Here is a 133,113-nt window from a genome sequence, read left to right as displayed (position 1 = left end):
TAAGTGGCCAAGGTTGTGGACCCCTGCCATAGGACACACACTGGAGTGGAAACTAATTTTACTAAAGAAAATTCTACAAGCAGTCCTCGACTTGCAACCACAATTTAAGGCCAATTTAAGTTTCTGTTGCTAAGTGAGACAGTCGCTAAGTGAGTTTTGCCCCCTTTCCTGCTACAGTTGCCACATGAATCTCTGCAGTTGTTAAGTGAAATTGGCTCTCCCCTGAGCTACAAATATTCATTGTGTGCTATTATCTGCTCTCACATACGCCGGCAGAGCCTGGGCGCTAACCTCACAATCCAAAGCTACAAATGGCGCCAAGAGCCACGGAGAGATCCACGCTAGCCATCCCAAGGCAAGCCAGGGAGACCTGCACACAGGTTAGAGAACTGACGAAAGACTACGACGCCATCAGAAGAGTAAAAGGACTGAGATGGACACAGGCTGCTCCGAAGGAAGAAGCACTGAGGACCAAGGGGGCCGTAGAATGGATCCCACTTGATCAAAAGCACCCAGGAAAGAGACCTAAAATAAGATGGAGCCATCACATCATCAAGTATTGCGGCCCCAGTTGGACAAAGAAATCTCAGGATCAGGTTGGTTGGAAACCAGCAGAAGCGGCCTTCATTCTGCAGTGGATGGTCAGTGGCTAGGACGGTGATGATGATGAAGATACAGTACCAACCTCGTTAGACAGTTTGGTCTTTCCTGCCCCACCTTCCCTGCCCGTCTTTGCCTCCTTTTTTTGCAATATTTTTATTGAACATTTTTCAACAGTTTATAACATATATATACTCTTTACAATATTACAGCATCGCAAGTACTCGTATATACACAATAATTGCATTGTTCATCTTTACTTTTATGATCTAGCCATTTGTACCAAGCGTCCCAGACCAATTAATATTCCGATTCACCCCTATCTTTTAGTTCGACAGGTGTGAGCCTGTCCATCTCTGCGCAGTCTAATAATTATTTTTATCACTATCCCCTCGGAGCAGGGGTGGGATGCTACCGGTTCGGCCCGGTTCTATAGAACCGGTAGCTCTGAAGAGCAGTTGACACAGAACCAGTTTGGGGTCTGCTGCTCTGTTTGGCCTACCCGCCCGCCTGGGCTCCTACCTGTCCTTTATTTCCGGCTTTTTCAACCTCAGCCGCTTTGTGCGGCACAGCTGAGGTTGAAAAAGCAGGAAAGAAGAGGATTTTCAAACACTGCGCACTTGCGCACGTTTTCGGCTGTCCGGGTGGCACAGCAGATGATTTTCGCAATTGCTTTACGCACATGTGCAAAACACACTCTGACCGAACCAGTAGTAACACCGGTTGAATCGCACCCCTGCCTTGGAGGGTAGACTATCCTGTTTCCAGTTTTGTGCGTACACAATTCCGGCCGCAGTTATGATGTGCAATATAAAGTATTTATCTTTTTTGCTATATTCTCCTCTTATTATCCCTAGCAAGAAGAGTTCAGGTCTCAATTCAATTTGTTGGCTGGTTATTTCCTCTAACCATTTTTTTCATTCTAGAGTCTGGACCAGGACCTCCTGGCTTCCGGGCATGTCCACCACATATGGAAAAAGGTACCTTGTTTATATTTACATTTCCAGCATCCTGGACTTCTGTTGGGAACATCTTCGCCAATCTAGCTGGGGATGGGTGCCAGCGATAAAACATTATATATATATTTTCTTTGTAGGCTGCAGACATTGTTAATTTTTAGTCGTCCCCCCCCCACATTTCCCCCTAATATTCTAATTCAATACTATACCCAAAGTCCTTTGCCCAGGCTATCGTTGTTTCCTTAACTATTTCTTCTTCCATTTTAAATCTGAAGAGGAAATCTTTGCCTCGTTTGAGGTGCTGTTGAGTGAGGGGAAGAAGGAGGCCCAGCCCAGGAGGTTCCGGGGGCCGCTTCAGAGAGGGAGGCGGAGGCAGGAGTGCCCAAGGCTGGCAGGGTGAAGAAGATGGGAGCTGGCACTTGCACTCAGGGAGGGAACTAATGAACATCTGAACATCTGCTGGCCCTGCCGGAGATTCCTGCACCGCACACCCGCCTGCTGTCACCTGCTTGCCGGCCACGGCTGCCTGCCTGCCCCCTCCTGCCCATCCGACACCTCTTCCCAGATGGGGACAGAAGACCCCGAACGTCATCACCAGGCCAAGAGGGGGCAAAGGAATCCGGCCAAGGGACCCCCAGCGGTGGCTTTCCAGGCAGGACCCTCTGGGTTCAGATGGATGCTCGAGGCCTGAAGGAAAGTCGTGTGACCTGCTCAGGATTTTGCTCAGAGACCAAAGCAGACCATTCCTGTCCCTGCCAACGGTCAGCTTATGAGGATGCCCAGAGGGCAAAGGGCCGCAGGCTGCCCTTCCTCTCTGCAGTGCACACCTAACAGAGCCCACAAGGCTTTGGCAAAGAGATGGCGCGCTTGGCACAGCTCTCTCCATCCCAGCCAAGGGTTGATGCAAACCCAGCCTGTGTGGTCAGCCGATGGACAAGAGCCTCACTGGAAACCCTAATTATGTGGCTCCGCCGCCAGCTAAACGCGGTCATTCTTTCACTACCGTGGCCTGCTTTCCTGGGGGGGAAGGGATGGAGCCCCTCAAAGAAAGCTGTTTGGAGCGGAGGGGGTCTAGCCAGGCAGGGCTCCCCTTGTGCTCCCCGTTTGCTAGATGGGCAAAGCCACCGCTCGCCACTCGCTATGGCCAACCTGCCACGGGACAATTCAACAGTTCGATGGAATGATTTAAAATCATTACAAAATATTTTAATTTTTGTCACTCCCATATGTCCTTCTGTCCCTCCTGTGGCATCCTTCCTTCCTTCAGCGATTCTATTCGGTCGTTTCTTTGATACGGGTGTGACTTTTCTCCCGCCGTGAGTTGGCCCTGCAGTATCTCAGGTGGATGGTTGTTGATGGGGGGGAGGGGCATCCTGAATGGGTTGCACACCTTTAAGGAGGACCAGGTAGAAGAAGAGGCTCCACTCGTGATCAGACAGCCTGTTAGAGGATTCCTCGACGTCCGTTGCCAGTGAAACATTTGTTAAATGGGCTTTGTGACCTTTTACAACATTTTTTGCCCACAATTGTGGCAAATTGTTAAGTTAGTAACCCGTTTGTTGAGTGAATCTGGCCAGAAGAGTCGCAAAAGAAGATCGCTTGACTCTGCGACACTGCAACCGTCATAAATGCGAGTCAGTTGCCAAGCGACTGAATTTTGATCGTGGGGATGCTGCAACGGTCGTAAGTGTGAAAAATGCTCATAACTCACTTTCCCCCATGCCGTTGTAACTTCGAACGGTCACTGAACAAATGCTTAGAAGCCGAAGACTTCCTGACGTCCGGTCAAAAGGTCAAGAGGTCGCAGTGGGGGGTGGGCCAAGGCTTAGCCTGGGTGGGGGGCCGCCGTCTTTGACCGGGTCCTGCCTGGCTCCACTCGGCACCAGACAAGAGGAGATCCACTAATATCAAAGAAAGAATGGAATAAAATCATTAAAGGGAGGGTGCAAGAAGGCACAACGTGAAATGTGAATGACAAAAATTAAAATAATTTTTAAGTAGTCCCCAAAGGTGCTTTTTTTCTCAAGTGGCAACCGGACTTTCTGGTTTTTTTTTCTTTGAAGATGTTTCGCTTCTACTCCCAGAAGCTTCTTCAGCTCTGACTGGATGGCGGGGAACGGAGGGATTGAGGCTCCCTGCAGACAGAATTGGTCATCTGCCTCCTTTTAGAGGGTCCTTGAGGCCACTTATAGGTTTGTCTGTGTCCTCAGGGTCACCTAGTGGTGCTTCCAAGTGGCCTCAACTGCAAATGACCAATTCTGTCTGCAGGGAGCATCAATCCTTCCCTTCCCCGCCATCCAGTCAGAACTGAAGAAGCTTCTGGGATGAGAAGCGAAAGGTCTTCCGAAGAAAAAAACCAAGAAAGTCTAGTTGCCTCTTGGGGGGGTGGGGAAAAAAGCACCTTTGGGACAACCAGGACTTGGAGGGCGGAGAATCTCCACAGATAATTTGTAAGTATTCTCAATAATTCCATGGGATTGTTGGCTGGCGCATCCCATTCCGTTTGCCAACAGACCAAGCTGGGACCCTCTGGATGCTCTGCAGTGGCGGCTGTTTCCTGCGCCTTCTCTTGAGTAACCGGAGTCCTGGGAGCTGGAGGCTCCCCCAAGCCCCTCTGGCCAGGCAGCCCTCATTAGCAAGGAAACAGCTGCAGCGGGGAGACTCCCCCCCCCCAACAGATGTGAGCAGGGATGAGCTTCTGGGATGGAGCGCGTCTCTCCCTCCTCCTCCTCCTCCTCCTCCTCCCCCTCTTCCTCCTCCCCCTCCTCCTCTTCCTCCGGAAGGGGTCTTGGGGGGCAGGTAGGTGGGCTTTGGGATGGGGCAAAGCCCGAGGAGGGGCAGGGTAGCCCTTCCTGTGCTGATCCCAGGTTCCATCAGGAAATTTGGGGTTTTTTTTGCTACGAACCAGTGCAAAAGCCAAGGAAGTATTTTACGGCAGCATCCGTGGGAAGCACAGTCATTGAAATAGTACCTATTCATTTAGATTTATTATCCTGCCTCGTCCTTAAGGTGGTGAACGTCCATGCCGTAATAGTCTTCCTTCCTCCTCCTATTTTCCCCACAACAACCACCCTGTGAGGTGGGTTGGGCTGAGCAAGAGGGACTGGCTCAAAGTCACCCAGCCAACTTTCATGCCAAGGGCCGGACTAGAACTCCCCGTCTCCTGGTTCCTAAGGCCAGCCCCTTCAACCCTACACCAAACTGGCTGCCACCTCGAATAATGTAATTATCCAAACGGGATTATTTTACAGAGCTGTAAGTGCAATGCCATAGGAGACGGTTTCTACTGCAGGGTTTCCTGTCCATCTCCCAGTCGGGCCTCAGAATGTGTGACTGGCCCAGTTCCAGGCTCGAACCAGATGAGAACCTGGTCTCTCCAATCCTGGCCAGCACCTTGGCTGAATGGCAATGCCTGATTGAATAGACTTTTAAATCAGCGCTCTCCGGCCTTGGCAGCTTTAAGACTTGTGGACTTCAACTCCCAGAATTCTGGAAGGAGAAGTCCACAAGTCTTAAGAGTCGCCAAGGCTGGTTGATTTAAAGCTCCTCCTGGCCCCAAGAGAGGTGGCACCATCAGGGGGAATCCTTTGAAACGAGTGGGCTCAAACTCCCCCCTTCTCCCCCCCCTTGTCTCTTTCCAAGCTTGTGGGTCTGTGGCAAAGGGAAGTCAGCACATGGTCAGGAGCACTGAGCCTCTCCACCAATCCCTCCTCCTGCCTCTCAGCGGGTGGCTGGAACGGCCAGCAACCAGCCTGGCCAGTCCTAGTTCTGGCCAGGATGGGCCTCTCTGTCCTGCAAGAGGGGCGGAGGCAGAGGAGAGATTCGGGGCAGAGCTCCCGGGACCCCTGCCTCCCTTTCCCTGGGAATCCACCCAGTGGGGCTGGCCGGCGGCCTTTGCGCCGCTTCCTTTGGGACTGGCCCTCCCGGGCCGGCCGAGGTGGGCAGCGGAGTGGAGCTTGGGACAGGTGGGCGCAGAGGGGGCAGCAGGCGAGCCTGCGAGGGCGCGGTGGGGCCGGTCCGTGGGAGCTTCAAGGGGCAGAGAGCCCCTTCTTCTCTCCGGGGCCGTTGGTCACGCATGTCCTGGAGCCAGGAGCGCACCTGCTCTCCCCCTGGGCGTGAGGCGTGAGGGGTCGCGGACATGCAGCTTTCACGGCTGACCCCAGGCCCCCAAATGCAGGAAGCCTCCAGGCGAAGGGCTCGGTCCTGCTGCCCCTCCCCGTGGGCCGAGGGAGCGCTCTTGGCCCGGCCGGTTCTGTGCGTGGCTCCCCCGCATCTCCTGCCGCACTTCACCTGGCTGGGAGGTCCGTAAGCCCAGAAAGGAAGCAGCCGCTGGGTGGGATCCGTTCAAGGCTGGAGGGTCAACCTCCTCGTGCGCCCCCCGCCCGCCCCATTGCCCGGGCTGAGCAGCCGTTGCTGGAATCCCGGGAGGCGCCGCTCCGGTCCCCAGTCTCCAGGGAGGCTCTCCAGCACAGGAAGCCTCTGCCTCGGGCCCACGACAGAGCCCAAAACAGCCGTTGCTAAGTGAGACAGTAATTGAGTTTTGCCTCGTTTTTACGACCTTTCCTGCCACCGTTGTTAAGTGAATGGCTGCCATTCTTAGTTAGTCCCAAGGTTGTGAAGTGAGCCTGGCTTCTCCGTTGAGTTTGCTTGTCAGAAGGTCACAAAAGGGGATCACGTGACGCCAGGACACTGAAACCGTCACAAATAAGAGTCTGAATTTGGATCAGCTGCAAGATGAACAGCGAGTCCCTTTGACCGGTGGCCTCGTAAACTTGTAGGGGCAAAAAAGTCAGCTCCATCCCAGGGTTTGCCCCCAGTCTGCCTGTCAGCCCCTTCCCTGAGGGGCAGCCCCCTCCCCTCCTCTCACAGTGCCCGGCAAGGCAATGACAAGGTCACTAACTGAACTGTGGTGTTTCACTTAGCAACGGTGGCAGATGCTGCTGATGGCGTTACCTAGTCTGGTCATGAAACGTTCAGAAGCTACATTGAAACAAGCCTGGAGGCCCAACCGCTGCCAAAATCTAACACCTGGGCTACAAATATTCTCTATTATTTCAACGTCAGGAGGGCCAGTCACAAACCGTATGAGCAGCGCAGGACATACTGGACACGGCTGGCTTCCTTGGATGGGACTTGCATGCTCCAGATTAGATGCTCCCCCAGGAATGAACCCTTTGTGGGGGGGCTGGTGGGGGGCACTGGAGAGGGCAGGATTACAGCTCTTGATCCGATCTTTGCCCTATTTGCATCAAGCACGTCAACTGGATTCAGCCTCCATTGCTGCAGGTGCCTAGCAGGTGAAGCTCAGCACATTTTAAGGTTTGCTGGGGCGGGGTGTGTGTGTATGTTAATTTGATGCGCAAGCTCGTCTTTCTGCCTTGGTTCCTAGTTCAATATAGTGTACAGATCCAGTATAACCAGTTCCATAAATATCTTGCTTGGATCGTAGAACGGAAGGGTTGAAAAGGATGTCGGAGGTCATCTGGTCCACCCCCTGCCAGTGCCCCAGTTCCCTTCCCAGGCATCCCCACAGCCTCCTCCGGAGACGGATGGGCCCCCAGCTCCTTGGCAAGCTGTTCCATTTTAAACTGCCCCTTCTGCCCTTTCTCTGGAGCTCCTCCATCGTTTGAAGCTGCAGCTTCCATTTCTGGAACAATCTCAAACCACTCGGGCCCCCTTCTTCCAGGTGAAAGTTCTTCAGGTATATTATAGGTTGTCTTCCCATCCTCCCAGACTTTTCGCTGCTTCGGCTCAGCCAGGGGTGGACAACTAGGGGGGGCTCTTTAGGACCTGTGGCCTTCAACTCCCAGAATTCCTGGGCCAGCATAGACCACCTGTGGACTTCAAGTCCCACAACTCCTCCTGCTGGATCAGAGGGTTCGATTGGAAGACCTTTAAAGGTCCCTTCCAACTGTGATATCCCAGGTCAGGGATGGTGAAAACCTTTTTGTGGTGGTGGTGCTGAAAGCACGCGCACAGGCCGAAACCCACAAGGTAATGTGCTCTGCCTCCCCCACGCATGCCTATGCAACACACACCCCCTTACCTGCACTGCACAGGTGCGTGCCTCTCAGCTGGTTTTTGGCCCCTTTGAAGCCTTTTTCAGACTCCCAGAGGGTCGAGGGAAGCCTCTGCAGCTTTTGCCCCCCCCCAAAAAAACCGGTCCTGTTTTTCGGCCTCCAAATACCATTAGCGATGAAATGCCACCTGCCATAGATGTGCCACCCCGGTCCGAGGTTCTCCAGTCTCTGTTCTAAAGCAGCGCTCCCTAACCTGGGCGAACTGGCCCAGAACTTGACCCCGGCAACAGGGCAGGGGCTTTGCTCTCCTTCCGGTCCTTTGCCAAACTGCCGTCCCATCGGAGAGGACCTCCCAAGACCTCCGCTCGCTTTCCTCTCTCATTTCCCCTCTCCAGGCTCTCTCTTCCCCCAAATCTAATGAAACAAATGAGTCCTTGGAGGTCATCTAGCCCAACCCCCTGCCCCAGGTAGGGGACCCTATCCCAGGGGTGTCAAACTCAGTTTCATTGAGGGCCCCATCAGGGCTGTGGTTGACCTCAGGGGAGGGGATGGGCGTGGCTGACTGGCTGGGCGTGGCCAGTTTGACACCACTCCCCCAAACAGCTGGCATGTTTCCTCTTCGCATTGGGCCGCTGCAGGAATGCGGGCCGGCCCCTTACATTTTCCAGGACGGCCCCACAGGCCAGATTCACCCACATCACGGGCCAAATCCAACCCGTAGGCCTGGACAACCCTGCCCTAGACCATTTCAGACCAATGCCTGTCCGGTCTCTTCTTAAAAGCCTCCAGGGATGGAGCACCCACAGCTCCTGGTGGCAGGCAGTTCCACTGGTTAATTGTCCTCCTCCCTGTTAGGAAATTTCTCCTTAGTTCTGGGTTGCTTCTCTCCTTGATGAGATCCATTGTTTCTTGTCCTGCCTTCAGGGGCTTTGGAGCAGGGGTCTCCAACCTTGGCCCCTTTAAGTCTTAAAGATAGATAGAATTCTTTACTGGCCAGGTGGGATTGAACGCCCGAGGAATTTGTCTTTGGTGCAAATGCTCTCAGTGCACATAAAAGGAAAGATACGTTCGTCCAGAGTCATCAGGTACAACACTTAATGATAGTCGTAGGGTACAATAAGCAACAAATCAGATAGATAGATAGATAGATAGATAGATAGATAGATAGATAGATAGATAGATAGATAGATAGATAGATAGATAGATAGAAAGGAAGGAAGGAAGGAAGGAAGGAAGGAAGGAAGGAAGGAAGGAAGGAAGGAAGGAAGGAAGGAAGGAAGGAAGGAAGGAAGGAAGGAAGGAAGAATAGAATTCTTTATTGGCCAAGTGTGATTGGACATACAAAGAATTTGTCTTGGTGTAAATGCTCTCAGTGTACATAAAAGAAAAGATACATTTGTCCAGAGTTAGATAGATAGATAGATAGGTAAGGAAAGGAAAGGAAAGGAAAGGAAAGGAAAGGAAAGGAATGGAATAGAATAGAATAGAATAGAATAGAATAGAATAGAATAGAATAGAATTCTTGATTGGCCAAGTGTGATTGGACACACAAGGAATTTGTCTTTGGTGCAAATGCTCTCAGTGCACATAAAAGGAAAGATACATTCATCCAGTGTCAATCATCAGGCACAACACTTAATGATAGTCATAGGGTACAATAAGCAAACAATTCAGATAGATAGATGATAGATAGATAGATAGATAGATAGATAGATAGATAGATAGATAGATAGATAGATAGATAGATAGATAGAAAGGAAAGGAAAGGAAAGGAAAGGAAGAGAAAGAAAGAGAAAGAAAGAAATAATAGAATAAAATTCTTTATTGGCCAAGTGTGATTGGACACACACGGAATTTATGTTGGTCCAAATGCTCTCAGTGCACATAAAAGAAAAGATACATTCGTCAAGAATAAAGAATCATCAGGTGCAACACTTAATAATAATAGTCATAGGGTACAAATAACCAATCAATCACCCCAGGAAACAGTCAATATAAAGTTGCCAAGGTTGGAGACCCCTGCTTTGGAGGATAGCTTGACACCCCCACCCCCCACCCCCGTTTCTGTGTGGCAGCCCCTGAGATATTGGAAGCCTGCTACCATGTCTCCCCCGGTCCTTCTTGTCGTTAGACTAGACATACCCAGTTCCTGCAACTGTTCTTCACATAGTTTGGTCTCCCGGTCATCTTGGTTGTGGTCCTTCTGAGGTGACGGGATTCACATTCCATCATCCCCAGCAGCCACCAATTTCAGCTGGACAAGGCCACGGAAACTGAATTGGGCCAGCTTGCGTTTCTAACCAGGACACCAGGGGGGATTCTTGGGCTTTCGGAATGAGAGCCTCTTCTCCATGGCCACATCTCCCACCCACCCCGCCCCCACAAAACCTGCAGGTTGTGCTGCCAAAGACCACAGCCCCCCCACCCCAGGGTCCCTGAAATCCAGAGGAATTCCCTTATTTTTGGCCTGGCTCTCTCCTCCCCCTCGCTTGGGTGCCCTTCCTCGCTGTTTGGGTTTGCAGCCAGGCAGAGGGGCTCCTTGTCGGGTGGGGGTGGGTGGGGGGACACTGGTGCTGCAAAGTGGGGAGGGGGAGGGCTCCACCTGTCCCTACCACACAGGCAATTACAGGAGGGGAGAGGAAGGTCTGGGTACCCAGCTGACAGTGGCCAAGGGCGCCCCGGGGAAATGTGGGCGATGGGTCCACCAGGGCTCTGGGCTAATTAACGGTTGGGAGCCGCATGTGGGGAAAGGCCCGGCCAGCGCTGAGGCCTGATAGGGAATCGGCCCGCACATCTGCTCCACGCCAGCTCAGCGCAGGGTGATAAATCACTGCAGGGCCGGCCTCTCCCCCCTCCCCACCTCCAGTTGGGCCGGACTGCCTCCTCCCGGATCTGCCTGGCTGCCAAAGGGGCACTTTGTGGACTGGAGATCCATTGCTCTTTTGGGGGGGGGGGTGGAATTGGCAGGGGAGCAGGCTGCTCGGAGAGCATTAACCAGGCTGCCACATGTGCCTTTCAGTTGATTATCCTCCAATTAGTGCGCCGTTCAGAGCTGCCCACTGCCATTTCCGCGGCCGGCAATGGGGAAGGGTCCCAAGGCAGAGAAGGCGAGTGGGACAGCCCGGATCCCCGGCCTTGGCCACGCGGAGGCCCTCCTCGGAGCTCTGCCCACCACAGCAGTCTTTCAATATTTGAGGGGTTGCCCCAGAGAAGAGGGGGGTCAAGCTATTTTCCAAAGCCCCAGAAGGCAGGACAAGGAGCAATGGTTGGAAACTCATCAAGGGGAGAAGCAACCTGGAATTAAGGAGAAACTTCCTAACAGGGAGGACAATGAACCAGTGGAACCGCTTGCCACTGGAAGTTGTGAGTAATTCATCATTGGAGGCTTTTAAGAAGAGACTGGCCAGTCACCTGTGTCAGTAGGGCAGGGGTGTCCAACCTTGGCAACTTTAAGACTTGTGGACTTCAACTCCCAGAATTCCTCAGCTGGCTGAGGAATTCTGGGAGTTGAAGTCCACAAGTCTTAAAGTTGCCAAGGTTGGACATCCCTGCAGTAGGGCCTCCAGCTTCAGCAGGTGACCTCCAGGGTCCCTTCCAGGTCTATTCTGATTGAGGCTGTGTGTGTGTGTGTGTGTGTGTGTTTGCAGCAGGCTTTAGAGGCAACCCCCACCCCCATTTCTCAAAGGGGCCGTCTCCATGGGCTCCTGGGACCCTTTCGCATGCTGCAGGTGGCTGGAAAGAGCCCCAGGAATCGGAGCACCTGAGCTACCTGCAGAGTGCCAAGGAAGCCCAGCTGAGCCCTGGGCAGGCGAGGCTGGAGGGACAGGCCTTCAAGTGGCCAAGATTGGAGACCCCTGGGCCAGATTTAGAATTTCAGCCGATCAGAAGTCCGTCCAAGGGGAGGGGCTCCCTGGACGCAGGACCCACTCGGGACAGAGGCAGGCCTGACCTACCTGTGGGAAGCTGGTCTGGCATGTTTTCAGTGCCACTTTACAGGACACAAAACCGAGGCTGCGGGCAAGTGGTGGGCATCCCCCTCGTTTTGAGCGCGCTGCTCTCTGCAAGCTGCAGCTGCCCGACTTTTTCAGCAACACCCCCTCCTCAAAAGCCCCCAGCAGCTTTTGAGACAAGCCCAAGCACAGAAGACCCCCTCCCCAGAAAGGCAGAACAGCACAACCCCAGAGTTGGAACTTTCGACCTTGGTAAGGCTGCGTTGATCAGATTAACAGTTCGAAGGGAACTCGTGGGTCATCTAGTCCAACCCCCTGACAAAGCAGGAGACCCTACATATTTGGAATAGGGCGTCTAGTTTGGGTCACCACCATATTAAAAGATGTTGAGACTCTCAAACTCTTTTTTTTAACCAGCTACAGATCCTCCCACCCAAGCAGGAGACCCTACACCATTGTCTGACCGAGGGCAGTCCAGTCTCTTCTTGAAAGCCTCCAGGGATGAAGCTCCCACAACTTCCGAGGGCAACTTCTCTTCCATGGGTTGATGGTTCTCCCTGTCAGAAAGTTCCTCCTTATTTCCAGGTTGAATCTCTCTCCTTGCTCAGTTTCCTTCCATTGTTCCTTGTCTGGCCTTTGAGTGCTTTAGAACAGGGGTCTCCAACCTTGGACACTTTAAGACTTGTGGACTTCAACTCCCAGAATTCTTCAGCCAGAAAAGCTATAGGAAAGCTGGCTGAGGAACTCTGGGAGTTGAAGTCCACAAGTCTTAAAGTGGTCAAGGTTGGAGACCCCTGCTTTAGAAAACAGCTTGACCCCCTTCCTCATCCTCTCTGTGGCAGCCCCTCAAATATTGGAAGATGCTCTCCTGTCTCTCCTGGTCCTTCTCTTCCCTAGACTAGCCAGGCCCAGTTCCTGCCACCGTCCATCGTATGTTTGAGCCTCCAGTCCCCTCATCCTCCTGGTTGCTCTTCTCTGCACTTTTTCTAGAGTCTCAACAACTTTTTCACATCATGGTAACCAAAATTGGATGCAATATTCCAAGTGTGGCCTCACCAAGTGATCGTGATCCCCCCTCTCTGCCTTATGCCCCAATGCCAGGGCTCCATGGGGGTCCATGCAGGAGTGCCCAGAGTGCTCTCCATTCCCTGACCTTCCACGTGGAGCTCCGCGGTTGCTGAGAAGGTCCTGACCTTCCCGTCCTTGGTGTCCAAGACCTTCTGGGTCCCCCGCCCACCCCTGGAGCTTGGTTTCCCCTCCCTGGGTTTCACCCAGGGGCCTGGGGCTTCTGGAAGGCTACCGAAGGGCCGCCGGCTGGGGGAGTCCCCCACCGGCCATTTGCAGGCCCGCCTAATGATCCCAGCTGAGGCCAGATGGGGTCGTCATCTTCCTGCCCAGCCTTCCAGAACAGGGTGACAGATCTGGAGGCTGTCATCAAAATGTTAATGGGGGAAGGAGTCACGCCTCCTGCTGCAGCCCCCGCCTCCATCTCCCCCTCCCTGCGGCCGAACCTGCCCCCCCATCTCCACCCAGCAGTCACAGCTCCTTCCTGCTATGCCCGGCTTAATTTAGGAATCAGCCTATGGACAGATGGGGGTGCCCCCTTTCTATGCTCCGTTGCAGCATCCGCCCCCCGGAGAAGATTGCCAACTGTTTGGACCTGGGCTGCAAAGCGTCCAGGGTTTAGGGTCATTTCCTTCTGCAGCCGTGAAGGAGGGACGAGGGCTGGCAAATGCCTCGCGGTTAAATGTATTTTGTTGGTTTGTCAAGGTATAAAATACAGAAATACAAAAGGACAATGTAAGTCATGGGAAAACAGAGGAGAAAACGGGGTAGAGGAAACAGTGTAGGTTAAAGAGAAGGGGGAAAAAGAGGAGAAATGTGGACTTTAGGTTCTGTTTTTGGAGCAATAAACTAGTACAGACGAAACCTCAACTTTTCACACGGTCATATACCGTAGCCATTTGTGTCACCACCAAGAAAATCAACCCAATATTTATTTTCCACCTCAAGCACAAAGTTCAAATAGAAACACGATGAATTTTGATTCTTTTCTTTAATTGAACCGGTCGGTTTTGCCGCCTCTGCTGACTCCTTCCCCGTTTGCAGCCATCGTGGGAATCCAAGGGCTCTTCCCTTTTTTCTGCGAAGGCTGGCAAAGGCCTGTGGCTTTGTTTGCTGGGCTCCCCGTTTGGTGGGGGGGGGGGGGGAACACACAGATAAGCCGAGGGAATAGAGAGCATTGGGGGAGGCAAAGTGTGTGTGTGTGTGTGGGGGGGACTTTGGTAATTGGGTGCCTGGTGACTGATGGGACCTGCCAAGGCTGCCATTTGCTGAGCTGCTCCGGGTCTTTATCTTGGCATCCCAAATGGGCCCACCTGCCCCAGAAAAGCTTGGAGGATGCCTATCTTTGGGGGTGGGGGTGGGTGGGGCTTAAAGCTGGTGCATGGCTCCTCCCCCCCACTTGGATTTCTAAGAAGGAGGCCATTAGGTGCACGGCCTGGCACGCAGGCCAGTTGGGGGGCTGGTTGCGAACGAGGCTTTTGCAGAAGGGGAGACTGCAATCTAGGCACAACCCAGAGGAAGTGGGAGCCACTGCATGGTGCAGCAGGAAGGGGGTGTGTGCTCTGCCTCACTTGCCCCCCCGCCCCAATTGCATTCTCCTCGCAATGAGAGAGGCAGCAGGGCAGCTTGTCCCAAAGGGGCTTTCCCCAAAAGGCAACTGGACTTTCTTGTTTATTGACAAGGGGGTGAGAGAGGCCTGCCCCACTCACCCCTCTCTGTGGCACACGGATGCCCTCGCAGCCACTTTCCCTCTGCCGCCCCCCTCCCCCACTCCCAGTCCCCAGGCTTAACTCAGGACCTCTAGCTGTGCTGAGGCCGAAATCCTTTCCCACAACGCCCCCTCCCCCTTCAAGGATCTCCGTCCTGCCTGGGTCCCTGCGAGGAGGACGAGACCCGGGGGAAACCTGCCCCCCTATTTCCCCTCTGATTCTGAGCCATCCGAGGGGCGTCCCAGTGGCTACACCTGACCACCCATTGCCTTTGGAGAGGGGGGGCAGGAGGGGAGGGAGTCAGGCAGGACTGCAGAGATGGGTGCATCTCCAGGGGGAGCACATTATAGACACTGGAAGGGCAGAGAGCACCAACCCAGCCGCGGGGAAGAGACGGGGGCCTTTAGCCAAGGGTCTGCATCGTGCAAGAAAGCCTCGGGCGCCTGTCCTTGGAAGGAGGGCTGCGGGGAATGTGCACCGGCTCCCTTGGGGAACCAGAAGAGGGATTTGGGGGGGTTTGCAACGGCTTGGCCCTGATAGGTGACCCTCTGTGTCATTTATCACAGGGGCCAGCCGCGTGTGGCAGCTGCCGAAAAAGCCAACGCAATCCTAGGCTGCCTTAGCAGACAGGTAGAAAGACTCGAGATCACTTGATAAGGCCTTGGGAAGGTCACCCTTGGAATCCTGCATCCAGTTTTGGGCCACCACAACAGAAAAAAAGGATGTGGAGACTCCGGGAAGAGTGCAGAGAAGAACACCAAAAGTGATGAGGGGACTGGAGGCTCAGATATACAAAGAAGGCTTGCTGGAACTGGGCCTGGCTAGTTTAACAAAGAGGAGGACCTGGGGTGACGCAATGGCATAAGATTTGAGGGGATGCCATGAGGAAGAGGGGGATCAACCAATTTTTGAGTGTCAGAACAAGCAGAACAAGGAGCAACAGATGGCAACTAATCCAGGAGAGATTCAACCTGGAACTAAGGAGGCATTTTCCGGCAGTGAGAACAATCATCCAGTGGAACAGCCATGGCGCCTGCTCCAGCACGGAAGCCTTTTAAAGAGAGATTGGGCACAGCCACTTGTCTGGAATGGTAGAGAGCGCTAATGTTTTTGGCATCAAGCGCCCAAAGCGCAGGTTCGTGCGTCCCTAAAATGCAATGCCTGTGTGCACCCGGTGCATGCGCCCTGCCCCTGTGCATGCATGCATGACCCCCCGTGCACATGCCCCACCACCAACATGCATGTGCAACCCCTGCACATGCAACACCACCCCTCTGCATGGCAGAGACCCAAAGACTAGCAGAGCTGAGCTGGGGCAACGGCTCACGTGCCCAAAGAGAGGGCTCTGCGTGCCACCTACGGTTCACCATCACGCACATGGGGTCTCCTGCTTGGGCAGGGGGTTGGACTAGATTACAGGGGTCTCCAACCTTGGCAACTGTAAGCCGGGTGGACTTCAACTCCCAGAATTCCCCAGCCAGCTTAAAATTGCCAAGGTTGTAACACATGTTACTGTACTATTGTTATTGGATTATAACTGTATTATTTAATCATTAGAATCTTCATAATGTTTATGTATTAGAGGAGAAGCTTGAAACCATTATTTGATATATTCAGTATATATAACTATATATAATATGTTTCCATGTGTTACTTATTTATTAATATGTTATCTATAAGACAAGGAATACTTGCCAATTATTAGTTATTATTGTTTATTATGAACTATCAAACCTATTATCAAATGTAATAGAAGGAAATGTGTTTACTGTCCTATTAGTATGTTTACTATTTTTTATTTCTGTATACTTGCAGGTTTATATCTTTTTTAATCCATTGCAAATAAAGTTCGTTTTAAAACTCAAAAAAGGTAAAGTTGCCAAGGTTGGAGAGCCCTTGACGGGAAGACTTCCAGCTTGGTTATTCTCTTGTGTTTGTATTTGTGAGGTTCTCAATTAATCTGGCCAGTGACCCTGGAGAGGTGATTGAAAGTAAAATTAATTTTGTCCCAGAACTATTGCTCCTAGGAATAATTAAAAGAACTATAACAGAAAGATAAAATATCTTATATCACACGTAATAACAGCAGCCAGAATTTCCTATGCCCAGTGCTGGAGGAAAAACGCCGAACCTCCCGAAAGTTTAATCATTAAAAAAATCTTTGCGTGCCTGGAAATGGATAAATAAACTATGGAACTAAAAGAGAAAACTGACATGGAATACAATGCAATATGGGAAACAGGGCAGATTTGGATTGACAAAAGACATAAGAGTAGAAAATGTAAATAATGTATAGAAATAGTTATGAGGGTACGGAAGTAGCGTGCATTGAAAGATTGGATAGGATGTATAAATGTCTATATCTATCTATATCTATCTATCTATCTATCTATCTATCTATCTATCTATCTATCTATCTATCTATCTATCTATCTATCTATCTATCTCCCTACCTCCCTACCTCCCTCTCTCTCTCTCTCTCTCCCTCCCTCCCTACCTACCTACCTATCTATCTATCTTGTCACAATATTCTTCAACTAGTAGTGGTATTATGTATAAACGGAAAAACCCAATAAAGTGTTGGAAAAAAGAAAAGAAAAAGAAAGTAGCAGCCCTTGCAGCCACTCTCTTAACATGCGCAGAGGCCCCTCAACTCAAAGGTCCCAGGAGCCCCCGCTCTGCCCTACAGAAAGCAACTGGTTTGCAAGAAGGAGGCCGAGACGTGGAGCAGCCCCGGTGGCTTCTCTCTGGATCCGAGCCCGCCTGGCCATGAACTGTGCATCCACCCCAAGTGTGTGCGTGCATGGGGGTGGGGAGGGGGGGGCAGGCAGGCCGCATCTTTGTTCCAGTGCCTGGAAGGAAAGGGGCCCCGTGGGGACCAGCGACAAGGATCAGACACTCCAATTTGCATAATGGAGTAACTTTCCCACCCTGCACAGCCGAGATAAAGGGGACAGGTCCCTCCTGGCCAATCAGGGGCTCCACTGCCCCCCCGCCCCTCCCGGGAGCGGTTATGACAAATAAGATTAATGTTCCCTCCGCCACCTCGCCTGGCCTGCACAAAGGCCTCTGTACCAGGGATGGCCGCTGATGGCACCCATGGGCAGGAGAGCCAGCTGGGCTGTGGGGGAGCCTGCGCACACCGACGCACCAACACAAAACGCCTGGTGCCTTCCATGCACCCCCTTCCTGGCTCTGGAGGCTGTGGGAGACAAGGGCTGCCTCCGCAAGGGCCCCTTGGCCAAAGTGGGGGTGTCTGTCTGCCTGTCCGTCTCTCCTTTAGGCCAGGGGTCTCCAACCTTGGTCACTTTAAGCCTGGAGGACTTCAACTCCCAAAGCTGGCTGGGGAATTCTGGGAGTTGAAGTCCTCCAGGCTTAAAGTGGCCAACGTTGGAGACCCTTGCTTTAGGCCCCATGTGTGTGTGTGTGTGTATGTGTGTGTGTGTGTGTGTCCAGCCTTGGCCCCTTTAAGACCGGTGGCTGGGGAATTCTGGGAGTTGAAGTCCACAGGTCTTCAAGAGGCCGAGGTTGCACCCCGCTCTGCCCTAGAGAGGAAGAGGAAAGGGGTGTAAGTGGGGGTATCCTCTGCAGGAGCAGCTGGTCTTTTCCGGATGTTTCTATCTACTGTCTACCTGCTTCCACCAATGGAAGGGAAGAGCCAGGCCAGGGGGCCGGAGGGAACTACGGGGTCCAGTTTTGGTTGCCCCGATACAGAAAAGATGTTGAGACTCTAGGAAAAGGGCAGAGAAGAGCAACCAGGATGATGAGGGGATTGGAGGCTGAAACATACGATGGACGGTTGCAGGAACTGGGCCTGGCTAGTCTGATGAAAAGAAGGGCCGTGTGTGTGTGTGTGTGTGTGTGTGACATGATAGCAATATTGCAACATTTGAGGGGCTGCCCCAAAGAGGAAGGGGGTCCACTTGTTCTCCAGAGCCCCTGAAGGCAGGAGAAGCAGCGACGGATGGAAACTCACCAAGGAGCGAAGCAACCTGGAATTAAAGCAGAAACTTCCTAACAGGGAGGACAATTAACCAGCGGAACTGCCTGCCACCAGAAGCTGTGGATGCTCCATCCCTGGAGGTTTTCAAGAAGAGACCGGACAGCCACTTGCCTGGCATGGTGTAGGGCCTTCTGCCTTGGGTAGGGGGCTGGACTAGAAGACCTCCAAGGTCCCTTCCAGCTCCATTCTAATTATTCTGGAATCGGAAACCTCTTCTGTGGGCTGGGCTGCGCGGAGAAGAAAATGACCCAATCTCTGACTCACAGAGACAAAGACTCGCTTTTATTTTATTCACCCAATTTTAAAACCGCCCGTCTCCCTCACTGATGGTGTAAAAGTAAAATACTGAAAACACGAAGACATTTTAAAAACAGGCAAGTGATACGAGACCTGAAGGGAAAGGCAGGGCGAGGGTCCCCCCAAGGAAGCCAGCAGAGCCGCCTCTTGGTGCCTTTTTGAGCGGGGGGGGAGAATGTTCCCCGGGCGGGGGGCAATGTCAGAGGCACCCTCCCCCCCCAGCCGCTCTTTGGCTGCCTGACCAGGTGTAGTGGGATAAAGGCCTTTCCGTAGGTAGGTAACCCCGGGCAATGGGGGGGCTTTAGGTCATAACCAACAGCCTGAATTGGATGGGCAGGGTCTCCCGCTTGATGGGCAGGGGGCTGGACTAGAAGACCTCCAGGGTCCCTTCCAGCTCTTTTAGTCTGTAATTCTAAAGGAAGAAAATGGACCCGGAAGCCAACTGGCACCAAAGCAGCTTGCGCTACAAAGGGGTTGCAGGCGCCGCTGTTCTTTGGGTGCACAAGGCAGGTCCTGCCCCTCCTTCTATTGGATGAGGTTACCTGGTCAGGTCACGAAACGTCTGCCGGAAAAAAAAAGGCAACCGAGCTCAGAGAGCGCCAAGGACCCCTCGTCCTAAACAGGCCCAGGTCCCTGCCCCCACAGGACGGGCCTCTCTCCGACGCCCACTCCCACACCAAGGGGCAGGAAAAGAGGGTGATAGGCGCCTCGACCCCCTTCGCTCCTTTAGGTAAGAGGGGAGCCTGCGCTGCCCACCTGGAACGCGGAGGCTTTGGGTTGCTCAGAGCAGAACAGATGGACGAGACCATCAGAAGGCCTGGGGCGGGGGAGAGAACAAGAAAAGCAAAGGAGGCCCCTGGCTGGACTTGGTGGGGGTCCTTGGTCCCCTCTGAGCTTGGCGGTTTTCCTGCAGACATTTCATGACCCAGCTAGGGAACACCATCCGTGCTGAAAATGAGGGGAGGAGGAGGAGAACCGTGGCGTCTTTGGATGCTTCCCCCTCCCCCCCCCTCATGTTGCATCAGTCCTGCATCCCTTGGAGGGGGAGGGGGCTGCTCTGGGGCATCCTTCAGGCCAGGAAGGGGGCGCGTCCCCCCCTTGGTGGGACGGGGGTTCAGCCCAAGGGCTTCAAGCTGCCCGTAGTGGACTTGGGGTCCACTGCTTCTGGGGAGGGGGGAGGGGGGTCCTGCAGAAGCTGCCAGGGCCCCCAGGATGGTCCCCATTGCAACACCACCCTCCAAAGGGCCTTTTCACACCTTTTCCTCGCTCCTCCTCCCCCAGGAGGGGAAAGCTGGGGGGAGGCTGTTCCTAGGGGGTTATGTTGCCCCCCCACCCACTTTGCTCCGGCCTCCCAGCTCAGCTGCCCTTCGCCAGTCCCAACGCTTTAATCCCCCCCCCACCCAAAGTCAGGGCTTAGGGGCTGGGGGGGGAGGGCTCCTGGCATCTGCTGGGGAGGAGGGGGAGGGGGAGGGGTGTTTCCAATGGAATGGGAGGGGATAACCAGGGGGTCTCCCACCCCAGCCCTGCCCACACCTGACCCTCCTTAACAGGGCAGCCCGAACGGCTCTTTAGGGTTGAAGTGGGGGTCCTCTGGGTCCCTCCCCTCCCGTCTTGGCCATTTCAGAGTCTGGGTCTCTGCCACGCTCCGGGGCGCCTCTCTTGGCGGGACAAGAGCCGCCGAGGGGGAGGGGGAGGGGGGAGGAGCGGGGGGGCTGCCGAATTGGTCCCAGCTGCCCCTCTTCACAAAGCCCCGGAGCCCCCCTCCCCGGGGTTCAGGCCGATCAACTTCAGTTGCACGAGCGGACAATAACCTCAATCAGCTATTCAGGCCAGCCCCCCCCCCCCGCCCCCAGCCGAGAGGGGAACGTCAAGCCCACCCGCGCCACCCCTCCTCCTTCGGGGCCAGGCACCGCGCCCCGCCCGGCCGGGGGCTTCGCAAGACCCGCCACTCGGCCGCTTTCCAGGGTCCTGCTGCTCTCTTGAGGGGGACGGGACGGGGGCAGCGACCCCCAACTGCGCGGAGGCTGGAGGTCTCCGCGACCCCCGAGGCGGGCGATGACCGATCCGACGAAGCCCGCCGAGGGTGGACTCGGGCCGCCACCGTGGGGTGGGGGTGGGGGTGGACCGTGGGACCCCCGTTGTGTCGCCTGGGCGGCGGCTGCTGCTGCTGCTGGGGGGGAGGGGTCCTGGCCGCGGCTTCTGGGCTTCCCGGGCAAACCGCGAGAGTGGAAATTAAATGCTAATGAACTTCTTTGATTTCGCAGCCGCCGCGAGCTCCGTGTTGCGGCGCCTCCTCGGCTATTATTATGCAAATGGGCGCGGGGCCCGCCCCCTCCCCCATTTAGCCGAAATGAGCTCTTCTTGGCAACATTCGGAGTCAATTACGGCACTTACCTGCTTAATGATCGCAGCCCGGGGAGGGGAGGGGAGAGGAGGGGCCACCTCGGCTGGGGAGGGGGCGGCGGCGGCAGCGGGATAAGCTGGCTCCATGCTTGGGCTGTGGGAGGGGGGAGGGGAGCCCTGAACTTGGGGTGAATTGGGGGGCCGTGGCCTCCTGCCCCTCCTCTTTGCCCTTTGTTGGTCTTGTTGGTCTACTCATTAATTGATCTGGCTTTTAATTAGCCGTCCTTCTCTCCCCGAGGGCCCTGGGAAGATCCTACCAATTGGGAAGGTGAAATAAAAGGACCAAAAAACATTTAAAGCCGCCCCAAAGAGCCCAGAAGCTGCCCAAGGGGCCTGCCTGTCCCCCCCCCCCCCACATGAGAACAGGGGTGGGGAGGGACTTGCCTTCCGGTAGGTCGGTTGTGCGGCTCCGACCCCTTCCCAGCTTCTTATGTGGGCGACTGAGTGACCTAGAAGAGGGGCCTTCAGACTTGGCCACTTTAGGACCTGTAGACTTCAACTCCCAGAATTCCTCCTCCTCCAGTCATGTTAGCTCAGGAATTCTGGGAGTTGAAGTCCACCAGCCTTAAAGTGGCCAAGGTTGGAGACCCTTGGCCTTAGTGACCCCCTCTCTCCTTCCGGGGATGCTGGGCAGGGGTGCCCCTTCAAGCCACGCCCCTTTCCCCATGCGTTATGCGTGCAAAACCCCTTCAGAGAGGCGGAGCTTCGTTGCAATTGCCCTGTTGGCTGCTTTGAACCCGCCCCCTGCAGAGCCCCCAGCTGTCTCTTAGGGGGTCAAATTGAATTTGGCTGCATTCACACAACACACTTAAACGGGGCTGGGAAAGAGCGGGGCTTACGATGTCCAGGTCAAGGGTCTCCCAACTTGGCAAGTTTAAGACTTGTGGGCTTCAACTCCCAGAATTCCCCAGCTAACATGACCGGAGGAGGAGGAGGAATTCTGGGAGGTGAAGTCCGCCAGGCTTAAAGTGGCCAAAATTGGAGAGCCCTGCTGTAGCGCCCTGCTCCACAACTGTGGCCAAAAAAGCTGGGTGCGACTCCCCGACCTCTTGCCCTGCTTGGCAGTGGACATTCTGTCCCCAACCGTGGTCGTAAGCTGAGGACTTAACTCTATAAGACGGGTGAGCTAAACTTGCCAACTTTGAAGCTTGGTTAGTTTTCAGGTTGCTTTAGTTTGAGGTGTGAACTCGGCCCCTTCGAGAGAGACACACGCGGCAGGAAAAGACCACAGCTGAGTTTTGCCTAACTAGTGAATCCCAACACCCCCTCCTTCTCCCCTCCCTCCCTCCCTCCCTTTCTTTCCTTCCTTCCCTCTTTCTTCCCTCTGTTCCTCTGTCCCTCCCTTTTACCTTCCTTCCTTTATAGTCTTCCTCCCTCCCTCCCTCCATCCTTCTTTCCTTCCTTCCCCATTTCTTACACTCTTTCCTCCCTCCCTCCCTCCCTCCCTCCTTCTTTCCTTCCCCATTTCTTACACTCTTCCCTCCCTCCGTCTCCCTTTCTTACCTCCCTTCCTCCTTTCTAATCTTCTTTCCTTCCCTTTATCTTCCCTCCCTCCCTTTTACCTTCCTTCCTTTCTAATCTTTTTCCTCTCCCTCCTTCTTTCCTTCATTCCTTCCTTCCCCATTCCTTACACTCTTTCCTCCCTTCCTCCTTTCTAATCTTCTCCTCTTCCCTTTACCTTCCCTCCCTCCCTCCGCAAGGCAGCCTCCTCCACCAGGGGGCGGCAACCAGCCCTTTCTTTGACCTTCAGCCTTCAGGATCCCGTCTCTCTGCCCACCGCTTGCTGGGCTCCGCAGCCCGTCGAGGGAGGGCGAGAGTTCCTGGAACCCCTGCAGAGTCCCCCCCCCGTCCCCCGCTTCGAGAGGGAGCCGCTCTCTCTCCCGATCTCGGAGGAGGAGCGGAGATCTCTTGCTGGCAGGGGGTGCAGCGCCCCCCAGAGAGGCAGCTCCGTCGCCCAGCTGGTCCAGGCTGAGGGCTGAGCCATGCTGGCTGGGAATGATGGGCGCTCTGAGCTCAGGGACCCGGCCAGAAGGCGTCAGGGTGTGTGTGTGGGGGGGTGGAGGCTGCTGAAGCGAATCTATACCTACCCGAAGATTTCCAGCTGAGCTTGCAAAAATCTTCGCATGTCCGGAAGCGCCGTCCATTCAAGAAATAATACCCCCCCACACACCATTTTCCCCCCTGAGGCTCCAAGTGCAGAGTGAGACCCCGAGGCTGCTGGAGGGAAACTCTCGGGGACCCCCTACAAAGCCCCTCTGACGGCCGCCCTATTCATGCCCTTATCGGCTCCTTCCCAGCAGCTGAGAAGGAGCCATCTCCCACTGAGATTTTTAATTCGGGCTTCTCCCCACCACGAGGATTTGGCTCTGGGAGGGCCGGATCCCCAAAGGCTCTCAGCCAGCCTGTGGCTGCCGCTACCGTCTGCAGCCTGAGAAGCTATCCTGGCGTGCTGTGTTCACCCCCAAAGTCCTTGGGGGAAGGGGGGGTGGTCTGGTCCCTTGAAAGAAGCAAGAAGGGAATTCCTCGGGGGGGGTCTCCTCTGCCAACTGCCCCCCTTGTGCCTGGGGAGTCTCTGTTTTGAGTCAAGCACAGTCAGCGCGGTGGGAAAGTTTGGGTGGGTTTTTCCCTTCTAAAGAGGGAGGGGCGCAAGGGTGAAGGGATAAGGCCAGACGCTGGGTGCCTGTGAGTTCTAGGTTGGCCTTAGGTACCAGGCCAGCTGGGTGACCTTCAGCCAGTCACTCTCTCTCTCCGTCCTGGGAAGGCCGCCATGGCAATACCGCTTCTCAAATCTCGCCAAGACAGTGGCAGGGCCCCACCCAGTTAGACGCCGGGAGTCAATACCGGCTCAAAGGTGTGTACGCCACACAGAGACACAAACACACACACACACACGTAAGCAGGCAGAATTCCTGTCATGTCCAAGAAGACACCTCCTCTTCCACACACACCTGGTGACCGCTACCAGAGGCATATGGACTAGCTCCCTGAAGTCCTGCCTCCCTTCCGAAGTTGCTTTCTCTCCCAAGTCATCAACCGGGGTCAGCATGTCCGACGACTGCTTGACCCGCTCGAGGCTCCTGCCCTCTGGAAGGACATCCCCGCCTGCCCATTCTTAGGACCCTCCTTCTCTCCTGGTTTAGATGAGGGGCTCCTTCCCAGAGAGTGGGGGTCCCTCCCCACCCCCCCCAGACGTGTGAGATGGGCCTTGTTGTTCTCTGGATGTCCTTGATAGGCCCAGAATCAGGACACACCATCCATTTAATAAAGAAAGATAAAGTAGGAACCTTTCAAAGGGTTGCCCAGAGTCTTAAGGGACTTGGTGGCATATAAATTTAACAAATAAAGGTTAAGAAAGGATGCTGCCCATTCACCAATGGGTGCACAGAGACCCCCTCTGCCTGCCTGCCTGCCTGTCTATCTATCTATCTATCTATCTATCTATCTATCTATCTATCTATCTATCTATCTATCTATCTATCTATCTATCTCTATCTCATCCCTTTATCATCTGTCTGTCTATTATCCATCCATCCATCCATCCATCCATCCATCATCTATCTATCCTCTCTATCATCTCTCTATCTCTCTATCTATAATCTCTATCCATCTATCTTATCCATCTACATCCATCTATCTATCTATCTATCTATCTATCTATCTATCTATCTATCTATCTATCTATCTATCTATCTATCTCTAGCTCATTCCTTTATCATCTGTCTATCATCTATCCATCCATCCATCCATCCATCCATCCATCCATCCATCTCTCTCTCTCTCTCTCTCTCATCTCTCTGTCTATATCATCTGTCCATTATCTGTCTGTCTGTCTGTCTCCACCCACCCATCCATCCATCCACCCAATTTGAAAATCTTTGCTGCCCTACAGCCGTCATTCTCGGATGCCTTTCCTTCCTCACACGGTGCAGAAACCCCTTTCCCACCCTGGACACCCTTGCAGGCCTGAAGTCCTCTGCCTCCCGCTTCCATCTTCCAGGGCCGCTCTTGGACGAGGCAGAGCGGAGTAGCTCCACAAGGCTGACACGTCCTGCATCCAGCAATTTCTCCCCTGGCCAAACAAAACGACAGTCTCTCCCCCATAGCTGGTTCGGCTTTAACGTGGAACATTTGGAAGGGCTCGTGTCCAGGGCTAGTTCGGAACTGGGAAGGCAGGCAGACCTCGGGAAGGACCCTCTGCGGACGGGGAGGCTACAGGCATCTCCAACGGCTCTTAGCTGCGCGCCGGTGCCCAGAGGCCGCTCCAAAGTCTTCCCAGAACTGCTCTGGCCGATGCCTGCGGGGGGGAAGGGGGAGGGGAGGAGGGTTGGGGTCCCCCAGCCTTTGTGTCACTCGGGGTTCCTGCACGCTCCCCGCTCTGCAGAAGTAAACAAACCTGCCCCAGGAAAGACAATAGCGAGTGGAGCTTCTTCCTAGATATTCGTTAATTAGGGACATATGTCTCCTAAAGGAACTGTTGTGCAAGGGGGGGGAACCTTCTGCTCGCCATCCCCCCCTTATTAGCATGAAACGAAGGCCATTGGCTCGGGAGCTGTGATGTCACAGGGTGACTTGTAAACTCGGAGCGTTTGGGGATTGTGAGCTTGGTTTGCGATCCCGTCCTTCTGTTGGAAGCGAGCGGGGAGGGCAAAAATTCACCGGGAGAAAAGTGTGCAGCAGGCGCCCGCGCGCCCCCGGAGCACATCCTCGCTCTCGCTCCAAGCCAAAGGAGCCGGAGGCATCGCGGTATTCATTAGGGCGCAGGGAAGGAGGGCCGCGGGAACCCAAAGGCAGGGGCTTCCACTTCACATTCCCAGTGCGGCTGACTTGCCTCGTTGGTTCCGGCCCGGGGTTGGCGCGCGTGTGCGCGTGGCAGGGAATGTCACCTTCAGAGGAGGAATTGAAACCCGGTTCCTCTTTCTCTGAGCCCCCGACCGACCCCTCGCCCTCCCCCAAATCTCTGGGCCTGCTAAGGCAGGAGAGACCACCTTCCAAGCTAGAAAGGAGGGAGGGGTAGGAACTGCTGTCTTTGGGGGTCCCGGCTAGGAGCAGGCGCCTCCGATGGCCAGACTGAATTGCGGTCTGGCTGCTCTCGGCACCCCTTCTTTCTAGGGGGGTCTCTCACCCTTCCCCAGGCTGCCTCCCCAACCCCTGCAACCGAAGGCAGACACCCCCCCAAATTAAGAGGGACTTTAATGGGGCCAGTCGGTGGGTTTCTGAAAGACGCCTCTGCAGAAGGGTCGGCTTGTCTCGACTCCCCTTGAATTGTGCCCCAAACAAGGCAACATCCTTCGCTCCCCTTGCGGTGTGCCTGTTTCCTGGAACCGTGTGTGTGTGTGTGTGTGTGTGTGTGTGTGTGTTTCACTTTCCTTGTCCACGCGCCCAGCGCACAGGCCCAAGCCACGATTAAGCACTCGTTTCGGAGATTGGGTGCCAGGATTTTTACCTCACTCCTGTCCGATGAAACAATGGATGTGTTTCCTTCTCTCCACGGTTCTTGCAACTCAGCTATCTCTGAATTCATTGGTGGGGTTTGAGTATGAGTGATTTTATTCAACCTTTGGGTTTATAATCTGCTTCTAAAAACAAACTGAATAATGTAGAAAGTTGGAAAATTATCAGCAAGAAAGCCTAAAATACAATCAAACTATAAAAATAGCAGCTTAAAGCTAGCATCGTTACAAAATCAGACTAGTAACATACAGTTTTTAAAAGTTCCAGATGTTTAATATCAGCCAAAAGTAGAAATGAAAACAACCGGCACAAGAAGAACTGGGGAGAGAAATTAGGATAACTGATAGTACAACACTGGCATGGGAGTTGGCAGATCCGAAGCCATCAACACAGGGGACAGGGTCGGGGTTCAGGTGCTTGCAGGGGTCCCAAACAACCAGAGGTCAGCAGACTGAGGGCCACTGAAGGAACTGGCCTCTCTATGTGGTCTGATCCCGGTCTTGAAAAGTTTGCTCAAGACAAACCCAGCATCTTAGATGGGGCTCACAGGCGCCAAGGCAAGGTGGAAGAAACACGCTGGTTAAGAAAAACTTTGCTGCGGCTTTGGCCCCGCTGCGCTTCTGGAACCTCTTCAAAGGCAGTTATGCCCACGAGACGGTGCGTGGCCCCACAGGAGATGCCGAGACTCGGCTGCAACCAAGGGCTCCAACCGCGCGGGGTTTGCCACCTTCATGACTGCTCCCTCGCTCCTGCTCGGTTACTGACAGCGTCCGGCTCCCGCCCTTGCCTGATCCACAGGCTCTCCTGCCACCCCCTCCCCATCACCTGCTCCGCCCATCCCCCCGCCAGCCCGCTTTCCTTTCCACCAAAGAATAAAAGCCCGCTGTACTCTCACCTCATTAAAAAGTGAGGGCTCTGCTCCTTTTATCGCACCCCGGAGCGCACAGGTCCTCCCTACGCTCCGTCCAATAAATCATGGCCAGGCAGTCGAATGGGGAGGGGAGGTCACCAAGATCGCCCCCTCCCCCCTACGTTCGCCAGGACTGGTAGACTGAGGCAGGGCGGGCGGTGGAATCAAGCAAAACTTGCTTCTCTTGGAAGCTGCAAAGGCGGGAGAATCCAAGACCCCCCCAACAAGAGGCGTGGGGGAGAGCTAATCTTTGCGCCTCCTCCGCCGCCCCCTCCCACTCGCCTGTTGTCCTTCGCGTTTCCCTCGCAGGGCGGAAAGCGAAAGGCGAGGAGAGGAGGTTTCCAAAAAGATCGGGCAGGAGGCGACTCACAACAGCATCACAAATCGTTCCGTCTCAGCGCTGCTCCCGAGAGATTCCTTTTTTTTTTTTTTTTTTTTTGGGATGGATTAAATTAAGCGCTTCCATTTCCGTCCACCACCTGATCGCTGCATTATAAATCCGAACAGCTGATCCGCGGATCTCCAGAAATCCAGGCGCGCGCGAGGCACAGGCTGCGGCAGGGAAGGCTGGGAGCTGCCCAGGGCTGGATGAGGGACCCCGGCCAGCCAGCAAGAACCGCCCCCGCCCCGAAGCGGAGCGACCGTGCCAATCGCAGCGCACACCCAGGCTCGGAGGCGCGCGCGTTCCCCACCCGCGCAGGGGCTGCCGCACTGCAAGAGAGGACCGGCGCTGGGGGGCGGGCGGGCGGGGGCCCGGACCGGCAGAGGACACCGAGCCCCGGCAAGCCGCAGCCGCAGCCGCAGCCGGCCGGGCTGGAGGGGCGCGCGGGCGCGGAGAGCGGCCGGCCGGCCGAGCCAGGGAGCCCCGCGAACGCGCCCGCGGCTGGGCACCGAGCGAAGCGGACGGCGGGCCGGCCGGGAGCTGTCCAGGTGCTGACTCGGCCGGCCGCCTCCTCTTATGAACCAGCGCGGCGTCGGCCGTGAGCTCTCCAACTCCTGGGGGGCTCCAGAGGCGAGCTGGAGGGCAAGCGAGCGGCCTGCCGGAGAGGCGCAGCCTTGCCTCGCACAAAAGCCGCCGCCGCCGCCGCCGCCGCCGCCCCAGCTGCGGAAAGGAGGACCGGCGCGGCGCAACCGCCCAGGCTGGAGACCTCCGCGGCCGGCGCCGCTCCCTTCAGGCCTTCGGAAGCAGCAGGAGGCGAAGCAGCCGCAGCAGCAGCAGCAGCGGCGGCAGCAGCAGCCCACAAAGCCATAGTCCCCGCGGCCGGCGACGGCCATCCCCCCCGCCGCCGCCGCCGCCCCCGCCTCCCTTCCCGCGGCGGGCTCCTTCTTCCGCGCCTCCTGCCTTTCCTCTGACCCCCCGCTCGCCCCCCGCCCCGCGCCGGCTCTTCTCCCTTTCTTTCCGCTGCTCTTTGATCGCCTCCCCCCGCCCCCTCCTCCCGCCCGGACCCCCTCGGCGGAAGCTGCGGGAGCCTTCTCACATTCCGGGGAGTCCAGAACCATGCCCAGATCCTTCCTGGTGAAAAAGGTCAAACTTGACGATTTCCCCTCGGCGGACCTCGAGAATTCCTACAGCAGATCGCGGAGCGACTTCAACTCCCGGATCCATGACAAGGGTGAGGAGGGGGACGCCGCCGCGGGCGGGGGCGCGAGGAGGGGGGTCGGCCTGGAGAGGGGCCGAGCGGGGGGTTGGGGGGGAGGGCGGGTGGCCGGGTTCGGAACTCCTCCGAGCCAGCAGGCCGCGAGCATCCCGGCGCGAGCGAGGCAGGGCGCGCGGGGGCGCCGGGCGAAGGGCCGCCGTCTGCCTATTCTGGAATGCCAGAGCCATATTGAGCGCCTCTGCGCCTGCCGGCCTGCCTGCCTGCCTGGCTCGCTGGCGGCGGCGGCGTTGACTCGGCCCCTTTGGATGGAAGGCAACCGGGCTAAAATCAGACCTCGCGGGGACGAGGCGCGGGGGCGGCAGGCGCGAGGGATCCGGCTGGGCGAGGGGTAGGAGCGCGGGAGGGGCGAGGAGGGAGGCATTTCGCCGCAGTGGCGCCTGCCTTGCCAGCGGGGCCTTTTGTCTCGCGCGCGGCGAGTCCAACGGGCCGCTCCCCTGGGGCGCGCTCTGGGGAGGCCTGCCGAGCCCCCCCCCCGCCCGGAGGCCCCCCCACCTCGCAGTCCGAGCGGACCACCATGCCCGCCCTCCGGCCCAGGGAAGCCCCCTTCCCGCTTTTGTTCGGGACAACGCGGCTGCAGCATGTTGCATAATCGCCAGCATTTAGCTGGAGTGGCGGAGGGGGGGCGGGTGATTAGCTTCCGCAACGCTGCACCCCTCCCCCCGCCGATGCCTTTGATCTCCTGCAGAGTTGACCTTGAGGGAGGGGTGGGGGGGGGGGCGAACAGAGAACGCCCTGCTGCTCTTCCTCGGTCCACCCGCCCCAGGGACAGAGGTTTCCCCCCCCCCCGTTCCCCTCCGCGCAGGGGCCGCGGCCCTTTTCTGGCCCAGCAGCCGCAGGTGAACGGGCTGGGAAACCGCGCTACGGACCGAGGCAGGAGCCGGGGCCTCGGGAAGCACTGCGGCTATTGGCAGGAGGCCCCGGCTGGGCGGGCTGGAGGGGGATGCGGGGCACGGGGGCTTCTCGGGATGCCGCTTGTTGCCTCGACTAAGCGGGGAGCCCCGGAGGCCTCCATTGGGGACTGATCAGCACCTCTGCCCTCCTTGTGTCTCCCTCCCGCCTTTTCTCTCTGGGCCTCCCCCCCCCCTCTCTCGCCTGTCCCCCCCACCCCCTCCCGCCCCGCTCGCAGGTGGCTACATCAGCGACTACATCGCGCCGTCTTCGGTGTACGAGGGGGAGGGCGAGAACGGCCTCAAGGTGCCCCCGCCGACGGGCGTCATCTACCCGGGGACTCAGCGCGACTCGGACCAGGCCGACAGCCCGCACTCGGCCTTGGCCGGGGGCTACATCAACGGCGACGCGGCGGTGAGCGAGGGCTATGCGGTCGATGCCTTCTTCATCACCGACGGGCGCTCGCGCCGCAAGGCGGCAGTGGTGGGCGGCGGCGGCGGCGGCGGCGGGGCCGGGGGCGCGGGCTCCCGCCTGGGCCAGCCCCCTCCCGCCAGCGGGCAGCCCCCGCCGCCCCCGCCCCCGCCGCAGCGGCACACCTGCAGCGAGTGCGGCAAGACCTACGCCACCTCGTCCAACCTGAGCCGCCACAAGCAGACCCACCGCAGCCTGGACAGCAAAATGGCCAAGAAGTGCCCGACGTGCGGCAAGGTGTACGTCTCCATGCCGGCCATGGCTATGCACCTGCTGACGCACGACCTGAAGCACAAGTGCGAGGTGTGCGGGAAGGCCTTCAGCCGGCCCTGGCTCCTGCAGGGCCACATGCGCTCCCACACCGGGGAGAAGCCCTTCGGCTGCGCGCACTGCGGAAAGGCCTTCGCGGACCGCTCCAACCTGCGCGCCCACATGCAGACTCACTCCGCCTTCAAGCACTTCCGCTGCAAGCGCTGCAGCAAGACCTTCGCCCTCAAGTCCTACCTGAACAAGCACTACGAGTCGGCCTGCTTCAAGGGCGCCGTCCCGCCGCCGCTCAGCCCGCTGGAGGCCTGACAGAGCACAGCGCGGCGCCCGCCTCCGCCTCCTCCTCCTCCTCCTCAGGCTGACCCGCCCCGCCCCGCGAGGCTCCAGGAAAGCGGGCGGAGGCCAGGGGCGGCGCCAAACGCCCAGCGCCTCACCTGGACAGGTAACCCTCCGCCCCCACGCCCCCAGCCGCAGCCTCCCGGCCGCGCTCGCTCCCCTCCCTTTGCTGCTCCCGCGGAACGACGGGACCGACGCCTCCGCCCCTCCCGCGAGCGACCCTCTTGTCGGTTCGCCCTCCGCTGGACGAGGCGTCGGTTGGTTTCCTTCCACGAAGCCGCCGAATTTCTATTTTCCTAAATGTTTACGTTACTTTATTTTGATTTCGCTGTTTTAAGAGCAAAACAAGGACAAGAAAGGTATAGGTATGTATTTAACTCGGAGGCGGTCTTATTTATTTATTTATTTGTTTATATATTTATTTGTTTGTTTATTTATTTGTTTATTTGCTTACTTAACGAATGTATTCATTTTTCCCCTGTTGGTTTATTGCGCGGGGCAGCGCCCCCACTCCCTTCACGTTGCACTTTTGTGTTGGTTTTTAATTATTTTGTTGCTTTTAAAAGCCGAGCCTAATCTTTGCACCGCTGTTGACTTCCAATCCGTACGTTTGTTGCCAAGACTTCTTTACTATGCCAAAGTCTACGTCACTTTTTGAAGGGGGGATGAGGAAATCAGGACTGGCCGTTACTTTGATTTTGTTTTTCCTTCTTTTGGTTTTGCTCCCCCCCCATTCCGGGTTGGGGCGAGGGTGGGGGGGGGGGGAAATGATCGCCACCTTTCTAACCCAGGATTTTTTGCATGCAAGAAGAAATGTATTTAAATCTATGCCAATTTGATGATGCTTTTTAAAATGATGATGATGATGATGGATTTTCATTTGTAACACTTTACATCACTTTGTTTTTCTTTGCCAAACTTTTAGATAATAATAGTCTATTTGAGGGCAATATTCTCCTACTGAACTAATAGAAGCAATAATTAACGTAATGCATGTTATTTTTAAGACAATAGTAATACTGAGGAATCAGGTAACTTTTAATTCAACTTCTTAATAGCAACGGATATCAGGGACTTTGCCAGTGTAGTGAACTCGAGTTAATGAGGCGAACCTTCCTTCTCTTCTTCTTCTTCTTCTTCTTCTTCTACTTCTTCTTCTTCTCCTGTCTTTTAATGAATGCACACTGCCTGCCTTCTTCGACTTTCTTCCGAGTAGCTTAGTCAAGTCTCTGGGCTTGTAGCGCTTGCCTGGCCGGAGAAATACGAGCAACACCCCACCCGAACCCCCGTCCTCCTTGGGGGCCCCCTTGGGGCCTGTCCCCGTGGCTTTCAGGCCCTGCCAGCCCACGCTTGGCCTCCGAGGGGAGAGGGGGCGTGGGAGGCAGCCCAGCAGGGACGGAGAACTCTGTGTTCCCCGTCTCAAACCCCCACCCCGCTTCCTGCCAGGGTCTCCCCAGCGCCAGAGCCTGCACCCAACAGGTGCCTTCCGCTCCATCGGTGGGCAGAAGCAGCCGCGGGGACGACTCTCCGGCTCTCCCCAGGCTTGGGTCTGCCTCCCGGTCAGCTGCTGGATCGCTGGTGGCTCCGGCTGTCCTTCCACCCCCACCCCCGTAAGGCTTGGCCCTCTGGCACGGCTGCCTCTTCCTCTCCTCCTCCCCCGTCTCCCCGCAGGAACCTTCCGCCCACGTCACGGGCCTGCGGGGGAAGGGCGACTTCTCCTGAAGACATTGCCTTCTGTTAAGAACATTAAGCCACCCCGACCCCCGAAAGCCACGAGGAAACACCCCTCCCCCCCACTCTAAGCACTATTCCCCCTGTAGGTCTTTCCATTTTATGAATAACTTAAGAAAACTAAACAGCACAAAAGAATAAAAAATACCTTAATAGAAATCAGGTAGAAGGAACTTGTATTAGCTAGCACCTCCTGTTTTTTGTACTTAAGATAATTAATGATGCTACTAGAAGGATGACTTCTAATACTAATATTGCTATTAATACTCCCTCTTGCTGATACTGACTTAAAAAAGGGAAAACGACGCGGATGCTTTGTAAATACCGTTTGGAAATTTACATGATTTTTTTACAAGCTGTTAAAAAAAGAATTCTGAGCCTGTTTGTGGTGGGGGGAAAAAGGAAAGAAGCGAAAACCGACACTCTTTTCCCGGGGAGAAAAGACGGACTATCCATAGAGCGGAGAGGAACGGCGAGGATGCGAGAGAGGATGTTGGAGGCAGACGCTGAGCGGTGGATCAGTAAAGCACAATTCGCACACCGTGTCCTGCAGCATTTCACAATAATAAGAATCCTAATAATAAAAAAGAGAAGATACTCTTGTAGTACACCCGGCCTGGCGCCTTCTTCCTCCGCGCGAGCGAGCCTACTCTGCGGGAGGGAGCGGGGTGGGTGGGCTTGCTCTCTGCACATGCTCCGAGCATGGTCGAGCTCGGGCCTGCCTGGAGGACCAGCCACGAAGGTGGCTCTCTCCCTGGGTCGCCCTCCTTTCTCCTTCCGCGGGTTTCTCTCCTGCGTCTGCAGGCGGGGGATCTCCTGAGGCCCAGCCGTCCAAGCTCACGTTGGTCTGAGCCAACTCCGACGCCCCTCCGGCCACGTCCCTGGCCCCGAGGCGCTGCAGCTCCCCGGAGAGCTCGGCGGAATCCAGCGACGGATCCTAGTGGACGTGCGCCTGTCACCCGGCGGCCTCTGAGCCCCGAAGCCGCCTCTTTCCCCTCCCGCGTCCCACCGAGAATGCCAAAACTGCTTCGGCCCCGGGGGCTCCGCTTCCCTCCCCACATCCCAGGAGCGCACGAGGAGGAAAATGCCCCTTGCCGACCCCAGCGCTTGTTTGGGGCAGCGCAGGGCATCTTCCACCCGCTCCAAGGTCTAGGATAGGGGTCTCCAACCCATTGGCCACCTTAAGACTTGAACTCCAGCATTCTGGGAGTTGGAGTCCACAGTCTTCAAGTGGCCTTCAAGGTTGGAGACCCCTGGTCTATGAGGATGCCAACACTGACCCTCCCCAACGGAAGCCAAGGTGCCCCACAGCCTCCAGACTCCGCCAAGACGCCCTGCCGGGCTCCCGCAATCCTCCCCGGGGCATTTTATAAGGACATCTTATTTCGGCCCAAGTCCGCTCCGGCCGCTGAGTTGAAAATCATTGCGGATTGACTGCAACGGCCGGGGCTTCAGAAGGTCCCGGACTCCAGGCTGGGCTTTGGGCTCCCCCAATCCCTGAACTGTGGCGGGTGGGAGGAGGAGGAGAGTTGTGGGGTGGGGATCTGCTGCTGGACCGGGGCTGGAGGAAGCGAGGGAGGCCTCCCCAAACAGAGTGGCGTTTGTAATGCGCGGAAGGCACCTCGGTCAATGCGAGCCCAGAGGCTGCGGCGGCCCTTGGCCAACCGAAGAGGCCTCTGCGCGCTCTTCAGGCCAGAACTGGACCGGGGCGCTTCTCCCCCAGCAACCTTCAAGCAAGCCTGGGAGAGAGAAAGGAAGAGTGGAGCGACTGACGGGCTGCTGGTTCTTGGGAGGGAAGCGGGGGGGTGCGGGGGGCACTTTTCAAGGCAGGGCAAAGCGCTGGGAAGCTGGGCTGCTTGTGTGGGCCCAAGAGGATCGGAGGGGCAGAATCACAGCTCCTGGGAAGGCAGGCGGGCAGGCAGGCAGGGAAAGTGGGGTCTCTATTTCAGCCTCCCCACCTCTCCCTGCGGTTGATCCGGACAAAGGCGCGCAACCCCCTCCCACCCCACCGGGCGACCCTGCCCCGCGACAGTCTCCGACGCCTGGGCCTCAGCTTCCCGTTCTTCCGGGAACCGCACAGCTGCCCTCCGCCCGGCGGGCTCCGATTGCAGGGGCCAATCTGAAGTCCCCCAACTCCCCAAAGGTGCTCCTGATGCCGGGCGGGAGGGGACAAGCTGCAGCCTCCGCTCCCCTCCCCTGCCCGCTGACTCAGGCGGAGGCTGCGCGAGGGTCAGCTCAGGTCAGGCTGCCGCAGCGGGGGTGAGTCGGGCTCTTCCCGCCCCCGCCGCGCTCGGTCGCCCCTACAGGACAGTTGCACCGCAGACACAAGGAGGACAGCCTGGGACAGATGATGGCTGTGGGGGGGGGGAGAGAGAGAGGCGAGCAGAGATGCGGGCGGGGATGTCACGTGCTCACCCCCCTGCAAATCCCGGCATACAATACTTTAGAGCAGGGGTCTCCAACCTTCGGGGTGCCCAACCTCTGGGAGTTGGCCAAGGTTGGAGACCCCTGCTTTAGAGAAGGGAGCCCGCGCCTCCTCCCCTCCTCCTTGGAAGGAAAGGAGAGGCATCTGTAAAGGGACGGGTTCCGGCCTCGGAAGTGGCACGAGTAGAGCCTCTCGGGAGGGCCCTGAACCGTTGCCTTCCACCGCGGCCAGGAAAGGCGGGTTGCCTTTTACCTGCCAGGACATCGCGAGCGAAACGCCCAAAGGCCCCGAAGGCCCGAAGAACCACGCGGCCCGCTGGCTGCTTTCGCCAGCGGTTCCGAGCGGGGTCTGCAAAAGGGCCCTCCTTTCCTCCCCCCCCCCCCCCCCGCGCCGGAGAGCAAAGAGGGAGGAGGCGGGATTCTCCAACGCAGCTTTCCACATCGCCCCCCCACCCTCCCCGAAGCATTCCCCATGGTGCACAGCCAGGCTCTCTCTACCTGCCCCGGAGCCTCCTGGAGCGAGTTCCCTTCCTTCCTTTCGGGGGTTCCCCATGCGGTCTGCCCCGTTCCGGGGAGGGCCCGGGGAAGCCCCCCTCCCCCCCTCCCCCCCCAGATCAGTTCGCCGATCAAGGTGAGACCCTGCAGCGGGGCGGGGGGCGAGGAAGAAAAGCAGGTGGCTCCGGCTACTGGTCCGAGGACCCCTCCCCTCCGCGGCTGCCTTCCGAAGAAGGGCCCGGCGGGCTCCTGCCCATCGGCTCCAGGCGCCTCCGCTTCTCTAGCGCAGGGCAGGGTCTCCAACCTTGGCCCCTTGAAGACTGGCGGACTTCAACTCCCAGAATTCCTCAGCCAGCCAAGCTTGGAGGGAGTTGAAGTCCGCCAGTCTTCAAGGGGCCAAGGTTGGAGACCCTTCCTCAAGCGAGGTGCCGGCTGCGGGGCCGAGACCACCCGGGCGCACGGGTGGCGGAGTCCTCCTCCCGCCCAGGCTTGCAGGGAAGGAGCGGGAGGACCGTGGGGGGGGAGAGGGAGCGATTCCGGGCGGGGGTCGCCAGCAGGAGACCCTCCTGCGGTTCTCAAGGCGGTTGTTGGGGGTGTCGGTGGGCTCCGCTACTGGAGGAGAGAAGCGGCGTAGGGAAAATACCTCCCCCACTCCCCGGGCAGCTCCGAGCGGATGGGCTCGGCTGCCCCGGCGAGGACCGGAGAGCTCGGTGGCCGGAGAACTCTCGCTGCCCCCCCCCCCCTCCCGCCCCGTTTCAGCGGCCTTTTCCCACGGCCGAAGCGGGCGGCGCTGCTTCAAGGTCACTGCCGCGGGGCCGCCATTCCCCGACGGGCCGCTAGGTGGAGCAGCGCGGCAAGTCCCTCGGCTTTCGGCCACTGCGGCTGACCCGGAGTCCGGTTCGCAGCGGCGGCCTGAATGCCGGAGGAGCCGCTGCCTCCGGTCTCCCGCCCCAGATGCAGCCCCGATGCTCTTCCGCAGCTGAGTAAGCGCCGCAATGGGGGACTCGTCGCAGCAAGCAGGGACCCGGTCGTGGGGGCGCCCCCAAAGGGAGCCACCCGGGCGGCCAGGCGAGCGCGCAAATTGGGTGACAAACCGCTTTGTTTTAAACCTGGTCCCGCTGGCCTGGAGGGCTGGACCGAGGGACGCGGGGTCCGGAAACCTCTGCCCTACGCACAGCATCAAGTGCTGGTTTTAAACACTGCAGATGGAGCCTTCGAAGCCACAATAAAATTGCCACAAAACCCAACCAAAGGGACGGGAAGACTTTCTTGGGGAGTCCAAGCAAAGCAAAGGCAGGTTGTGTGTGTGTGTGTGTGTGTGTGTGTGTACGTGCGGGCATTTCCCCCCTGGACAGTCCTTTTCTCCAACCGGTTCCTTCAGCCATACTGGCTGGGAATCATAGGCCTGTGAGTCCCAACATCTGGCAGGCAGGCGGGCAGGTCAGCGGAGGGGAGCCGTGGGGAGTCTGAGCATGGCGGGGGGGCGGGGGGTTGCGGCTGGACGGCAGAAGGGAAGCCAGTCTCAGGGTGGTCCCAATTCATCTGCCTCTTTCTTCTCCTACCAGCTTCACAAACCCTTTTTGCCAGGTTGCAGATCTTAAAAGCAGAAGCTTTTGTCACTTGGCTAAGGCTGCGCCCTCACCTGGCCGGCTCCCAGGATGCACTGCAGGTCCCTGAGGCTCCTTTAGGAGGCCTGGGGACCCTGGTGGGGTGGCACAATGGATGGGCAAGGGCTGGCCAAGAGCCCCCAAATGCCAGGGGACGCTCCATTGCGCTGAATGCTGGAGCTTTCCAGAAAGGCTTTGCGATGGCTTCTCCCTCCCTGTGGTGTGTGTGTGTGTGTGTGTGTGTGTGAGACAGAGAGAGAGAGAGAGAGAGAGAGAACCTCCTCACCTCCCAGGGATGGATTCCTGGCAGCCTGCCCATAGCTGCATCACGCAACATCCCAAAACAGGCCCCCTCCAATGCTGGTCACTGCATTTGCACAAAGATCTGGTTTAGCTGGGCTTAAACTTGGTTTTGCGGCTTAGTGTCATCTGTCACACCAGCTTTTGGGTATAATGTGCGAATCCAGGAAATGGATTCAGTCCAACTTCAAGTTGGACCATGTCAATTATACTTAATAAATTAAATTAGTAGACAAGCAAAATACTGTGGACATAATATATTTAGATTTCAGCAAGACATTTGACAAAGTAGACCACAACCTACTTCTTAGTAAGCTAGAAAAAGGTGGAATAGATAGCACCACCACTAGATGGACTTGCAACTGGCTGGCAAACCGTACTCAATGAGTAGTCCTTAATGGGTCTAAGTCTACCTGGAGGGAAGTAAGCAGTGGGTGCCACAAGGTTCCCTCTTAGGCCCAGGACTCTTTAATATCTTCATTAACGACTTAGATGAGGGAATAGAAGGGGAACTTACCAAATTTGCAGATGAGACTAAGCTGGCAGGAATAGCTAACACCCAAGAAGACAGGCTCAGGATCCAGATGGGCCTTGACAGACTAGAACACTGGGACGTATAAAAAAAATGAAATTCAATGTAGAGAAGAGTAAAGTCCTCCACTTAGGCAAGAAAAACCAAAAGGACACATATAAACTGGGTGAAAACAGGCTCAATAGCAGTCACTGGGAGGGGGATAGTGGACAACCAGCTAAATATGAGCCAGCCGTGTGCAGCAGCAGCCTAAATTGCATTAACAGAGGGATACAATCAAGATCAAGGGAGGTGCTAATACCACTCTATAAAGCCTTAGTAAGACTACACCTAGAGTACTGCACCCAGTTCTGTTCACCACATTACCAAAAAGATGTTGAGACTCTAGAAAAAGTACAGAGAAGAGCAACCAGGATGATTAGGGGACTGGAGGCTCAAACATACAATGGACGGTTGCAGGAACTGGGCCTGGCTGGTCTAGGGAAGAGAAGGACCAGGGGAGACAAGATAGCATCTTCCAATATTTGAGGGGCTGCCCCAGAGAGGAGGAGGAAAGGGTTGAGCTATTTTCTAAAGCTCCTATAGGCCAGACAAGGAATAATGGATGGAAACTGAACAAGGAGAGATTCAACCTGGAAACAAAGAGAAATTTTCTGACCGTGAGAACCATCAACCAATGGAACAGAAGTTGCCCTTGGAAGTTGTGGGAGCTTCATCCCTGGAAGCTTCTAAGAAGAGATTGGACTGCCATTTGTCAGAAATGGTGTAGGGTTTCCTGCTTGGGCGGGGGATTTGGACTAGATGACCTACAAGGTCCCTTCCAACTCTGTTAATCTGTTAAATCTGTTAAATATTATATCCATATTATATCAATACGGTATGTAATATGTAATATTTGAGTATTACTACCACTTGACATTATTAGCACCCCAAGTATGGGAAGAATTAGAGTAGGAGAGGATAGAATGGAGAATAGAGTAGAGTAGGAATAGAGTAGGGTAGGGTAGGGTGGAATAGGATAGAATAGACCAGCCTGGAACTGCTGCAGTTCACAAAATTGTCTGCTATAACACCTTGCCCATCAACGACTTAACACATGGGCAAACTCAAGATACAAACGCATAGATACAAACTCAAATAAACCGCTCCAAACTCCGTTGCATAAAAATACGACTTCAGCCACAGAGTGGTCAACGCCTGGAATGCCCACCCCGGCTCTGTGGTTCCTGCCTCAGCCCCTCACAGCTTCCACCTCAAACTGTCTACCGTGGACCTCACCCCCTTTCCTAAGTGGTCCTTAAAGGGGCCGTGCATAAGTGCACCAGCCTGCCTGCAGTTCCTTGTCTTACTGTCCCCGTTTAATCTGTATTTCCTTCCTTTGTCCATGTCTATGTTCATACTTATACCTGCTATCTTGTACATGTTTGACAAACCAATAAAAATAAAGAAGGCAGAATAGAGTAGAGTAGGAGTAAGAATAGAAGAGAATATAGAAGAGAAGAGAAGAGAATATAGAAGAGAAGAGGAGAGGAGAGAAGAGGAGAGGAGAAGAGATGGAAAGAAGGACGCAGTGGATGCTGAAGAAATGTACGGCCTTCCTTTGGCGTCCTGCCACTGAGCTGGTGCAGAGGTTTTTCCACCATAACAGAACAGCGGTTATCCTGAAGGTGAATCTGGACAGCCCAGAATCGTGATTGGTCCTTTTTTTAAAAAAATTATCTCAGACACTTTCCAGGGCTTGCAAATGTCTCCATAAACGCAGCAGAGAGAAGCTGAGAGAGAGATATATATTTATATTTTGGGGGAAAGTACAGCCCAGCACGTCAACAAGGGGCCTCTTTCCAAGGCTTTTCCGACCCATCCATCACCCGCAAAGGCTATTTTCGACCTCCTTATCGGGGCCTCCATCTGTCCCAGCCTCCTCTGGCGTCTTTGGCTCCCACCGGACAAGGCCATGACGTCCCCAAAGCTCAAGGGTGGCACAGGCTGCATCCCCGCCTACCCTCGCCAGCCTGGCTGCCCCAGAGAGCATCCAAACTGTCCACCCTCCACCACCACCCCGCTGTAAGCAGGCCTCCCGTTGGTCCATCCATGGCTAGCATGGAGTTGGCCCTGGGCCCAAACTCCTGCAGCCTGGCCAAAGGCCCCTGAGGGGCTGAGGGGGGGGTCTCTCCCGGGCTTGCAAGGTAGGCCTGATGGCAGAGGCCTCCCTCCCACCCTGGGCGGTCGGTCGTTAAGGCTGGTGAAGAGGACCCAGTGGGCCTCCAAGGGCTGGAGGTGTTTGTAATCAAGGCTCCCGCCTTAAGGTCAAAGCCCTTTTCACATTCGGACTGTCCCTCAAACAGAGACGGGCGTTATTGGATGGCTGTGGCTGCCATGTTGAAGTAGTTGTGCCTTCCCCACAGGGGTGGGATTCAAATTTTTAACAACCGGTTCTGTGGGTGTGGCTTAGGTGATGGACGTGGCTTGGGGGTCATGATATTGGCTGGGCGTGGCCAACTCAACATCACTCACATCGAGGCACGCATCTCCTCACCTGGCCTCTCATGACTGTGGGGATGCTGCAACAGTCGTAAGTGTGAAAAATGGTCATAAGTCACTTTTTTTAGTGCCGTTGTAACTTTGAAGAGTCATTCCACACAAGCAAAGTACTAGCAAAGGAGGGGAAAAAAACTCCAGAGAAGTTCCTGAGACAGGAAGTTTAGTCCTGCCAAGACTGTAATAAGGGTTAACGGAGACGCAGTTTCTGTAAGCAACACCAGAATGTTTCCTTCCTGCCTTCCTTACAGGATTAGCCCTGTAATTTCTTCTAACAACCGGTTCTCCAAACTGCTTAGAAGGTTAACAACCGGTTCTAGCGAATAGGTGCAAACTGGTAGAATCCCAACCCTGCTTCCCCACAGATATCCCAGGCAATTCAGGAACAGGTGAAGTCCAGGCTAATGAAGAGAAAGAACGGGGGGGAACGGGGGACGGACACATGATAGCAGCCTTCCAATATCTGAGGAGCTGCCCCAAAGAAGGGCGGGGGTGGGGGCAACCTATTCTTCATCACCCAAAGGCAGGAGAAGAAGCGACGGATGGAAACTCATCCAGGGGAGAAGCAACCGGGAACGAAGGAGGAATTTCCTGACAATCAGAACAATCCCCTGGCGGAGCAGAAGCTGTAGCGGAAATTGCTCTATCCCCGGAGGCTTTGAAGAAGAGGCGGGGCAGCCCCTTCTCTGGAATGGTATGCAGGGTCTCTTGCTTGAGCCGGGGGCTGGACTAGATGACCTCCCAGGCTCCCTCCCAGCCCTGTGATTCGGTTAATGCCCTGCTTCTTTCAAGCTTGGTCAAGGCTTTGGCCTCTTCAGGGCCCCGTTGGGCCTTAGGGACCAGCCTCGATCCCTGCTCCTCCTGGGTGAGGGGCTGTGAGAGACCCTTGGCTGGGGCGGCCTCTGCTGCCCACCCTACAGGGCCCTGCTCTGCCTGGGCAGGGGGCTCTTCCCGCCCGTCTGCCCTTCCGAGGTGCCCGCTGAGGGTCGTGAGGGTCGGGTCCCCGTCCTGGAGGGGCCGGGGGCGGGCGGAAGGGGAGGAAGGCGGTTCAATCTCCCCAACACGGACAGGAAATCCGCCGCTTACCACCACAATGGAGCCCCAAATTTCTGTCGCTAAGGGAGACATTCGTGAAGTGATTTCCCCCCCCCTTCCTTGTACAGCCTTTCTTGCCTCCGTCATTAAAGGGAACCGCTGCAGCGGATAAATCAGTCACGCTCAACACTTATCGATGGTCGTAAGTGTGGAAAAATCACTCCTAAGACCCTTTCCTGGCACTGTTGCCACTTCGAGTGGTCCTTAAACGAAGCATCGTAAGTCGAGGGCTGCTTGTAAATAAAGGGCTGCCTCCCTCCTCTCCGGTCCCTTTCGGGCTCAATTTCTGCTCTGAATTTGGGTGAGTGGGACGGGTGTGTGTGTGTGTGCGTGTGTCTGTTGGGGCAGGGGATCCTCCCTGAAACTGGCTGACCTCCCCCTCCAGACTCCCCAAGAAAGTGATCCCCCTTGGGGAGGGGGCAGCTCGGGGGAAGCAGGGAGGGCTACCCCTTCCCCCCCCCTCCCGGGATCTCATGGCCTTAAACTTTTCATGGGAAGCCCCCGCCCCCCCCCGACTCCAGGCTGGGGCCCGTCTTCAAAGGGACCCACCGCTTCCGCTGTTCCAAGAATCCCCTCTCCCCCCCGCCCCTCCCCAGATGCCCAGCCTTGCCCTCCTGGCCTTGGTGGTATTTTGAGCGAGGGAGGAGTTCAAAGGCAAAAGGGATTCAGAGCAGATCCTTTGACGCTCTGCAGGCCGGACCTGGGCGCTGAGGGGTCTCTGGAAACCCCCTCTTGCTCTAGTCTTGTGGCCGGAGGGTGCAGGCCCCTGAACCGGGGGCGGGGGAGGCATCGGCCCAGGGTAAAAAAAAAACCCTTGCCAAATTTGTGGTGGTCCTTCTCCTTAAAGGTCCTTCTGAGGTGGGAGGGATCACTCAGGCAGTCTTTAAAACGGCCTTTCTCAACCTTGGCCCCTGGAAGGTAGGTGGGCTTCAACTCCCAGGATCCCCCTGCCAGAATTCGGGGAGTTGAAGTTGCCTCCAAGGTTGCCGAGGTTCAGGAACGTGGGTTTAAAATAGCCCCTCCCTCCGTCACCTTTGGGCCACCAGGTTCTGGTTCCACGGACCAGAGGCCGCCCACCTTGGCCGCTTGAAGACTCGTGGACTTCAACTCCCAGAGTTCCTCAGCCAGCCTTGCTAGCTGAGGAATTCTGGGAGTTGAAGTCCACAGGTCCTCAAGTAGCCAAGGTGGGAGACCCCTGACAGGCTTCACTTATTTCCACAGCCCAGTTTCTGGCAGGCAAACGGTCCAGTGCAGGTCCACGGCCTGGGGGCTGGGGAGGGACGCCTGCTTTAAAACACCTGACCTCCAAATAGAGGCTGGGGTTCAAGCCAATCCTTGTGAAATTGTGTGTGTGTGTGTGTGTGTGTGTGTGTGTGTGTGTGTGCTGGCCCTTTGGTGTGGCTTGAGATCCGTTGATGCTGCAGAGACCCCCGGGGTGATCTCCCAAGAAGAATATTTATAGCTCCGAGTTGACATGAGGGGTCCTGGGTGCTCTCTGAGCTGAGCGGTTTTCTTGCAGAAGTTTCATGACCCAACTAGGTAATGTCATCAGTTAGAAAAGGAGGGGGGGGGTTGTGGAGAGGAGGAAGAGGAGGAGGAGGAGGGCTGTGGGGTCCTTAATGCTTTCTGAGCTTGGATGTTTCCTTGCAGATGTTTCCCGACCCAACTAAGGAATATCATCAGTACTAGAAGGGTGGAGAGTTTTCGGAGAGGAGGAGGAGGAGAGGGAAGGGAAGAAGAGGGGGAGGAGGAGGAGGAAGAGGAGGAGGAGGAGGAGGAGGGAGAAGAAAGTGGAGGCCTTGGGATCCTTGGTGTTTTTGTAAACTTGGTTGTTTGCTTGCAGACGTTTCATGACCCAACTAGGTAATATTGTCAGTGCTAGAAGGGAGTGGGGTTTGCAGAGTGCAGGGGGAGGAGGGGGGAGAACTGTGGGCTCTTTGGTGCTCTCTGAACTTGGTTGTTTGCTTGCAGACGTTTCACGACCCAACTAGGTAACGTCATCACTGCCAGCGGATGGTCTTACCTAGCACCGAAGATGAGCACCAAGGACCCCGTCCCCCGTTTCTACTTTCTCTGTTTTAGGTCCCGGCCCAATTCAGGCGAAAGGAATTCAGGCTCCTTCTTCCTCCAGGCCCTTGATAACAATCAACCTTCTCCCCCATTCTTCAAAATCGGAAAGAAAGGAACGGAGGTTTGGCTGCGCGTCCTTGAAGGGGAGCTCGCCTCTGATATAATAATTTGCCCATAAAACAAGGAGATTCCTTCTGGATCCCGAGCAGAGGATCAGAGGGAGGGTAGATCCAGAGCTCTTTAACTTTTGAACCAATGTGTGTGTGTGGGGGAAATGCTAGCGTTGATCCTGGCTGCGCTATTCAGAACCCGCAGTTCTTCTGCGATTCTTTGGCGGTTCTTCTGGCTCTTCTTATTTACTTTCCTTTCAACAGGTCTGTGGAGACGTGTGGAAGGGGACGTGTTGAAGGAAACACGTTCTCCTTCCGCACATTTCCTTGGCCCCAGAGCCCCCACCCTTTTCCGGGCTTGTGGGGTGGGGGCAGGTGAGCTGCAGCAGCAGCGGGAGGGAAAGTGCCTGGTCAGACCCCGCCTGGCTCCCCCACCCGCCCGGCTGGCCCAACTGTCCTTGGGCGGGTGGGAGGTCCACTGGCATAAAAGAGCCCCGTCTGGCTGCCTTTCCTGCAAGAGTCCCGAGAGCCCGTAGGGACCCTGACCAAGAGCCAGAGATGGGGGCAGGCCGCCGGCTGAGCCCCTGCTCCGCTCACCCCGGCCTTTCCCGGGCCCTCTCCCTGGCGCCCCCTGCTGTGGTGGCTAAGCTGAGCCCCCCCAAGGTGCAGCCCTTCGAGGCCATCCCGCGCAACGGGCACAATGCCTGGCTCAACCTCTTCCAGTTCTGGAGGACCAACGCTTTCCAGAACTTCCACCGCGTCATGGACAGGAACTTCCAGCACCTGGGACCCATCTACAGGTGAGTCTCTCCCCACCCACCCGCTATAGGTGGCTGGGTCAGGTGGATCCCCACCCCGGGGCTTTAAGGGGTGGGTGGGATTGGCTGGGTCACCTGGAAGGAAGAGCCTCATCTTCACCTGATGAGCTCAGCTAACCCAGGGTCAGTGGACATGTGCGATTGTGTGCGATTGTGTCAGAGAGAGAGAGAGAGAGAGAGAGAGAGAGAGAGAAAGGAAAGAAAGAAAGAGAAAGAGGGAGAGAGAAAGGAAGAGAGAAGGAGAAAGAGAAAGGAAAGAAAGAAAGAAAGAAAGAAAGAAAGAGAAAGGAAGAGAGAAGGAGAAAGAAAGGGAGAGAATGAAAGAAAGAGGGAGAGAGAGAAAGGAAAGAGAGAGAAAGAGAGAGAGAAAAAGGAAGAGAGAAGGAGAAAGAAAAAGGAAAGAAAGAAAGAGAAAGAGGGAGAGAGAAAGTAAGAGAGAAGGAGAAAGTAAAAGGAAAGAAAGAAAGAAAGAAAGAAAGAAAGAAAGAAAGAGAAAGGAAGAGAGAAGGAGAAAGAAAGGGAGAGAATGAAAGAAAGAGGGAGAGAGAGAAGGAAAGAGAGAGAAAGAGAGAGAGAAAAAGGAGAGAAGGAGAAAGAAAAAGGAAAGAAAGAAAAAGAAGGAGAGAGAGAAAGGAAAGAGAGAGAGAAAGAGAGAAGGAGAAAGAAAAAGGGAGAGAGAAAGAAAGAGGGAGAGGAGAGAGGGAGAGGGAGGGAGAAAGGAAAGAAAGAAAAGATGGAGAGAGAGAGAGAGAAAGAGAGAGAGGGGGAGAGAGAGGGAGATAGAAAAAAAGGAGAGCGAAAGAAAGAGGGAGAGAGAGAGAAAGAGGGAGGGAGAGAGAACAAAAGAAAGAGGGAGAGAGGGAGGGAGAGTCAGTCAGTCCTTGGTGCTCTCTGAGGTTGGGTTTTTCTTTTTCCTCTTGCAGACGTTTCATGACCCAGCTAGGTAACATCATCAGCGTTAGAAAATGCAAATCCCCCTCCTCCCTTCTAACACAGATGATGTTACCTAGCTGGGTCATGAAACGTCTGCAAAGAAACCTGCCAAGCTCAGAGAGCCCCAGAGAAGACCCTTCCCTCATTTCAACCCTGAGCTACAAAGATTTCCCTTTACTAGAGAGAAAGTCAGACCCCAGACTCGCCTTCTTCGCTGTCGGGATGGTTCCAAATCCCCTCAGTTCAGCAGACCCTCCCCAAGTATGGTCCAACCATCAGCCAGCCTGCCTGAAATAGTTGGTCCTGGTTTATGGCAGGGGTCTCCAGTCTGGGTCATTCGAAGACTTGTGGACTTCAACTCCCAGAATTCCTCCGCCAGCAAAACGCTGGGAGTTGAAGTTCACAAGTCTTCAAGTGGGCCAGATTGGAGACCCCTGGTTTATGGCATCATTCCGGAGGGTTGAGGAGGATGGGTGGGAAGTCCCCCAACTCCCCGTTAGACTTATTGACCGTTGCAGTTGTCCCGGAGGGGAGGAGTCAGGCTTGTGCAGTGGGGGTGGGGTTGGACTAGAAGACCTCCCAGGTCCCCTTCCAACTCAGTTATTCCGTTATACCATCCTCTTTGGCAACCTTCCTGCAAGGCCAAGTCAAATGGGAGGAAGCCAGATTCGCTTTCAGAGATGCGTGACGGACTTATCGACGCTTAAGAACCATGACGAGAGAGGTCGCAAAACAGGAGCTAAACCCACGGGACAAATGTTTCGCTTAGTGATGGAAATCGTGGTTCGCAAGTTGAGGACTGCCTGTTGGGCGTGGTAGCAGGAGTGGGGGGAGAATCCCTCCCTAGGTGGGGGAGAGGGACAATCCTTCAGGAGGGAGGCAGGGAAGATTAGATTAGGTTGGGTTAACTGAGTTGGAAGGGACCCTGCAGGTCAGTGAGGGGTAACCTTTTCAGCTTGGTGTGTCGAAAATCGGGAAAAGGTGTAGCCTTCCTCGGGTCGTGCGTCCCTTCAAGAAATATCAATAATTTGGTGATATTTGCAGCCCCAATAAAGAAAGAGTTACATTTTTAATATACTTATTAGTTCAAAAAGCAAAAAACCCAATAATGATTTACCTTAGTGACTTTTCTGTTGCTGAATTGCATTTGCTAAACCTTCAGCCTCAGAAGAAGAACCCTGCCAGGAGAGAGAAATTAAAGTCAATACGGTGTCCAAAATAAGGGGGCTTTTTTTTTTTTGGTTTGTGTTTTGGAGGTTTTTTTTTGGGGGGGGAGGGGGTTTGCCTGGTGCTCTGTGAGGATGGTGAGAAGCAAGAAGAACTGCAAGAGGTGCTACGGAGGCAATTAAAGCCGAGAGGAGCCGGAGAGGGGCTGAACGCTGCAGACTAGACCTCCAAGCGTTTTACAGTGGGAGAGCCCCCAAGACAGAAATGCAGATTTTAGGATTAATTGCACTTACAGGACAGCCCCCCCGACGCTGCTTATCGTGAGCGCTGTGCCTGGTTGTTGCGGTGCAGTCCTCCTTGCGATGTTTATGACGGACTGGGCTGGGGGGATCACGCAGGGCTGGGAAACCCGCCTCCCTGGTCTCAGGGCTGCAGGTGGAGGATGTGGGGATCGGAAGGCCACCTTACAGGGCTGTGAACCTCGTGGATCTCCTTTCCTCCTGTAGCGTTCCTGAGGTAATGGAACGGACAAACCTCAGTTTATGGCGGTTAAAACTGGTTCTCTGCTGCAAAGATCTCGTGGCAGCGGCGACACCACGCCTCCATGCAACAAGCAGGGAGCAGGGATTGGAGCCGAGCACGGGCAGCCTCTAAACGTGCAGGTTTTCCCCACACCAACAGGCATGTCAGTCAAAGTGCCTCGGCGTGTCACGAGGGACACGCGTGTCGTAGGTTAGCCATCACTGATGTAGGTCATCTAGTTCAACCCTGTTTCCTCAGATGTACAGCTAGTCCTTACGACCATAATTGGGCCCATCCTTTCTGTTGTTAAGGGAGACATGTGTTAAGTGACTTTTGCCGCATTCTACAATCTCCCTTGCCACGGCTGTTCAATGAATCACTGCTGTCATTAAGGGAGTCACATGCTTGTTAAGTGAATCTGGCCTCCCCATGGGTTTGGCTAGCTGGAAGGTCGCAAAAGGGGGATCACACAACCCCAGGAAAGAGCAATGGTCGTAAATACGAGTCCAAGCGCCAGACTAGGGGGAAGCTGCAATGGTCGTAACTGTGAAAAGGGTTATAAGAAGTCCCTTTCCCCCTCCCCCCCAGTACCATTGTAGCTTAGAAGGGTTGCTAAACGAACTGCTGTAAGTCGAGAACTGCCTGTAGAAAAACAGAGAGCAGTGGTGGTATTCAGCTGGTTTGCACTGGTTCAGACGAACCGGTAGCAAGGATTTCGGGTGGGTCACTGAACCAGTAGTAGGTTCTGGCTGGCACACGCCCCTGACCCAGTTGACCGGTGGCTGCTGGCTCGCTTGCCCCGCCCACCTGACACTCACCCCTTAAGGCAGGGGTCTCCAACCTTGGCAACTTTAAGACTTGGGGACTTCAACTCCCAGAGTTCCTCAGCCAGCCATGAATGATAGAGTTGGAAGAGACCAGAAGGGTCATCTAAGTCAGGGGTCTCCAACCTTGGCCACTTTAAGACTTGGGGACTTCAACTCCCAGAGTTCCTCAGCCAGCCATGAATGATAGAGTTGGAAGAGACCAGAAGGGTCATCTAAGTCAGGGGTCTCCAACCTTGGCCACTTTAAGACTTGGGCACTTCAACTCCCAGAGTTCCTCAGCCAGCAAAACTGAACAATGGCTCCCAGCAAAGCTGGCTGAGGAACTCTGGGAGTTGAAGTCCCCAAGTCTTAAAGTGGCCAAGGTTGGAGACCCCTGATTTAGATGACCCTTCTGGGGGTCATCTACTTCCACCCAGTCACATGGCCACGCCCACCAAGCCACATCCACAGGACCGGGAGTCCAATTTTTGGAATCCGCTCCCCTGCCGGAGAGGCTTCTCGAGCGAGAATGGACATTCCCTGAAGAGCAGCGAAGGGGGAGAATCCTTGTAGCTGGGGCTTAAAATGCAATCGATCAGTCCATGCAAAGCAACTGGTTCCCAGGCCGTAGAAATTCTCTTTTTCCCCCAAATTTTATTTTTTTTAATGTTTATCTTTTACAAATGTCTCTGTTAGCGAACAGTGAGATTCCAGGGGTTTCCACTTCCATACAAGCCATCATTGCGGATCTATCTTACCTATTTCAATTTCTTCCACGCCATAGAAATTCTATACTTCACCCGCATCTCCTGATCTGGGTCCGGGCTGGGTAGGACGAGCGTTGCTTTTGAATGCCTTGCAAGCATTCCGAGGAACTTGCTGAGAGGGCAGAAAATAAAAATAACACACACACACACACACACACACACACACACACACACACACACACTCTGTGACTAGGTCAGGAAGAATAAACGGAGAGGCCCTGCCTGGTTCTCAAAGGGGCCTCGGAAAAAGCCGTTTGATGGAAGACGCAAAGGCCCAGCTGGCAGGAGGGAGGGAGGGAGGTTTTAACACTTGGGACTGGGGGTTTTCTCCACCTTGCCCCCCCCCTTGAAGACTTTGACCCCCCCCTCCCCCAGAATTCCCCAACCAGCAAGTGCAGAGAAAGAGCCGCAGAGACCATTAGGGGATTGGAGGCTACGAACATAGGAAACGGTGGCAGGAATTGGGCACGTCCGGTGGAATGCAATGAAGGACCAGGGGAGACAGGAGGGCAGCCTTCCAATATTTGAGGGGCTGCCACAGAGAGGAGGGAGGGGTCAAGCTATTTTCTAAAGTGAAAGAAAGAAAGAAAGAAAGAAAGAAAGAAAGAAAGAAAGAAAGAAAGAAAGAAAGAAAGAAAGAAATCCGAGCAAACCATGGATGGACAGAAGACATGTCCAGTGGAATGCAATGAAGGACCAGGGGAGACAGGAGAGCATCTTCCAGTATTTGAGGGGCTGCCCCAAAGAAGAGGGAGTCAAGCTATTCTCCAAAGCGAAAGAAAGAAAGAAAGAAAGAAAGAAAGAAAGAAAGAAAGAAAGAAAGAAAGAAAGAAAGAAAGAAAGAAAGAAAGAAAGAAATCTGAGCAAACCATGGATGGACAGAAGACATGTTTAGTTTAAGGACGAGAAGAACCAGGGGAGACAGGAGAGCAGCCTTCCAATATTTGAGGGAAGACTGGACTGCCATCTGTCAGAAATGGTGCAGGAATGCTTGGGTGGGGGTTGGACTAGATGACCTACAAGGTCCCTTCCTATTCTGTTAATTCTATTCTAAATATAAAGAATGGTTGCAGGAACTGGGCCTGGCTAGTCCAGGGAAGAGAAGGACCAGGGGAGGCAGGAGAGCAGCCTTCCGGTATTTGAGGGGCTGCCCTGTGGGGGACGGGGTCAAGCTCTTCTCCAAAGCAAAAGAAAGAAAGAAAGAGAGAGAGAGAGAGAAGGAGAGAAAGAGAGAGAGAGAAAAAAGAAAGAAACAAAGAAAGACAGAAGGAAGGAAGGAAAGAGAAAGAAAGAAAGAAAGAAAGAAAGAAAGAAAGAAAGAAAGAAAGAAAGAAAGAAAGAAAGAAAGAAAGAAAGAAATCCGAGCAAACCATGGATGGACAGACGACATGTCTAGTCTAGGGAAGAGAAGGACCAGGGGAGGCAGGAGAGCAGCCTTCCAAGACTTGAGGGGCTGCCCCAGAGAGGAGGAGGAGCGGGGGTCAAGCTCTTCTCCAAAGCAAAAGAAAGAAAGAAAGAGAGAGAGAGGAGGGAGGGAGGGAGAGAAAGAGAGAGAGAGAGAAAGAAAGAAAGAAAGAAAGAAAGAAAGAAAGAAAGAAAGAAAGAAAGAAAGAAAGAAAGAAAGAAAAGAAAGAAAGAAAGAAAGAAAGAAAAGAAATCTGAGCAAACCATGGATGGACAGAAGACATGTCCAGTGGAATGCAATGAAGGACCAGGGGAGGCAGGAGAGCATCTTCCAAGACTTGAGGGGCTGCCCCAGAGAGGAGGAGGAGGAAGGGGTCAAGCTCTTCTCCAAGGCCCCGAAGAGGCAGGAGAAGAAGCAACCGGTGGAACCTCATCAAGGAGAGAAGGAGCAACCTGGAACTCAGGAGGAATTTCCCGAGAGTGAGAGCAATGATCTGGTGGAACTGCCTGCCACCAGAAGTTGTGGGTGCTATGACGGCGGAGGCTTTGAAGAAAAGGCTGGACAACCGACTGGAATGGTAGAGCGTGTCCCGCAGGGGGCTGGACTACATGACCTCCAAGGGTCTCTTCCAACTCAGTTGTTCCATATTCCAGCGTTTCCTTCCCCTGCAGTCTGGCCTTGGGGCAGAGTTGCGTCAGCCAGGGGCTGGTTCTTCCAGCCCTTTGGGGCCTCCAGCTCTTCCTCTAGCTGGGTCAAGCTGCTCAGCTGCCTGGCTGGAGACGGTCCCACACGCCACGGCTGTCGCGTGGAGAGGCGTTACCTTCCCCCTGGGCATGGATGGGGGCGGGGACAGTCCCCACAGGGCCACCAGGAGCCTCGGCGTGGCCCCCACAGACAAGGGCTGCTCCACTTTGGGGAGGGGGGCGTGTCTTCCAGGGTTGGGTCTGGCCAATCTCAGCCTCCGTTGCTGGAAGAGGGTGACCCTGGGATGTGCACTGGTGAGACCCCAGCTGGCACCCCCGCCTCAGGCTTGGGGGGGGCCGTGGAGCCTCCGCCTTCTGCCCTCGGGCCCTCCGAGTGAACAGAATCAGCCTCGACTCCAGCAAGATGGAGATGTCCAAGTGGACCAGGGAACTGGGGTTCTTTCTCTGGATAACAGAGTTGGAAGGGGGCCGGAGGTCTTCTAGTCCAACCGGAGATCCTATAAAAGACCCCCAGTGATGGGGCACCCACAACTTCTGGAAACAAATTGGCCCAACTGGTTAATGGCTCTCCGCGGGAAGTTTCTCCTCAATTCCAAGTTGCTTCTCTCCTTGAGGTGTGCTTTGGAGAGTAGCTTGACTCCCTCTCCTTTGGGGCAGCCCCTGGGAGGTTGGAAGATGTCACCCCTGGTCCTTCTTTTCCCACCCTTGCTCTGGAAGACCCTCAGCCCCCTGAGCCTCTGGTCCCTCAGCTTTGCACAAGGCACTGAAGAGAGCCCTGATGCACTAGGGTGTGTGTGTGTGTGTGTGTGTGTGTGTGTGTGTGTGTGTGTGTGTGTGTGGTTAAGTGGTTTGTTGTAGTCTATACTATAACAGAGACCAGAAATCAATTCCCCAGGAAGGCTAAAACTACTTATATTGAGTTTGTCTGCAACAGCCAAATCTTGCCAGCCTGCTCTTTCCTTCTTCCCTCCTTCCTTCTGGTCTTCCTTCCTTCCTTTTTTTTCTTCTTCCTCCCTCTTTCTCTCTCTTTCTCTCTTACTTTCTTTCCTCCCCTCCTCCTTTCTCCCTTTTCTCTCTCCCTCCCTTCACTTTTCTTTCTTTCTTCCTCCCTTTCTTCCTCCTACTTTCTTTCCTCCCCATCTCCTTTTTTCTCCCTTTTCTCTTCCTCCCTCCCTCCCTTCACTTTTCTTTCTTTTTCTTCATCCCTCCCTCCCTCCCTCTCTTCTTCTCTCTCTCTCTCTTTCTTTCTTTTTCTGTCTTTCTTTCTCTCTCTCGTACTTTCTTTCCTCCCCTCCTCCTTTCTCCCTTTTCTCTCTCCCTCCCTTCACCTTTCTTTCGTTCTCTTTCTTTTTCCTCCCTCCTCTCTCTCTTACTTTCTTTCCTCCCCTTCCCTCCTCTCTTCCTTTCTCCCTTTCCTCTCTCCCCGCACTTTTCTTTCTTTCTTTCTATTTCTTTTTTTCTTTCTCTTCCTTCCTTCCTTCCTTCCTTCCTTCCTTCCTTCCTTCCTTCCTTCCTTCCTTCCTTCCTTCCTTCCTTCCTGTCCCCTTCCTTCTTCCTCTCCCTCTTTCCCCCAACCCTCTCTCCCTTCTCCCCTCCTTTCAGGTTCTTTGCTCCGACCCCAGAAGTGCAGAGCCAGGCGCCCACGTCTCCCAGTGACCTGATTGTGTTGCTTTGGCAGGGAGACGGTGGGCAGCCACGACAGCGTCAACGTGTTCCTGCCACAAGACGCCGCCCAGCTCTTCCAGACGGAGGGGATTTTCCCACGCCGGATGGGCATCGATTCCTGGCTCGCCCACCGTGCCTTGAGGAACCACAAGTGCGGCGTCTTCCTATTGTAAGTCGGGGCCCTCGGAGGATATCGCTGCAATGCACCCCCTTCTCCCAAACGGAGGCCTCTCCGACCCTCTCCGGCCACCCGGGGCAGCAGCTGGGCCGGCCAGAACCCCTGGCAGTTGGCACAGAGCAGCAGGTCAGGAAGGCTTTTGCTCAGGAAAGGAAGGTGCCACCCCTGCTTGGAAGACCCGGGCAGCCCTGCTCCAGCTGTTTCCAAGAAACGGCCCCAAATGAGCCGCAGGTGTCTTGTGGAACATCTGGGCAGGTTTGAGGAGAAGCCTCCAAGACCTCAACCTCCTTTGTGGGGGTCTCTCTGGAACTGGGGCCTCCTCCAGCCGTGGCCACTTTAAAGGCTTGTGGACTTCAACTCCCAGAATTCCTCAGCCAGCTTTGCTTTGACGTCCATGAGTCTTAAAGTGGCCAAGGTTGGAGGCCCCTGCTCTAGAGTCTAGATGGCCTCTTAGACCCCTCTTTCAAACCGGCAGCCTGGCAGCCTCGAAGCCTCCAAGTAAAACACGCACAGTCCTCTCCGTCCCAAATGGGGACTTGGCTGTCTTCCAAAGAGAGGCCCGGGTCTTCTGTGGGCAGGTGGAAGTGCTGAACCGAGTCGCGGCGGGTTTGTTCTCCTACTTCTTCAAGTGATGGTGACACGGATGGAGGGATGGTTGGGTGGAAGGAGGGGAAGGGCCTGGATGGGGTGGGGGGGCTGCTAGGCAGAGCCAAGGGAGGCCCCTGCAATGAACAGGGGGGCGAGGGCGGAGGTCTTCCTCTGAGGAAAGCTGGGAGCTGCAGCCCACCCTCCTGGCCAGGCCAGGCCTCACAGGTGTGTGTGCGGGTGGGTGGGGGTGACCTTATTTTGCAGGAATGGGGAAGAGTGGCGCTCTGACCGGCTCATCCTCAACAAGGAAGTCATCAGCCCTGCTGGCACCCGGAAGTTCCTGCCCTTCCTCAACACGGTGGCTGAGGATTTCGTGGCCTTCATGTACCGGCAGATCAGGAAGAACACCCGAGGCTCGCTGACCATTGACCTTTACCACGATCTCTTCCGCTTCACGCTGGAAGGTACCAGGCCGGCCTTTCTCTCTCCCCTCGCACACTCCCCACCAGGGGTGGGATTCAAACGTCTTGGCAACCAGTTCTGTGGGTGTGGCCTAATTTCTGGGTGTGGCTTAGTGGTCATGTGTCTGGCTGGGCGTGGCTTGTATGTAAATATTGTAAATATTGATGTAAATATTGAATGTTTTTATAAAAAAGAGAGCAACTTTTACCCAAAAGCAGGCAAAGCATGCAGGCAGATTGAGTTGCTCCCAGAATCACAGATTCACTCAGAGATCTACCTATCTGCCATCTGCTGCCTGAGTCTGCACCGAAAAATAAAAGCTAGGAAGGCTCAGCTCTGCTTTTAGATTAGCTAGAAAGCAAGAAATCCAATGATTTCCTCCTTTCTAGATAATCTAAATCTCCCGGCACAACAGAACAGCTGATGGTCGGGGGAAAAAAAAAGGAGAAATAGGAACTTACCCCAAATTAGGCGAAGGCACAAGGCAAGCAAGTTGGATGGCGCGCATGCCAGGTAAGGAGTGAGTGGGAGGGGAAAGGCAGGGAGGGCCCAGCCAGTGGGGCAATTTGCTGGTTCTCCAAACTGCACAGAAGCATAACAACCGGTTCTATAGAACTGGCCCGACCCAGTAGAATCCCACCCCTGCTCCCCACTCCACCCCCACCTTCCAGTCAGCATTCCAACCAAACTCCCCATCCTCATTCAGCCCCAAGTTTGTTAAAGAAAAAGTCATGTTGGCACACCGGGGGGAACCTGCCTCTGAGACTTCCGGGTTTTCCCTTCCCCGAGAGAAATCCCAAAATCCCTCCCCTGCGCCCGCCAGTCCACCCGATGGCCCAATCAAACGTCGCCCCAACTGAAGACATCCCTGTTCATAGTTTCACAGCATAAATTGCGCCAGAAAAGTCAACACAGAGGGCTGAGGCTTCATTTAACTTCTTTACAAACACATAAAGTACCTTTTTACAATACCAGTTGTAGATTTCTTCAACATGGAGCAAAGTCAAACAGAAGCAGACATGTTACGAGCAACTCAACTTCAGCAGGCAAGCAAGACAGGCAGCAGAGCAGAGACGCAGTTTCATTTTCAACAGACAGACTCAGAGCTCAACATAGCTTCAGAGCTTAATACAGAGCCACGCCTAGGCTACTTCTAGTTTCAGTCTCCAACCAGCCCTCCTTGGCTGACATAGTTGCTATACCCATTCATGGGCTGACCTTGTTCCCATCCTCTATTCCAGTTCATGAATATACTCTGACAATTCCTCCAGACAGTCCTCTCCAGGTGCAGGGTCACTTGTCCTTGACTTTATAGAAGAATGTTGTTGAGTCTGATCTTTTATCTCTCTGTGAAATCCCCCCTCCCAAATTCCCAGGTGCTAAACGGGGCAGCCTTGAAGCTTCCAAGTAAAATATGGCTGCCAAGGCTGACGCTCTGTCCATTGGGGGAGGGGGCATCTCTTTTGTCTAGTACAGGGGTCTCCCACCTTGGGAACTTTAAGCCTGGCGGACTTCACCTTCCAGAATTCCCCAGCCTGGCTGGGGAATTCTGGAAGTTGAAGTCCGCCAGGCTTAAAGTTCCCAAGGTGGGAGACCCCTGGTCTAGTAGGTCTTCTTTCTCTCAATGCCTCGATGGCCCCCTTCCTCAGGCAGGCTATGCGTTGCTTGGAAGGGGACAAGAGAAGGACCCCCGGCCCCTCCAGCAGGGGACGGGTCCACAACTGGAAGAGAAGCAGGCAGTCACAAGTGGTACTAAGACCACTCTGTAAAACCTGAGTAAGGCCACACCTAGAGTCCTGCATCCAGTTTTGGTCACCACGCTATAAAAAAAGAGGTTGAGACTCCGGAAAGAGTGCAGAGAAGAGCAACCAGGATGACTACGATAAAACCTACAATGAACGGGTGCAGGAACTGGGCTTAGCTAGTCTAGGAAAGAGAAGGACCAGGGGAGACAGGAGAGCAGCCATCCAGTATTTGAGGAGGGGCTGCCACATAGAGGAGGAGGAAGGGGTCAAGCTGTTTTCTAAAGCCTCTCTGGGGCAGCCCCTCAAATATTGGAAGGCTGCTCTCCTGCCTCCCCTGGTCCTTCTCTTCCCTAGACTAGCCAGGCCCAGTTCATCGTATGTTTTAGTCTCCAGTCCCCTCATCATCCTGGTTGCTCTTCTCTGCACTTTTTCTAGAGTCTCCACATCTCTTTTTATAGTGTGGTGACCAAAACTAGATGCAGTACTCTAGGTGTGGCCTTACTAAGGCTTTATAGCAGGGGTGGGAAAACTACGGCCCGGGGGCCACATCCGGCCCGTTGGTCTTTTTAATCCGGCCCGCCGAAGATTGGTACAGAATTCAGGTTTGATGTGAATGATTGAATGATTGCGTTCATTTGATCTTGACTTGTAATGACAGGCATTTCGACCCCAGGTGGCGGCCCGTCTGTCAAATTTTAAAAGTCAGTGAGGCCCCCCCTGGGGCCAAAAAGTTTGCTCACCCCTGCTTTATAGAGTGGTCTTAGCGCCTCCCTTGATCTCGATTGTATCCCTCTGTTAACGCAACTTAGGATCGCATTGGCTTTGTTGGCTGCTGCTGCACAACATCGGCTCCTGTTTAGTTGGTTGTCCACTAAGACTCCGAGATCTTCCTCACAGTTGCTGCTATTGAGCCCAGTTTCACCCCAGTCTATTATAGGTCTCCTTTGGGTTTTTTCTTGCCTGAGTGGAGGACTTTCCTCGTCTCTGCTTTGATTGTCCTTCTGTCCCCGGCTGGGACCCGCTGCTTGACCTCCTCCTCCCCCCCCCCCCCCCTTGTGACCCTCCGCCCAACAGCCAGCAGCTACGCCTTGTATGGGGAGCGCCTGGGCCTTCTGGAGGAGAGCCCCAAGCCCGAGTCGCAGGAGTTCATCAGCGCCGTGGAGACCATGCTGCAGACCACGCTGCCTCTGCTCTTCCTCCCGCCGGGCGTGATGCGCTGGGTGAACAACAGGCTGTGGCAGCAGCACCTGAAGGCCTGGGATACCATCTTCAGCCACGGTCAGCCACGGGGGAGGCCGGGGAGGGATTCGCGGGTCACTTCCCCCCCAGGAGGACAGCTGCCACATGGGTGGGGTGTGCGTGAGAGGGGGGGCGGCAAGGGAGCGAAATGGGGCGGGGGTCTAGGGCTGGGTTGGTCCAAGTTCATCCTTAGAGAACTTCAGGGGTGGCCTCTGCCTGCCAGCGCCCAGGCCGTTCGGAGCTTCGGCTGGCTCCCCGGGGACGTCATCGCCTCCTGTCTGGAAGGAAGCGGCTTCAGCAGGACTGGAACTCTCTCCCATCCTGCCGGTCCTGAAGCTTCTTCCCAGGAGAAGGGGGGGCTTCGACAAAGGGGAGGGTTTGTAGCTCAGGATTGAGCTGGGAGTGAGGTGGGGAGTGAGGTTGCAAGACCCAACTAGGTAGCGTCATCAGTGCTGGCAGGGTTGGAGGGAGGAGGGGGAGGGGAGGGAGGGAGGGACAGACTGATAACGGTGGTGTTCTTGGTGTTCCCTGAGTTTGGTGTCTTTCTTGCAGACATTTCATGACCCAACTAGGTAGTGTCATCAGTGCTGTCAGGGAATGGGGTTTGCAGGGAGGAGGAGGAGAAGGAGAAGGAGAAGGAAGGAAGGAGGAGGAGGAAGGGAAGGAAGGAAGAAGAAAGGAAGGAAGGAAGGAAGGAAGGAAGGAAGGAAAGAAGGGAAGAAAGGAAGGGAAGGAAGGAAGGAAGGAAGAAAGAAAGGAAGGAAGGAAGGAAGGAAGGAAGGAAGGAAGGAAGAATGGAAAAGAAAGAAAGAAAGAAAAGGAAGGAAGGAAGGAAGGAAGGAAGAAAGAAAGAAAGGAAGGAAGGAAGGAAAGAAGGAAGGAAGGAAGAAAGAAAGGAAGGAAGGAAGGAAGGAAGAAAGGAAGGAAGAAAGGAAGAAGGAAGGAAGAAAGGAAGGGAAGGAAGGAAGAAAGGAAGGAAGGAAGGAAGGAAGGAAGGAAGGAAGGAAGGAAGGAAGGAAGGAAGGAAGGAAGGAAGGGAGAGAGACAGTGGAGTCCCTGGTGCTCTCTGAGCTGGGTGATTTTCTTGCAGTTGTTTCATGACCCAACTAGGGAACATCATCAGTGCTGGAAAGGAGAGGGGTTTTTAGGAATGGCAGTGGTGATAATAGAAAGGAAGGTGAGGAGAAGGACTGTAGGATTCTTGGTGCTCCCTGAGTTTGGTGTCTTTCTTGCAGACTTTCATGACCCAACCAGGTAGTGTCATCAGTGCTGGCAGGGAGTGGGGTTTGCAGGGAGGAGGAGGAGGAGGAGGAGGAAGGAGGAGGAAGGAAGGAAGAAAGAAGAAAGAAGGAAGGAAGGAAGAAAGAAAGAAGGAAGAGAAGGAAGAAAGGAAGGAAGGAAGAAGAGGAGGAGGACTGTGGGGCCTTGGTGCTCTCTGAGCTGGGTGGTTTTCTGGCACACATTTCATAACCCAAACTAGGTGACATCATCAGTGCTAGGACGGTTTCCTTGAGTCCCTCAGAAGCTGCAGCATTGCTCCTGGCTGGGGAAAATGTGGAGCTTGGCCTTGGGGTTATCCAGAGTTTGGGGTACGGGGCCCCCTCGCACTCCTCCCTGTAAGCTGCTTTGGGGCCCAGCTTCCCTTCTGCATGGCACCCCCTTTCCATCCAGGTTCCCTGGGTGTCCTGGGTGGTGGATGGGGGGCACCCCATCGGGCGGGGCCTGGGTCTCGGGGGCTTCTCACCGTGGTTCCCCTGCTGGGATGTGGTCTCTTCCAGCTGACAAATGCATCCAGAACATCTACCAGGAGTTCTGCCTGGGGAAACCCCGCAAGTATTCGGGCATCATGGCGGAGTTGCTGGTCCAGGCTGAGCTGCCCCTCGACTCCATCAAGGCCAACGTCACCGAGTTAACGGCCGGCGGGGTGGACACGGTGAGTGCGCCTCTGGAGCGTGCCAGTTATCCCCAAGGAAGCATAAGCGGGTCAGGTGCACCGGGCGGCACACCGGTGGTGGGACTGAAATTATTTTACTCTTTTATTATACTATAAAATCTCCAGTCAGCGGTGGGATTGGCCGGTTCTCGGAACTACTCAAGAATTCCGTGACCGGTTCTCCAGAACGGGTCAGAACCTGCTGAATGCCCACCTCTGCAGCACACGTGATAGGCATCCCTGGACCCCTCGGCCTGCCTGTGGCCAGGGCCCTTTATGCATGGCTGCTCCTGCCGTCTCCTGGAGCAGGCTAGAGGGCTCCAGGAATGGAGGGGGACAGACGCCTGAGCTCCCCCAGTTGCCAGCTGGGGGGGGAAACATTGGCTTAAAAGTGGAAAGGCAGGTCAGTGTAGGCCAGTGTGGGGTTGGGTTGTTCCCACGTGAGATTCTGAACAATTTCCCTCTCTCCTCTCCCCTGCCTCGTCCCTCCCTCCCTCCCTCCATTCATCCTCTTCCCTGCCCTGCCCTCCTCATCCCTCCCTCCATCCCTCCTTCCATCTCTCCGTCCCTCCATCCTCTTCCCTGCCCTGCCCTCCTCACCCATCCATCATTCCATCCATCCATCCATCCATCCATCCATCCATCCATCCATCCATCCATCCATCATCTTCCTTGTCCTTCCCCCTCATCCCTCCATCCCTCCTTCCATCTCTCCGTCCTTCCATCCTCTTCCCTGCCCTGCCCTCCTCATCCATCCATCTGTCCATCCATCCGTCCATCCATCCATCCATCCATTGATCCATCCATCCATCCATCATTCCATCCATCCATCCATCCATCCATCATCTTCCTTGTCCTTCCCCCTCATCCCTCCATCCCTCCTTCCATCTCTCCGTCCTTCCATCCTCTTCCCTGCCCTGCCCTCCTCATCCATCCATCTGTCCATCCATCCGTCCATCCATCCGTCCATCCATCCATCCATCCATTGATCCATCCATTGATCCATCCATCCATCCATCCATCCATCCATCCATCCATCCTCTTCCCTGCCCTGCCCTCCTCATCCATCCATCCGTCCGTCCATCCATCCATCCATCCGTCCATCCCCTCCTCCCCTCGCGCTCTCCCCCGCAGACGGCCATGCCCCTGCTCTTCACCCTCTTCGAGCTGGCCCGCAACCCCCAGGTGCAGACGGCCATCCGGGAGGAGATCCGGGAGGCGCAGGCGCAGGGATCCAGGGAGCTCTCCAAGGTGCTGAACGCCATGCCGCTGCTCAAGGGGGCCCTGAAGGAAACGCTGAGGTAAGGGCGGGGCAGCGGGCGGGGCCTGGGCCGGCTGGCTTCTGAATGCCTCTGGGGAGCAGCCCGGGTTCAGGCCGCGGCCTAGGAACCCGGAGGCGCTGAGATCTAGTCCCGCCTTAGGCACAAAAGCCCACTGGGTGGATTTGAGCCAATCGCCAGGTGATGGTGTTGAGTTCTAGTCCTGCCTCTAGGCATTAAAGCCCACTGGGTGACTTTGCTCTCTTTCAGCCCAACCCACTTCGCAGGGTTGTTCTGGGGAAAATAAGGGGGGGAAGGAATCTATATCAAAGCGAAATGCCCCTCACGCCTCATCACAAAATCTGCAGAACCGTAAAGCCTACAAACTTTGAACTTGGGCCCGTATTTTCCTCTTGGCTTCTAGGGGCTCACTAAGAAAGGATTTTTCCAAATGACCCTCAGAGCATTTAGAGCATTTCCTATATTATTATTATTATTATTATTATTATTATTATTATTATTATTATTATTATTATTATTATTATTATTATTATTATTAGGATTATTATTAGGATGATTATTAGGATGATTATTAGAATTATTATTAGGATTATTAGGATTATTAACACGCTCTGATGCTAAGGAGTTCTACTCCCCCTCCCCACCTGAAAAGAAATCTCTTCCAAATGCAAAACACAAGTAGAGGAGAGGAGTTTCAGTCTCAGTTTTACTTTCACAGCTTTAGTACAGAACAGTTGAGCTAAGCCACGGCCAGGCTCCTTGCTGTCTCCTTGCTCACACCGCAAATGCTCTTTCAGTTTCCAAACAGCCCTCCACTCTCACACACTGACAGAACACTAGCCGGAGGAATACCGATGGATGCCGGTAGGCAGAGGCACAATCCCACCCCCCCTCCTTATTTTCCTCCCCCAAAACTAAGCCCAATCACATAGTTGGATAGCAAAGCACGCGTATCCAGCTCGTATTGTATACTTCCACCACCTTGAATTACTTACGGTGTAAAATAATAAAAGTGTAAAATAATAAAAACCTAACAGGAACAATTGACAGGGAGAAACGATCACACCCTCCAAATATAAAGCACTTTTTGATGCTTTCAGCCTTGGCTCCTGGCAACTAGGTGGATGATTTCCTTGACCACATTTATTTCAGGAGAAGGTTGCTAGTCCTCTTTTCCTGGGGCTGGGTGGGTGGGTGAGGGGGGGGGGGACCGGCCCAAGGCCACCCAGCTGTCTCCGTGCCTGAGGCAGAGCTAGAATTCACGGTCTCCTGGTCTCTGGCCTGCTGCTTTTAACCTCAACCTCCGTCCGTCACCAAAGCTTTGACATTGTCAGGGAAAAAGAAGCCGGACGCCTCCCCCGGGAGAGCCGAGGGGACGTAATGGCCGTCCGTTCCTCCTCCTTCTCTTCCAGGCTCTACCCCTGTGGGCATCACCATCCAGCGCTACCCTCTACGCGATGTGGTGCTCCAGAATTATTGCGTGCCAGCTGGTGTAAGTACGCGGGGGCCAAAGGGTTGGCCTGTCCCCACCCCGCCACCCCGCCACCCCCCCACCCCAAGCACCCCCCTCCCAGGCGAGGGCTGACCCAGGCCGAAGCCACTTGACCCACTTGACCAGGTTCCTGCCATTCTGGAGGGCAACAGGGAAGGCCAGGATCTGCCGGCCAAAGGTCCGGGCGCAAACTCTACTTCAAACCAATTCTAGGGAGCAGGAGGTCCCCATCTCACCCCCTCCCCCACGGCCTCCCCTCCCCCATCTTCTGGCTCTCCACGGCCTTTTCATGGATGAGGCTTTGGAGAGGCTGGCTTGTCCTTAACAGAGAATCAAGAGTTGGAAGGGACCTTGGAGGTCATCTAGTCCAACCCCCAGACTCACCATTCTACAGAGGCGCCAGTCCTCCTTGGGGGGTGTGGCTCCCGACTCTCATTATTGAATAATAACAGGCTGGAAGGACCTGGGGATCATCTACGAACCCCGCCCAAGCGGGAGACCCTACACCATTTCTGACAGATGGGCAGTCCAGTGTCTTCTTGGAAGCCTCCAGGGATGAAGCTCCCACAACTTCTGAGGGCAACTTCTGTTCCATGGGTGGATGGTTCTCCCTGTCAGAAAGTTTCTCCTTATTTCCAGGCTGAATTTCTCCTTGGTCAGTTTCCATCCATTGTTCCTTCTCCGGCCTTCGGGGGCCTTGGAGAATAGCTTGACCTCTTCTCTTCCTCCTCTCTGGGGCAGCCCCTCAGATATTGGAAGATGCTCTCCTGTCTCCCCTGGTCCTTCTCTTCACTAGACCAGCCCGGCCCAGTTCCTGAACCTGCTCTTATAGAGGGATACTGCTACCTCATGGGATCCTCGATTCAATCATTCTGCTAATGCAATTTAGGATTGCGTTGGCTGAGTTCGAAGCCCATCCATCTGAAATCCGGGGTCTCCAACCTGGCTGGCTGGGGAATTGGGGCTTAAAGGGGCCAAGGTTGGAGACCCCCGCTCTAAAGATCAAAAATCACCGGGCGGGGGAGGGGGCTTTTGGAGCAGCGGCGTTTGGGGTGCCACATGAAACTCCCCCCAGGAGCTGCGTGGCAGGAGGGCCGCCGGCTGCCCCCCTCACCAGCCCCTCCTTTCCTGCCCCGTCCCCCGCCCCAGACGCTGTGCCAGGTGGGGCTCTACTCCATGGGCCGGAGCCCGGCGGTGTTCACGGAGCCCGAGCAGTACAGGCCGTCCCGCTGGCTGGGCAAGGAGGACCACAGCTTCAAGGCGCTGGCTTTCGGCTTCGGCTCCCGCCAGTGCATCGGGCGCCGGCTGGCGGAGGCCGAGATGGCGCTCTTCGTCATGCACGTGAGTCCTGCTGGGTGGAGGGGGAGGCGGCCCAGGCAGATAGCTTCCCCACCCCCAGGGGGGTCCCCGAGTTACAGCCATTTCTTTAGAGCAGGGGTGTCCAACCTTGGCCTAAGCTTTGACTTCAACTCCAATTCCTCAGCCAGCTGGCTTTCTGGGAGTTGAAGTCCACAAGTCTTAAAGTTGCCAAGGTTGGACACCCCTGGTTTAGAGTGTCCTGGGACCGCTTTTCCCACTTACGACCTCGTCCCCACGGTCACACGGGATCAAAACTCGGCTGCTCATCCATGGATTCATATTTATGACAGTCACCAGGCGATCCCCTTCGGGGACCTTCCGATGAGCGAAGGCCATGGGGAAGCCGGGTTCGCTTAACGACCGGGTTACTAACTTCGCCACTGCGCCGATCTGAATGTGGCAAAAAAAAAAAAGGTCGTAAAATGGGGGCTAAACGCCCTTCCGTTGTCTCGCTTGGCAACGGAAACGCTGGGCGACTGCGGTCGTAAGTCGAGGACTCCCCTGGAGAAGGGGGCCTAGAAGAGATGGCCAGCGAGCCGGCCGGGGATTATGGGACGTAGAGGCCACGATGGAATGCGAAGGGCTTGCCCGGGGGGGGGTGCTCTCTGCCCCCCCCCCTCACGGCCATGGTGGTGGGACTCTTCCAGATCTTGAAGAACTTCAAGATTGACACCGTCTCCAAGGAGGACCTCCGGACCGTCTACAGCTTCATCCTGAAGCCGGAGAAACCTCCTCGGCTCACCTTCCGCCCCATCGACTAGGGGGCCTCCTGCCCACCAGCCCTGCAGGCCGTGAGCGGGGAGAAGGGGCGGCCCCACACTCAAAGGCCAGCGGGCCTCCCCGGTTGCCCAGCTTCCTCCTGACCGCAAACGCCACCCTCCTCCCGAGCCCTGATGAGGTTACCTGGTCAGGTCATGAGACGTCTGCAAGAAAGCCGCCACGCTCAGAGAGCACCAGGGACCCCGCAGACTTCCTCCTCCTCCTCCTCCTCCTCCTCTTCCTTCCAACACTGATGAGGTTACCTGGTTAGGTCATGAAACGTCTGCAAGAAAACCGCCACACTCAGGGAGCACCAAGGACCCCACAGACTTCCTCCTTCTCTTCCTCCTCCCCTCTGCAAACCCCTCTCCCTTCTAGCACTGATGATGTTCCCTAGTTGGGTCATGAGACGTCTGCAAGAAAACCGCCACGCTCAGAGAGCACCAAGGACCTCACAGTCTTCTTCCTCCTCCTCCTCTTCCTCTTCCTCTTTCCTTCCAACACTGATGAGGTTACCTGATCAGGTCATGAAACATCTGCAAGAAAACCGCCACGCTCAGAGAGCACCAAGGACCCTTCATTTCAACCCTGAGCTACAAAAAATCCCCTTTACTGATTGAATTTCCTCCCCCACTTCCTTCGTTCTCCTCCCTCCTCCCCATCCTGTGGGGGGGGGAAACAGAAAATGAGCCCATCCCCATTTGCACTTGGGGGGGGGGTGCGGCAGGAGGCAAACATCAAAGCAGCACCCAGAATCGATGAGCGAAAAGAAAAATTTCTAAATGGGATCAATGAATCAATAAATCTCTCCGCTTTTTAAATTTATTTTTCTGAGGGTTTTTTTCCTCTTGCTTGATGCATGCAAGCCGGCCCAGAGGATCAAAGGGCCTTCTGTTGGGGGTCCATCCAAAAATCAATCTATGTGGTGCCGATGTTTGGGGATTGACAGCCTTCTCTCAGGTGTATCCCCAGAGGAGCTGAGGCCCGCCTGCCCCCAACCCCAGTAACGCCAGGTAGGGGATCCAGATTTAGGAAAAGTGCTTCCATCACTGTCAGGAGATGATCGATGCGTGGAAAATCTCTCTCTGAACAAGGTATTAGAAACACAACTTGTGGCCACCTGGAGTTGTATATGTGTGTGTGTGTGTGGGGGGGGGGTCTCCATTGCTGGAGGTTTCCCAGCAAAGACTGAAGAGCCACAGGCCTGAAACGCTTTGAGGAGCCTTGCCCTGCCCTGGGGTTGGACTAGATGACCCACAAGGTCCCTTTCCAGTACTAGGTTTCTAGGACATCATGACCCCCTCACATAATAGGAAGACACACAACCGAAGAGCTACAGACTGTCCTAAAGAGAGTCCTGGACTTACCATAGTTCAGTTAGTGACCATTTGAAGTTACAACACCCCTGAAAAAAGTGACTTATGACCATTTTCCCCACTTACGACCGTTGCAGCCTCCCTGATCAAAATTCAAATGCTTGGCAAGTGATTCATATTTATGATGGTCGCAGCCTCCCGGGGTCAGGTGAGCACTTTTTGTGACCTTCTGACAAGCACAGTGTTGAGGTGTTCCCCGTTAGGAGAATGAGGGCACTCAGGGAAACATAGTGAGAGTGATGTTGAATAACACACGACCAGCATACAGATACACTGAATAGTAAAATGTAGGTTTTACTTCCATTAAACAGGTAAACAAAGTCCAACAAACAGTCCAAATCATACACGGTTAAAGCAGTTAGTATCAGTCCAGGAATAATCCAAAAACAAAGTCCAGTATCGTAAACAGAGTTCAGTAAACGGAGTTTGCTAACCGTTGCAAGACTCACAGCAATCCAAACAATCAGGCAACAGGGCAAAACAGGAAATGCAAGGAGAAAGAAACCAGGTTTCTGGCTCCATCTTATGGCCGTTGGAGGAACCTCAGCCAATCACAATTGCAGCATTCTCTTAAAGATACAGTGAATGACTATCCTGGTTTATATATTTCCAACCCAACTGTTAGGTGACTCTCATTCCTAACGTTCTCCCTTTTGGGTAGGACAATATATAAAGCCTTACACTTTAAGTCCATATATTTTACAGTGCCTTGGACTTTCGTAAAATGATCTGCAATGTTATTCTCTGACATGCAGTCCTCCAGTATAATCATTTTACTTTGAACACATTGTCTCACATTTAGATCTCGTAGATCGGTGTGTTTTGATCTTGTCTTTACATCTATCAATCCATCAATTATCAATCCATCAATCTATCTATCATGTATCTCTATGCATCTACCTACCGACCTACCTACAATCTATGTATCTATTTATCTTATCTCTATCTTATCTCTTATCATCTACCCACCATCTATACCTATCTATCTATCATCAATCAATCAATCTCTCTAGCTACCTCCCTCCCTATTGATCTATCACCCACCTACCTACTTACCATCTATCAATCCATTAATCCATCCATCAATCTATCATCTATCAATCAATCAATCTATCTATCTATCTATCATCTATTATATCTATCTATCTGTTGCATTTATCATTCTATCTCTTGCATTTATCATGCATTTATTTACCTACCTACCTACCTACCTACCTATCTACCTACCTACCTACCTATCACCTAAATATCTAACACAAATACAAATCAATTCCTTCCTGACTGCAGACATTCCCCTCACTTAGAAGGGAGTTTTCCAAGGGCCCCCATGCAAGGAGTTGCTTTCGGTCACAAATGCAACCGATCTGCTTGCGAAAGTGACCACAAAGGGCAACTGGGAAGCGGCCAAGAAGCAAAGGAGCCCTTTCCCTCCCTTCCCCTTTGCCCTTCCCCTCCTCCCCTCCCCAGCCCCCCTTGCGACTCCAGACAAGGCCAGGCCGGCCCAAAACAACACCTGGCAGCAGACAGACGAACCTCTCTCCAGGTGGACTGACAACAGTTCATTTAGTGACCATTCAAAGTTACAATGTCCCTGAAAAAGGGGGATTTACGGATAGTTTCCACCCTTACAACCACTGCAGCCTCCCCATGATGATCACAATTCGGGCACTTTGGCCACTGACACGCATTTATGACGGTTGCAGGGCCCCTGGGTGATGTACGATCCCCTTTTGCGGCCTTCTGACAAGCAAAGTCAGCGGGGAAGCCAGATTCACTTAACGACCAGGCGACTATCTTAACCGCTGCAGCGATTCACTTAATAACGGGGGCGAGAAAGGTCGTAAAACTCACTTAACAAATGCCTCACTTGGCCACGTAAACTTGGGGCTCCATTGTGGTCATAAGTCGAGGACTACCGGCATTTGCCGTTAAAGAGGCTTTCTCTTTTCCTTCCCCAAACTCTCCTGGTGGCCAGCGAGGGGTCCTGATGGAGGAAGCAGGGAGGGGCCCCTCTGGATGTCCTGGGAAAACAGTCGGGGGGCAGCCTGTAATTCTGCGCAGCCCCGGGGGCCACCGCCAATGTGAGGGGCCCTGGGAGCTCCCACGGAGGGACCACCGGTTGCCAACCCCTGCAGGAAGCGGCGGAGGAATGGCGGGATAAGAGGAGGGGGAGGAAGTGACATTCCCACCTGGGTTCACCGAGTCACACTCGGCTTTTGCGGGTCTGAATTTCTGATGGTTGAGAGGTCTCCTGCTTGAGTTAGGGTTGGGCTGGAGCCAGGGTCAGCAACTGTGATGACCCAAAGGGGCGTGGCACAAAAATAACAAAGTCACAAAAATAGATAAATTCCCTTTAATGCCTCCAACTTGGCCCCCAATGTCCAATTATCCTCGGCTGGAGATCAAACTCTTCCAAAAACAGTCTACGAAGGGAAGAAAGGCAGTCCGAACCCAAAGTAAAGATAATTAGAAATAAAAACACCAACACAAACCACTCTGAAGGAATTAACATGACAGGCCAGGATGATAAATTGCAGACTTCCACAAGATAACGCAGCAACCACAGTTGGGAGGACGCCAAAACCCAGACAAGCCTCGACAAAGATAATGCACGTTTTGCTTCCAGCAAGGTGCTGTGTGCAAATGCCCCACTTATATCCTGTTCTCCCAGCTGCAACTAATGAAAGGGATCAGGGCCTTTTTCTCCCCTGTAAGCCACGTTGCTCCCTTCTCCGTTCCACCCTGCGTGCCCTAGGATGAAGAGGGGGTGGGCCTGGGTCTTCCTCTGAATGTCCAGCCGGCCTGTGCCCTTCCCCCGTTTCTTCCACAGCCATGGAGCCTCACTTCCCACCCCCTGTCAGCTGCTCAATCTCCCCCTCAGAATCAGACAAGGGCATGACAGCAACTTTAAACACTCAAAGAGCCATTTGGACCCATTTCCCACGGAAAAGAAAAGACCGGGAGCCACAAATACCCTTCCTGTGCCTGACTCTTTCCTGACCGGCCACAAAACTAGCATCTGTAGTTGAATTAAACATTCTTTTTTCTTCTGAAATTTTCTTCCCTTGGATGTACCCATGGTTGGCCTACCAGGGGTCAAAAAGCTCAATAAATTGCAGGCCAGTGGGTGTCACACACACATTGGTGGTTGGGACACACATTTTGAATGATAAGGAGCAGCAGCAGAGTGGTGAAAGAGCCACATGTGGCTCCAGAGCTGCAGGTTGCTGACCCCTGGGCTAGAACAGGGAAAGCTATGGCAAACCTAGACCACATACTAAAAAGCAGAGACATCCCTCTGCCAACAAAAGCGCGTAGAGTCAAGGCTGTGGTGTTCCCAGCGGCAACGTAGGGCTGTGAAAGTTGGACCCTAAGGAAGGCTGAGCGCCCAAGAAGGGAGGCCTTCGAAGTCTGGTGTCCCTCCTCCGGGTCCCCTGGACAGCAAGGCCATCCGACCGGTTGGTCCTAGTGGGGATCGACCCTGGCTGCTCTATCCAAGGCCAGATCCTGAAGGTGGAACTCTACATACTTTGGCCACCTCAGGGGAAGGAAGGGCTCCCTGGAGGAGAAGAGCCAAATGCTGGGAACGATGGAGGGAGGGAGAGGAGAGGAGAGAAGGAGGAGGAGGAGGAGGAGGAGGAGGAGGAGGAGGAGGAGGAGGAGGGGACGGCAGAGAAGGATGGATGGAGTCCTTGAAGCAGACGGCGTGAGCTTCAATGGACTCCGGGGGATGGAAGAGGACAGGAAGGCCTGGAAGAACATGGTCCATGGGGTCGCGATGGGTCGGACACAACTTTGCAACTAACAACAACAAAAGAGCTTTGGCCGCTTTAAGCCTGGCGGACTACAACTCCCAGAATTCCCCAACCTTGGCCGCTTTAAGCCTGGCGGACTACAACTCCCAGAATTCCCCAACCTTGGCCGCTTTAAGCCTGGCGGACTACAACTCCCAGAATTCCCCAACCTTGGCCGCTTTAAGCCTGGCGGACTACAACTCCCAGAATTCCCCAACCTTGGCCACTTTAAGCCTGGCGGACTACAACTCCCAGAATTCCCCAGGCAGCTTTGGGAGTTGAAGTCCTCCAGGCTTAAAGTGGCCAAGGTTGGGGAATTCTGGGCTGGAAGACCTCCAAGGTCCCTTCTAGCCCCGTGACTTTATGATTCTAGTCTCCTCTCCCCCGTGGCCTTTTGAATGCAGCCCAAACTTCCCAACCAGGAGCCTGTTTGGAAAGAAAGCAGCCTCTCCTTTTTTCCCTTTACTTTTATTCAGTTATATTTCTTTTTCTGTATTTATCTATTTTATATGTTTTTATTCACTATGCTTATTTCTTCTTCTAACTTGTTTTATTCTCTTCTGTCTTTTATTCTCAATTGTCCTCTTCTAACATTCCTCCAAGGTTTTATTAACTTAATCAAACATAAACACACAAAAACACAAAATATAGAAACATAGAAAACATCTTTTCTGAAAGTTGCTTAGTCCCAGGTTACAACTGTTCGTACAGAGACAAATTCAAATTCATATTCATTTTGTATACCATTCCGTATCTTATTACCATTTTCAATTTGCAGCCTCTTCTCTGACAATGCTGGCCGGCCGGCTGGAGCGAGGCCCGCCTGGCGCTTCTTTTTGAGACTCAGGAAGTGAAGAGGGGCCGGGGCAAGGCCGACTCAGCCCACTCCCACTTCCCCCACACCAGCTGCAGGGGATGCAAAAACGGCTCCTAGTTGGGCAACCTCCGTTCTTGCACATTTGTGACCGCAAGGGGACTTGGCTGGGCCAGTTTCCAACCGTGAAGGATTTTCGGGGAGGGGAACAGAGCCTTAGGGGTGAGCCCTTTTGCGGTCTACTGACCCCTCCCTCCAGCTGCCCTTCCCCCAAGACCCTCATGAGGGAGGAGGCCGGGGCAGGTAGCCCAGAGGTATTTCACACCTCCAAAGGAGTCCTCCGCTCCTCCTCCGCTCACAATAGAATCCCTTATGCCACCAGGCTTGAAATTTTGGACCTGGACAACCTAGAACTATGCTGCCTACAGTCTGACCTACGTTTAGGACACCAAATTGTCGGCTTCAACATCCTACCTGTCAACGACTACTTCAGCTTCAACCGCAGTTAACACCTGGGCAGACAATAGGTGCAAACTCAAAGTAAACTGCTCCAGACTCGATTGCAGGAAATACGACTTCAGCAATAGTGGTCAAGGCCTGGAACTCACGCCCTGACTCAGTTATTACAGCCTCCAACCCCCGAAATATTTAACTTTAGACTGTCTACCGTGGACCTCACTCCATCCTCAGAGGTCTGTAAGGGGGCGTGCATAAGGACACCAGCCTGCCTACCGTCCCTGTCCTACTGTTCCCATTTACTCATACTCGTTTATTATGTCTATACTTATGCCTGTTTATACTTATATGTTTATATCTTATGTTCAAAGTTGTATTTGTTTTCTCATACATGCTTGACAAACTAAAGAAATAAGAAATAAGAAATAAATATGCAAGCAGGACAGCCCCTCTGTGTGTGCGTGTGTGTGTGTGTGTGTGTGTGTGTGTCCCCAGAAGAAGGCGGAGGAGCGCTGAAACCTGTCAGCCTGCAGGAAGAACGGCTGAAACACAGCGACAGCAGAGCCCCGGGTGGCAGCCAAACGGGGAAGCAGCAGGAAGCCTCCGTGCAACCAGAGGCCGACTGCGGGCCCAGAAGGTTCAGCGGGAAGCCAAGAATCTGGGCCCGCGACCAGGCGCCTGGCACCACGGGTTGCCAAATGCGGCTCCTCCTCCCGCGAGTCTTGAAGGGGGATGAAATAACCCCGTCGTCCAAGCGAAGGGCTCTCCAAGCCAGTAGCTGCAGCCCCGAAGTCCCCCTTCAAGGGCCTGGCGGAGAAGGTGCCCCATTCCTGCCCCTGAGAGGTGACGTCCCCTCTGGAGAAGCGAAGGGGCTCCGGGCCACCAGTCGCCCAGCTGCCAAAGCGTTCTCGGCCTAATCCTTTTTGACAGCTCGTGTCTGTTGTCCCCGGAGGAGCGATCGCCTCAACGCTGCCGGCTCTGGGGACAAAATGTAGCTTCTTCCTCCCTGGATGCAGTGTCAACTTTCCTGGCCAGGAAGGCTGGTCGTCTTCCCCGCAGGCAGGGCACTTCTGGTTCACAGGATCAAAATACGGAATAACAGAGCCAGAAGGGACCTTGGAGGTCATCTAGTCCAACTCCCTGCTCAGGCAGGAAGCCCTAGACCAGGGCTCTCCAGCCTTGGCCACTTTAAGCCTGGCGGACTTCAACTCCCAGAAGCAAATTTCTTTTATTGACTGTTTACTAGTATAATTTGATTTGATTGCTTATTAGATTTCCTGGTATGATTTGATTGCTTATTTGTATCCTTTGACTACTAGTGTTCTACCTATGATTCCTGACGAATGTGTTTTTCCCCCTTTTTATCAACACTGAGAGCATTTGCACCGAAACAAATTCCTTGTGTGTCCAATCACACTTGGCCAATAAAGAATTCTATTCTTGTGCAGAAATGAGTAGATTAATGTTAGCAATTAGAGAGCAAGAAGAAAAAGAACATTTTAAAATATGGACTTTATTTTAGCAATGGTTAGATAGAAATATAGGAAACTGTATAATACAATAGCAATGATACGTTATAGTTGATTATTATGGAATGAATTACATGAATTAAATTCAATAAGAACTGAGATTTGCTCTAAAGGATTACGTGGATTTGAAATTATAGTCTAATGATGATGTAACAATAATATAATACAGCCTGGAAGGTTGATTAATATGAATGTAAACTTAAATCTAAGAGGAAAAGACTATAGATATTGTGTATATACCAACCCGCCCGCTGTATAATTGAAAGCAGGTTTTATTTGTTGTTTTTATGTTTGTCTGTTTGTTAAAAATTTAAAAAAAACTTTTTATATAAAAAAAATAAATTATTCTATTCTATTCAAAGCTGGCTGGGGAATTCTGGGAGTTGAAGTCTGCCAGACTTAAAGTGGCCAAGGTTGGAGACTCTGGTTAGGCAGGGCATTGCATGCCAACACAAGCAGACCCAAGGACGGGTTTGTCCCCGCCCCCCCCCGCCATCCCTCTGCTAAATAACTACTTCCCATAACACTGCTATGCCCTGGGATGTCAAACCACCTAGTAGGGCTGTATTACTATTATCCTTCTCCTCTCTCCTACTACCCATTTCCTTAGCTTCTTATGACTATCACTTGGTTGTCTGTACCTTATGACTTAGGTTGACGGCTTTTATTGAGTATCCTAAGGCCATCGCTGAGTGTAGTACCTTATGATTTATGATGATGGTATTTTATGATTATGATCATGGTCTATCACTTGCTGCTTGTATGTGCACTGAGAGCTTCTGCACCAGAGACGAATCCCTTGTGTGTCCAATCACACTTGGCCAATAAAAAAACTGAACTCTACTCTTCTCTTCTACCTTACTCCTCTATCCTACTCTACTGTTCACTCTACTCTACTTTTCTACTCTACTCTTCAACCCTACCCTACTCTTTAGTATTCTACTACTGTATTCTTCTACTCTGTTCTACTCCTCTCCTACTCTATTCTACTCTACTTTTCTAGCCTACCCTACTCTTCTACCCTACCCTACTCCTCTTCTACTCTTCTACCCTACTCTTCTACATTCTACTACTCTACTCTTCTACCCTAGATTACCCTACTACTCTACTCTGGTCTACTACTCTTCTACTCTATTTTACTCTTCCACTACTCTATTCTATTACTTTTTTACTCTATTCTACTGCTCTACTACCCTATTCTACTGTACTCTACTCTTCTACTTACTCTACTACCCTACTCCTCTACTCTATTACTCTGCTCTGCTCTGCTCTACTGTACTCTACTCCAATGCCGCTCATCTGGTGGAGACCCCCGAACGGAGCGCGGTCCCACTGCAACCCCCCTGGCTTTGCCACAGGTTCCCCCTTCCTCCCTCCCACCCCCCCATCCGAGGGGCGGGTGGTGGCGTCCCTCCGATCGGGTAGCCCCGCCCCTCATCTGCAGCACCTGCGATTCCACGGCCGCGCATCGCCCCCGGGCAGCCGGCGTGAGAAGCCACGCCCCCACTCTCCCATTGGACGAGAGCGCCGCTCGTCTGCCGTGAGGGCCGGACTGAGAAGCAAGGCTCTGGCGATCCCCGGACACCGTCGGGCGAATCGAAGGCCCAAATGCCCCCGGGTGCGGGGAAAGGAAGGGCTCCTCCCGCCGCGCTCTCACCCTCTCGTAGTCTTAACCCAAGCGACGGAAACGTTGGCGGGCAGGCAAGGGTTAAAGTCCGGCTTCTGAGGCGGAGGACTCCCCGCCCATCCACCCCAAGCCCCGCCCCCTGCGCGGACCCGCCCCGCCCCCCTCTCCCGCCATTGGCGGCCGCGCCGAGCGGGCGCGTTTAAAAGGGACTACATTTCCCGGCGGGCGCTGGAGAGGGTTTGCGTGCCTGCGGGGAGAGTGAGAGTGAGAGAGAGGGAGGGCGAGGAGCTCGGCGCGAGTTTGCGCGTGCGGTGGGCGGAGCTACGGCGTCCCCGAGGCGACGCGGCCGGGCGCTGGCGGCGGAGGGGGCGTGAAGCCCGGCGGGCGGCGAGCAACGGGCGGCGACGGGGAGGGGGAGGAGGAGGAGGAGGTGGCGGAAGGCGCCGCGGGGCCCGCGCTCCCTCCGGCCGCCCCGACAGCCATGGGCGAGCGGGGCCACGACGGCGGCCAGCAGCCGAAGAGGCGGACGGGGACCGGCTCTCGGCAGCCCCCCGGCGGAGCGGGAGGGGCCGGCCCGGCCCAGCGCGGCGCGGGGGATGGCGCGGATCCTTTCTCCGACGCCGACTTCAGGTACGAAGGTGCCCCCCCCTCCCAGGTGAGGGGCGGGGTCGTGGTGGTGGGGTGTCTCCCAGCTGTTTCTGCCTCTGGAGGCCCCCCCTGAAGGGGGAGTGGAGAGCTCAGACCCCCACGGGGAGGGGTCGGAGAGTTTTTCAGAAGAGGCTGCCTGGAATGGCAGGGTATGGGGTCTCCTGTTTGAGTAGGGGGTTGGACTAGAAGACCTCTAAGGTCCTTGCCAGCTGTATTGGTGGGTTGACGGACTTGCCCATCGCTTACAAGCTAATAGGGATAAGTACAAACACGGTTAGGAATACAGGAAATGGGTGCAAGAATTGGGGCAATAGGACAGGGACGGGAGGCACCACGGTGCGCACGTATGCACACCCCTTACAGGCCTCTTAGGAAAGCGGGGAGGTCAGTAGGTTGAGGGTCAAGGGTGGCCGGTTAGAGGATGGAACAGCAGAGTCCAGGCATTGACCACTCTGGTTGAGAGGCTATATTTTGGGAAGGTGGGGGAGTTATTTCTTCTTCCTGCCTTTTTCAAATCCAAAATTCTGCCCTGGGAGAGGAGCTTCCAAGTTGTAAAAAGAGAGAGAGACACAGAGAGAGAGAGAGAGAGAGAGAAACACCCTTGGCTTTTTGCTGTTTTTGGCCGAGAAAGCGACCGCCAGGAGGAAGCGAGTTCCTCTTGGAGAGCATGATTGCCTGTGGTTGTTTGCACTGGGTTCAAACCGGTTGCAACACCCGCGCAGCCTTCTGAGAAAGCTGGACGGTCAGAAGGGCTTGTCTGACGGTGCTCGCACTTTGTGCCACAAGTTGCCAAGACCTTGGGGGCTTCCTTGCAAAAGGTGTCTGGTATGATGCGTCCACACTCCCACAGACAGACCCCCCGCCCCCAAGCCTGGCCAGGAAAGTTAGGAAAGTTTTACTCGCTCTACAAGTCAATGACTCCGAAGCGTAGTGAGAACGGGCACACCCTTGGAGAAACTCTCGACTCTGTGTCATCAGTTTTGCAGGACAAAGGTGATCTGCCTTTCCAAGGGCTCCTCCTCACGGGGAGGAGGGGGAGAAAGGGGCAGGAGAGCAGCTTTCCCCTGCCTTGTCCTGGGCCTTTGCTCAGCCTTGCCAAGAGTCCTGTCACCCTCGCAGGGGCTGCTCCAAAGAAGATTCTATTCCCCAAAGCCCCTGAAGGCAGGACAAGGAAGCCCTGGGTGGAAATCCCTGAGGGGTCTTTATCAAGAGGCAACTGGACTTCCGTTCCTTTTTCCTTTGAAGACGTTTTGCTTCTCACCCCAGGAGTTTCTTCCGCTCTTGCGTTCTCCCCCATCCGGTCAGAGCGGAAGAAGCTTCTTGGATGAGAAGGAGAAGATCTTCAAAGAAAAAAGGAACCGAGTCCAGTTGCCTCCTGAGGAAGCACCTTTGGGACCACTGTGACCTGCCTGGGTGACTGAGCACAGACACTCAGAGGATGGAAACGAATCAGAGAGAAGCAACCTAGAACGAAGAAGAAGAAACGCCTTGACAATGGGAACAGTCGGTGGAAGACATTAACTCCAGATGTTGTGGGGGCCTCAACACCGGAGGTTCCTAAGATGAGACTGGGCAGCCATTTGTCTGAACTAGTCTAGGGCAGGGGTGTCCAACCTTGGCAACTTTAAGACTTGTGGACTTCAACTCCCAGAATTCTCAGCCAGCAAGCTGGCTGAGGAATTCTGGGAGTTGAAGTCCACAAGTCTTAAAGTGGCCAAGGTTGGACACCCTGGTCTAGGGTTTCCTGCCTGAGCAGAGGGTTGGACTAGAAGACCTCCAAGATCCCCTCCCAACGCTTCGCCAGAGTCCAGAACCGCCCGTTTGGCTAAGCCAGGGATAGATTAGGCACTTGTTTTGCCAGGGAGTGAATAGCGGCAATTATTAATTCAGGCTAGTTAGTGGCAGGTTGCAGGGTTGGCACCGCACCCAGGGTGCCAACAGGAGCGTTGGACGCTCTTCTGGATCGGCTTACAATGCTTGGGTGGTTTCTTCCCCCCCGATGCAGAAACCGGCTCCCTGGGGGCCGTTCTCTGGGCGAGGTGTTTGTTTTGAGGTGCCCGGGCAAGTGCTGCAGAACCGCAGCCGTGACGCCCTGGCAGGCGTAACTGTCGGCTTGGGTGGTTTATCCATTACTGCTACTGGGAACAAATTGCACCCTGGGAATTTGCATAGGAGCCTCCGGGCTGTAGGTGCCCAGGTCAGGATCCTGCGTTGCCCGGGCTTCACCTTTGGCAGGAGGCAATCTGGGTCGCTTTGCCTTTCCCAAGAGAAGGGCCCGGAGGACCGGTTCCAGCACCAGCCCAAAAGCTTTGGAAGAAGAAGAAACAACTCCGGTCCCGGAGACCGACTCAGATTAGACCACGCAGCGTTATCCTGGATTTGCCACCGCTTTGTTTTGCCAGGGGCACCGCTTGCAGACCCAGCCTGACGCTGACACTCTGTGTGCTGGGGCTGGAGGGGGCCTGGAATAGGAGCCCCCTCCCCCGGGTTTCCTCCTGGCAGGGAAGAGCTGGGGCTGCTTTTGGGGTGGGAGGAGGGTAGGGCCCATGTCCTGGGGGTGGGTGGGGGGCTTTCCTCTTCAAAGGAAGCCTGATCTGGAGCTTTTTCCCTTCTCAGGAATGTGGCTCTGTGTGTGTGTGTGTGTCTGGGGTGGGGACGGAGCTGCTTGCTACCCCGATGAACAGGCTCCGCCAGGTAGCAGAACCGCCTGAGAGACGCATAAGGGTCCCAAGTGGTTGCCCCTCCCCCACCTCCGCTGGCTCTCCTGCTTAACGTCCCCCTAATAAGCCCATTGGGCTCTGCTGTTCTTCACCCTAGTTGGGGGTGGGCGGGTGGGGGGGGTGTCTAGGTGAGCAGGCAAGTTGTGAGGGTAGAGATCCGCTTCCAGAGCAGATGCAGGACCTGTTCCCTGCTGTCTCCAAGGGGAGGCCCTGGAATCAGGCAGGACAGAAGTCATCTCCGTCCCGCTTCCACAAGCTGGCCAAAGTCTGCAAATGAGCCCCTCTGCCCCCACGCCTCTTTGCAGCTCCCCTCCCACCCCCGGCTTCCAAAGCCAGGATCTTGACACGGGTCCTCTGGGCAGCCTAGTCGGGCTTCGGTTTTCGATTGAGAGCCCACCTGGACAGGTGAACAGCCTCATGCGCACCCCCAAGATCTCCAAGAGCTGTCGGCCACGGGGCGGGGTGGGTGTGTCCGAGCGGAGGAGTTGAAGTCCACCAGTCTTAAGGCTGTCAAGTTTGATGACCCCGGCCGTAGAGTTTCTGCTGGAGCGGTTTCCAGAATTGGTCCTTCTGATTAAAGGACGTGGAGGAACCTATCGAGGGGCTGCGTGGCTTTTGCTCCCACGTCCCCTTTTCCTGTCCTCCTGCCACTTTGTGACTGGGAAGCCACAAACCCGCCCCCCCCCATATGTAAGAGACACACCCTTCGACACACACACACACACACACAGACCCCATCCAGAGGCAGGACCTCAAGGAGGGTCACAGTCATGTTTCCTGGGTCCTTGCAAGCACAAAGGGGCCGGCGAGGCATGAGGCGCCCGGGGGCCCCCCTTCTCCTCCATTGGTCAAGGTATCTGGGGCTCCAAGGGCCCCGGCTGGCCAGAGAGGGCTTGGGAGGGGAAGGCCGGGCTCCTTCCTGTAGGCCGGTCCGGACGGATGAATCGCTTGAGATTAACAGGATCTTTCAACCTGGGGCTGAACCTGGAAAGGCGGAGGAGTTGCTCACCTGGGCGGGGTGGGAGGTTCCTCGACCAGAGAGACTTCAAAGGGGGTGGAGCCCCGCCTTGTGATGTGAGCCGAAGAACGGAGTGGGAAGGGGCCTTGGAGGTCTTCTAGTCCAGCCCCCTTGCTCAAGCAGGAGACCCTGTGGCATTCTGTCTAGTCTCTTCTTGGAAATCTCCCGGGATGCAGCGCCCACAACCACCGGTGGCCAGCTGTTCCCCTGGTTCCTTGTCTTCCCGGTTTCTCCTGAATTCCAGGTTGCGTCTCTCCTGGGTTAGTTTCCACCCGTTGCTTCTTCTCCGGCCTTCAGGGGCCTTTGGAGAAGCACCCAGAATGCTTGGGGGACCGATCTCAGGACCTCCAGGGCCCTCCCCGTTGCTGTCGCCCCTGTCCACACCATACTGGACCTGCCTTCCTCACACCCCCAAGGATTCTGGGGTGGCCCTCAACCAGAGGTGGGATTCAGCCGGTGCTGACCGGTTCTGGAGAACCAACAGCGGAACTTTTGAGTGGTTTGGAGAACCGGCCAATCCCCCCCTCCGACTGGCCCCGCCAGGCCCATCCCTTCTCCGCCTCCCATCGAGTCCCAGCTGATCGGCTGGGTCTCCTTTGGTTGCCCTGCACAGGAGGACGGGGCTGGAAAGCAGGTCAGTGGGGTGGGGAAGGAAGGGTTTTTTTTGCAGCATATCCTTCCCCTGTCACCGTCCCCGGGCTCAGGTGATGGCCTTTTGCGACCTGCGGACAAGCCAAGTCAATGTGGGGAGGCCAGGTTCACTTAACAGCCACGTGACTCACTTAACAGCGGAATAGAGAGTCCAATTGTCTTGAAACTAGTAGCTGATCCTGGCCAACTGGGCCAGGCCCCCCCACTCCTATCAGACGAATAACAGAGTTGGGGGGGACCTCGGAGGTCATCTAACCCAACCCCTGCTCAGGCAAAGACGGCTGTCCAAACTGCAGTGGTTTGCTTAAGAACGTGACAAGAAAGTTGTAAAATGGGGCAAAACCGACTGAGCTCTCTTGCCCAGCCACAGAATTGCATTGGACTCCAACTCTCCCCCGCTTTGAAATCCAGCCTCACCTGTGGCTCTTCCTTCTCTCCCCCCAGGTGTCACAAGCTGCAGGATTCCCTGCTCAGCTCCGCCAGCGGCTTCAGCAACTACCGGGGCATCTTGAACTGGTGCGTGGTCATGCTGGTGAGTAGCCCCCTGCCACCCCGATTCCTGGCTGGCTGCCCCTTGGCATCCCCACCCACTCACCCACCCGGACGGCAGCCGCCAGCCGCCTTTCTCAGGCCTTGCGCCGCGAAAGCTGGCAGCCTGCCAGGCAGATGCTCTGGCCGGCCACTTCTCAGCACAGAGAGGACATTGTGGTCTCAACAGCCCGGCAGCCTGGCGGCTTTGGCTGGGGACGAGTGGCGGCTCGTGCTGGCACGGACGGCTGGGAAATGGGCCAAGGGAACGAGAGTCGAGCGTCTCAGTGGCGATTCTGGCCTCTCGGGATGGAATGGCGGAGGATATGAGAAACTGGGGGTGGGTGGGTAGGGGGTCACAGTTGTTTTCTTCCCACCCCCTAGAGTAGCGGTCCCCAAACTTGGCCACTTTAAGACTTGAGAACGTCCAGAATTCTCCAGCCAGATCTGTCCCCAAGTCTTCAAGTGGTCAAGTTTGGGGACCTCTGTCCTAGAGGCATCTCCCGTTGGCGTCTTCCAGGCTTCCGTCATGGTGGGAAGGCTTCAGGACTCCATGCTGCCTCCGGATGTTTGTCTGCTAGCAAGGGGTCTGCAAACACGGTGCCTTTTAAGACTTGAAGGACTTCAACTCCCAGAATTCCCCAGCCAGCATGAAAAACGTTGCCTTAGACCAGGGAGGCCCAACCTTGGTCACTTCTAGAGGTGAGGACTTCAGCTCCCAGAATTCCCCAGGCCAGGATGGCTGGATGAGGAGAATTCTGGGAGTTGAAGTCCACCCCTCTTGAAGTAGCTATGGTTGGACGTTCCTGGTCTTCTAGAGCAAGGGTCGCCAACCTCTTGGATCTCAGGGACCACCAAACTCGTCATTTTAAATCCCGCAGACCAGAGACCCTGGGAAAATCCCCCCAAAAGTCTGCAGGAAAATCCCCCGCCCCGTTTTCCTACCGATCGATCATTCTTTATTTGGGATCGCAGGATGTTGCCTCCAGCTCCGTTCTCAGGGGGAAAAGAGAGAGACTTTTGGCTTCATGCAAGGAAAGCAGCAGAAGCCGCAAAAGTCCTTCTTTCTCTCCCCCCAAACTCCGCCAGAAATGAGTCTTTGCCAGCGCAGCCTCTTGGAGCAGGGAGGCCTTGCAGGGTCCCAAAGACTCAGTTCTGGCGGAGTTTGGGGGAGAGAAAGAAAGACTGTGGCTGCTTTCCTTGCATGCAGCCAAAAGCGGAAGAAGAAAGAAGCGGAAAGAAGCAGCCCGGTGGCCAGGTGCGTGGGGCACGTGGGGCAAGTTCCCCTCCCTCCGCCCTTTCCCCCCTCCCCTCATTATCGTGTTGTGCGCAGTGCAAGCGACGCAAGCCTTGTGTTCCCGCAGGCCGTGTGGGTGGTGCAACCTTGTGTTCCTGCGCAGCCTGGATTAATTGTTTTGTGGGGTGGGGACACATTTCTCTGCGGACCAGTGACATTTTCTTGCAGACCCCAGTGGTCCCCGGCCCACCAGTTGCCGACCCCTGTGCTAGAGGACTGCCCTGTTCCCCGTCCTTCCTGTCCTCCATGCGTTCCACTTGTTGTGAAGCCCTGGCAGGGGGATCGGTTCCCATCCAGAGGACCCCACGTCCGGTGGCCAGCGGGCCCATGGAGGGAGGGCAGCTCTCCACAGGCGATTCCCCTGAGGCTCCCAAGGGCCTCTTCTCTGGGCCGAAGCGGCTTCCGTCTCCAGGGATTTTATGGGGAAGGTAATCCCCGGAGCTGGTGGTGAACATCCGAGCAGGTTCCGCATCTCGAGGGTCGTTAGGACAGACCCGGGGGAAGGAGAAGCGTGCCGGGAGGGCTCCCGGCCTCCAAGAAGCTGGCGCGACCGCAGGGCAGCCCGACTGCAGCGCTGGGCTCCCTCCCAAGGTCCATCCGCACTGCAGATCGGCCTCTCCTGCAAGGGGATCGGATTGCCAGCTGCACCCGCTGGGGCGCAGCTGTGCCAAGCCGGGTAATCCAGCCCCTAACAGCCGGTTCTTGCCAACTGGGCCAGGGGACACCGACTCAAAGAAAACAATAACCGCATAACCGAGCTGGAAGGGACCTCTGAGGTCATCTAGTCCAGCCCCCCCGCTCAAGCAGGAGACCCTTGGCTGTCCGGCCTCTTCTTAAAAGCCTCCAGGGATGAAGCGCTTACAACTACTGGGTGTGTGTGAAGCCCTTCCAAGGATTCCTTCCTCTCGTGGTTAGGAAGTTTCTCCTTAAGTCCAAGTTGTTTCTCTCCTCGATGGGCGTCCACCCGTTGCTGCTTGTCCTGCTTTCAGGGGCTTTGGAGAATCGATTGACCCACCCCCCCTCTTCTTTGGGGGCGGCCCCTCAAATACTGGAGCCCTCCGGTCATGTCACCCCCGGTCCTTCTTTTCACTAGACTGGCTGTTCCCGCTTCCTGCCACCGTTCTTCCTGTGTTCGCTCATATGGACCGGAAGCTACTTTGGGGCAGCGTCTGCTGAAACGGACCCCCCCATCAGTTCAGCCAGCGGGCTCCCGTTAGAGCCCCTTGAACCTTCTCTGAACGGAGGAGTGAGGTGCCTCTGACAGCCTCCTAACAAGATGGACCTCAACCGGGGGATCGGGGGGTCCAACCGTGGCCACTTTAAGACTTGTGGACTTCAACTCCTAGAATTCCCCTGCCGGCCACAAGTCTTACATTGGCCACGGTTGTCTCCCTGTTGGTGGCGTGCCCGCTGCTGGCTGCCCCGGCCAAGGACTGCTGCGTTGCTTGGCATCCATCCCTGGGGGGTGGGGGGGATGGTCTCTCCATCACGAGACCTTAACGAAAAGTGGGGTGCCCCTCTGTCCGTGAACCACACGCAGGGCACCTCTGCCATCACCCCTCTTCCTGCTTCCGGCTGCTCCCCTAGCCGGCAGTTGGAGGTGCCAATCCCTTGCTTGCCACGCTGCCTCCTTGACCTTCAACCAGGGCGTGGCTGCACCTGGCACTCCTGCCAGCCCACCTGCCCTCCAGGGACCCAGTTGAGTTCGGCTGCAGGATTAGTTAACCTGGGAGTGGAGAAGGGAGTTCAAAGTGTTCCTGGCACATTTCCCCATCGCTCTTGGCAACCTTTGCCCTGAAGCTGTGAGCGATGCCCCGCCTTGTAACTGCACGCTTGGCACAGCAAGGCCTCTCCAACACCTGGGATGGGCATCCTCCCCCTCCTCCTCCCCAACTGGGAGGGGGATCTCGGAGTCTTAGGGGACATCCAGCTAAATAGGAGCCAGCCGTGTGCAGCGGCAGCCAAAAAAGCCCATGCAATCCTAAGCTGCATTAACAGAGGGATACAATCCACATCAAGGGAGGGACTAAGACCACTCTATAAAGAGCCTTAGTAAGGCCACACCTAGAGTCCTGCGTCCAGTTTTGATCTCCAGACTATAAAAAAGAGGTTGAGACTCTAGAAAAAGTGCAGAGAAGAGCAACCAGGAGGATGAGGGGACACTGGAGGCTCAAACATACGATGGACGGTTGCAGGAACTGGGCCTGGCTGGTCTAGGGAAGAGAAGGACCAGGGGAGACAGGAGAGCATCTTCCAATATTTGAGGGGCTGCCCCAGAAAGGAGGAGGAAGGGGTCAAGCTATCTTCTAAAGCACCTGAAGGCCAGACAAGGAATAATAGATGGAAACTGATCAAGGAGAGATTCAACCTGGAAATAAGGAGAAACTTTCTGACACTGAGAACAATCAATCCATGGAACAAAAGTTGCCTTTGGAAGTTGTGGGAGCTTCATCCCTGAAGGCTTTCAAGAAGAGACTGGATGGCCCTTGGTCACAAATGGTGTAGCTTCTCCTCTTTGGGCAGTCGGCTGGACTAGATGACCTAGAAGTTCCCTTCCAACTCTGTTAATCTAATCTAACAAGTCTTAAACTTGGGAAGAGCTGGCTAAGCAGGCTGGGGAATTCTGGGAGTTGAAGGCCACAAGTCTTAAGGCCAGAAGTCTTCAATTTGCCAAGGTTGGACACCTTCCTGGCTTCAACCCAGTAGGTTTGACCTGCCTTGCTCTGTCTGGACAAAAGTTGAACAGAATTCGGTGTGATCCTGGAAGGCCTTAGGAGGATGTCACTGCCATAATCCCCATGCACATTTTCGGTATAATTAGGTGGATCATGTGTGTGTGTGCGTGTGTGTGTGTGTATTCTGTCATGTTCTCAACGTATGGTAAACAATACAGGCGGACCTCGACTTACAACAATTCATTTAGTGACAGTTCAAAATTACAACATCACTGGAAAAAAACGAACTATGTTTCCCACACTGTGACCGATAACAGCAACCCGTGGTCACGGGACCAAAATTCAGACGCTCGGCAACCGACTCCTATTTACGACCGTTTCGGTGTCCTGGGGTGGCGGTGGCCATGTCATCCAAGCTCAACAAGCGCTTGGCTTGGCAGTGGGAATTTCTGGGCTCAGTGGTGGTCTGTCCTGTGGCTCTTCTTCCCTACCCCCCGCTTTCTTTTGGCCGAATGCCGGAGGATTATATCGGCCCTGACCGTCTTCTTCTCCTGCAGGTCCTCAGCAACGCCCGCCTCTTCCTGGAGAACCTCATCAAGTAAGTGCCGGGTGCTCTTCCCCGCCCTCCGGCTTTTCCAGGAGGGCTCACACACACCCCCGCCCCCGCCCCTTGGCCTGCTCCCTGGCCTCTCGCCCAGGAGGGGGGTGGTGTTCACGAGGGGGCCACGGAGGGACTGCCCTTGGGTGCCAAGTCAGTCTAGGCCCGGCAGGGAATCCATCAAGAGTCCACCTTTTGTAGCCTTGCTTGTCCTCAGCTTCAACAAGGGGGTGCAGGGGGGAGAGGTTAGGGACGGGCTTAGGTCTCTGCAGTTGCCCCTCTAGCAAAGGCGCTTTTGGAGACCAGGTAAACTGCAGGAGCATAAATCCCTTCTCCGCCAGGTAGTCAGAACTCCAGGTGCTTCTTGGATGAGAAGCGAAACATTGTCAAAGTGGGGGAAAAAAACAAGGAAGTCCAATTTCCTTTTTGGAAAAAGCCCCTTTGGGGCAGCCCATATATCTAAATCTGCATCTACATCTACATCTACATATATACCTACACACACACACACACAGATACACACCTGCTATCAGATACACACCATCACACACACACACACACACACAGATACACACCTGCTATATACATCCATCTATCCTGGTATTCTATGGCAGGGGTCTCCAACCTTGGCACTCTAAGACTCGTGGACTTCAACTCCCAGAATCCCTTAGCCAGCAAAGCTCTATGGAACAAAACTGTGACTGAATGGGCTAGGAAAGGGGGTGTCCTCCCCCCGAACCCCCAGCCCCAGCGAAGGGAGTCAGACCAGGTCTGCTACCCCTGCAGCTCCTGCTGGAATGCCAGGGTGCCAGGCTGGGAAGCCGCCTGGCGGGTTTTCTGTTTCCGGCAGATGGGCAAGGCGGGTGCTGCCACCCTGTGGCTCCACGTCTCTCTGCATGCCGGCCGTCTCTTCCCAGCTAAGCCGCCTCCGCCTCTCTCTTGCCTTCCCCCGATGGAGACTACAGCCGGCTGGGGAATTCTGGGAGTCGAAGTCCACCGGTCTCCTTGAGTGGCCATGGTTGGATACCCTCTGGGCTCTGATCTTCTTCAGCCCCTCCCACGGTGACCTCGACGATAGCCCACCCCACTTGAGGCCAGTGCTACGGGCACATCAAATATCTTCCTGCAACTTGGAAGGCTGCCTGCCCGCTTCCCCTGCAGCAGGCAAGGCTCACGGTTGCTCACGAGAGGGAGACATTGGTGCGGTGCGTGGTGTGCGTGCAGCCCCCCCTCCCAAGGTAAAATGCAGCGTTGTGCATGAGGCAAAGCACCGTTTGCACCGTTTCCCACACTCTGAAGGTACTATGGGCCTCCCACCCCCATTCTGTAAACCTGAGGTCCTCCTCTACCCAGAGGGGGCCAGGCCGCTCCTGTCCCCTTGCTTAATAGACTTGGAATCCCCTGGGACAAATTGGGGGGCGGGGGGGCAGTGCTCAAACGACAGAGATTTAGCCCTGATGACGATAATGAAACTTCTGCAAAAAACCAAGCGAGCTAAGAGAGCACCAAGGACCCCTCCAACTCCACAGAACTTGGCTTTGGGCTGCAAATAGATAAGACTGGGCAGAATGGGGGGAGGCTGATAGGCTGCTCCATCCCACAACAGCCGCCCCTCCCTCCCTCCCTCCCTCCCTCCCTCCCCCCCAACCCCCAGTGGGCCCACAGCCAACCAGGTTCTTCGTTTTTTTCAGGTACGGCATCCTGGTGGACCCCATCCAGGTCATCTCCCTGTTTCTGAAGGACCCCTATAGCTGGCCAGCTCCATGCCTTATTATTGGTGAGTCAACTTGGCTCCCTTCGGGATGGGGAGATGATGGTAGGTGGGTTCTTAACCGCCTCTATCTCAAGAACCCCCGAAACTTTGCTGGGGTGTGCGTGTGTGTGTCAGGTTCTGGACGCTCTGGCGTGACGTGGAGAGGGCTACTAAGGGTGCGTTCCAGCGGAAGCGGGCTCCCTCCCGCCCGGTTTAGTGGAGAGGGAAGCCCGAGGCCTTTGGGGGGGTGGGGAGCAGGGGCCCCCTCCTTCGGGGCTGGCCTGCCTGTGACCAGCGTCCTTCTGCCTTCCTTCTCAGGGGCCAACGGCTTCGCCCTGGTGACCCTCCACGTAGAGAAGAAGCTTGCAACGGTGAGCGGGGGTGATGGGTTGGGGTGCCGTCCTTCTGCTTTTATTCCTGTGGCTTTATTTATTTATTTGCAGGTCAAGTCCTCGGGTAACCCTTGTCCCCACTCGATCCGGCCGTGGGCGGTTCGGTTTTTATATTGTTTTATATCCGGGTTTTGCCTTTATTGTAAGCCGCCCGGAGTCGCTGGGGATGACCTGGGCAGCCGTGCAGATTTTCTGAAATAAAGGCAACATCCGAGGTAGAGACTCCCATCTCGCTCACGGGATCAGGTCTTCTCCTGGTTGTTTCAGCACAAAGACTTGCCGGTTAATTTAACGACCGTTCAAAGTTACAGCGGCAGCAAACGAAGCGTCCTAGGACTGGTTTTCACACTTAAGGACGGTTGCAGCCTCCTCGAGGTCACAGGATCAAAATTCAAACGCTCGACCACTGACTCCTGCGTGCCCCCCTTTTGCACTCTCCTGACAAGCCAAGCCAATGGGGGGAGCCAGACTCCCTTAAGCACTGCAGTGGTTCACTTAACAACTGTGGAAAGAAAGGTCGTAAAATGAGTCACAACTCACTCAACGGCTGCCTCGCTTGGCGACCCGTTTTGGATCGCGACGGCGGTTGTAAGTGGAGGGCTGCACCTGTGCCCTTTGCCATCCCTGGCCCTTGAGAACAAGGGGGACAAGGAGAGGCGGGGGGGGGGTTGGTGCCTGAGGGTTATGGTGGGCTGGTTTGTGGCGTGTCTGGCTTTCTCTGGGGGTGACCTATTCAGGGCTGGAGGTAAGGCCGGGGACCGGCGTGGTGCGGTGGCCTCGAGGTTGGAGCTCTGGCCTCCCAATTAGGAGGCTGTGCGCTCAATCCGAGGCAGATATTTCTCTCTCTGGCCACAGTGGGAATATATATCTGCTGAGCAAGAACTCCGCATTGGTGACAGGAAGGGCATCCGGCCAGTAATCACTCCGCTGCATTCGGTTGCCCAGACTCCGTTCCAGTGCAAGGGATTATGGGGTGAAAGGGGATACCCAGCCGTGGCAACTTTAAGAACTCTGGGCTTCCGTTCCAGGAATTCCCCAACCAGTGCGTGTGCTGGCTGGGGAATTCTGGGAGTTGAAGTCCGTAAGTCTTCAAGTCGCCATGATTGGACATCCCTGATGCCACTTTTCGGAAAGGCAGCTGCCGTGCAGGGAGTCCTGATTAGGTCGGATAACCAGTAAGGCCTTGAGCCCAATTCTGGATCGTTTCCCCCATATATGTCACCGCGAGAGTTACCATTTCCTGGTGGGGGTCTGGACTGTGCTGAAGCCTTTTTTTTGTGGGGGGTGTGCTCTGATTAAATGCCTTTTTCTTTTGCGCTTCAGGGCTCCTTATCGGAGCAAAGCGGGACGGTCCTGCACACTTTCAACCTCCTGATGGTGTTATGCTTCCCTGCCCTGGTGGTGCTGGCTGTCACCTCCGTCACTCCAGGTGGGTGCTCTCCTGCGGTGGGGGTCTCGCAAGGCAGGCTGCCTCGTGGGAATGGCCTGGCTGGGAAGGGGGTCTTGGGGCCTATTGAGAGTTTTGCAGGGATACTTCAGCACCGGAAGAATAAAAAAACAGGTGGCTGATGCTTCGTTTAACATCTTTATAAACATAAGTAGATTTTACAAACCAGTTGTAGATTCCGTCCACCGAGAGCAAACTCAAACAGACACATATTGCACGTTCAGAGCAGAGCTCCAGGTCTTCAGCAAGCAAGCAAGTTAGTTTCATCTTCAACAGACGGACTCGGCGCTCAACCTGGCTGCAGAGTTGCAGAGCTTAACACAGAGCCAAGCCTAGGCTGCTTCTAGTTTCAGTTTCCAAACAGCCCTCCTTGGCTGACTTAGTTGCTACGCCTATTTATTGGCTGACCTTGTTATCAAGCTCCGTCCCAGTTCATGAATAGGCTCTGACAGGGCAACCGGGTGCTTGGACGGTCTTCCCAGCCTGTCCTGCTCCCATCAGCTTGTTCATGGATGGGGCTGCGTCTTTCCCAGTTTCCTGCCAGCACGGTCAGACTTAACAGCATAACGGAGCTGGAAGGGACCTTCGAAGTCATCTAGTCCAGCCCCCTGCTCAAGCAGGAGCCCTGATATCCTTTCGGTCTCCTTAAAACCCTCCAGGGACGGAGCACACCCACAGCCTCTCGAGGGAAGCACTTCCACGGGTTGATGGTCGTAACTACCAGGAAAGTCCTTCTTCATTCTGAGTTGCTTCTCTCGTTGATGGGTTTCCATCCGTTGCTTCTTGTCCTGCCTTCCGGGGCTTTGGAGGACTGATTAATACGCTGTTCCGTTGGTCGATTGCTCTCACTGTCGGAAATTCTTCCTTCTTTCTGGATTGAATCTCTCCTTGTTCAGTTTCCATCCATTATTATTCCTTATCTGGCCTTCGGGGGCCTTGGAAAATAGCTTGACCCCCTTCCTCCTCTCTGGGGCAGCCCCTCAGATATCGGAAGGCTGCTCTCCTGTCTCCCCTGGTCCTTCTCTTCCCTAGACCAGCCATCAGCAAACGTTGAGTAGTTGGGAGAACTGCCAAATTCTACCTTTGACTGGAGATTTTACACTCTCCTTCCCCTGCCACGCCCACCAAGCCACGCCCACAGAACAGGTAATAAGAACATTTGAATCCCGCCCCGGGACTAGCCAGGCCCATTTCCTGCGATCGTTCTTTGTAGGTTTTAGCCTCCAGCCCCCTAACTGTCTTTATCGCTCTTCTCTGCGCTCTTTCTAGACTCTCCACATTTACATCGTGCCAACCGAAACCCGGATTCGGTATTCCAAGTGTGGCCTCGCCAAGGCCTTATAAAAGTGGTAGTAACTCTTCGCTCGATCTTGATCCTCCGTGGATGCAGCCTAGAACTGGGCGGGTGTTTTTTGGCAGTTGCTGCACACGGCTGGCTCCTCTTTAAGGGAGTCTCTCCTGGGACTCCCAAGGTCCACCCTCTCGCTCTTACTGTTGTTGAGCCGGGTTCTACCTCTATACTGTACCTGTGGATTTGGTTTTTTCTTGCCTAAATGTGAAGTCTGGCTTTTTTCACGCTTGGCTTTCCTTTCGTTAGACGGGGCCCAGTGATGACGTCTGTTGAGACCCTTCTGTATTTTAAGCCCACCTTAGTCCTGCCAGCTTGGGGTCATCTGAATGTTTGAGGAGTTCTGGTTGACAGAGGTCTTGGGAAGGTTGGGAGGGCCTCCACAGCCACCAGGCAACACGCGGGAAAGCTGCTTTTGTATGTTCTGACCGCGGCCCGTCTGGTCTTCGGGCTATTTCATGGTTGAGGGGAGAGGGGAGAATCTGTGGGCCTCTTCCTTTCAACCTTTTAGAGCAGCGGTCTCCAAACTGGGCAGCTTGAAGACTTGTGGACTTCAACTCCCAGAATTCCTCCTCCTCCAGTCATGTTAGCTCGGGAATTCTGGGAGTTGGAAGTCTACAAGTCCTCAAGCTGCCCAGTTTGAAGACCCTTGGAATATAGAAAGAGTAGAACAGAATAAACAGCTGGAAGGGATCTTGGAGGTCTTCTAGTCCAACCCCTGCTCAAGAAGAAGACCCTATACGAGGTGTGTCCAACCACGGCCACTTTAAGACTTGTGGACTTCAGCTCCCAGGATTCCTCCTCCAGTCATATCACCTGAGGAATTCTGGGGGTTGAAGTCCACAAGTCTTAAAGCTACCAAGTTTGGGGACCCCTATTCTAGAAACCCCAAGTTCAGACAACTTCGCCCCATCCTTCCTCCTGAGCTGAGACTCGGCCATGAATTCTTTGGGGCCACCCCACCTGAGAGACCACGTGATCAGAGGAAGCCTCTCACCTTCTCTTCCCCCCCTTCTTCCACAGCTGGGGCCATCTTTGCCCTCTCGGTCCACACCGTCCTCTTCCTCAAGCTCTTCTCCTTCAGGGACGTCAACAAGTGGTGTCGCGAGAAGAAGTCTGCAAAAGCCACCCGAGGACCCCCAGGTGAGTGTGGAGGGGCCTCCTGTGATCTGGGCTCCTCTGGAGCACCCCTGTTGGGGATGGCGCCCAGGTGGGAGGAAGGGACGCTGTGAGGGGAAGGAGAGAGGAGGTGGCCCTTGGACCCTTCTGAACTCGACGCGAGCTGAGGAATGGCCTGGTCCTGGCTGAGGGCCCAGGATCACCTGGTTGCAGGTCCAGCCACTGATGACTTCAGGGGATGAGTCAGGGGCCTTTGGGCAGGAGACGGTCTTGTAGAGCAGGGGTCTTCGAACTTGGCCGCTTGAAGACTTGTGGGCTTCAACTCCCAGAATTCCTCCTCCTCCAGTCATGTTAGCTCGGGAATTCTGGGAGTTGAAATCCACAAGTCTTCAAGCTGCCAAGTTTGAAGACCCTTGGAATATAGAAAGAGTAGAACAGAATAAACAGCTGGAAGGGACCTTGGAGGTCTTCTAGTCCAACCCCTGCTCAAGAAGAAGACCCTATACAAGGTGTATCCAACCATGGCCACTTTAAGACTTGTGGACTTCCGCTCCCAGAATCCCTCTTCCTCCAGTCATATTACCTGAGGAATTCTGGGGGAGGGGGGGTGTTGAAGTCCACAAGTCTTAAATTTGCCAAGTTTGAAGACCCTTGGTTTATCTCTAAGGCAGGGGTCTCCAACCTTGGCCACTTTGAGGCTGGTGGACTTCAACTCCCAGAATTCCCGAGCTAACATGACTGAAGGAGGAGGAATTCTGGGAGTGGAAGTCCACCAGCCTTAAAGTGGCCAAGTTTGAAGACCCTTGGTTTATCTCTAAGGCAGGGGTCTCCAACCTTGGCCGCTTTAAGGCTGGTGGACTTCAACTCCCAGAATTCCCGAGCTAACATGACTGGAGGAGGAGGAATTCTGGGAGTTGAAGTCCACCAGTCTTAAAGCGGCCACAGTTGGAGGCCCCTGTTAGGTATAACATTGGTCACCTAACTAGTTTGGGTAAGATAATATATATATAAGCTATGATTCTTAGTTTAAAGTGTGTGTTACTTTAAATGCAAAGCATGTAATGTTGGGTGTGGTGTGAAAACACCATAAGAGGGAGCAAGAGATGCTGACGAGAAGCTGACGATTCCCTGACGCTTTGCTGGCAATTACTGGAGTTGCAAACGGAAGAGAGGAGTTTCTGAGTTAGTTGCATATCTCTCTCTACTGCGAGGAGATAAATTACCGGACTGTTATTTTGTAAGTGTACCGACCTCTCATTTTGGACATTGAAATTTGCAAATGAATAATCCCTGGACGGACTGAACTAAGTGTATGATATATGGACTGTTTTGACTATGCTTTACCTCTTGCTGGAATAAAACTATTTAATAGGCACTGTGTATCTGTTTTTACTGAGTGTAAGCTACACAACACTTATCTCACATATTTTGCCTGCCTGCCTGACTGCCCTGCAGATCCTTGCTAGGATGTATCCCTAACAGCCCCTGCTCTAAAGCAGTGCTCTCCAATATCGGCATCGTTAAGCCTTGGGGACTACAACTCCCAGAATTCCCGAGCTAACATGACTGAAGGAGGAGGAATTCTGGGAGTTGAAGTCCACCAGTCTTAAAGCGGCCACAGTTGGAGGCCCCTGCTCTAAAGCAGCGCTCTCCAATATCGGCATCGTTAAGCCTTGGGGACTACAACTCCCAGAATTCCCGAGCTAACATGACTGAAGGAGGAGGAATTCTGGGAGTTGAAGTCCACCAGTCTTAAAGCGGCCACAGTTGGAGGCCCCTGCTCTAAAGCAGCGCTCTCCAATATCGGCATTGTTAAGCCTTGGGGACTACAACTCCCAGAATTCCTGAGCTAACATGACTGGAGAAGGAATTCTGGGAGTTGAAGTCCACCAGTCTTAAAGCGGCCACAGTTGGAGGCCCCTGCTCTAAAGCAGCGCTCTCAATATCGGCATTGTTAAGCCTTGGGGACTACAACTCCCAGAATTCCTGAGCTAACATGACTGGAGGAGGAATTCTGGGAGTTGAATCCACAGTCGCCACATGAGCCCTGCTCAAAGCAGCGCTCCAATATCGGCATTGTTAAGCCTTGGGGACTACAACTCCCAGAATTCCTGAGCTAACATGACTGGAGGAGGAGGAATTCTGGGAGTTGAAGTCCACCAGTCTTAAAGCGGCCACAGTTGGAGGACCCTGCTCTAAAGCAGCGCTCTCCAATATCGGCATTGTTAAGCCTTGGGGACTACAACTCCCAGAATTCCTGAGCTAACATGATTGGAGAAGGAGGAATCCTGGGAGTGGAAGTCCACCAGCCTTAAAGTGGCCAAGTTTGGGGACGGACCTCTGTTGTAGAGGAACCTCAACCTGTGTTTCCTGTGTCGGCGCTCGGGGTGGCCGCCTTCCAGGGACCGTCCTCCAGGCTGCTCTTGAGCCAACCTCTCCCGGTCTGGCTGATGGGGAGCCTGCAGGTGCTGCCCTGGGATGGAAACTTCTCCGGGCTCCTTTCGGGGCTCCTGCTCGGCTCTTCTCCTGCCTGACTCAAGCCACTTCCTGCTCCAGCGGCAGGTCCTGCATCCAAAGGGGAGAGCTGCAGAGGTGGAATATTCAGCCGGTTCGGACCAGTTCTCGTGCGGACCGGCAGTGGGAATTTTGACTGGTTCAGAGAACCGGCAAATGCCACCTCTGACTACCCCCCCCTGCCCCCCCTTACCTACTTGTTTTTAGCTCAGCTGATCTGCGCGGCAGGGCCTTTTGCTGCGCCTCAGCCGAGGCTCGGGCAGCTCCCCAGCTTTGAAAGAGGCTGGCGGTTGAGCGCCGCGTGGGCATGCAAAGCGCATAGAAGCGCATAGGAAAAAAACGTGGGCACCTACCTCTGAGGAGCTTCCTTGGGACCCCCTGGAGCTCCCCCGAGAGAGGGTGGCCCAGGAAGGGGGGGTCTCTGTCTGGGTCAGGCTGGCCCCTGGTCGTCAGCCCCACCCTCTCTTTCTGTTCCAGCTTCGAGGCCACAGAAGGCCAACGGGAGTGCGGTTCCACAAGAGGTGACCTATCCAGACAACCTGAGTTACAAAGGTAAAAGTTCTCACCACTTTTTATGTCCATCCCTTCCCGCTTGTGACTGTGTATGACTGTAACTTTGTCGCTTGCATCCTAAAGATTGATACTGACTGTTTCCTAGTATGATTTAATTGCTTATTGTACCACATGACTATTATTAAGTGTGGTACTTAATATGGTTCTGGACTCTCTTGATGAATGTATTTTTTCTTTTATGTACACTGAGAGCCTTTGCACCAAGACAGATTCCTTGGGTGTCCAATTACACTTGGCCAATAAATAATTCAATTAATTTCTATTCCATTCCATTCCTTTCTATTTCTATTTCTATTCTATTTCTATTCTATTCTTTGTCTGTCTGTCTGTCTGTCTATCTACCTATCATCTATCTGATTGCTTATTGTGCCCTATGACTATTAAGTGTTGTACCTGATGATTCTTGACCCTTGATGAATATATCTTTTATGTACCCTGAGAGCATTTGCACCAAGACAAATTCCTTGTGTGTCCAATCACACTTGGCTAATAAAGAATTCTATTCTATTCTATTCTAGCCTATTCTATATTCCATTCCATTCTATTCTATGTTCTATTCTATGTTCTATTCTATTCCTATTCTATTCATTCTGAATTCTCTATTCTACTTATATTCTACTCTATTCTGTTCTTCTATTCTAATTAATATACATTCCATTCCATTCTCTTCTCTTCTCTTCTCTTCTCTTCTCTATTCTATTCTAATTAATATACATTCCATTCTTTTCTCTTCTCTATTCTACTCTACTCTATTCTTCCTTTCCCTTTCCTTTCCTTTCCTTTCCTTTCCTTTCCTTTCCTTTCCTTTCCTTTCCCCATCCGTCCATCTATCTGATTTGATTGCTTATTGTTCCCTATGACTGTCATTAAGTGTTGTTCCTTATGATTTTTGATTCTTGACAAATGTATTTTTTCTTTTATGTACACTGAGAGCATTTGCACTGAAGAGAAATTCCTTGCGTGTCCAATCACACTTGACCAGGAAAGAATTCTATTCTATTCTTTTTTCTTTCTTTCTTTCTTTCTTTCTTTCTTTCTTTCTTTCTTTCTTTCTTTCTTTCTTTCTTTCTTTCTTTCTTTTTCTTTTTCTTTTTCTTTCTTTTCTTTTCTTTTCTTTTCTTTTCTTTTCTTTTCTTTTCTTTCTTTTCTTTTCTTTTCTTTTCTTTTCTTTTCTTTCTTTATCTATCTATCTATCTATCTTCTATCTATCTATCTATATCATGATTGCTTATTGTACCCTATGAGTATTATCAAGTACCTGATGATTCTTGACTCTGGCCGAATGAGTCTTTTCTTCTGTGTACACTGAGAGCCTTTGCACCAAGACAGATTCCTTGGGTGAAAAAGAATCCTGTTCTATTCCATAATCCTTTCCTGGAGCAAAAGCGGTTGCAGGAATAGAGAGGCCGGATCTGGTGTTTTCTTTGGGTGCAAACTACCTGCTCCACCCCCTTTCTCCCCAGGACTTCTCCCTCCCCCACCCCCGTTATCCATCTTTGGCCAATGTCAAAGTTTCGGGTCCTTTGGCCGACGGGCCCCCCGTGCCCACCCATTCCCTGCCTTCTCTTAGGTGATCCTTGGGCCGGATTGGGACACGTCCCCCCGGTTGGGCCGGCACGGCCTGCATCCCAGACACCCTGCGCCCCCCCCCCCTGCCAATTCCATTCTCCCCTTCGTGGGAGAAGGACCCCCCGGCCTTGGCTTTTGGCCCTCCATGAGGGTACACCCCTCTCTCTTTCTCTCCCCCCGCCCCGCAGACCTGTACTACTTCCTGCTGGCCCCGACTCTGTGCTACGAGCTGAACTTCCCTCGTTCCCCTCGGATCCGGAAGCGCTTCCTCCTCCGGAGGCTCTTCGAGATGGTGAGCCTCTTTCTGGGAAGGGGGGGGGGCTCGGGGGGCTCAGGAGGAGGAAGGGGGGGCTGCTCCCCGTGGGGCGGGGCTGCCTGCCGGAGGACAGTGAAGCCTGGGATTTGCAATGGTTCATTTAGTGGCCGTTTGAAGTTACAACCCTGGCAAAAGGGACTTGTGGCCGTTTTTCATGCTTAGCGACTGTCGCACCCTCCCACGTGGGTCCCGTGATCAGAATTCAGAGGCTTGGAAAACTGGCTCGCGTTTATGACAGTGGCCGCATCCCGGGGGCCATTTGATCTGCTTTTGCGACCTTGGTGACGAGCCCAAGTCAGTGGGGAGGCCAGATTTAGCTAAGAACCGTGTTACTCGCTTAACGACGGAAGCGATTTGCTTAGCTGTGGCAAGAAAGGTCGTAAAGTGGAGCAAAGCTCACTTCCGCTTAGCCACGGACATCGGGGCTTCAGTTGTGGCCAGACGTAGAGGGCTTCCTGTCCCTCGAGGTTGGCGGGAGGACCCCTGTCACCACCTCCGCAGGCGGCTCAGCTGAGGAGTGAGCTACACTGGCTGCATTGGCCACGGGAGGTGCCTGGGTCATCTAGGCTGACCCCCAGTGGCCTGAGGGGATGCCGGGCGGGTCCTCCTGCAGCCAGAGCAGGTTGCCCTGGAGGCCCCGCCCGACTCCAAGGAGAGCAGCTCCACTCAGCTCCAGGCCACGGTGTCCGTGGGAATTGCCCGTTGCCCTTGGGTTTCGGGAAAGCTGCAAGCTGCACCTGCAGAGGGCCAGGGAGCGGTTGGGCTGAGCCAGGGCTGGCTGGGCTGGTTGCCCTCACCCCGGCTTTCCTCCTCTTCCTCCCCCAGCTCTTCTTTCTGCAGCTGCTGGTGGGGCTGATTCAGCAGGTAAGTGGGGGGATCTGGGCCTGCCCTCCCCCTCCCGCCCCCCCCGGGACTCCAAGGATGAGCCATCGAGAGAGAGGGGGCTCCCTGGGGCAGGTTCGCCTCTCATGAGGATAACCGGCTCTACCTGAAGCTGGTGCACCCAAAACTGGGAGGGGGAGGCCCTGGGGGGAGGGGGAGGACTGTAGGATTGTCCCCTCCCCGGAGATGGCTGCTGTTCCCTTCTGGGCCGAGGACAAGGACCAGCTCTCAGCCCCGCCTAGAGACGCTGGTGCTTAAATCCGAAGACCAGCAGGGACTCTGATCCCGACCACGGAGGAGTCTTTCCAGCCTTCGGTGGAGGGAGGGGGTCCAGCGTGGGCTTCAGGGAGCCCAAGACCCCCCGAGGCTTCCTCAGGCTTGATGGCTGGGAGGGCAGGCCTGTCCCAAGCTCAGGAGCCCCCTCCCCAGCCTGGCTCCCTTTGAGGGGACCAGAATGGCCCCTTCCGGTCAAGGCTCCTCTAGAACAGCTGTTGGGGGCCCCATTGGCAAGGAGAGGGGTCCCCTCAGCCCGAGAGCGTGTCTTGAGTCCCAGGGCAAGAGAGCCACCCTTGGGGGGGGGGTGGTTCAGGCTGTACAACGTGACCCATAACTGATCTGCTCCTGGTGTTCCTCTTCTAGTGGATGGTGCCCACAATCCAGAACTCCATGAAGCCTTTCCGGGTAAGCGCCCCTTTTATTCCCCCCAGGCTGAAGGCGCTTGGAGCACCAGAGACTAGAAGCTGGTGTGGATAAAGGAGAACATTTGTAGCTCAGGGCTGTTAGGTTTTGCGGCAGAAATTCCACTCCAGAAAAGCACCCACAGTTGGCTGATTCAGCAGGATTCGCGCACTACTTTATCTACATAATAAATGAGTAATACCAATAGTAGATTCTTCCAGCGTGGAAAAGTTACAACCCAACACAAACAGCAGCTTCAGAGCTCAGAACAGATTACTTTCCATTTCCCTTTAGAGCTGAGAGCAGACGCCCAGATTCCTCCCAGTCTCGGCTCCCAATTCAGCTCCCAGAACTTGTTAACCATGTCTCTGCCAGTTCATGAATAGTCTGACAAAACGGGGGTTTCTTGGTGCTCTCTGAGCTTGGCGGTTTTCTTGCAGACGTCTCATGACCCTAACTAGGGAGCATCATCCGTGCTAGAAGTTGCCTCATTCCCTTCCAGCACGGATGACGTTCCCCCTACTTGGGTCATGAAACATCTGCAAGAAAAACAAGACCAGAGCGTGCCAGAGTTCAGTAAAATCAAAGGTCAACAAGCCTAAAGAGAACAGAAAGACCACAAAATACCTCCCCTCCCACGGTCAACAGCCAGATAAGCCCCGATTAACTCCAAGATTAAGATTGGACCATTGGCCAGGATGTAAACAATACCCAATTCAGGAAACTGCCAAGCTAACAGCAAACAGCCCAGCCAAAGAAGCTCCGCGACCAACCCCACCAACACGGACAGCGCAAACCGCTAGAATAGGAATCTTCTAGCCCTGGTGGTGATGACCCCCAGTTTGGGTCATGAAACATCTGCATCAGTACAACCTCAGAGAACACCAAGGACCCCTCGGGGGAGGGATTCAGCCGGCTTGGGCTGGTTCAAACGAACCGGATGTTCACGTTTACATTTGGTTTGCCAAACCGGACCGACCTGCTGGCCCCCGCCCACCCCTCCCTCCCAGGAGTTTCCACGCGGCCCGTTTTGGGTGCAGGTAAGTGCAGGGCCCGCGTGGAGGCTCTGGAAGGGCAAAAAAGGGGCCGGACAGGAAGGCCCGGAAATGGGCCTGTTTCCGGCTTTCAGAATGCCTCCGGAGTCTGGGGGAGGCTGTTTTAACCCTCCTAGAGGCCCAAGGGAAGCCTCCGGACTATGGGGAAGGGGATAAAATGGCCCTCCTGGACGTTCTGGCACCATGGCCACAGACCCCCAGCAACCGGACAGCGAACCGGTTGCTGGTACTTTTGAATCCCAGCCCCGCAAGGACCCCCTCAGCAGCTTTTCTGCTTTGAGGGGAGGGCATAGCTCTGGAAGACGTGTCCTCATTGGACAGACCCCCTCCTCCTCATTGTTTGTGATAAAAATAGCCCTGCTTTCCTCCCACCTGGAGGACCCCTCTATGGTTGGACCTCCCCAGTCTTGTCTCCCCCTGCAGTGGGAGTGGGAGGTCTGCTTCTCAGCAGGTGGCGAGGAAAAGCATTTTGACCCCAAGTTTTGCCTTTTCCCCAGCCGTGTGGGCTGGGTGTCTTAAGGACGCTGAGCAGTATCGCTCAACGGTCAGCTTTAGCAGAATAACGAGAGTTGGAGGGGACCTTGGAGGTCTTCTGGTCCAACCCCCTACTCAAGCAGGAGACCCTGGACCAGGGGTCTCCAACCTTGGCAACTTTTAAGGCTTGTGGACTTCAACTCCCAGAGTTCCTCAGCCAGCTTTGCTGGGAGCCATTGTTCAGCTTTGCTGGCTGAGGAACTCTGGGAGTTGAAGTCCACAAGCCTTAAAAGTTGCCAAGGTTGGAGACCCCTGACTTAGATGACCCTTCTGGTCTCTTCCAACTCTATCATTCATGGCTGGCTGAGGAACTCTGGGAGTTGAAGTCCCCAAGTCTTAAAGTTGCCAAGGTTGGAGACCCCTGCCCTATATACCATTCCAGACTAATAGCTGTCCAGTCTCTTAAAAAAAAATCTTCGGTGTTGGAGAATCCACAACTTCTGGAGGCAAATTCCAGGCCTGTAGGCTTCAGCCCCCTGGAAATTTCAGCCATTGCCTTGCTGGCTAAGAAATTATGGGTGTCGAAGCCCACCTCTCTGGAACCTTGAGAAGTTTGGGGGACTCAGACCCTGACATGCCTCAGCCAAGTGGGATGGTGTCTGGTGGGGTATCGTTGAGTGGCTGGGAGAGACGGGGCCGCAGCTGCCTTGGCTAAGGAGAAAACTAAGGCCAGTCTTGCTTTGCAGGACATGGACTACTCCAGGATCATCGAGCGTCTCCTGAAGTTGGCTGTAAGTACCGCAGAGGGCTTGGCTGGGAATCCTGGGAGCCGTAGTCTCGATTCGGGAGGCAGGAGATGAGGCTCAGCTGGGAAGGGGGTGGCGGCTGGTGTGCAGTGTTGGGGACACAAACAGGGTTCTTTAAGGTAAGTTGGCAGCTCCAGTTCTGGGCCCCCCCTGCAGGATTGTGGCTGTCCCTGGAACGCGTCTTTCAGGACAGACTTCAAAAGGGCCCCGCCCTGCATCAGAGGCCCCAAGCCTGCCTAGATTGGCTCTAGGGAAGCTCAGTAGAAACTCTTCCCTAAAGACAGGTGGGAATTGCTCTCTGGGTTCTCCACTTCTGGTCTGATGAGGAAGTTGCTCCCAGAAGCTCTTTTTCTTTCAGAGCAGGGCTCTCCAACTTTGGTCTTCTGACCTCGGTGTCCCCAAAAAGCACGAAGCCGACGCTTTGTCCCGGCAAAACCCCTTTTCTTAAACGAAGGCGAATTTCTTGCATTCACCGTCCGCCAAAGGCCTGGCCAACCGTCTTTCCAGGGTGCGATTAGGAGCACGGACTTTATCTAGCCTGGAGAGCTGCCAAGTAACTATTTCCAAACTGCAGTGCTGACAAGGAAGGACTCAGCAAAGCATCTCTTGAGATGCACAGACATTTCTTCACACGGCTGCAACGGACAAATTGTTTCCTGCAAAAGCCCACCCCCTTACGCTCCTCTTTTAATCCCTAGGGGAGGGCCCTGTGGCCTTACTCCCACATTGACCTTGAGTTCTTAATTGTGCCTTCCTTTCGGCAGTTCTGTGCATGCGCAGGCTGGGAACCGGTTCCAGAAGCTCCCCCGCCTCACTGTTGTCCAAGCCCGAAGGCAGGGGGGTGACTGCCAGCCCACCCTGGCCCCACCTCTGCCTCTGATGCAGAGCCCTCGTTCAGGAATGGCCCAGGTTCTTCCCCAACCTCCTCACTGTCCGACTCTGCTGCCAGCTCCGCCAGCCACCAGTGGGCCACCACATTTGACCACTTTGAAGACGTGTGGGCTTAAACTCTTCAGAATTCTTCAGCCAGCGACGAATTCTGGGAGCTGAAGTCCACAAGTCTTGAAAGTGGCCCAGGTTGGAGACCCCTGCTCCAGAGGAGCCCCCGGGGAACCCATGGGCCTTCTTTTTGTCTCGCATCTCCGCAGGTTCCCAATCACTTGATCTGGCTCATCTTCTTCTACTGGTTCTTCCACTCCAGCCTGAATTTTATAGCTGAGATCTTGCAGTTCGGCGACCGAGAGTTTTACCGGGATTGGTGGTGAGTTGGCTGGGCGTGTGTGTGTGTGTGTGTGTGTGTGTGTGTGTGTGTGTGTGTGTAATGACTGGGCCACGCAGAGGAGACCCTACCTTTTGGCATGTTGGTCCAAACTGGTCAGAATGGCACTGGATTGCCTGGATTACGGCAGCCTCTGAGCCTTTCACAAAGGTTGCAAGCAAATCCGTTTGGATAAGGAAGGGGAAAAGGGCCCTCCCACATCCCCTGAATTGGTTGTGGTATGTAGGACCAAGCAAACATTTCAGTCAGTCAGTCAGAATAGAGCTGGAAAGGACCTTGGAGGTCTTCTAGTCCAACCCCCGTGCTCAAACAGGAGACCCAAAACCATTCCAGACAAACGGCTGTCCAGTCTCTTCTTGAAGACCTGCAGTGTTGGAGCATCTACAACTTCTGGTGGCAACTTCTGTTCCACTGGTTAATTGTCCTCCCAGTCAGGAAATTCCTCCCTATTTCTAGGTTGCTGCTCTCCTTGGTTAGTTTCCACCCATTGCTGCTTCTCCTGCCTTCAGGTGTTTTGGGAAATAGCTTGACCCCTTCCTCCTCTCTGGGGCAGCCCCTCAAACATTGGAAGGCTGCTCTCCTGCCTCCCCTGGTCCTTCTCTTCCCTAGACCAGTCAGGCCCAGTTCCTGCAACCATTCTTTATATTTAGAATAGAATAACAGAATAGGAAGGGACCTTGTAGGTCACCTAGTCCAACCCCCGCCCAAGGATTCCTGCAAATATTGGAAGGCTGCTCTCCTGCCTCCCCTGGTCCTCCTCTTCCCTGGACCAGTCAGGCCCAGTTCCTGCAACCGTCCCTCGTAGGTTTGAGCCCCCAGCCTTTCTTTTCTCTGCACTACCAATTGCCAATTCCTGCAATGTGTTTGTCTCTCGCATCCCATCAACCCGTCAATCAGAATAGAGCTGGAAGGGACCCTGGAGGTCTTCTAGTCCAACCCCCGTGCTCAAGCAGGAGGCCCTGCTGTCCAGGGATGGAGCACCCGCAACCTCTGTCCCCCAGGTTAATTGTCCTCCCTGTCGGGAAGTTTCCGCTTAATTCCCGGTTGCTTCTCTCCTGGATGAGTTTCCCTCCATCCTCCAGGTGATTGTCTCAACTACTCTCCCTCCCGCCACCTCCTCCTGTTCAGCTGCACACAAGACCGTCCTAGCCATGGGCCAGTGGGTGTGTGTGTGTGTCCTACCGGTTCGGCCAAACCGGAAGTAAAAAATGCTGGCCCAACCAGTATTTCCGACAATCAGCTGGGCCGCATGACTTAGATTGGCTAGAAAGCAGGAAATGGTGGGATTTCTTGCTTTCTAGCTAATCTAAATCGTGTGGCACGGCTGATTCCCTGCCCCTCGCTTCAACACACTTTTTTTTCCTCAGCACCCTGAGGCCCACTAGGCCAAAAATGGTGTTTGTGTGTCTGTGTGTGTGCGAAAAAAAAAAAAAGACAGAAAGAGGGAGGGATGGATGGGAGAAAGAAAGAGAAAAAAAAAAGAAAGGGAAGGAGAGAGGGAGGGGAAAAGGAGAGGAAGGAAGGACGCAAACCTTGGCACTGGGTGCAGCTTTAGAGGATGCTTTGAAACAGCACAGCAGTGCAGGGCTGGAAGGTACCTGGAGGTCATCCAGTCCAACCCCCCCCCCCGCTCTAGAAAGTGAGCTTGTCTTTTGACCCTTCCGGTCACATGACCACATAGCCACGCCCACAGAACCAGTGGTAAAAGCCATTCGAATCCCACCCACTGGAGAGGGCTCCGGGTCGCGGGAGACCCCCAGAAGGGAAGGAGGGGTCTTATCAGAAGGAGAAGGGGGGGGGGGAGAAAGGCTTAGGAGCATAGAGACGAACGGTTTTTTTCCTAGACCAGCCCCCCCCTCCCGTGCCCTTTCTGATCCCGCCTCTCTTTTGCAGGAACTCGGAGTCCGTGACATATTTCTGGCAGAATTGGAACATCCCGGTCCACAAGTGGTGCCTCAGGTAGGACACGTCACACGCCAGGCAGCCCCAGACTTACGACCATTCGTTTAGTGACGGTTCAAAGTTTACGCCGGGACCCCAAGTTGCCCCACTTAACGACCGTTGCAGCAACCGGCTGATCCGAATCGGCCCCCCAGCTCGTATTTACGACGGTTAACTGGAGCGACTCCCTTAACGGCTGTGGGAAAAGGAAGGTCACGAGGAGGAAGCACGGCCCAAATAACAAGCGCCTCGCTTAGCAACGGGAACGTTGGTTTCCCTTGTACGTCGAGGGCTGCCGGCCAGGAAGGGGGAGTGGGGCACACTGGTTACTTCTGAGACGGGGTCCCCCACCCGCCCTTCTCATTTGAGGACGGAGTCGTCCCGAAAGCCAGAAAAACCCCTTGAGCATCGGGGAAGAGGAATATGGGATCTGGAGTTTGCCTGCCTTTTCCGAGTGGAAGGAGGCCTGGGCCCAGCTGGCAGGACCGGACTGGCTTTAACCCCCCCCTCCCCCCACCCTCTTTCAGAGGTTGGTGTCCTCCTGGGGGCAGAAGCCCCCATTTCCCTTGGAGCTCCTATGCCCTCTGCGCCGGCTTGAGCCAGGGCTGCCAGCAATCTGGAAGGCCCCATCCTCGGATCTTCTCTACGGCAGGGGTCTCCAACCTTGGCCCCTTTAAGCCTGGAGGACTTCAACTCCCAGCATTCCCCAGCCAGCAAAGGTTGGGGACCCCTGGCATGAGAGCAAAGCTGGCTGGGGGATGCTGGGAGTTGAATTCCTCCAGGCTTAAAGGGGCCGAGGTTGGAGACCCCTGCCCAGCTGGCTCTTCCTAAGTCCAAGCCGGCAAGGATGCCCAGGTGACACCCGAGTCCCCCTGGTGCCCTTTGAGGTCATAACGGTGGGGGGCTTAAGGGGGGCAGCGGCCTCCTCCTGGTCGGCCTTTTGGGGGCCAGGCTCCTAAGGGTGGGCTCTCTCCCTTTTTTTGGCCCCAGGCATTTCTACAAGCCCATGATGAGGAAGGGAGCTAGCAAGTGCACGGCTCAGGTGGCCGTCTTCCTCGCGTCTGCTTTCTTCCACGAGGTTAGTGCTCCTCTCCTTTAACTTGCAGGGGGGATAACCCCAAATGGACACTCAGGGGTCCTTGGCGCGCTCGGAGCTTTTCTTGCGGACGTTTCATCACCCAGCTGGGTGGGTGGAGAGGAGGAGGAGGAGGAGGAAGGGGGGGGAGGAGGAAGGAGGGGGACTGTTGGGGACTTTCTGAGCTTGATGGTTTTCGTGCAGGTGTTTCATTACCTAAACTCAGTGACATCATCAGTGTTAACGATCAGCACTAGTGATGCGTTCCCTAGTTGGGTCATGAAACGTCTGCAAGGAAACCCTTCTACTCCTCCCTTCCCTCTCCTCCTCCTCCTCCTCCTCCCCTCTTCTCTTCTGACACTGATAACGCTCCCTAGTTTGGATCATGAAGCATCAGTGGCGCAGGGCAGTATTGTGGGGCTACTTCTGCTACCTGCCGGCTGCCTGCAATTTGACAGTTCAAATCCCACCAGGCTCCAGGTTGACTCAGCCTTCCGCCCTTCCGAGGTGGGTAAAATGAGGACCCAGATTATTGGGGGCCAGAGGCTGACTCTGTAAACTGCTTAGAGAGGGCTGTAAAAGCAATGAGAAAGCGGTATATAAGTCCAAGGGCTATTGTTTCTCCTCCCTCCCCCCTCCCTCCCTCCCTCCCTCCCTCCCTCCCTCCTCTTTCCCTCCCTCTTTCTTTCTTTCTTTCCTTCCTTCTTTCTTTCTTTCTTTCTTTCTTTCTTTCTTTCTTTCTTTCTTTCTTTCTTTTCTTTCTTTCTTTCTTTCTCCCTCTCCCTCTCTCTCTCTCTCTCTCTCTCTCTCTCTCTCTCTCTCTCTCTCTCTCTTTCTTTCTTTCTTTCTTTCTTTCTTTTTCTTTCTTTCTGTCGACTCAGCCTTCCGTCCTTCTGAGGTGGTCAAATGAGGACCCAAAATTGTTGAGGGCCAGAGGCTGACTCCGTAAACCGCTTAGAGAGGGATGTCAAAGCACTGTGAAGCGCGGTACATGAGTCTAGGTGCTAGTGCTACGGGGAAGGCAGGAAGGGGCCTTGTGGCTCAATGCTTGGAGTTCAGTATTGCAGGCTAACTCTGCCCGCAGCCAGGAGTTCGATTCTCACCGGCTCAATGCAAGAGGCTGGCCCATGTAACCTGCTCGGAGAGGGCTGGAAGGCACGGTGGGGCGATATATTAAGTGCTGTCTGCCAAAAACGCCCACCAAGCTCAAGAGAAGCCCCGGGGGCCCCTCCGGGCTGCTTCAGACCTTGGGTGTGGCTGAAGGGAGGCCCGTAGCCCGCTTTCTTTCCCTAGGCCTCCTTCCCAGCAGAGCCGCGTTTTGGCAGGTGCTGCTACGTCCCTTTAAGCCCCCACGTCCTCCCTTCGTGGGCTCCATCCGTGTCCCTGGCCGAGACAACCGACCTCTCTCCCCCACGAGAGAGCAGCGTTCTTGGTGCCACCACCCCCTCCTCGCCTCGGAGCTCATTCCCCCTTTCTCTCCCCCCCGGCAGTACCTGGTGAGCGTCCCCTTGAAGATGTTCCGGCTGTGGGCGTTCATGGGCATGGCGGCTCAGGTGAGATTGGGGAGCCATTGGCAGGTGGGGAGGCTGCCCTCTCCTCCCTCTTTCCAGCTGGCCTCTTTGGGCCAGGGGCCCTCCAACCTTGGTGGACTTCAACTCCCAGCATTCCCCTTGGCTGAGGTTGGAGGCCCCTCAACCCCGCCCTCTCCTGCTCCCTCCCCTCTCTAAGCGTCTGCTGGTCTCTTTCCCCGTCCCCAGATCCCCCTGGCCTGGTTCGTGGGCCGCTTCCTCCGGGGCAACTACGGGAACGCGGCGGTGTGGATGTCTCTGATCATCGGCCAGCCCATCGCCGTCCTCATGTACGTCCACGACTATTACGTGCTGAATTACGAGGGAAGCCAGTGACCGACTCTTCCTCTCTCTTTCCGCTGGCCCGAGGCTCCCCTTTTTCCCCTGAGGATCGGGGTGTGTTTGTGGGGGGGCTGGTTGTGGGCAGCCTCCCCTTTCCAATCTTTCCTCCTGCCTCCCGGGAGGCCCAGATCCATTGAGGGCCACCAGCCCGGGCAACGATGGCCGATTCTCCTCTGGAAAGGGAGGGGGCGAGCGGCCTCGTGTGTGTTATCTTGTGTGTGTGTGTGTTGTGTGTGTGTGAGCGAGATGGCTGCCCATCCGGTATCCTTTGTGTCCGAATATACTGGATTCAACGCAATAACCCTCCGGGTGCCCCAGTCTTTAGCTGGTCCTCTGGCAGGATTCGATCCTCCCTTGAGCCGTTGCCTTCCACCCGTGCAATAGACGCGGAGACTGATGCCAACCGTGCCTGGCAGGGCAGAGGGGAAGGCAGGCCACTTGGGCCGGAGGGGGGTGGGGGTGGGGGCAAAAGGGGCTGCCTCCCCGGCACTTTAGAAGGACTCAGGTTTATTTGGGGGCCTCCCCAGTTCCATCGGCGGAGGAGAGCAGCGTCCCCCGTCCTTCCCTCCTGCGCCCCCCTTGCGGTCTGCCGTCGTTCACGGGCCTGCCCTTTCCCTAGAACCGGGGAGTAAGGCTGCCCTTTGCTCCTCCCACTGGCCCGCACTCCCGGTCCTCCGTCCAGACACAAGTGGGGTTGAGCTCTGCACAGCCACCGGTCCCTTTGGGGCAGCGGTCCCTGGGACTCTCTCCTTCCGTGAGGCTGGCAGGAGCCACGTCCGGTTCCCAGGGTGGGCGGGGGTGACCCCGTGGCCCAACCGTCTTTTTTTTGTCGACCCAGCGAAGAGTTTTTAGAGTTTGCAGAATGTATCTGCCCGGTACCAAGTGATTAAAGCATATTTTCAAAAGGTTTCTGTCTCTGTGTGGTGGCGGCAGTGGGGGAGGATCCCCTTGAGAGAAAGCAGCCAGAAGGGGGGAGGGCGGGAATCTGGTGAAGGGCGGAGCGCCAGCCAACCCAAAGGTGAAGCCAGAGGCATTTGCTGCAGGTAGGCAGGAGGGAAAGGGGGGGGAAAAGGGCGGGGGGTGGGGGAAGCGACTTTAAAGACCTGTGGACTTCAACTCCCAGAATTCCTCAGGGCTGTTTTGGAAAACGGGATGAGTCAGGGTGGTTGCAGTGGTTAGAGTGCAGTACTGCAGGCTCCTTCTGCCGGCTGCCTGCAATTTGGCAGTTCAAGCCTCGCCAGGCTCAAGGTTGACCCAGCCTTCCGTCCTTACGAGGTGGGTAAAACGAGGACCCAGATTGTTGGGGACAAGAGGCTGACTCTGTAAACCGCTTAAAGAGGGCTGGGAAGCATTGCAAAGCGGTATATAAGTCTTAAGTGTTATTGCTATCGAAGGCCTGGAAAGATGTGAAGTTTGTGGCAAAGAGTAAGTTTTCCCCCTGGGTCTGGAGGGTCTCTTGGCAAGGCCATCTTCGGGGACAGCCCGGAACTGAGGAGAACAGGGTGATCCAGCACAACAGAAAAGCCATTTCTCCACTCTTTTTTCCATATTTATTTGCATCCCGCCTTTATTATGATTTTTATTTTAATGTCTCAAGATATCAAACACACACCACTTTCCTTCCACCTCCTATTTTCCCCACCCTCTGAGGAACAACAACCCTGTGAGGTGGGTTAGGTTGAAAAAGGAGTGGCCCAAAGTCACCCAGCCAGCTTACATGGTTAAGGCAGGGCTAGAACTCATTGCTTTCCAGCCTGATGTCTTATCCATTAGGCCAGATGGTAGCATTTTGAGACTCTAGAAAGAGTGCAGAGAAGAGCAACCAGGATGATTAGAGGGACTGGAGGCTAAAACCTATGATGGACGGTTGCAGGAACTGGGTTTGGCTAGTCTAGTAAAGAGAAGGACCAGGGGAGACAGGATAACAGTCTCCCAATATTTGAGGGGCTGCCCCAGAGAGGAGGAAGGGGGTCAAGCTATTCTCCAAGGCACCTGAAGGTCAGACAAAGAAGACTGGATGGAAACTGACCGAGGAGAGATTCAACCTGGAAACAAGGAGAAACTTTCTGACAGTGAGAACAATCAGCTGATGGAACAGAAGTTGCCCTCGGAAGTTGTGGGAGCTTCATCCCTGGAGGCTTTCAAGAAGAACCTGGACTTCCCTCTGTCAGAAATGGTGTAGGGTCTCCTGCTTGGGCAGGGGGCTGGACTAGATGACCTACAGGGTCCCTTCCAACTCTGTTATTCTGTGTCTTGCACAGCTATTCCTCTAGTTACTTCTGGAGCCACTTGGCTAGCCCTTTCTTGCCCAGGCCAGACTATTCAGATGGCTAATTAACCCCTCACTCGTTGCTGATTCTAGGTCACCTACTGCTCAAATACCAAGGCACCAGTCTAGAAGGAAGAGCTCTTGTAATTGGTCCATGATAAAAGAAGCCACCAACGAGTCATATCTTGGTTAGAACCACATTTTCAGGCCTTGCTTTATCAGGCTAGGTATTACAATAAGGAGCAAAGGTGATTCTCAAAATGGAGATTACAGGTGAAGACAACTCCGCTTCCTATCACCTGGGCCCCCTGCTTGAGGGGGAGGGGGAGGGCAGACCAGGTACAATGTATACATGTATATGAATCCCAGAATTCCCCAGGCAGCACCCCCCCCCCCCATATCCCTTCATGCAGGGCTGCCACACTCACCCCCCAGGTCCCGGGGCCTTTTTGGCTCCTTCCAGCTCCACAAGGAACAGAACAGAATAAGAAAGAGTTGGAAGGGACACTGGAGGTCGTCTAGTCCATCCCTCTGTTGCTCCTCCCCCCCAATTCCAAAGAAACGGCTGTGCAATGTCTTCCTGAAAGCCTCCAGCGACGAGGCATCCACAGCTTCTGGTGGCAAGTTGTTCCCCTGGTTAATTGTTCTGACTGTCGGGAAATTCCTCTTTAATTGCAGGTGGCTCGGCTGGGGAATTCTGGGAGTTGAAGTCCACCAGCCTGAAAGCATCCCTCTTTGGAGACCCACCCTGCCTGCCTGGTCCGTTGGGACTCCCAGGTCTCCGGGCTCTTCCTTGGTTCCTCCAAGAGGAAAAGGACTACGCTCCAAGGCGGCAATCCGGCCGGACGCGCGAGCCCATCCTCCCCAGCCGGCGTCGCTCCAGACTCTCCGCACGACCGGCCTCTGTGGCGGTGACCCGCCGGCCGATCCCGCCTTCGGCCGCTCTGCCCGGCCCCGCGCTCTCTATGGCCTGGAAGCGGAAGCTGCCCCCTGGCGGCCCGGCGGAGAAGCCGCCTCCTCCTGCCGCTCCCGTTCGCTCGCGCTTCTGCCGCCGCCGCCGCCGCCATCTTGTCTCCCCCCGCGGCGGGCTGAGAGAGGCCGCCCCTCCCCAGGAGCGGACCCGGGAGAGACCTGCCCGCTCCCCCCTCCCCCCGTCCTCGTCGCCGCCTCCCGCGCGGCCCGGCGAGGTAAGGAGGGGCCGCGGAGTGGGGGTGGGGGGGCCCGGGAATGGCGGCGGGCGGGGCGCCTGCTTGGGTGGGGAGGGGGCTCTCTCCGAGGGCGCCCCCTCCCGCAGCGAAGGTCCGGGATGGGAAAGGAAGGCCCCGGCCGTTGAGTTTGGGGGCGGGGGGTCCGAGGGGAGCTTCGAGGCTGAGGCGGCCTCTTCGGGGGGAATCGGGGAAGGTTCCCCCGCAGAGAGGGGAGGGGGCTCTTTGAGCGCCCCCCAGCCTGACCCCCTATAGCATCCCTGGGGACTTTGGGGCGCTGCTCTCTCGCCCTCCTCCCCCGTGGGGCAGAATGAAGGAGACCCCCTCCAGTAAAGGGTCCCCAATAAAGGGGAGAAAGAGGAGGGGGGTCGCAGGCCTATTGGGGCCGGGTCTCTGGTTGGGGGAGGGAAAGAGCAGAGCTTTCTGGCCTGGCTCCCCCTTCCCATGGGTCTCGGGGTGGGGGAGGACTGCACCCCCCAGCGCCTTCCCTCCCCAGGGCATCAGACCTGAGGCTTTCCTGCTCTTATCTCCCCCCCCCACATTCAGCCTGTGGGGTGGGGGAGAGACCCCCACCTCGAATCCGCCCAGGCAAAGAGATGGGTGGCTGCTGCACACAGGTTCGGATCTGTGCCCACCGTCAAAGCCCCCCGTTCCCCCGGTTTGTGCCCAGCGAGCCCGGTCCTGCTTCCATTCAGGCACCTCCTGGTCTGGGGGGACATTTCACGACCCAACTAGGTAACATCATCAGTCAGGTCTCCCTTCCCTCCTCCTTTCCTTCCTCACTTGAGTGCTCTTTGAGTTTGGTTGTTTCCTTGCAGCTAGATAACATCAACAGTGCTAGAAAATGCAAATCTCACTCCCTTCTAGCACTGATGACGCTACCTAGTTGGGTCATGAAAGGTCTGCAAGAAAACCACCAAGCTCAAGAGAGCGCCAAGGACTCCCAGCCTCCTCCCTCCCTCTCTTCTTCCCTTCCTTCCTCCCTCCCTCCCTCCCTCCCTCCCTCCCTCCCCCTTCCTTCCTTCCTCCCTCCCTCCCTCCCTCCCCCCTTCCTTCCTTCCTTCCTCCCTCCCTCCCTCCCTCCCCCTTCCTTCCTTCCTTCCTTCCTTCCTCCTCCCTCCCTATTCTCTCCTTCCTGGAAATCCCAGGGACATTTTCTTTTGTAAGCAGTTGGCTTCATAAACATCCAGATCAGGGACGTCCCACTTCGGCCCCTTTAAGACTTGTGGAGCTGGGGAATTCTGGGAGTTGAAGTGCACAGGTCTTCAAGGTGCTGCGGTTGGACAGCCCTGATCTAGACCGATCGGGTGCCTTTGTTCTTATCTCTGAACCTTAATGAAAAGAAGGGGTGACAGTGAGGGCAGTGTTCCAATATCTGAGGGACTGCCCCGAAGAAGAGGCGGGTCAAAGCCCCCTAAGGCAGGAGAAGAAGAAACGATGGATGGAAACCCATCGAGGAGAGAGAACCAGCCTAGAACTAGAAGCTCCCCGATAGAAAAATCAACCAGCGGGACGAAGCTTTGGGGGCTCCAACACTGGAGGTTTTCAAGAAGAGATGATTTGTCTGAAATGGTCCATGGTTTCCTGCTTGAGCAGGGGGTTGGACTAGAAGACCTCCAAGGTCCCTTCCAATAGGATAAGGTTCTGTTAATTCTGTGTCTCCGATTCATGCCCACATCACCCCCTGGATTTATCTCGCTCTTGGGGCCCCCACCTAGAAGCAGCGTTAGGATTCCTCTCACCTCGCATTCCCCAAGAGCTACCTGAGAGGGAGGCGTTCCATTTTCTAAATTGTTATCGCAGCCAGGTAAACTTTTTATGGAACGGAGCCTCCAGGGGTGTAAGAAAGAACGGCTGAAAATGACAGAAACGATTCCTTCTCTCTTTCAGGAACGGGGCGATGCCCTAACCGGATGCCTGGGTCCTCGGAGCCACCTCTGTTTCTGCCCCCCTCGTTCCGGATGGAGTCTGGCCGCTGACGGTGTGGGAACACCCCTGCCACACCTTCCGAGCACCGCGGGGGGGGGGCAGCCTTGCACCCCTTCCTCCCTGACACCCCCCCCTCCCCACCTGCCTGGAATGCTGTATGTGCCTTGCTCTGCCTCTCGCAGGACAGTGCCCCGTGGCATTGGGGCGACCCACTGAAGCAGGTACACCCCTTTTCCCTCCTCCTGCTGCTGCTGCTGATCTGGGCTCCCTCGAGGCGTTGGGGGGCAGAGGTGAACTCGGTCGTGCATTGAGCCCAAGTTGTTACGTTGTTGTGTGAGACATTTGAGAGAGGGGGCGGCTTTCCTGACCCCGGAGCCCATCCTAGGGAGGTGAGGGGGGGCTGTTATCGTCTTTTTTTTTTTTATGCAGGTAGTCCTCGACTTAGGACCACAACCGAGGGCAAGGTTTCTGTGGTTGAACGAGACAATTCTCGACCGAGTTTTGCCCCGTTTTTATGACCTTCCTTGTCACGGTTGTTAAGCGAATCACTTGAGTTCTGAGGTTAGTAACAGGGTTGTGAAGTGAGCCTGGCTTCCCCGTTGTCGGAAGGTCCCCAAAGGGGATCAGGTGGTCCCCCGGGACGCCGCTGCAACCGTCATAGATACGAAGCAGATCACACGAGGATGCCACCGTGGTCGGAATGGTGAAAAGCAGCCCTAAGTCGCTTTTTCCAGGGCCGTAAGTTCAAACTGACCATTCGAACTTACGGCCCTGGAAAAAGCGACTTAGGGCTGCTTTTCACCATTCCGACCACGGCGGAATTGTCGTAAGTGGAGGACTACCTGCATCCCATCACTACAGGTTTGGTCAGGGAACTTCTCTGGATCTTCATTGTGAAAGTGGAATGTCAGAGAGCTTCTTAGGCCATGAATTGACCCTGCTCTGCCTGCAGCCCCTGGGCGTCCCTGGGTCATCCTGCCTGGTCCCTGGGCGTCCCTGAAGGGTCAGCAGAGGCCCCCCGACTCCAGAGGCAACCAGTGATGTGCTCAGCGAACGGAGGCTGCAATCCTGCCGTTGCGGCTTTTTTTCTGGGCTCATCTGGGTGCAAAATGTCCCTTCAGTTTGATTTCACTCTATTTAGCATCTGGTTTTGATTCCTGATTCAAACTCTGCATATTATTATTGCTTTCTCCCTTCTCCTCCCATTTCATGCTTTAGATTTTAAAACGGCCCTGGGACTTTTCTCTTCAGCTGCATGGCCTAAAGTTTCTCTAAATGTATTTTTTATTTTATTTATTTTTATTTATTTATTTGTCAAAAGCTTACAACACAACAGAAACAAGAATAAACCTAAGTTTAAATAGAAGAAATAGGAACTAATAATTGGGGACAATAGGACAGGGACGGGGGGCACGAGGGTGCGCTTATGCACCAACCTTACCAACCTCTTAGGAACGGGGGGAGGTCCATAGGGGTTAATTTCAGGTTAAAGGAGTGGCGGGTCAGAGGATGTAACAGCAGAGTCAGGTTGTGCGTTCGAGACACTGACCCCTCTGTCGCTGAAATTATATTTCCTGCAGTCGAGTTTGGAGGGGTTTACATTTAGTTTATATCTGTTTTGTGTTCTTGTGTTGTTGTGGTATGTATGTTCCAGAACCGTAAAGCCTACAAATTTGAAATTTGGCAGGTATGTTCCTCTTGGCTTCTAGGTGTTCACTAAGAAAGGGTTTTTCAAAATTACCACCAGAGTATTAAGTATTTCCTTTATTATTATTATTATTATTATTATTATTATTATTATTATTATTATTGTTGTTGTTGTTGTTGTTGTTGTTGTTGTTGTTGTTGTTGTTGTCGTCATGCTGTGATGCTAAGGAGTTCTACTCTCCCTCCCCCACCTAGAAAGAAATCTCTTCCAAATGCAAAACACAAGCAGAGGAGCGGAGGTTCAGTCTCAGTTTTACTTTCACAGTTTAGTCCAGAACAGTTGAGCTAAGCCGCGCCCAGGCTCCTTGCTGTCTCCTCCTTGCTCACACCGCAAATACTCTGCGTGAAATATTTGAAATGGAATATTTGTATTTGAAATACTTCCAAACAGCTCTCAACTCTCTCTCTCATGCTGACAGAACGCTAGCCAGACGAATACCGATGGATGCTGGTAGGCGTAGGCAGAATTCCTCCCCCCCCCTCCTATTTTCCTCCCCCAAAACGAAGCCCAAGCGCATAGTTTCCTAGCGAAGCCCGGGGATGCGGCTGGCGTGTATGCTTTGTTTGAGAGCAGGGGTGCAGGCAGCTTTGAACCCTCTTCTGGGGAAGCGCAAGAGGGTGGACTTGTTTACCGCGTAGATGGAGTCGCCCAGAATCTTATCGGGCTGGAGCCCTCGAGGCCTTGGCTATCGCTCTGTGGTAGATAAGCTCAGAAGCGCCAGGTCAGCCCCGAGGTGTTATCTGTTGTTGTGCCAATGTGCGGCTGTCGTGTTTGCCTAACTTTCTGCGGCTGGACTCTTGGCGAAAGGCAGAGGCGGAGGAAAGAAAAACGGGAACGTGGAAGGGAGTTTGGAGGATGTTTTCTTCCGTTGTCCTTGGTGGGTTCCCACTTTAAATCGGCGCCCCTTGAATCTCTCTGTGCGTGTCCGCACAACCAGGCGCGCGCGCACACACAGGCACTTCCCGAGTGGAAGCTCATCGTGACATGCCAGGTTGCTTTCTTGGAGCTGCGGCCCGGGCTGGGAACGTTTGCGCAGTGGGTTTTCGACGCTGTTGCGTCACCGAGTAGAGCCCCGAATTTCTCTCGTGAAGCGAGACAGACGAGTTTGGCCCCATTTTGCATCCTTTCTCACCACAGTTATTAAGTGAATCACTGCAGCTGCTGAGTTAGTCTCACACGGTTGTTAAGCAGATCCGGCTCCCCCTTTTGCCTGTCATAATGGCCGCAGGAGGGGATCCCGTGACCCTGGGACGCCGCGACGGTCGTAAACACGAGAGTCAGCTGTCCAGCATCTGGATTTTGATCACGCGGCCTGGACTTCCTCGGGGTTTTTTTCCCCTCCTTTGTGAACGTTTCCCTTCTCACCTACAGAACTTCAGAACTAAAGAAGCTGTTTGAAAGGGCAGCAAAACGTTTTCAAAGGAAAAAAACCCAAAGAAAGTCCAGTTGCCTTTGGGGAACAACCGGGAGCTGTGAACCTCCGTAGACCTGGGCTGGGTTGCATGCAGGCCGGTTCTCCGGCTGCAGCCGTGCCTGAGCCTTCCCGGGTTTCCTGGTCGCACAAGGGCTCCTCAGCCGCCTCACACACACACACACACACACTTTGCCTCAAGGCAGCTTCTCTTCTTGACTTCATGGGCCTCCTCATGGGCGGAGAGAGTGTGTGTACGCGTGGGGCTGGCCGGGGCAAGGCTGTTCCGGTCAGGCAGCCTCCCTGCGGGCCTCTTGGGAAGGCAGCCAAGGGCACCGCTCCTTTCTCTCCGCCCTGAGGGAGCGTTGCTGCAGAAGAACACCGTTGGGAGGGACCGTGGAGGTCTTCTAGTCCAGCCCCCTGCCCCCGCAAGAGACCCTATGCCCTTTCAGACCCAATGGCTGCCCAGGCTCTTCTCAGAAACCCACAACTCCCGCAGGCAAGTCGCTCCACCGGTTTATTGTTCTCACGGGCGTAAAATGTCTCCTGAATTCCAGGTTGCTTCTCCCCCCCCCGGATTCGTTTCCACCCGTGGCTTCTTGTCCTGCCTTTTTGTCTTGCTTTCTGGGGCTTTAGGGAAGAGGTCGAGCCCCTCCTCTTGGGGGGCAGCCCCTCCAAACCTGGAACGCGGCTATCCTGATTGATATCACGGTTCTCCTTGTCAGGAAGTTGCAGGTGGCTTCGCTCCTTGGTTCCTAAGGGGAGCAAGGGGCCGGTTTTAAGTTTCCGGGTGTTACCCTAAAAGGGGACCTGACCTGAGGGGGACTCCCATTGCAGCCCTGGTCAAAAGGGCCCAGCAGAGATTAGACTACCTGAGGCTTCCCAGGAAACAACAACCGGATGGAAAACTGCTGGGGACCTTCTACCGCTGCACCAGAGAGAGCATCTTAACTTACTCCACCTCTGCATGGTTTGCCAATTGCACAGGGGCAGATAGGACAGCACCCCAGAGGGTGAATGTCATTGCCCAGAAGATCACGGGTTGCCCTCTCCCCTCTTTGGAAGAGCTTTAGAGCTCCTGCTGCCTTAAGAAAGTTCAAAACATCCTCAAAGATCCAACTCATCCTGGGAACCTTTTTTTTTTGAACTATGACCATCTGGCAGACGGGACAGAATAATAATAAAAACAAGGACAAATAGGCTAAAAAACAGCTTCCATCCCAGGGCAGTTAACTCTCTTGAATGCTGCTGTATAGTGCAACATTAATGCAATATCAGGGGTTTTCAATTCAATTGTGTAGAGTGTGAAGGATGTGTGTTTGTGTTTTATTTTCATGGTCACGATGTGTGCTGAAGATGGTGTTTGGTTTCCTTGTAGGAGGTGCAATGACAAAAGTCAGCTAATACAACTAATGCTAATGAGTTGCTTCTTGTGCTGCCTCCAGGGGCTTTGGAGACTAGGTTGACCCCCTCTACTTCGGGGCAGCCCCTCAGATATTGTAAGGTGGCTCTCCGGTCGCCCCTGGTCCTCCTCTTTGCTAGACTGGACACACCCAGTCCCTGCAATCATTCAGCCTCCAGCCCCCCCGAATCCTCCCGGTTGCTCTTCTCTGCGCTCTTTCCGGAGTCTCCGCCTCTTCTTTACATTCTGAGGACCCCAAGCGGGGGGCCGTATTCCAAGTGGGGCCTCCCCCCTCCGAAGGGGACCAAACCCGTCTCCCCGTTGCCTGTCTCGGCCGGCCGGGGCTCAGCCAGGAAGGGAGGGGTCCTTTCCTCCTTCCCGGAAAACTCGGGGCTCGATGCCCTAAAGCAGCGCCCTTGCCAACCCTTGGGCCCCCAGGGACCGGCTCCGTGGAGGGGCGCCAGAAGGGGGACAGGTTTTGTGTGCTGCCTGCACCTCGTGGGTGGGGGCTTGTCTTGTCTCAGGGCTTGGGCTGGACCGTTCAGGCCGGCCCTCTTCCCCAACCTTGCCGGTCTAAGCAGCCCCAAATCCTGAGGGGCTGTGGGGCTTTTTGGACCCCTGAGCAGCCGCCTCGGTTCCTCCTGCGTGGCTGGAGCTTCCTCAGAAAGGCCTAGGCCACGGAAGGAAGTCGCGCGGAGGAGCACCTGGGGGCACACCAGATAATTGGAAAATATTGGATTGTGCTGAAATGAGTAGATTGACATTTGAAATTAGAGAACAAGAGGATAAACCATTTTATGAAGTCTGGGATCTTTTTTATCAGTGGTTAGATAATAAAACATAATAATAGAATATTTAGAAACTTAGGATATAATGAATATATACTTTCTTTTTCTTTTTTTTCCGTTGATACTATTTTTATAAAATTTTATTCAGATAGATTTGGTATGATTTTACGATTTTTATGATTTGTTGTAAAATAAATTAAGTAAATTATAGTTATCTCGTTAAAGTATGAATTAATAAAACTATAGTCAAATGATTGTTCAGTAATGATACTAGGTTATACAATTGTTGATTGATAATATGAGTTATTATGTAATATAATTATATTAGTGACTAGGAAATGGATGCACAAAAACAAAGTGGTAAACCAACCGATACGCTGTTTGTAAATCTATGAAGGAGGAGGATGTTTTTATGTTTTATGTCTTATGTTTTTTGTGTTTTTGTTTGTTGTTAAAAATCAATAAAACTTTAAAAAAAAAAACACCAGATAATTTAACGGATAGCAGATAATCAGAGTTGGAAGGGACATTGTAGGTCATCTAGTCCAACCCCCTGCCCAAGCAGGAGACCCTGCACCATTTCTGATAGAGGGCAGTCCAGTCTCTTCTTGGAAGCCTTCAATGATGAAGTTCCCACAACTTCTGTTCTAGGAGTTGATTGTTCTCCCTGTCAGAAAATTCCTCCTTATTTCCAGGTTGAATCTCTCCTTGGTCAGTTTCCATCCATTCTTCCTTTTCTGACTTTTGGGGGCTTTGGAGAAGAGCTTGACCCCTTCCTCCTCCTCTCTGGGGCAGCCCCTCAAATATTGGAAGATGCTCTCCTGTCTCCCCTGGTCCTTCTCTTCCCTGGACTAGCCAGGCCCAGTTCCTGCAACCCTTCGTCATATGTTTTAGCCTCCAGTCCCCCTAATCCTCCTGGTCGCTCTTCTCTGCACCTTTTCTAGAGTCTAGGGTGGACTTCAACTCCCAGAATCCCCCAGCCATCCCTTGTGCTGTTCTTAATGCTTGCCCTGTCAATCAAGCCTCTTCTGGGTCTTTTCCCCTAGGGAGCCAACCCCCGCCCCCCTTTTTGTTTTAGGGGAGGGACAGCCTCGTTGTGCCTTGTTTGTGCAGGTGATCGACCTCCCGGCTTGTTTCAGAGCGACTGCAGTGGTGACCGTCACCCTGGGACAGCATGTCGGGCCCGGTACCCAGCCGAGCGAGAGTCTACACGGACGTCAACACCCAGAGGCCTTGCGAATACTGGGACTACGAGTCCCACGTGGTGGAATGGGGGTAGGTGGCGGTGGGTGGGTGGGTGCTGCAGAAGGGTTGGCAGGGGGTTGCTTCTCCCCCCCCCCCCGTGGACCCCCGAAGGAGCCAAGCTTTCCCCCTGCTTGAGTTGGCGGTGGTTTGTTGGCCCGGCCTGCCTCGCCTGGGCTGCAAGGCCGGCCCAAAGATTGGCCCAGACAGAGAGGCAAGAATGCACATGCGAACCAAGCCAGGTCGCTTCTCTGTTGCCATATAATAGGCAGAATTTTGTATTTATCTTGTCACGTTTATGTAGCGGGTACATTGGAGGTGGTGTATACTGTAAGAGCTGCGTGCAACGAAACGTCACTTGAACGTATGCCGCACATTCAAAGGGACAATAAAGTTATTCTGTTATAAGAAGGAAGGAGGAACCCCCGTAATTCTGAGATTACGAGTTCATCAGAAGCCCTCTGAATGGTCCTCTCTTTGCCCCCCCAAAATAATTCCTGTCCACTGTATATTTATCTTGTCGAGAAGCCTCCACCCCCATTTGCCCCACTCAGGTGACCCCAAGGACACAGATCAGCCCCTGAGTGGCCTCAGTGACTCTCTCCAAGAGGGGTGTCCAACTGGATTCCTTCCATCAGCCTGGGGATCCTGCAGCAAAGAGAGCGAAAAGGAGGCCCCTGGGGGATCTGCCAGCCCTGGGGCAAGGGGGGCAGCCGTGCCAGGGGTCCAAGGGAGCCTCTGCCGGCCTAAACTTCCTTCTCTCTCCCTCGATTCCCACAGCAACCAAGACGACTACCAGCTCGTGCGGAAACTGGGTCGTGGCAAGTACAGCGAAGTCTTTGAAGCCATCAATATCACGAACAATGAGAAAGTGGTGGTGAAAATCCTCAAGGTGGGTGGTCAGGTGGCACATCTGCGGGGTTTGGGGGGGACGTTCCTCCTTCACCCAGGCCGCCACGGGCAGCGGGCGGGGGGGAGGGGGGAAGATCCAGGCTTGGAGTCGCCGTAACCCTCCCCTTCCCTCCCAAACGGGGCTGATCCTAGCAGCGCTTCTGCAAAGAACAGGACCGAATGACAAGAGCCGGAAGGGACCCTGGAGGTCTTCTAGTCCAACCCCCTGCTCAGGCAGGAGAACCCTATAGGCCATTTCCGACAGACGGCCGCCCGGCCTCTTTTTTTCAAAGCTTCCAGGGGTGGGGAGAATTCCCCACTTGGAAAAGTTTTTAAGAAGAGGTCGGACAGCCCAAAGTTGCCGGATGGGAGCAAAAGCTTTTAAGCCGGCCAGGGGAATCCGCTCCTGACGGGGAACCTGCCTCCTGTCAGCTACGTGCTGCCTAACATCGCCTGTGGTCCTGCTTAAATGTTTTCAGTTGGAGGGGCAGGTTTAGTTGCATGCCGCCCGATTCAGATTGGGAGGGGGGGCAGGAGGCGTGGGGGGGGGGGTGTCTGGTGGGCCGGCAAAGGCCCCCGAAGCCGAGCGGTAACCGCAGCGGTGCTTTTCCTTTCAGCCGGTGAAAAAGAAGAAAATAAAGCGTGAAATTAAGATCCTGGAAAACCTCCGGGGGGGGCCGAATATCATCAACCTGCTAGACATCGTCAAGGACCCTGTGGTAAGGAGGGGGGGGCTTTTCCTGACCCCCACCCCCCATTGCAGAGGCTGAGCTGCCGGGAGGGGCTTCCCAGCAGCAGGCGGGAAGGGAAGGCAGGGCCGGGTCTGCCGGGGAGCGGGGCTGGTTCTGGGTCCTGGGGGGGGGGGGCATGTTTGGGTCCAGAGCTCCCCCCTCCCCCCCCAAAAAAAACATTGGAAGGTGTGGCTTTCTGGAGCCCGACTGCTGGCAAGGGGGAGGCTGCAGTCTGGTGTCCACCCTCCCTCCCTAAACCTGGAACATAGAATAGAGTGACAGAGTAATGGAGCTGGAAGGCACCTTGGAGGTCATCTAGTCCAAGAGTCGCCCACCTCTTGGACCTCAGGGACCACCAAACTGATAATTTTAAATCCCGCGGACCAGAGACCCCCCTGGGAAAATCCCCCAAAAAGTCTGCAGGAAAATCACCCACCCCATTTTCCTACTGATCCATCGTTCTTTATTTGGGATCTCAGGATACCATCTCCAGCTCCGTTCTCAGGAGGGAAGAAAGAGAGAGACTTTTGGCTTCATGCAAGGAAAGCAGCAGAAGCGGCAGAAGTCTTTCTTTCTCTCCCCCAAATTCCACCAGAAAGGAGTCTTTGTGAGACTTGTCATGCCTCTTGGAGCAGGAGGCCTTGCAGGGTCCCAAAGACTCATTTCTGGTGGAGTTTGGGGGAGAGAAAGAAAGACTTTGGCTGCTTTCCTTGCGTGCAGCCAAAAGCAGAAGAAGAAAGAAGTGGAAAGAAGCAGCCCGGTGGCCAGGCCAGGCACGTGGGGTGACTGGGGCAAGTTCCCACCCTCCACACTTTCCCCCCTCCCCTCACTACCATGTGTTCACAATGCGATGCAAGCCTTGTGTTCCCATGTCGGCCATGTGGGCGGAGCAGCGTTGTGTTCCTGCGCAGCCTGGATTAATTGTTTTTTTGGGGGGGGGGGACATTTCTCTGCAGACCACCCAAATTGCTGGGTGGTCCCGACTACAGGTAGTCCTTGACTTACAACCACGATGGAGCCGCCTGACATTTCTCTTGCTGAGGGAAACTTTGGGGGGGGGTCTTGCCCCATTTCCCAACCTTCCACTGCAGTTAAGTGAATCCCCTCAGCTGTCAAGTTAATACCACATCCTACAACTCTGGGACACGGCCACTGCCATAAGGACAAGTCAGTTGCCAAGCGTCTGAATTTTGACCCTGGGGAATGCCGCAACAGCCCTGAGTGTGAAAAATGCTTGTAGCTCCCTTTTTGCAGGGACGGTGTAGCTTGGAATGGTCGCTAAATGAACCGTTGCAAGTTGAGGGCTCCCTGTAATGGAGGGAGGCAGGAGGCCTTTCTTCTGGCTCCAGAGGTCAGGCCTCACTTCTGACCCAGGGCCACTGGACTTAGAATAACTTTATTATATAACTTTCTTTCTTCCTGCGCGAGTCTCAAAGAGTGACCACCTCCAATTATACACGACACAAACGTGGCTAAATTGGTTGAGTTTACCAACGAAATCAAATCCCATCTTCTGTGTTCATTATGACTGTGAAAATAAAACACAAACACACATCCTTCACATTCTATACCCGTGGTGGCAAACCTTTTTGTTGTGGTGTGCTGAAAGCCCTGCGCGCGTGCGTACCATCCTCCACAATGCAGTGCGCCCTGCCTCCTTTGCACGTGTGTGCGTGCAACTTCCCCCGCCCTGCCCCCTTACCTGCACTGTGCAATGCGTGCACCTCCCAGCTGATTTTTCAGCCTGTTTGAGGCCTTTTTCACCCTCCTGGAGGCCGGAGGGAAGCCTCTGCAGCCTTTGGGGGCCGAAACACAGGCCCATTTCGGCCCTTCTGGTATTTCCGGAAGGCTCATTTTTTTCGGCCTGCAGAGGCTTCCCTGGAGCCTCCAGGAGGGCGGAAATGGCCTCAAAGAGACCGAAGATCAGCTGGGGGGTGCGCCCGTGCGCAGTGCAGGCTGGGGGCCGTGTGCCCACCCAGATGGCTCTGTGTGCCCCCTGTGGCCATAGGTGTGGCATCACAGTTCTGAACAATTGAACTGGAAACCCCGGATATTGCATGAATATTGCACAACACAGTAGACTTCCTGCCCTGGGATAGAAGCTGTTTTTCAGCCTGTTTGTCCTACGTAAATAAACACAAGACCACCCCCCACTTTCCTCCCTAATGGAGACCAGGCCCAGCTCGGGGGTCCCGAATGGCGGCCCCGATCATCGGTTTGGGGGCCCAGGACTTCCCGCCGATGCCTCCCCTTCGCTCATGTCCCAGAGAAGGACCGCGGTCAGCCAAGTGAAGAAAAGCGAAAGGAAGACGGGAAGATCCGGTTAAACCTCCTTTTGCCTTTTTTTTGTTGTTGTTCCTTTGTTTTCCTTTTTTCATCCTGGCTGCTCTTTGCTTTCCACCTCCGGACCGCCTGGCGCTGCAGTCTCGGACCCCGGCCCTGGTTTTTGAACATGTCAACAACACCGACTTTAAGGTGAGGAAGTGCTGGCTGGAGGAGTCGGGGTGTCGCTGGGTCTGGGCTATAGCCCTGGACTTCAGCTCCCAGGCTGGACTTCCTCCAGGACTGGACTTCAGCCATAGCTCTGCCGGCTGGGGAATCCTGGGAGTTGAAGTCCAGTCGTGTTCAGATGGCCGCGGTGGCCTGGAGCCCCTCTGGATCCAGTTCTTAATGGTTTCCTGAACTGGGAGGAAGGTTTCACTCCCAAACCTCCCTTGCCTTCCTCTCCTTTGGTTTGCGCTTGAAGTCTCAGCGCTGCTGCGCGCAAGGGGAGAGGGAGGGCAGAGATCAGAGCGAGGGCAGGGGTGAGAGGAGGCAGCCCTGGGCAGGAGGCCAGTGGGGGAGAAACGGTGCCATTCAATGAAGGGCGCCCCTTCCTCCTCCTCCTCCTCCTCCTCCTCCTCCTCCTCCTCCTCCTCCTCCTCCTCCCTCCTCCTCCTCCCTCCTCCTATTATACCGAGTTCCCAGGAGGAAGCTCCCCAGGAAAGCAAAGCGGGTCCCTTCCAGCCCTTGGAGTCTGAGGTTTCTGTTCCACAGCAGGATGAGAGTCAGATAAGAATCAGATTAAGAGAGTTGGAAGGGGCCTTGGAGGTCCTCTAGTCCAACCCCTCCCCTCGCCCAAACGGGAAGGCCTACACCGTTTCTGACCGAGGGCAGTCCAGTCTCTTCTTGGAAGCCTCCAGGAACGTTGAAGCTCCCACAACTTCCTTCCTACCTACCTACCTACCAGATTAACAGAGTTGGAAGGGACCTTATAGGTCATCTAGTCTAACCCCCACCCACCCAAGCGGGAGACCCTACGCCGTTTCTGACCGAGGGCAGTCCAGTCTCTTCTTGGAAGCCTCCAGGGATGACGAAGCTCCCACAACTTCCTACCTACCTACCTACCAGATTAACAGAGTTGGAAGGGACCTTATAGGTCATCTAGTCTAACCCCCACCCACCCAAGCAGGAGACCCTACACCATTTCTGACCGAGGGCAGTCCAGTCTCTTCTTGGAAGCCTCCAGGGATGACGAAGCTCCCACAACTTCCTACCTACCTACCTACCAGATTAACAGAGTTGGAAGGGACCTTATAGGTCATCTAGTCTAACCCCCACCCACCCAAGCTGGGAGACCCTACACCATTTCTGACTGAGGGCAGTCCAGTCTCTTCTTGGAAGCCTCCAGGAATGACGAAGCTCCCACAACTTCCTTCCTACCTACCAGATTAACAGAGTTGGAAGGGACCTTATAGGTCATCTAGTCTAACCCCCACCCACCCAAGCAGGAGACCCTACCCCATTTCTGACCGAGGGCAGTCCAGTCTCTTCTTGGAAGCCTCCAGGGACGAAGAAGCTCCCCCAATGTCCGAAGGCAGCTTCTATTCCATGGGTGGATGGTTCTCCCTGTCAGAAAGTTCCTCCTTATTTCCGGCCTGAATCTCCCCTTGCTCAGTTTCCGTCCGTTATGATTCCTCGTCTGGCCTTCGGGGGCCTTGGAGAAGAGAGCAGGGCCAGTGGGGGAAAGTCTCTCCAGATTAAAGCAATGCAAGTGCAGAAATCGGGGCCCTGAACCCCAGAGCCCCCTAGAACCAGCCCGGGGGTTGGGGGGGGGTCCCCCTGGCCCCGTTTTCGTACTGGGCGGCTGGGGGTCTTTTGCTAACCGCCCTTTCCCGTCTTCTGCCCTACAGCAACTGTATCAGACGCTGTCAGATTTTGATATCCGATTCTACATGTACGAAATCCTGAAGGTAAGGAGGAGGCAGGTGGCCAAGTCCCCTCCTGGGGGGCAGGGAGGAAGTTGGCCTTCCCCACATGGGCAATTGGGGTCCCCACCCCGGGAATAGCCAGGAAAGGTGAGTTTGCCCACATCCCCACCCCGTGGCGTTTGCCGGGCCTCGTCCTGCAGCCCCCCAAGGGGCCGAGAGCCCAACGAAAGGGAGCCAGAGGCAATTCCAGGCCTCAGGTTCAGCCCTTGGCGGTGCCAGCTAAGTGGCGGCGGATCTGGAGCGGGCTTGGCAGAGCCGCCACCGCGGGATGAAGTTGGGAGCCGCTGCCCGCTTTCTAAGCCAGCTGGGTGCGTTTGCAAGGTCTGGGCTGGGTTTGCACTGGGTTTAACTGGGACAAAGAGACACGCCAGGGCTGGGTCAGTGGGCTCTAGCCCCAGGGCCGGGGTGGGGGGGCCGCGGTCCCTGTAGGACGGGTGGGCTTCAGCTTAGAAATGCCGGGCGTTGAAGTCCACAGGGCCTCAAAGGGACCACGGCTCTCCGCCTTCCCCGCCCTGGAGGCCCTTCCCTTCCCTCCCATTGGGCCATGAAACGTCCTGCAAAAAGGCCCCGACCAAGCCCAGAGAGCACCCAGGACCCCACCGTTGTCCTCCCCCTGCCCCTCCCCTGCCTCCCCCATCTCTACCTCCTCTTCCACCCCAGAAACCCTCTTCCCTTCTAGCGCTGATGTTATAACCTAGTTGGGTGATGAAATGTCTGCAAGAAAATCACCCAGCTCAAAGAATATCAAGGACCCCCCTTTCCCCTCCCCCTCCTCCCCATGAAACATCCTCCCTTCTAGCACTGATGATGCTACCTAGTTGGGTCATGAAAAGTCTGCAAGACAACCTCCAGGCTCAGAGAGCGCTAAGGACCCCACAGTTGCTGTCCTCCTCCTCCTCCTCCTCCTCCTCCTCCTCCTCCTCCTCCTCCTCCTCCTCTCCACCAACCCCACTTTCTTCTAACACTGATGATGCTACCTAGTTGGGTCATGAAAAGTCTGCAAGACAACCTCCAAGCTCAGAGAGCACCAAGGACCCCACAGTTGACCCCCTCCTCCTCCTCCTCCTCCTCCTCCTCCCTCCCTCCTCCTCCTCTCCTCCTCCTCCTCCTCCTCCTCCTCCCTCCCTCCCTCCTCCTCCTCCCTCCTCCTCCTCCTCCTCCCTCCCTCCCTCCCTCCCTCCCTCCTCCCTCCTCCTCCTCCTCCTCTCCACCAACCCCACTCCTTCTAGAACTGATGATGCTACCTAGCTGGGTCATGAAACGTCTGCAAGACAACCTCCAAGCTCAGAGAGCACCAAGGACCCCACAGTTGCTGCTCCCCCCTCCTCTTCCTCCTCCTCCTCCTCCTCCTCTCCGCCAACCCCACTCCCTTCTAGCACTGACAATGTTCCCTAGTCGGGTCATGCAATGTTTATTTTTACTTGCAAACGCTTCCTGGCCCAAGTAGGTAACATTGTCGGTGCTCCAAGAGCACCAGGGAGCCCAGAGTTCTCCTCCCCTTCCCCTTCCTCCTCCTCCCCCCTCTTTCTAGCCCTAAAGGTGGCTGGGTCATGAATCAGGCAAGCTCAGTGCCAAGGCCCCCTCCCCTCTATCCTCCCCTTCCCCCTGTTGCTGGAGCAGGGTGACCTGATCCCCGTCCGAAGCCTTTGGGCTCCTCCGAGTCCTTGGCCGAAGCGGCAGAGACAGCCCCGGCCGGCCTCGGGCAGCCTTCAGGGCTCCTCTTGGTGGGGGTGGGGGTGGGGGCATCCCCTCCCCTACCCAGCCGCTCTCCCCTCCCTCCCAGGCTCTGGACTACTGCCACAGCATGGGGGTCATGCACCGGGACGTCAAGCCCCACAACGTGATGATCGACCACGAGCACCGGAAGGTGAGCCCCTTGGCTGGGAGGGGGAGGTCCGGAGGGGCCCCGCCCTCCTTCGCTGCCTCGCATGGGGGGGGGAAGGAAGCCCCCCTACCCCCAGAAGGGAAGCAGTTGAGGTGGATGGGTGGGTGCTGTCTTTGAGCAGCTCTGTGGCCTCGTCTGCTGCGGAGGGTCTCCCTCCCAAAGGTCAGAGTTGCCCCAAAAGTGCCTCCTAAGAGGCCGCTGGACTTTCTGGGTTTCGTCTACGTTTCGCTTCTCCTCCAAGAAGCTTCCTCCGCTCTGAGCTCGTGTCAAAAGACTTTTGGGGCTCCGGGGCCTTGACGGCATCTTCTGACGGGCCGGCCCTCCTAGGAGGGGCTCTCGGGGGTCTCCAAGATTGGCTGCTTTAAGACTTGTGGGCCGCAACTCCCCGATTCTTAGGTCTTCAAGGGGCCAAGCTTGGAGACCCCTGTCCATGCAGTGACCCCTGTCTGTCTGTCTGGAGAGAGAGATTGATTGACTGACCGACTGACATGTCTGGCTCGTTCCTCCCGAGACAATTCTGAGTTCAGGGCCCCGAAGTTTATTTCATCGTATTTCTTCTCCGACTCTTCCCTCCCAATTCCACGGCCGGCTGCAGCTGCGCCTGATCGACTGGGGCCTGGCCGAATTCTACCACCCGGGACAAGAGTACAACGTCAGGGTGGCTTCCCGGTACTTCAAGGGACCGGAGCTTTTGGTGGATTACCAGGTCAGCCGGCAAACTCAGAATGGGGCCTGCCTGGGGACGGGGGGGGGGCAGGAGGAATCGGGGCGGATGGTGCCCCTTCCCGAGGAGAGGACCGAGCTCGGCTCTTCCGCCTTCAGCCGGCCACTCCCGGTTCTTCCAGTCTGTCCGTGGGCTGGGAAAGACCCGCCCCCCCTCCCTTTTCTGTGTGTGTGTGGGGGGTTTGCTTGTTTATTTCCTATTTAAACTTTGTTAGGAAGATCCAATTTCATCAAATACCCTTCTTTGTCCCAAGGAGGGAAGGTTAAGCTCTTCGTAGAGACAAGCTCCAACAGACAGGGGACTTTTTCTTTCTTTTTTTTTTCGGCAGACGCCGAACATTTTTGGTTTTTTTTTTAAACAAATTTTATTAATTTTAACAAGAAACAAACAGGACAAAACATCATCAAACACTAAAAAAAAAAACCGCTTTCCCATAGGTCTTGACAAAGCAGGTAACGCATTATTTTATATCACATTTTTCTAATTTATCTCATTTCAATATAAACATATAAATTTCATTTTTACAGATTTCACATTATTTCTCTTTACTCTTATTCATCTGCTATTCAATCATCACACTTCTATTTCCATTTTTGTCAATATCAGGCCCGTGACACAGGATGGCCACTTCACAGAGGTCTCCCAACCAAGTTTGGGCATGAGGACTTTTTTCTTTTTTTAAAAAAAAAAGAAGTCCATTCATATACATCAAATACGGAAACTTGATTGTCGTTCTATGAGTATTTCGCGCTTCGGGCGACGTCCAACTTATTCTGAGTTGCGGCTAGTTGGTCCAGCAGCCGTCGCTTGGGTCTGGGGAAGACCTTGAGCCACTGGGCCACCTCTGTGCCCAAGAAGTGTTAGTTCCACTTTATATCAGGGCTCTCCAACCTTGGCTACTTTAAGCCTGGAGGGCTTCAAATTCCCAGCCAGCTGGCTGGGGAATTCTGGGAGTTGAAGTCCTCCAGGCTTAAAGTAGCCAAGGTTGAGACCCTGCTTTGTATATCATGCCCTGGGAAGGCCACACTTGGAGTATTTCATCTGGCTTTGGTCACTGTAATATAAAAAAAGGATCTGCAGACTCTGGAAAGAGCAACTAAGAGGATTAGGGGGACTGGAGGCTAAAACCTACGATGGACGGTTGCAGGAACTGGGCCTGGCTGGTCTAGGGAAGAGAAGGACCAGGGGAGACAGGATAGCGGTCTTCCAATACTTGAGGGCTGCCCCAGAGAGGAGGGAAGGGGTCAAGCTATTCTCCAAAGCAAAAGAAAGAAAGAAAGAAAAGAAAGAAAGAAAGAAAGAAAGAAAAAGAAAGAAAGAAAGAAAGAAAGAAAGAAAGAAAGAAAGAAAGAAAGAAAGAAAGAAAGAGGAGGGAAAGAAAAGAAAGAAAGAGAGAGAGAGAGAGAGAGAGAAAGAAAGAAAGAAAGAAAGAAAGAAAGAAAGAAAGAAAGAAAAATCTGAGCAAACCATGGATGGACAGAAGACATGTCTAGTTTAAGGAAGAGAAGGACCAGGGGAGACAGGAGAGCAGCCTTCCAATATTTGCAGGAATGCTTGGGCAGGGGTTGGACTAGGTGACCTACAAGGTCCCTTCCTATTCTGTTATTCTATTCTAAATATAAAGAACGGTTGCAGGAACTGGGCCTGACTGGTCTAGGGAAGAGAAGGACCAGGGGAGGCAGGAGAGCATCTTCCAATATTTGAGGGAGGGGCTGCCCCAGAGAGGAGGAGGAAGGGGGTCTCAAGCTACTCTCCAAGGCACCCGAAAGGCCAGACGAGAAACACTGGATGGAAACTGAACAAGGGGAGAAGCAACCTGGAATTGTGGCTGAATTTGAGGCCAGCGAGGACAATTAGCCAGTGGAACAGCTTGCCCCTAGAAGTTGTGGGGCTCCATTCCTGGGGGCTTTCAAGAAGAGACTGGACAGCCCTTTGTTTCCAATGGGGTAGGGGTCTCCTGCTTGGGCACGGGGTTGGACTAGAAGACCTCTAAGGTCCCTCCCAGCTCTGTTCCTCTTCTACGGAAGGAAGACTCCACGAGGCCAGAGCCAACCTCCCTGGCGAAGTCCGGAGGGCGACAGGACCCTCCCCCATATTTGCAAGAGGAAGGACATCCTGGCAGGGCTGGGGAGGGTAAACGAGCCCCCCTCCCCCGAGTATCCAGAAGGGGGTGGGGGAAGGGGGACCAGAGATGGGGGGTGGGGGTGAGCTTCCCTCTGGGCCTGGGCCTGTCCGGCTGCTTGCGTCGCCCCATGGCCCCCCCACCCCCCCTCGCCCTGGTCTCTCCCACAGATGTACGACTACAGCCTGGACATGTGGAGCCTGGGCTGCATGCTGGCCAGCATGGTCTTCCGCAAGGAGCCCTTCTTCCACGGGCACGACAACTACGACCAGGTAAGCGCCCCCCAGCCCCCAGAACTGGCACCGGCCTTGCCCCCTCGGCCTCCCTCCCCCTCCCTCCCTCCCTTCGCCTTGGTCGCTCCGGGGCTCCTGCCCCTCCGGCCTCCCCAGCCTCATGGAGAGGAAGCCAGAGGGGGAGTTGGGGAGGGGGCGGAGGGGGAGGCCTGGAATGGTCCTCCTCCCTGGACACAGGAGGGGCTGCAGGAGACGCTTTTCCTCCTCCGGGCCTTGGTTGTCCCCACGGGGCTTTTCCCAGAAGAAGCAGCTGGACCTTTCTTTCTTTCTTTCCTTCCTTCCTTCCTTTTCTTTCTTTCTTTCTTTCTTCCTTCCTTCCCTTTCTTTCTTTCTTCCCTTCTTTCCTTTTTCCTTCCTTCTTTCCTTTTTCCTTCCTTCCTTCCTTTCTTTCTTTCCCTTCCTTCTTTCCTTCCCCCTTCCTTCCTTCCTTCCTTCTCCTTCCTTCTTTCCTTCCTTCCTTCCTTCCTTCTTCCTTCCTTCCTTCCTTCCTTCCTTCCTTCCTTCCTTCCTTCCTTCCTTTCTTCCTTCCTTCCTTCCTTCCTTCCTTCCTTCCTTCCTTCCTTCCTTCCTTCCTTCCTTCCTTCCTTCTTCCCTTCCTTCCTTCCTTCCTTCCTTCCTTCCTTCCCTTCCTTCCTTCCTTCCTTTCTTCCCTTCTCCTTCCTTCCTTCCTTCCTTCCTTCCTTCCTTCCTTCCTTCCTTCCTTCCTTCCTTCCTTCCTTCCTTCCTTCCTTCCTTCCTTCCTCCCTCCTCCCTCCCTCCCTCCCTTCCTTCCTTCCTTTCTTTTCTTATTTTACTTCCCATCCAAGAAGCTTCTTTGGCTCTGCAGAAGCCCCGGAGAAGCTTCCGGGATGAGAAGGGAAAGGTTTTCCCAAGAACGAGGGAGTCCACTTGCCTTTGGGGGGGGAACCCCCTTTGAGGGGGAGGCTGAGTGACTCTCCCTTCTGGCTCCTTCCCTTCCCCAGCTGGTGCGCATCGCCAAGGTCTTGGGCACCGAGGACCTCTATGACTACGTTGACAAGTACAACGTGGAGCTGGACCCCCGCTTCAACGACATCCTGGGCAGGTGGGTGAGTTGGCAGGGACCCCTCCCAGGCACTCTGTGTGTGCGTGCGTGCGTGTGCGTGTGAAGAGCGGCTCCAGGACCTTCTCCCCTTTTCCCTCCGGGCCAGGCATTCCCGCAAGCGATGGGAGCGCTTCGTGCACAGTGAGAACCAGCACCTGGTCAGCACCGAGGCCTTGGACTTCCTGGACAAGCTCCTGCGCTACGACCACCAGGCGCGGCTGACGGCCCGGGAGGCCATGGAGCACCCCTACTTCTGTGGGTAGCAGCCTCGGCTGGGGTCCCCCCCATTTCCCCCCCCGTCCCCCGTGTGCCTCAAGCCCCCTGGATTGGAGCTGTGTCATCTGGCGGCCCCTCCTGCAGGGGCTTCTTGGTCGGCCCTGCTGCTCCCGCCCTGCCACCCCGATGCCGCCCCTGGCGCTGCCCTCCTTCCCTGGTTCCCGGCTGGGCTCAGCTGCCCCCTCCTGGGGGCTGAGAGGGCCTGAGGCAGCCTGAGCAGGGGGAGCCGTCCACCTGCGTCACCGCTGCTTCCCCCTCTCCCTCTCCGCCCAGATCCGATCGTGAAGGACCCGGCCAGGCTGGCTTCCTCCACTGTCCTTTCCTCATCGAACACACCTGTCAGCTCGTCCAGCATGTTGGCAGGTAGGCCCCTGGGCTGTAGCTGGGTTGGGGGAGGGAAGGGGGGGCGTGCCAGCCGTACCACTGGGGGCTTTGGCTCCTGGGGGCTGTTCGTCCAGGGAAGAGCATGAATGAGCCTCCTTCCTTCAGCCCTTCTTTCCTCCTTAATCAGAATGGAGCTGGAAGGGACCGTGGAGGTCTTCTAGTCCAGCCCCCTGCTCAGGCAGGAGATATTTCAGACAGTTGGCTCTCCAGTCTCTTCTTCAAAGCCTCCGCTGATGGAGCAGCCACAGCTTCTTGTGGCGGGCAGTTCCACTGGAGTTTCTCCTTCGTTCTGGGTTGCTCCTTTCCTTGACTAGTTTCCATCCGTTGATTCCATCTTGTCCTGCCTTCAGGTGGACTCCCCCCTTCCTTGGGGCAGCCCCTCAACCCTGCCCTCGTGCCACCCCAAGTCCCCCCTTTCCCAGACCATCCGTGCCCAATTCCTGGAGCCGTTCTCCCTCTGCTTCTGTCTTCCTTTCCCTTCTCTCTCTCCTCCTGCAGGAATCGCCTCCATGGCAGCCTCTCAGCCAATGGGCAGCTTGGCCGCCTCCCCCGTCATTGCCTCTCCGAATGCGCTGGGCTCGCCAGTCCCTGCGGCCGCTGGAGCTCAGCCCTGACCACCGGGAAACCACGCCTGGCTTTGAGCACCGCCGTAGCCTCAGCTGTGGCCTCCTCCTCCTCCTCCTCCTCACCCCGCCTGCCCGCCTCTGCATGGCGCTACTGACGCCCGGGGCGGGTAGGAGGACGGCCAGGCGTGGCAGGGCGGAGGGCTCCTGCATCCGGATCCCGAATTCTTCTCTTTGTTTCTGTTGAGTGTGTCGAGGAGCCACCGCCGCCGCTGCTCTTCCGCCTCCTCTCCTCGGCGGGGCCACAAAGGCAGACTCTGGTTACAGGCAGAGGCTTCTACTCTGGGGTGATATGTGTCGAGTCCCGTCGGCTGCATTCTTCCCAGGAGGGTCGTGGTTAGTGATGCAGCTACAGTGTAGACACCTGAGCGGAGAATAAAATTTATTTTCTATGTCCCTACAACGGGGAGGTGTTGGGCCCTGCTTCTTCCTGGGGGAGGGGATGCCAGAGTGTAGGGTGTTGAGGTATTCCCCGTTAGGAGAATGAGTGCACTCAGGGAAACATAGTGAGAGCGGTGATGAATTAACACACAACCAGCACACAGATGCACTGAATAGTAAAAATGTAAGTTTTACTTCCTGTAAACGGGTAAAGAAAGTCCAACAAACAGTCCAAATCATACACGGTTAAAGCAGTATCATCAGTCCAAGGATAATCCAAAAACGAAGTTCTTTTCTTTACCAGTATCATAAACGAGTAAAAGGAGTTTGCAAACAGTTGCAAGACTCACAGCAATTCCAGCAGAATGACGATCAGGCAAAAGGGCAGCAAAGGAAATGCCAAAAGAACAAACCAGGTTTCTGGCTCCATCTTATGGCTGTTGGAGGAACCTCAGCCAATCACAATGACAACATTCTCTTAAAGATACAACAGTATTAAATGACTATCCTGGTTTATATACCGCCAACCCAACTGTTAGGTGACTATCATTCCTAACATAGGGGGCTCCAACTCTGGCTACTTTTGAGACTGGGGGGGGTTCCACGCCCAGAATTCCCCAGCCAGCCACGGAAGCTTCCACCACCCTTGTGCACATGCGGGCTGGGGAATTCTGGGCGTGGAAGCCCCCCAGTCTCAGAAGTGGCCACGATTGGAGGCTTCTACCGTAGCAGACACAAGAGAGACGAATGCTTTGAGGTTTTGGGGGGTCAAGACAAGGGGGCTAGAAGTGGAAAACCCAGACCTTGGAATTTTGTCCTGGTCTCCCTCCGTTTCCAGGCCTGGTCTTGGGCTCCTGTGGGTGGGGCACAGGGGAGGGAGGTTCAGTCCGGGGGTTTCTATGGGGCGCTTGGCGGGGTTTAGGGGGAACCGCTCGAGAGCTGCGTGGGGGCGGAAGGAGGCGGCCCCTTTCTGGTCCTTCAGTTAGAAGCTGCTGTCATTGGGGGGGGGGAGTTGAAAGGGCACTTGGCCCCCAGAGGGGGCATCCCTGGGGTGCCAACCCTGCAGCTCAGGAGATCCTGAACTCGGGGAGCAACACAGACTCCCCCCCAACACACACACCTTTCAGGTTGTCTTGGCCGCAGACCTGCCCCTGTCGGGAGTGGGACGCAGGGGTGTTTTCCTGCAACCTCAGTCCAGGTGTCCCTCACCTGGCACAATGGAGCCCAAGGTTTCCGTGGCGAGAGGAGGCCTGGTTTGTCTCGTTCCCCTCAATGGTCAACTAAGGGGATCAGGATTGAAACCGCGGAGACGAGGGGCGGGGAGGGAGGTCTCTGCAGAAGGCGGATCCCCGTTAACGGAAAAGCCCCCTCCTCATCCCTTCCTGCCTCGAACGGTTGAGGGCAGGAGGCTCCAACCTCGGCCACTTTACGGCTTGTGGACTTCAACTCCCAGAATTCCTCAGCCAGGGAGTTGGAAGTCCACAGGTGGGCTTCACACAATTTAACGACTGTTTCGCCTAGTGCAGAACCGAAAATGTGAGCAAGCCCAGCCGGTAGTCGGAACTACCAGTACTGGTGAACCGGTCCAAACTGGCAGTAGGCCGGTTCTGCCCAAGTTGTAAAGTTGCCAAGCTTGGAGACTCCCGGTTTAGGGCACCCTCCCTGCGTGCTGTCGGGCTTTGGATGCGACAAACGTGTAAATACCTGTGGAGAGCCCCCCACCTCCCCTCCGGCCCTTAATTCGTGCAACCGCGGGCCAGTTCACACAGCGCTCCCTGAGCCTCTCATCAGAACACGAGAGCCAGGTTTGCATTGGCTGATCCAAAAGCTGCTGCCTCTCCCTTCGTGGAACCATGGTACACGCAAGGATATTGGGCCATTGGGAAAGGAAAGGCCTCTCAACAGAATCCGCTCTCTCTCTCTCGTGCGTGCGTGTACGTCTGCCTGGATGTGGTTTGTGGGATGGCCTGGCTGACGGCTGGGAATGTTTTAACCCAAATCTCCTCTCTGAAAGGAGAGCTCTTCACTCCAGGGTGTTGCTCAGTGCAGAAGCTGCCCAAGCCTTTTGGACAGAGGGCTGGCTGGTGTCTGTGTGGGAAGCTCTCTGGCAGAGCCGCTAGCACCGATGACGTTACTACTTTGGGTAATGAAACGTCTTTGAGAAAACCACCCAGCTCAGAGAGCACCAAGGACCCCACAATCCCTCCCTCCCTCCCTCCCTCCCTCCCTTCCTTCCTTTCCTTCCACTCCCTCCTGGGCTGATGATGTTACTACTTTGGGTAATGAAACGTCTTCAGAAAACAACCGAGCTCCGAGAGCACCAAGGACCCACAATCCTCCCTTCCTTCCTTCCTTCCTCCCTCCCTCCCTCCCCCTCCTCCCTTCCTTCCTTCCTTCCTTCCTTCCTTCCTTCCTTCCTTCCTTCCTCCCTCCCTTCCTTCCTTCCTTCCTTCCTTCCTTCCTTCCTTTCCGCTAATTCCACTCCTCCTGGGCTGATGATGTTACTACTTTGGGTAATGAAACGTCTTTCAGAAAACAACCGAGCTCAGAGAGCACCACAGAGCCCTACTGCAATTCCTCCTAATATCTCACCTGAATCTACTTCCTTGTTTGTGATGATGATTTTTTGAGTTGACAAAGTTTCTTCCTCTGTCAGACCCTCTTTTTCGCTATCGGAAGATCCCTGCCCTATAGCCCAATAGTTTTTGTAAGTTAAATATGCCCAGTTCCTTTCACTGTTCTTCACCAGAGAAGAGAAAAAGAACAAAGCCGAAAATGCAGAAAGAAAAGGAAGAAGAAGAAAAAAGAAATAGGAAGAAATGATTTCTGATTTTGCCCTCCTAACAGTTATACCTTTAAATTGACCTCTTTGTTATGGCTACAATGCAACTTTCATTTTTGGCACCTTTAAAAGAAATCGTTTTTCAATCCTCAAGCCCGACAAAGCTCAAGTTAAGGGTTGG

At 54.7% G+C, this 133,113-nt stretch overlaps 5 protein-coding genes and 1 long non-coding RNA gene across 8 annotated transcripts; 5 read left to right on the top strand and 1 right to left on the bottom strand.

The window, feature by feature from the left end:
* Window positions 1-16,130: 16,130 nt before the first annotated feature.
* On the bottom strand, window positions 16,131-21,018 carry LOC148126501 (uncharacterized). The gene is made up of 3 exons (XR_015742641.1): window positions 20,998-21,018; window positions 18,280-18,528; window positions 16,131-16,276 (listed from the first exon to the last, which is right to left on the bottom strand). It is a non-coding gene; the product is annotated as an uncharacterized LOC148126501 (long non-coding RNA).
* A 6,604-nt stretch (window positions 21,019-27,622) lies between these two features.
* SCRT1 (scratch family transcriptional repressor 1) lies at window positions 27,623-33,323 on the top strand. The gene is made up of 2 exons (XM_087931858.1): window positions 27,623-28,980; window positions 30,152-33,323. Exons 1-2 carry the CDS (start codon window positions 28,866-28,868, stop codon window positions 30,958-30,960), a joined length of 924 nt encoding a protein of 307 aa, XP_087787984.1. The 5' UTR covers window positions 27,623-28,865; the 3' UTR covers window positions 30,961-33,323.
* An 11,124-nt stretch (window positions 33,324-44,447) lies between these two features.
* On the top strand, window positions 44,448-62,425 carry LOC113454245 (cytochrome P450 11B, mitochondrial-like). Its single transcript, XM_087930410.1, has 9 exons — window positions 44,448-44,689; window positions 52,690-52,845; window positions 53,707-53,906; window positions 56,724-57,008; window positions 58,667-58,821; window positions 59,956-60,122; window positions 60,934-60,965; window positions 61,514-61,593; window positions 62,390-62,425. The coding sequence occupies exons 1-9, from the start codon at window positions 44,448-44,450 to the stop codon at window positions 62,423-62,425; spliced, it is 1,353 nt and encodes a 450-aa protein (XP_087786536.1).
* On the top strand, window positions 61,514-63,718 carry LOC113451641 (cytochrome P450 11B, mitochondrial-like). Its single transcript, XM_026723019.2, has 3 exons — window positions 61,514-61,593; window positions 62,743-62,934; window positions 63,600-63,718. The coding sequence occupies exons 2-3, from the start codon at window positions 62,770-62,772 to the stop codon at window positions 63,711-63,713; spliced, it is 279 nt and encodes a 92-aa protein (XP_026578804.2). The 5' UTR covers window positions 61,514-61,593; window positions 62,743-62,769; the 3' UTR covers window positions 63,714-63,718.
* A 9,857-nt stretch (window positions 63,719-73,575) lies between these two features.
* On the top strand, window positions 73,576-105,478 carry DGAT1 (diacylglycerol O-acyltransferase 1). Its single transcript, XM_087931890.1, has 17 exons — window positions 73,576-73,937; window positions 78,789-78,876; window positions 83,402-83,442; window positions 85,134-85,219; window positions 85,514-85,566; window positions 86,911-87,016; window positions 89,406-89,525; window positions 92,493-92,567; window positions 94,346-94,449; window positions 95,299-95,337; window positions 95,995-96,036; window positions 98,309-98,353; window positions 99,517-99,629; window positions 101,541-101,606; window positions 102,579-102,666; window positions 104,154-104,216; window positions 104,421-105,478. Exons 1-17 carry the CDS (start codon window positions 73,789-73,791, stop codon window positions 104,565-104,567), a joined length of 1,425 nt encoding a protein of 474 aa, XP_087788016.1. The 5' UTR covers window positions 73,576-73,788; the 3' UTR covers window positions 104,568-105,478.
* Window positions 105,479-110,041: 4,563 nt separating this feature from the next.
* On the top strand, window positions 110,042-130,172 carry LOC113451643 (casein kinase II subunit alpha-like). 3 transcript variants are annotated; one of them, XM_087931891.1, is made up of 13 exons: window positions 110,042-110,197; window positions 116,425-116,560; window positions 117,308-117,419; window positions 118,036-118,137; window positions 120,574-120,624; window positions 122,322-122,381; window positions 124,183-124,266; window positions 124,880-124,990; window positions 127,301-127,402; window positions 128,386-128,486; window positions 128,593-128,741; window positions 129,036-129,125; window positions 129,645-130,172. In XM_087931891.1, the coding sequence occupies exons 2-13, from the start codon at window positions 116,460-116,462 to the stop codon at window positions 129,758-129,760; spliced, it is 1,179 nt and encodes a 392-aa protein (XP_087788017.1). In that variant the 5' UTR covers window positions 110,042-110,197; window positions 116,425-116,459; the 3' UTR covers window positions 129,761-130,172. The 3 variants fall into 3 exon arrangements, with proteins under 3 accessions (XP_087788017.1, XP_087788018.1, XP_087788019.1); XM_087931892.1 differs by having other exon boundaries at window positions 116,399-116,560; XM_087931893.1 differs by having other exon boundaries at window positions 116,364-116,560.
* Window positions 130,173-133,113: the final 2,941 nt, after the last annotated feature.

This window comes from Pseudonaja textilis, chromosome 3, assembly GCF_049901715.1.
Source record: "Pseudonaja textilis isolate UNSWEBS1 chromosome 3, rPseTex1.2, whole genome shotgun sequence".
Classification (NCBI taxonomy): domain Eukaryota; kingdom Metazoa; phylum Chordata; class Lepidosauria; order Squamata; family Elapidae; genus Pseudonaja; species Pseudonaja textilis.
Note: the sequence above shows the minus strand (reverse complement) of the source record. Positions and strands in the feature narration are given on the sequence as shown.

Coding starts and splice junctions, on each gene's coding strand:
- LOC113451643 (XM_087931891.1), top strand. CDS start 116,460: ATGTCGGGCCCGGTACCCAGCCGAGCGAGAGTCTACACGGACGTCAAC. Junction 124,991..127,300: donor AGCTTTTGGTGGATTACCAG/GTCAGCCGGCAA, acceptor TCTCTCCCACAG/ATGTACGACTACAGCCTGGA. Junction 128,742..129,035: donor CATGGAGCACCCCTACTTCT/GTGGGTAGCAGC, acceptor CTCTCCGCCCAG/ATCCGATCGTGAAGGACCCG.
- SCRT1 (XM_087931858.1), top strand. CDS start 28,866: ATGCCCAGATCCTTCCTGGTGAAAAAGGTCAAACTTGACGATTTCCCC. Junction 28,981..30,151: donor CTCCCGGATCCATGACAAGG/GTGAGGAGGGGG, acceptor CCCCGCTCGCAG/GTGGCTACATCAGCGACTAC.
- DGAT1 (XM_087931890.1), top strand. CDS start 73,789: ATGGGCGAGCGGGGCCACGACGGCGGCCAGCAGCCGAAGAGGCGGACG. Junction 99,630..101,540: donor GAGTTTTACCGGGATTGGTG/GTGAGTTGGCTG, acceptor TCTCTTTTGCAG/GAACTCGGAGTCCGTGACAT. Junction 104,217..104,420: donor TCATGGGCATGGCGGCTCAG/GTGAGATTGGGG, acceptor CCCCGTCCCCAG/ATCCCCCTGGCCTGGTTCGT.
- LOC113454245 (XM_087930410.1), top strand. CDS start 44,448: ATGGGGGCAGGCCGCCGGCTGAGCCCCTGCTCCGCTCACCCCGGCCTT. Junction 58,822..59,955: donor CGGCCGGCGGGGTGGACACG/GTGAGTGCGCCT, acceptor TCTCCCCCGCAG/ACGGCCATGCCCCTGCTCTT. Junction 61,594..62,389: donor ATTATTGCGTGCCAGCTGGT/GTAAGTACGCGG, acceptor TCTCTTCACTAG/ACCAGCCCGGCCCAGTTCCT.
- LOC113451641 (XM_026723019.2), top strand. CDS start 62,770: ATGGGCCGGAGCCCGGCGGTGTTCACGGAGCCCGAGCAGTACAGGCCG. Junction 62,935..63,599: donor TGGCGCTCTTCGTCATGCAC/GTGAGTCCTGCT, acceptor GGACTCTTCCAG/ATCTTGAAGAACTTCAAGAT.